Source organism: Aulostomus chinensis, chromosome 3, assembly GCF_037954235.1.
Source record: "Aulostomus chinensis isolate RoL2024-O1b breed Wild chromosome 3, RoL_Achi_v1.0, whole genome shotgun sequence".
NCBI lineage: Eukaryota > Metazoa > Chordata > Actinopteri > Syngnathiformes > Aulostomidae > Aulostomus > Aulostomus chinensis.
The window spans coordinates 18,895,223-19,012,722 of record NC_141322.1 but is presented as its reverse complement, the minus strand read 5'-3'; the positions used below and the strand labels follow the sequence as shown (position 1 = coordinate 19,012,722).

The window sequence follows — 117,500 nt, the reverse complement described above, 5'->3', positions numbered from 1 at the left end:
GATGCTCTGCTGTTACCTAGCAGCCCTGAACCGTCTCTTCAGGAAGTCGGAGGCACACTCTCCTCATCTGTTAATGTTAACAGGTCTGACGTACAGGAGCTGAATGTCTGCAGAAGTCAAACGCTTGAATTACAGGGAGCTTCATGATTTTGACTTTCGTAACTTGTTAAAATCATCGTGGATTCAAATATAGAAAAAATACTCAATCATTGAAGAAGTAGTACTAATATTCAGTCACACAGTACAATACGAAGTATAAACACTGCACAGTATAGATGAAAAGCACTGTAAGAGTGAACCATATGAGCCCCTTAAGTATAAACTAAATAAATTATAATCATTATTATCAATTAAAACTTCCCTCCATAATTACACATTAATGATAATCATTCACATTTATAATCTTCCAAATTCGCTTTAGAAACCAAAAGTGAAATACACATCAGCATCATTCCATAGCTTCACCTCAACAATAGAGGTAAAGCTTCCGTTTGAGCGACTTTTCCTTCTCCGTGAACAGGAATCTTTGTATGCAGTCAAAAGTGACTTTAATGAAGTCAAATTAGGTAAAAACAGCAAATCACTCATTTTCATAACATGGGATTTTATTACCAATTGATTCATGTGATCATAGCATTATTTTAGAAGTAGTCACACAAAAACAGGAAAAATTATTTTACTTCTTTGTCGTCTTGATTTACACTCCCTGATGCTTCATTCTTAATCCTCGCTATTTATATAATTGCCACAGTGTTGCTGAAATGAGGATGAACAGGAATGCCTCTCTGCTTCGAGGACCTTTATGATATGTGATCTTTGGTTGAATTAAAGAGCACAGGGCATCTTCTTCTTCTTCTTCTTCAGTGTAAATAAAAGCAGGATCTCTGTGCAGTTTTCTCCTTAATGATTGATGCCGGCAGCACACAGATGTGCCGCTGGGATGGGCTCATAGAGAAATGTAAATAGAGCACAGGAGATGGGTTTTAATTATTAATCAGGATATTCGGTATAATTGTGACTGTGTGCGCCACTCCCTGCTGCGCCGCTCACCTGGCAACATAAAGCTGCTGTTCAGGAGCACCCATGGGGTGGAGACGTCCCACTGGGATGAATACACCCAGGGGCACTTCATCAGGTATCCGTAGTGACACACTTACACTGCAGTCTGCACCTGTAAATGTGTGTTTTCTCCAGTGAAACCCGTCTGAGTCACTGAGACTGAAGTCCCATCATCCTAACATCAGTGTGTATTACAGCTGGGATGTTTGACCACTGCAGCTGTTTAAAGAAACACTTTCCTGCAGCAAGATGCTGGCTTATTAACAAGCCAGGCAGTAGTGTCACAGTCTGTTTTGTAGGTGGGTGGTTATTGTCACTAGAAAGTACATGACAACGTAGTGTCATGAGCTGCCAGGGTAGAGTGACAAATACACGCCATTGCGCTACTTGTGGAGCACAGAGCTACTGGCAGGAATTGAAACTGATATTTGAATGAGGCACCAAGACCCTTAATTAGGTTGCCGAAGTAGATTTTATGGTGGCCCAAGCCCCCATTTTCCAGCTTAATATTTTCGTTTTTGTGTTGTATTTAACAATATTAGCATGCATTTATGGTAAAAATGATCTAGTTGTCACTTGGCCTGAACTCAGGCTGTTTCCTGCCCCCACCTCCCTTCCAAATAGTTGACACTCTCGTTTTTAACACATCATAACATTTGGATAAGTTATAGATTTAATAATATTAGATAACACATTTCAAGTTTAATCTGTCTGCTGAATGATGTCTCTTTTTCACAGTTGTCTGTAATTACCTGGAAATGAGAAGAATGTTTCGTCTTTCCCAGGACTTGAAAGCATCGTTCAGCATCTTTTGAATTCCCTCAGAGGGGATAGATGTTCCACCTCAGCAGAACCAAAACAAACTTTCAGTGGCCTGTGATTAATAGTGGGAGTAAATAAAAGGGCTGTGTGTCAGTGTGGTTGGATGAAGAAGTGGGCTCTGTGTTAGTGGTACAGTACTGCTGCTCACAGTGGAAGTCTTCAACTTTGACACAAATTCCTGCTCACGCATGGGAGCCTGCAGTCTTGCAGGGGCGAAGCGCTGCAGCCTCCCGTCAGGAGCATCCAGACCAGGGGAACACGTGAGCTGGAGAGTTAAGGAGGATGGAGAGTTTAGGAGGATGGAGGCTCCACAGGGTCAAACCCTCACACCTGTTTCCTGCGCAGTGATCAATGTTTGGTTCTTGGCTGATGTTAGCAGGGGTCCCTCAAAATGAGATCTTTGCTGCAGTCTGGAAGTGAACCCACTTTAGATAAGTTCATGCAGTGTTTTGATTCAATTAAACCTACATTTATGAACTCATCTGTGACTCATTTTATCTTGATTTGATCAAATTTTAACTCATCTGCATTAAAAACACTATATTTCAGATGCAGTTACATACTTTTGGTTGATATTTCTTTTAAAATGTAAGTGGTACACTTGATTTCTCGGAAAGGAAAGGAAAGATATTCTACTCCATAATATTGTCTGTTTAATCCCCCCCCCCCCCCAAAAAAATAGTTAAATGGGTCAATCTGGGGAAGGAAGCTCAATTTTTTGTTCTGCTTCTTAAATCAAATGCATCAAAACAGATTAGGTTTGGATCCTGGTTAACCTGCAGTGTCTTTTGGACGACAGCTTCTCTCACACCCCGCATTTACTCTCTTTAAATAACATGCTGCTATCCAGTTGACTTGAAATGCAAGAAAACCTTAAACACTTTGCTCTACACATGCCCTCATTATCTCATGAAGTTAACAGTAGTTGCTCAGCCACAAGTCTGTTAGAGCTGACTTCTGAGTCAGAATGTAGAAACATTCCAGCTTGCTGCTTTGAGCCATCAAGTTTTCCCACTGTCTCTGTTTCAGGAGAGCGCTGTGAACTCTCGTCCCGCTCCGGCCGCTGTGCTCCTGGGGTTTGCAAGAATGGCGGAGTGTGCGTGAACCTGCTGGTGGGCGGGTTTAAGTGCGAGTGCCCGCTTGGAGGCTACGAGAAGCCCTACTGTGAGATGACCACGCGCAACTTCCCTCCCCACTCTTTCCTGACCTTCAAGGGCCTCCGCCAGCGCTTCCACTTCACCCTTTCCCTCACGTAAGCACCTCCGCCTCTCTGCATCACCTGTCCCACTCCATCACCTGTCAGATATCTGGTTCACAGCTGACTCACCACCCCCAATGCACTTCACCTGCTCTCAACTCACATTTCTACAGTATAACAATAATGATGTTTAATAGCAAAAATGATCGCAGTTAGCAACAGCCATCTTCTGTGGAGCCACTTTGCTGTCAGATTATAGAAGCTGGCCCATAGTTATAGAACCGCTGTTTAAATATCCTGCGCCTGCAGAGGTGTGCACGCTGCTCTTAGGTGTAGGTGTGTCTGTCCTTCCTTACAAGAAGGAAGCCCAGTGTTTCTGGAGAGGAGACTTGTATAACAGCCGAGGGCTTGTCTGGTCATTACTTTCTCTGCTGGTCACTTTCAGCAGTGAGTCAGTGCCCGGTGTGTCTCATCATCACCACAGTTTCCCCCGCCAAGGTCACGACTAAGAGATGCAGGCTTATGGAAAATGCAGAATGAATCTTAGTTTTTAATGTCGCTCATGCTCATTTTTTTCTCCTATAATGTCAGAGACCTTGTTTCCTACATTCTGGTGGCTTTTAAACAATAAAAAAGAGTAGAAAGTTTAAGTGTTGTACGACCTCTTCTCCCTCATGAGTGCTGCTGAGTAATATCGGACCCCGTCCTTCACTGCCCTGATAGTTTCATGGTTGAAGATGAAGGAGGTTTTATTCCCGGCCGCCAGCATAGACTTCTTTGTTGCAGCATGTACAACGGCATCAGGTATTCCTTTGTCTAGCAGCAAGTCACTGATGTGACCCCCTTGCTCAGTGAGACAAAAAAATCTGACCCTGCAGACTGTACAAAAAACATACCCGTCCCTTTACTTCTTGAATCTGCAGGAGTACTTAGATTTCCGTGTCCTCTCCATGGTTTTCTGGCTGGCATTAAACCATTGCATGTAGCTGCGTTACTGTCAGGGTGGAAGCAGTCCCAGAAACCAGTAGGGGTAACAAAAAGGGCAAAAGGCGTCATCATAAATCAGGGGATATATGGGAGAAGTGTGACCGCTGGAAGAAACCTTGAGCTGGACATACAAATCAGGACTCTCCTGGAAAAGTCAGGGGACACTTAGCTGGAGTTTTCCATTCTAATCCTCGTATCGAAAATGCCTCTGATATCTATAAAAGAAGATAATCCCTGAAATAACACCATGCTTGCTTCAGACGCGGTCTTTGGAGAGGAGTTTGAACCAGTAACTCTCTGACAGCCTCCGCACCACCTGAGTCGTGCCGCCTTGGACCACAATAAAGTCCTTCAATGCTGTGGCATATTTTAGAGCCACTCCAGATGGACTAAAAGGACAAACAGACCAATGTCCTCAGTGTTTTGACCCTCACTTCAAATAAGGAACAGGAAACATTTTAAAACAGCAGCACAGACAGCGGGGACTCGGTATATTTTCCTTTTCAATACTTTTCAGGCTGCCAAGGATCCCTAGAGGATAAACTACTGCATCAAACCATCAAAGAGAAAAGAGAGCAACTGCTTGACTTCATGTTACATAAAATGAAGTCTATTCTCTGACAGGATGTTTTCTGAAGAAGTTATAACACAAATTGTGCAAAAAGAAACGCCAGCGCTAATGCTGGCACTTTTCTCTTAGAGCTGGAGGTGATAACTCATACCATCATTAGCATCCCGTAAAAATAACAATTCTTCTCTTTTCTGTGCAGTGCAGAAAAAAAAACAACTGCCTCCATCTCATGTAAATTTCATGACATTAACTTTAAAAGTAGATTATATATTTTTAGTTGAGGTTTTGGTTTTTTTTTTTTAAAGGTTTTTATTCCATTTTAGATATTCACCTCCTAAAATTACTGCTAACAGAAGTTACTGTGGAAGATGCACATGTATTTTTTTGTTGTTTTATCTCTTATGTGTTATATTCTTGAACCCGGTGGTCCATCTTGTCATCTGCGCTGCAGATCGAGAGATCTGGTGGTTGATCTTAGTGGATGTGGGAGGTTCTTCAGTGAGCAGATGAGCTGTGAATACTGAACACATGCAAAAGCGGTGGGACATCCAATCGGCAGGGATGAAATGTAATCAACGATAAAAGCAACCCGTTCTGTTTGATATCTGTCACAACAAGTGACAACACGTATCGCCTCTCGGATGGTATCACTGCAAATGTGTCCTGCCAGTCTCTTATTGTGATAGCTACTCGGCAGGGGTTGGCGCTCACAATAGCTGCAGGTGGAAATAATACACTCTGTTGTGAGCTTCATGGACTCAGACCTCCTTTAAGTAGGTTTCAGATGTCGGTCTTTTTTTGATGGAGAACTGCTCCAACCAGTTTTGAAAGCAGTCTACATTTCACTGGCAGGTCAGAGGAGCAGTGAAGTGGCTGTGGCGTAAAAGGTGCCGATGCCGAGCGCTTGAGGCAGGCGAGGTGAACAAGTAGCTCTGTCACCTGAGCCGACAGCGATCGGGTTTCTCCCAGAAAAGAGCCTCTGTTATGATGTGGATCTGGTTTACGCAGTTTATGTATCATTTGCGTACAACTTTAGATGCAGAGATCAGTAGTGAAGGCTGAGATTTCACTGAAATAGTTAAAGGATCAATGATGGCTGGATTAAAGCAGAAGATGATGATTCTTCTCAAACGGGTTGACTTTCTGTTCGTCACATCTCTAATATTCGTTGCGACTAAACTGATGCAAAGATCGTAGCTCAACCTATACTGCAGCTATAAAGTACATGTCTACAGTTTATATGTTAAACCTGATATTAGTTTTATGTTATGACACTTTTTTTTTTTTTACATTTTACAATCATACGATTAATAGTTTGTCATAAGACAGGAAATAAATCAGCACACATCCATCCATCCATCCATTTTCTACTGTTTATCCTGTTAAGGGTCGCGGGGGGCTGGAGTTTATCACAGCTGACATTGGGCAAGAGGTTGGGTTCACTAGTTGCACAAAATTTAAATGCACAGGAATCAGCAAAATTACGACAATTCCTGTCTTTAGGGAAATGCATCAAGTTAGGAAAAAGTAACTACCAATACCCATAAACTACTAATCCCCTTTTTCAGAAGTTAGTTTAACCTACATCCTCTAACACTGATTCCCACTGCTTCATTACACAATTACAAAATATATAAATAAAAAAATAAAGGCCCTGTTTTTTTTCCTCACCACTGCACACATCTGATGCATTGCAGCATGTTAGCATAGCGTGACACGGTTCCCTACATAAGAGCAGACTGGTTGTTATTTTTACTGATGGGTGCCTAATGTGACACGCAGTGATGCCAGTAAAGTCAGTGTTTAGTTCCAGCTGATTACTCTCATAGTTCAGAGGGCTCAGGGGGGCAACGCCGAGGAGCCTTTTAAATCGATACGTCAAAGACTGGAGGGCTGCTGTCGGGTAATAGACTCTGGATCATGATTCTAGTTGGCGTTGTGTGTTTCTTTTTTTCTCTCCCCCCCCCCCAAATGTATAGAAGCCGCCTGACTGCTCTGTCTGTGCTGTGTCGTTATTATCAGCTGGAGAATCGGCTTCCTCTTTTCTCTGAGGTGGTGATTATCGCTTTTCTCAGGAAACAGGTCAGCGGCGCCGTGCCCTCTGGCTCCTCTCCAGCTCGAGAATACAGCACAAACAGCATCATATACACAGTATATCCTCAGACCCTGAGGACAAGGGGGGGCGGGGGGGGGGGCAGCTGCTCATGTTGTCTGGGAGCATCCATGGAAAAGTTGTGAATGACATCTCTAGAGGAAACTGCTAATGTGAAGGCTGCAGCTGCATTTCAGGCAGAGAGAGAGAGAGGAAAGTGAAGCACCAGAAAGTCCCCAACTTAGTAGCTTTAATTGTTTCAGAGCCAAAGTGACCTTTTGGAAATAATAATTAGTCAAAGCTGCATATTCAGGGAGTAAACAGACAGGAAATACAGATGCATGGTAGCAGACGTGCACAGGGGCCTCATTGTTCGGTCCTCAGTGGGACGGATGATGAATAAATGTGGTAGTTAGCGCTAGATTTTCTCCTCCCATCCCAGAGACCTACTTCTGCAGACCACAGCTGACAGGTAACGTGTGGCATTTCTACACACGTGCTTCATCATGTAGCTCGAGAGCACGAGGAGGCAGCATCATCTGGCTGGTTGAATGAATGTGTGAGCTACCTGTTTTCATATATATTGAAATGAGCATTGATATTCACGGCCTCGGCGGCTCCAGTTGCACCATCAAGTTGCAAAGAGAAATGTGAAACTGAAGTTGTGGTTACAGCTCTGACAGCTATCTGTGTTTTCCTCCAAGAGAAAATAGATTGTGAAGATGATGAACTGTCCTTCCTTCTCCCAGGAATGCACCACCCCCACCCCTCCACCCTGGTGTTTTGACATTGTCCCAGTTTTCTATCTGTGTGTCAGTGTGTCGTATAATGTAGTTGTAGGATTTCTATTCACGGCAGCCAGTTTCTCTATTTCTTCTTGACTGTGTTGTCTACAGACGTGTCTTTTGTGTAAAAATAAGTTTTTTTTTCTCCATCTCAGCTCCTTGTTCATGATTAACCTCATTATCTGTTGATCTTTGTCAAACCTCAGCATTGTTACATGTCGCCGGCATCATCTCAATCATCATCATCATCATCATCATCATCATCATGATTCGCGGTCGTATGTCCCGTGGCACCTCGTATTACTTCGTGTGATTGGAGAGTGCGTTAGAGCAAAGCGGGATGGATACGAGGGTCCATTTGTTCCTGGGTGTCTCTATGTCTCTATGAATATTTTAAATAGGTCAAATCCACTGCCCTCTTTCTGTTCTCTGGTCTTCTCTCTGTTAGTGCAGAAATGGAAAAACTGCATTTATAGCACTCTAGTCACTGTGTCCTATAGTTGCATTATTTTCATCAAATCCCTCGAGAACTTTAAATACAACATAATGTGTCAGCTCGTCTCAAACCCGTTTATTCCTCCTGAAGAATCGCCGATCTGAAAATAACACTCAAACGTGCAGAATGGCACATGTTTAGAAAGCTCTTTCATGTGATGTTAACAGGAATAAATACTGTGTTTTTGTTGAGTGAGGATTTATTGTATATGTGGAATTTGTCCCTGAAGAAATAACAAATCTTTTGTGTGTTGTAATAAGGTGTCTTCCAGTTTAACAGGGAGACTCCTTATTGTGATTTTATTTTTCTATTAGTGGACATCAAAGGTGCTCAACTCTTTATATTCCTGGTAATGGTAAAAAAAAAAAATGACGCAGCTGCACTGTAGAATAAATGACTTTAATTCCCTGTGGCAACAGTGAGGACATTTGTATAGTAAAATGAATAATAATTGAATTGGAAAATGTAAAAATGTATATTTATTTTATTTTATTAATTATTATTTCATTTATCTTACAGATTTGCCACCAAAGAGCCCAACGGTTTGTTACTCTACAACGGTCGCTTCAACGAGAAGCACGACTTCATCGCCATGGAAATCATCAATGAGCAAATCCAGCTCACCTTCTCTGCAGGTGAAAGAGTTCATTTGTTTCTTATCATTAGTAAATAATAAATCATGAATGTCGTTCCTTCCCCTTTACGGCATGCTTGTTCTGAGCGCGGTGCAGCCATTCACCTCTTACCACTGATTCCCAGGTGAGACCAAGACCACCGTTTCACCGTTCGTCCTTGGAGGTGTGAGTGATGGCCAGTGGCACATGGCGGAGGTCCACTACTACAACAAGGTATGATCCAAGGACAAAAAAGTTACTAAAATCACACCTGCTAGGTCATACTGCAGTAATACTACAGTCATAACTGACAGCTCCCATGCTTCTTAATAAAAAAAAAACAAAAAAAAAAACAGGAAAGATCACACCAACACCTACATTCTCAACAGTCTCGCTTGCTAATTTTGGAGCTGCTCATTTGTATTTTGCAGCCATGTTTATTATGGAATATGAATAGAAAAAGAAATCTCAGAAATCAAAATAGTAACTGCAAACAAGCAGCTACCTCGTTGGTGACAATGTTGCGTGTGCGACTCACAATGTTCTAACAGTTCTCCCCCGTAGAACCGAAGCATCATAGTCACCTCTTCATCAACTTCTGTCCCCGGTAACACCCCTCACATTAAAGTCTGCATGTTTCAAATTCTATTCGCCCTGTTGTTGTTTGATCAGTGTTACTGTAGAAACAGTCTGGATTTGGATTTAGGCTTGACCAGGTGTCGTCCCAGCAGTCTGAGCGAGAGGAAGGTTTAACCTTGGATGGTGCGGGTCAGACTGAAGCCTTAAGTTGTGTTTTTTTTCCACTTGCTGAACCCTGCACCAGTTCTAGGCATTTCACATCTGATGCCTTGATGTGTTGGACTTTTGAGCACAAGTTAAGACTGTCTTAGCCTTAGACCAGGCTTAAGTTCTGTTAGTGTCCGGCTGGCGTGGAAATTCAAAGAGGAATAACCGTAGACAGTGTAACGCTGACAGCAGCTGAAGACTCTTGAGCGCTGCTGCCCTGACAGATTAAAGAATCTCTGCTGACATGCTGATGATCTGGAGGAGAGCCAGCTAGACTCAGACAGGGGTGGGGGTCGTGGTGGTGATGGGGGGGGGGGGTTGTCGACAGACACACTCAGATTTGACTAAATATGGTCTAGCTGATACATCTCTCATCACAAGCATCCCAACAACTCAATCAGGGAGGAATGTTTGGAACTGTTGTGTCAATACTTTCCCAGACACACAGGATGTCACATTTTAGTCTATAGAGGAAGTCACTTTGCATCATAAAGATGTCTCCAAGCAACACTCCCACTGTGCACATTTTCTATTCAGTGTCTATGATAACACGGCCCTAACAGATTTTGAGCCAGCAGAAGAGATGAAGGGGGAGAAGGATGTGGACTTTTGGATGAAAACTATTTGGTGCTTCTCCATCGAGACGTTACAGTCTCATTAATCATCTTGGACCACAGGCACTCATTTATTGTTGCTCTGACCGAGCCTGTGTTCTACTGTGCATGTGCAGCAACAACATAATACAGTTTTTGACATCCTCAGAGTGTCCAGCTCTCTATCTGCTGCTCTCTAGCTGAACTAATCCTTCCCGCATCCTGTGAGTTGCTGAGGTAGAACCATGGCTCCGCCCACATGAGGTATCCCACGGTGGCCCTCTCTGACCCGTCCCTGTCCACGGGGGTGGGGCAGCATGAGGTGGGGAGTGAGGGTGGGGGCGCATTTTAGATTGAAATGTGGCTTTCAGGGTAGCGGGGGACTGTGGAGAATGGCAATGACCGCTGCCTTTGTGTTGGGCTCTGCTTCCTTTGGGACCATGGGCAGTGAATGATGCGGCCCCGGGGAAGGTGCCCCTCTGTCTCTGTTCTCCAGCGAGGACAGAAAAGCAGAGCAGGAGAGGAGCTAAAGGAGGGTAAAGAAAAGCAGAGAGAAGAATTGACTCGGGCTTTGAGCGGGGACGCTGCGCTTCAGGGCCAACCTCTCTTGTTGCTATGGTTTATCCAGTCAATCTTAGATCCCATATTTGTGCTGCTCGCTGCCGCGCTCAACTCCTGTCACCCTTTGTGACAGAGAACTCATATTCCCATAATCCCCTGTTGTGGTGGGCGAGAGCAGTGTTTAATGTGGTCTTGAGCAAATATGTGCATTCCAATCAGAGCTGACAGGATGAGGTTTTGTGGGGCAGAAAGATGTCCTGACAGTCGTTCATTATTGGAGAGTCAACAGCCGTGACTGATGACAGCAGAGGTCAACGAAGGGAGCGTCCAATCTGGAGCGCTGCCTGTTCCAGACCTTTCACAGGGAAGGGAAGACCGTGGAAAAGAGCATGTCGGATGATTTCACCTCTGGCGAATTCACATGGCATGTTAGCTTGTTTCATCATCGACAAATTTGTAACAAATTGGCTTTCTAGAAACATCTGCTGAAGAATAAAAGCCTTCCTCCGTGTCCACTTACACCCAGAGATCCACGGAAATATGAGTTTTATTCAGCTAAAATAACCTTTTTCATGATTTCGAACTTAAATTGCAGACTTTTTCTTGAAGAGATTTACACAAACACACACACACACACACACACACACAAATACAGCTTCAACCTCAAGGGTGACACAGCAGCTTTTCAGCGAGTCAGTTAAAAACTTCACGGAAGCTTGAGGTGCAGACCAAGATGTCAGCTGGCAGCGCCAAAATAAACTGAGCAACTTGTTTATTGACTTGCTGTGAAGGAATCGCTCAACATGCGAAGTATTTGCCAGTTGTTTTTTTTTTAGAATTATAACTAAACCAATTCTGTAAATATGAATACCCACCAACCAGCATGGCTAAATCTACTTTAACATCAACACAACATTATTTTTATTCTTCTGTTTTTGAACAAATGAAAGAAATAGGAAATAAACTTTCAATTATTTAGTTTTAGAGGGGCTAATGGGCTGATTTTATCACCAGCCGATAGCGCCAGACTACTTACTTAGTGGCTAACAGCTGCCGGCTGTAGCCTCATGTCTGCTTCTGTTCATCTTTAGTGTCCAAAATCAAACAGAAAAGGTTAGCAATCAATCAATTTGATTCGACAACAAGACTATGGAGATGTGTTCTTTTGTGTGATGAATTCCAAACTTATGAATCTAAATTTCTGGATCAAAAACCCATGCTTGCTGTGGAGCGTTTAGATTCTTGTCAATACATTTTTAATCACAGATTTATTTAATCCCAATAAAACATAATTGTGACTGTGCTGTAGATAATTTTACAAAAACCAAATAATTTTTGACAGCAAGTCTGCTCTGCTTGATTATACTGTAAAGACAAGGAAGGTAACACTTATCGCAGCTTGACTACTTCTTTTTCCCCAAAATGTTGAACCGTTCCTTTAAGTGGACGTTTTGTACTCCTCTTCTTTATTAATGTTTCGGGCGTATGTCAGTGAAGATAAAACCTGCGTTCGGTTATGAAGTAAGTCAGGTGTTGTAAGCGGAGGGTGGGTGACGCTCTCTTGAGCCTCTCGTAACCGTCCCCCTATTAAAGACTCCCAGACAGTTTTTCTAATCTTCCTGTCTAAAGATTGTGTGAGAGAAAATAAATCGTGGCAGCACCTCGGGCTAAAAGGATACGTCTCATTATTGGTAGGCTTGATGAAGCGTTTCATTTGACAAACTGCAGCAGCGAGCGAGTCTCTGACAGCTGAGCAGTCAGGACGGTCTGATCAGGGCTTCGGTGTCGGGGGTCTATTTTGGTTTAACTTCAAAAGACAACTTCATTACCACACAATAAAAACAGGCAGTGTTGCGCTGTCGAGCTGTCCGTGATGAGCCTGTTGCTCTGTATCATCTCCACACATGAGACCAGCTAATTCCTGCTAAATCCTGTCTGACCAGCTGACGGCTCAGCGCCGCGTCCACGCCTGCAGGCAGTCCCGCTCGCTCATGTGTGTGAGGGCGGTCACCCCTATGCTCACCCCTCTCAGGGCCTGCTTGAATCTATACCTTGGGTTAATATAAGCTCTACATGACCCCAGAGAAGCTGCCCTGTTCGAAAAAAGGTTGCGACCTTTAGTGACAGTATCATCATTCTCTCCCCCGCTGACCCCTCCTCCTTTTGTTACCCCCCCCCTTCATTGATTTCTCAGACAATAAGGTAGATCCTTTGTTGACAGGGATGATGTCCTGCAGAGAGGACGCTCTTCTCCTCTGTGTGTGTGCGCGTGTGTGTGTGTGTGTGTACTCACAGACGCTGTCATTGGCTCTAGCTGTTGTGAAATGAATTATTAAAATTCATAACAAATAAGCGAGTTAGAGCAGAAGTGTGTCACCACCAAGGATCGTTTGACTGCAGTTTTCCAGTTTCAAAGCAGCAGCTTTTAATCTGGTTCACAAAGTTCAGGGCTGAATGAGTCGGCCAGAAGTTTCTCAACCGATTTGTGGATTAATTCTTTATTAAATGACCCATTTCTCACTGCTATTTATAAATATTGAATGGCCAAAAATACTTCAGTGTGTTAAAAATAGCCCTAGTTTCTTGATGATCGTTATGCTCACAAAATGGATTGGGAATTGATTAGTGAAACAAATGGACGATTTGTTTGTCTTTTTAAATCAAACTGCATTGAAGAAGATTCATCCTGGTCCTCGTGCATAACAATGAAAATATAACTGTTAAATTACACATTTAATTCTCAAATCTTCAGCTTGATGCAAAGAAATGAGCAGTAAGCAGCCACAAACGTTCAAAAGTCTCTCAAGTGTATAAACAGACTGCAGGATGCTACGGGACATAATGCATTATTAATCATCATCATTTCAACCCAAGCCTCCCAGAAACATAAGGAAGGCGCTTTGTAATTTATCTTGTTATTCATGAGTGTGTGTGTGTGTGTGTGTGTGTGTGTGTGTGTGTGTGTGTGTGTCTCTTTTGCCACACAGCCAATCTTAAATCAGGCTGGTCTACCGCAGGGACCCTCGGAGCAGAAGGTCGTCGTAGTAACGGTGGACAACTGTGACAACTCTGTGGCTCTGAGGTTCGGTCATGTGATTGGAAACTACACCTGCTCTGCTCAGGGAAGCCAATCAGGATCCAAAAAGTAAGAAATGCAAAATGCTTTTATGTGAATAATTCCACATACTGTATATCCTTTACATCTTGCCTCATTACTTCTGTATTGACTTCTGTAATTTACTTGATTACTTTCTTTTCAGGCGGCTCATTAAAAGAAAACTTGTTAGGATTTGAAGTTCCACATCTTCAGGGCTTCTCTTTCTCCTTTATGGCAATGTTTATCCTTTTTCTCTGTTTTCATCTTCAGGGGAGGGAAAGAACACTTCTAAACTATTGCTGTGATGAATTTTATATATAAATATATATTCTTTTTTCCTGCATGAGTGGTGTTATTGTGGTGATGCATAAATGTTCATTTTTTTGTCAGATCGCTGGACCTGACCGGCCCCTTGCTACTCGGAGGAGTCCCCAAGCTCCCAGAGGATTTTCCCGTACGTAACCACCACTTCGTCGGGTGCATGAAGAACCTGCGTATCGACAACCAGCGCGTAGACATGGCGAACTTCATCGCTAACAATGGCACTCTCCCAGGTATTCAGCATCTCTGATTCTTCACTTCAGCTATTTAAAGTGTCAGTGTGTGCCGATAGAGAGAGAGGGCATAACTCTAATGAGCCCAGCAGGGAACTGGGAGTCTGTAGGAAATGATCATTGTACCTGCTCTGAATACTTTATTACCCTCTGACTCTTTACTTTGATGAAGTAATGAGGAAGGATAGATCAACCGGAGAGACAGACCTCCTATTTTCTCGCCCTCCCAGGATGCTCAGCTAAAAGACACTTCTGCAGCAACAACCCGTGTCTGAATGGGGGAACCTGCGTGAACCTGTGGGGGTCCTTCAGCTGCGAGTGCCCACTTGGATTTGGAGGACAAAACTGTGAAAGGGGTGAGTGTGCATAGTTGTCCTGGAGCGCTCACACATGAGAGGAGACCCGAGATAATCAGTGGAAATAGTAACAAAAACTCATTATTTGTGTTTAGAGATAAAGGCACGATCAAAAGTGTAAACAGTGCAGTCATCGGTGCATCAGCTAGGGCCAGAAAAATCTAGAGCCACATCTCTGTGGGTTTCAAACAGGTGAATTCTCAATGGTCACACTAATTGCTCTTTGTGGTTTGAAGACATGTAGCTTATGTTTCTGTTGCCTGTGTTCTCCAGTGTCCGTTTTTGTTCCACCTGATACACTGCAGCTGTTCTCTCTGCTGATTTATGGTTTACAGCAATATGAGAAGAGCCACAGGAAGTGAAAAGAGCCATGTGAGAGAACAAAAACAACACGTTTAGTGTGTCGCTTAGTAGAACAAGTGCAAAGCGGATTTGAGCGAGCGTTGCAGTGTTTTCATGCTGATCCGATATGCAAGGAGGTGTATGAGATGCCGTGAAGTTGAGGTGGATGTTTGAATGAGGAGAGGAACATAATGCAGTGTGATCTTGTGTTATTATGTTTATTGAGCTTTGGTTTTTCTCTCCTGGCATCTCGCTGCCTCCACAGTGACATTCACAGTGCATCAAGTTTATCTTCCATCACTAATCGATTTCAATCTGGACGATTTTCATCACTTTGTACAGAGACAGCTTGATGGGAAGGAAACTGCTGCACATCTGACGAAGTGTCCTTTGGTGTCACGGTTCTTGATGTGTGAAAGGAGCAGAAAGCCACTCTGTTAGAACATGAACAACATTTATGAACAGTGAACATGAGTCATGCTTTAAAAAGCTGCTGTTCAGCGCAGGTGTTGGTGTGAAGCCGGTGATAACAGCTTTTACCTGATTTCCTTTCAGACTGACAAAAAAAGCCTACAATGTGCAGAGGTTTTTTTAAATTTATTTCTGACATCTGCCCCCTTGCGAAGTGAAGGATACAATGAGTTGAGTGATGTGAACTCTCATACCACTGTCTCTCTGTCCTCACCTTTCTCTTCTTCAAACCTGTCCGTATATCAACATCCTTCCATTGCCTCTGCTCTCCTCTCCTGTAGCTATGCCCAACCCGCAGCGTTTCCTGGGTAACAGCCTGTTGCAGTGGAACAACCTGGCAGCGCTGGCGGCTTCCGTCCCCTGGCACGTAGAGCTGATGTTTCGCACACGTCAGGCCAGCGCCACGCTGATGCACATCTCCGCTGGCCTGCAGCACAACCTCACACTGCAGGTGAAATGTTCATTTTCACAAATGACACACACAAAAAAACCACACATCTGCATCAACTTCTGCTTGTAGCCAAGTTGCATCATACATATTTCACTCCACAGGCAGTTTAACTGTCACGAAGATGTTGCAGTAGATGGCAACTTCAATGTATCCTCGAGGATAATAGAATAATGTGACTAACAGGATGCTAATGTAATTGATGGATGTAGAATGAGATTAGCAATAGCAGCGTTAAGGGTGAAAAACATGTGGTGAGTGTGAGGGCCAGTGAGAGCATGCAGGAGTCTCAATCCGGAGCCAAAAAAGACAAAACGTTGAAGGGGCGCGGCTCCACCTGTTGGCCAGCAGAGGTTCAGCACATCATTGAATCTGAAGAGGGAACATTTTCAGCTCCTTTGACTTAAGTGCTTAATATCTGTGTCCATCATCTCACCTAAAAGTGCTGTGATGTTTAGAGTAGAATGTTCCTTTTTGCCTGTTGGTTCAGTGTCCCTCCTGCTGCCTTCTATCTGTGTAGCTGCGAGGGGGGAGTGTGTTGATGGGTCTTCACCGGGGCGAAGACTCAACTCTCTCCCGTGTGGAAGAGGTGCTGGTAAATGACGGAGAGTGGCATCATTTGCAACTAGATATTAGCAGTTTGGGAGGCGCGGCGAGCCACCACAGAGCTGTTTTGTCTTTAGACCACGGCCTCTACCAGGTGAGTCGTCATGTCCTGCCGAGGTTTCGATCCATTGTTTTAGTTGAGCAGTCACTAGTGAACATCTTGTACGTTTTCAGGCCAGTATGGAGGTGGATGGGAAGCTGCAGGACTCCAAGCTGAAGACTGTGAGCATTGGTGGTTTAGCAAGGCCTGATGGGAAAGTTCAACATGGTTTCCGAGGATGCATACAGGTCGGACCCCTCTGTGGATGGGAATTATATCAGCAGCATGATTATGTCTTGAAGCAGAACTTATTTAGCTCTAAAAGTTTGGTTTGCAGTTGTGCAAAAATATCACTTTGGCACAATTAGATCATAAACGTGTGCACTGAGAGACGTTTTGCATTTGCATGTTGAAATATGATGGTGTTCATTCCCCTGCAGGGTTTGAGGGTAGGTGGTGCTCTGAGTCTGTCTCAGGCCCGGAAGGTGAATGTGGAGCCTGGCTGCAGTGTGCCGGACCCCTGCAGCTCCAGCCCGTGTCCGGTGAACAGCTACTGCAGCGATGACTGGGACAGCTTCTCCTGCACCTGCCTCGCCGGTCAGATTCTGATACGTTCAAACACGAGAGACCGCAGCATGTTTCAGGGCTGGTACAGTTACCTAAGAAACTGCACTCGAATGAAGCATCATGCAGCTCAAGAATAGGGTTTTGAATTATTTTGGTTCAACATTCGTTGCAAAAACCTCATTGAAATTATTCATTTTTGTGAAAGCACCCATTTGTGTTGTGCTTTTTTGGATCTTTTTTCAATCAAAACTCTTTCAGCTCTTTCAGCTCATTCTCCTTTGCCTCTCTTGTTGACAGGCTACTACGGCACCAACTGCACGGACGCGTGCACACTCAACCCCTGTGAACATGAGTCCACCTGCACCAGGAAGCCCAGCTCCCCTCGTGGTTACACCTGCGATTGTCCCAACAACTACTTTGGCCGCTACTGCGAGAAAAAGTACAGTTTTTCATATTTACCATCATCAGTGTGGATATGAGAACATTTCATGTGCAGGTAAACTGATCGTGTGTCACCCTACAGGACTGACTTGCCGTGTCCCAGAGGCTGGTGGGGTCACAAGACCTGCGGCCCCTGCAACTGTCAGACAGACAAGGGTTTTGACTCAGACTGCAACAAGACGAGTGGAGAGTGTCGCTGTAAGGTGAGTGTGTAACACCCTGGAACAACCAGAGGAGTGTGCAGGCACACGAGGAGCAGAGGGAGACAGGAAACTGTGTCTCAGTTCCACACAGTATAGGAACTTTATCAATATCTGCACAATATCACAACTGTGTTCTATGAGTGACATCATTATCATTATTCACACAAAACTTCGATATTTATTTTGTTGTACAAAACAGAGAAATTCATTTGAATTTGGAAATTGTGTCTGGTTGTATATAATACTGGCAAAGGGTTCATTTATTTTCAAGTAATGAAAAGGGAAGTATGTGAATCAGTATTTTTTAATTTTTTTCTCTTAACACGTCAAAATACGAGTGCAGTGAGGTCTGTATGGAGACATTCTCAATCTACTGAATAAATGATTTCTTGATTTGAAACAGTTGATTAAAGTGAAAATAGTAACAGTGAGATAAAATTATGCCTCCTTTGTAAACTTAAAAAAAAAATCAATGTGAAGTTTATTAGTAAGCATTTAATTAGCAGCTGAATCTTCTTGGACCATGCAGGCTGATGGAGAGGAGGATCATGGTTCCAGAGAAGAACCCATTAAATTTTGGGGGGGCAGATCCTTTAAACATAAGGGTTTTCACGTTGGCCTTAGCACAGGTTGTTTAGTTATATATGGATTCCTTCTCTCTTCTTAATTTTGATTCTAGTTTTTGTCATATAACCTGCTGCACATCTGGTCCGAAGTATGAGCTCATTCAAAACACAGCGTTTATGCATTCATGAGAATGAAGCAGGATGACCAGGAGATTTCAAATAGCAGCTAATCATCATTTCGTCTCTCCTCCTGCGTTTCCAGGACAACCACTACCGTCCTGAAGGCAGCGACACCTGCCTGCTGTGTGACTGCTACCCGGTCGGCTCTTTCTCCAGGACATGTGACCGAGAGAGCGGCCAGTGTCAGTGTAAACCGGGTGTGATTGGACGCCAGTGTGATCGCTGTGACAACCCCTTCGCTGAGGTTTCCCCTAATGGCTGCGAAGGTCAGAATACATCAGATTGCTGTCAGCTGACATGTAACACATATGTTTCAATACATGTATAAAATCATTTCCAATTTCTCCTTTTTTTCAGTGATCTATGACAGCTGCCCTCAGGCCATCGAGGCTGGGATCTGGTGGCCCCGGACCAAGTTCGGCCTCCCTGCAGCAGTTCATTGCCCAAAGGGAACTCTGGGTATGACAGCTTCTCAGCAGTTTTCAAATTACCATATAATGACAGCAACATGTGAAAGTTGCCTGAAGCACTTTCTGAGCCGCAGTCTATTTCTCACCTCATGTGATAACTCTCTCCCTCTCCCCCTCCCTCTCCCCCTCCCTCTCTCCCTCTCTCTCTCTCCCTCCCTCTCTCTTTCTTCTCAGGCACTGCAATTCGCCACTGTGATGAGCACAAGGGCTGGCTGCCTCCCAACCTCTTCAACTGCACCTCCGTCACCTTCAGCAAGCTGAAAGCTCTGGTGTGTAGCTCCTCTCTCTGTCAGAAATCACATTCTAGAGGTGGAGAATTCACGTTGTTTTTGACTTAGAGCTTCTGCAGAAAAGGTTGCAACTTTTTTATATACAAAATGGGTGTGACATATGCACATATTCAATCGATTTTAAATCAATTTTAGAACCATGTGGAAGAACCATTCGCGTGAGTAAATATGTGAATTTGTTAACGAGGCAAGCAATTAGAGTAATGTTCATGTGAAATTCAATCCCAGATATCTCATAAATAAGCTTCATTTATCATTCTGCACTTTTTTTTGTCCAAACAATATTTTTCATGTGACAGGAAACTTTACTTTTATTCATATTAAGGGTGGAGATCACAAAGCAGCTCACCATACATTCTGTCAAGATACTTATATATCGCAGTTCTTCAAGACAATTCACCTCAAGTAAAGTAAAAAGGTTAAAATTATGTGTTTATTCACTGTATTGTTGTGTCAATTTTACACAATTTTACAACTGAGGTGAAACAATGTACAGCAATATCAACATTTGGTGCCAGTGTAGTGAAGTATCATGGTATACTGCATTATTGATATTATGTCATGTCTTTTTTTCCCTGCAGTCTGATAGGTTTTCCCACAATGCATCGCTCCTAAACTCTGGACACGTCCAGCAGACGGCAGCCATGTTGGCCAACGCAACCTTGCACACGGAGAAATATTACGGCAGCGATGTGAAAGTCGCCTACCGGCTCACTCAGAGTTTACTGCAGCATGAGAGCAACCAGCAGGGCTTCAACCTCACAGCTACACAGGACGTCCACTTCACAGAGGTGAACAAGTCACAGGAACACACACACACACACACACACACACACACACACACACAAAGACCAGCATTCATAACACATGAAACCAACAGTAAATAAAACACAATGTGACCTCGTAGTTTGTCTGCATTGAAGACTTCACACTCATCCTGTCGCTCTGATCTCTCGCTGCTCTGCGGCAGAATTTGGTGCGTGTGGGCAGCGCCATCCTGTCTCCAGACACACGGCCACACTGGGAGCTGATCCAGCACACGGAGGGCGGCACGGCGGTGCTTCTGCGTCACTACGAGGAATATGCAAACACACTGGCACAGAACATGAGGAAGACGTATCTCAGCCCCTTCACCATAGTCACCCCACATATCGGTGAGCAGGACCGGACGTGTTGATATGTCCTGATAGAATAATACTTATTATATACAATGATACAACTGAGGCGTTAGTACAGGCTTTCACATACCAAGTTCTTGAGTTTTCAAAACCTTTTACAGTGAATCATCAACCAGAAACAAATAGATATGTGAAGGATGATTTATTTTAATATTATTATACTTCCTTCATCAAATCAAAAACAAACTTTACTCTTAATTCCCAGCACAAAAAATAAAGTTTTTTTTTCCAGAGGCAGAAATATTTACACAGAATTATGCTATAAAAACCACATATATTGAAATAGAAGGAACAATAACACGGTCATTGGTGAGTTCCTGATGTTAACAGATGTGCGGTGTATCCAAAATTTGTAGTCGTGAGGATCTAAAACGCTCAGGCAAAACTGTTTAAAGTAAGAATGAATGTTTGAGGTCGTAGTGTTTCTAAACCCCTGGCTCCAGCCCTGGTCAGAGGTCATATTGAGCTGTTCTTCAACAACAGTCAACAGCTTTGCCTTCGTCCTCCACAGTTATCTCCATCGATCGCCTCAAGAAGATGAACTTTGCTGGAGCCAAACTGCCCCGGTACCAGTCCCTGAGGGGCCCTCGCCCCAAGGACCTGGAGACGGCCGTCACCTTGCCTGATTCTGTCTTCCAACCACCAGTGGACACTAAGGGTCACAGGCATCTGGATGTCTTCCCAGAATCTTCACTGAGAAACCGTTCAGCTAACAGGAAGAGACGGCATCCTGACGACAGCCAGCAGGACGCCATCGCCAGTGTGATCATCTTCCACAGCCTGGCCTCGCTGTTACCTGAGAGCTACGATCCTGACAAGAGAAGTCTTCGGTGGGAAAGACACACGTTGCCTCCTGATGCTGAAGCTTCACTCTGAGCATAATTACAGCTTAGAGACAGCCAGACACCCTGGGACTTTTTTTTCTAATTGAATCCTGTTTTTACACTGAATTGGCATGTCCTCTTTTTTCTTATCAGGGTTCCGAAGCGTCCGGTCATCAACACGCCAGTGGTGAGCATCACGGTGCACGACAACGACGAGCTTCTGAGACACACACTGGACAAACCCATAACCGTGCAGTTCCGACTTGTTACCACAGAGGAGCGCTCTAAACCCATCTGTGTCTTCTGGAACCACTCTATACTGTGAGCGCGTGCACACACACACACACACACACACACACACACACACACAAAACCAAAATCTTGATGAGGTCATGTTCCCTAATCACTGTGTGATGTCTGTGTTTTCATGTCAGAGCCGGTAACGGTGGCTGGTCAGCGAAGGGCTGTGAGGTGGTTTTTAGAAACAACACACACATCAGCTGTCAGTGTTATCACATGACCAGCTTCGCCGTGCTGATGGACATCTCCAGGCGAGAGGTGAGGGACGTCACGGTTCTCTGCTTTCTCCATTGTCCCCAAACCCTCAGGTTGTGCTGCGGTCAAACTGGGCCATTTTTACTCAAAAATGACCTTATAACTTTATCCCTAAATTCCAGAAAGTATTCTGAATCATATGGCAATGAGTTGGAATCAAGTTCAGTAAAAGGCACAATACTTAATGTAAATAAATAAAATAAACCTTACGCCTTATAAAGTGTCGAAAATACCAGAGTCAAACTAGTGCTGGTTGGACCTCAGCTCCCTCCGTGGGTAAGACCCTGAACCACCTGCTGCTCCTGATGAGCAGGTCCCACCTTGCATGTCCATGAATGAAACACCAGCAGGAAACATTCCATACTTTTCCTTTACAAAGAAATCTGTTGGATACTATTTATTGTTATAAAATAGCCATTGATAATATAATCTATTTGATATTTAGATTGAATATTAAGATGTCACTGAAGATCATTTAAACCCATATTTCTCAGAATGGCGAGATCCTGCCCATCAAGATCCTGACGTGGAGCACAGTGGGAGTGACGTTGGGCTTCCTCCTCCTCACCACCTTCTTCCTCCTCTGTCTGAGAGCCATGCAGTGCAACAAGACCAGCATAATCAACAACGGAGCCACCGCTCTCTTCCTCTCCCAGCTCATCTTCATCCTGGGCATCAACCAGGCTGACAACCCAGTAAACAGCCTCATTCTCTTCCTATTTCATTTGATTTATGAAATTTTGGTTGTTTTTTTTGTTTTTGAATCATTTCTCTATTTTGCTGCAGTTCCTGTGCACAGTCATCGCCATCCTGCTGCACTTCTTCTACCTGTGCACGTTCTCCTGGCTCTTCCTGGAGGGGCTGCATGTCTACCGCATGATCAGCGAAGTACGAGACATCAACTATGGGCCCATGAGGTTCTACTACCTGATTGGCTGGGGAGTGCCCGCCTTCATCACAGGTCCAGACCCTGAAATAATCACATGGAAACACATCAGTGTAAAGACTGAGACCTGGTGACTGATGCTACCATGCCTCTGGGTTTGTCTCCAGGTTTGGCGGTGGGACTGGACCCTGAAGGCTACGGAAACCCCGACTTCTGTTGGCTGTCAATGTACGACACGCTCATCTGGAGCTTTGCTGGACCCATCGCCATGGTAGCGTCGGTGAGTCCCTGCAGGCTGACGTGTTTGACTTGTAAAGATTGTGTTTATATTATGAAACAAATCTCGCAACACTTGACTCTATATAGAGAAAAAGCAACTCAGCACCTCCTGTATTGTCTTGTGCCCCCCCCCAGATGAACGTCTTCCTGTACATCCTGTCGTCCAGAGCTTCCTGCTCACTGAGACATCATAGCATCGAGAAGAAAGAGGCTCGTGTGTGAGTGTCACGACCTTCGCCCAAATATGAAGTCAACCGTGTTAGCACGCCAGCTGCTGTTGAAAGAGAAGTATTCAGAAATATGGCTGCTCCCTATATTATCAGTTTTATCACTTAAGTGTTTTCTAGTAAAGGTTAAAGGTTTCAGCCTGAACTTTCTCATCAAAGACAAAGTGATCTGATGAATTTCTGTCATCGTTTAATATGCATAAAATTTAAAAGCTTCTAAAAATATAATATGATACTCACAATGCTGAAGATTCTTCTGCAAATTCAAACATTTTAGCCTCATCTTCCACTGAGCCAAATCTTAAGGAATTAATGTATCCAGATCTCTTAACACATCCATGGTTACGGCGCGAGCCAGCGTAGCTTCTCCTACTAACTCAGAAAGGGAGAGGAATGATGCAATATGAAATTTCCCCACTAGATGTCAGTAAATCTTCTTCATCTGTAAACATTTGTGTCACTGTTCTCTGAAGAACAGAAATCCCACAAAACAGACAAAAAAGGGGAGGATTTGTAATTCCACAGATACGCGCTCAAGAGTTCTGTATCCTCATTTACACCATCGCTGCTCTTCATGACAATGTGCTTCTGTTTCTCCATCTGATTTTACTGAACTCCTGATGTTGGTTCGCTATTTTAGTGGTTTATCATCAAACTCCATCTTCATTTCTGTTGATGCATAGAAATCAGGGTGACAGCTCTTTGCTAACGTCTCTTTATTTCCTCTCATGTGACACTGCAGCTCTGGCCTGAAGACTGCAGGTGGAGTTCTCTTCCTGGTCTCAGTCACGTGCTTCCTGGCGCTCCTCTCCGTCAACAGCGACATGATCATCTTCCACTACCTGTTCGCTGGCTTCAACTGTGTGCAGGTGTGCCCTCGTACTCCCTGTTTAGCTATTTGACATGTTTATTTTTTTGGTTTTGCCCTGAATGTCTCCTCTGCTTCTTCTGCAACCAAGGGTCCGTTTGTGTTCTTCTTCCGCATCGTCTTCAACAAGGAAGCCAGGAATGCCATGAAGTACTGCTGCAGCCGCAAGCACCCTGATCACATGATCAAAGCCAAAGCCTCTGTGAGTCCCTCGCCAACAAACTCAGAGAAAATACTCACTGAAGCCTCTGGATGAAGAGCTCAACATTGGTCACATGTTTGGAGTCCTAAAAAATTCTTCTCAGTAAAATCATCTGAAATGTTATCACACAACCCCCCCCTCCCCACACACACACACACACACACACACAAACACAAACACATGTTCTCTCTTGAGTTATTTGGTGTGTTTGACTGCAGTTATGTGTATACCTCCACTCATCCATCCTCTTCTTTATTCTGGATTTTCAGGGCTACAAATGCAACATGAACTACATGGACGGCAGGTTGTACCATCTTCCCTTCGGAGACTCCAGCATCTCTCTGAACGGCACCATGCAGAGCGGCAAGAGCCAGCAGAGCTACGTTCCGTTTGTCCTCCGGTGAGGAAACGCCAGGAGAGATTTTTATGCTGCATCACACGACTGTGTCAACTGATTCCTGATGTCTTTGCAGGGATGATGGATTAAACAACAGTCAGGCGCACATCGCTCTGAACGACCACACTTCAATCTTTCACGAGACTAAAGAACGTTTGGATGGTACGTTCCTTGTCGGAATCTCTGACTTCGACCATGTTCACCATTTAGCAGCGTCAACTTTTTCTTTTCTGTTTGTGTTCAGATCATGACAGCGACTCAGACAGCGACCTGTCGCTAGAGGATGACCAGAGCGGCTCCTACGCCTCCACGCACTCCTCCGACAGTGAGGATGAGGAAGGTCCCCTTCCTCCAGAGGAATGCTGGGAAAACCTGGCATCTAATGTGACCAAGAGATCACAACCACATGGTACCGCAATCACTGTGGTGTCGCCTTTCAACGTGTTTGTTCATAGATCTCATAAACCTGAGTTCCATGCTGCTTTCTGTTTCCTAGACAACAGCGTGAGTAAGATGTACTGGCCTGGAGATTGTGCTGCTACGCTCAGTGACAGTGAGCTCACAGACGCAGACAGACTGAAGGTGGAAACTCTGGTGAATTCAGAGTCAGGCTTCGGCCGCGACTCCCAGAGCTTGTCAGACGACCGGAGGCAGGACGCCATGACGGTTCTACTTCCCAGTCTGCCGAACTTCAGCACCCACCCTCACAAAGGTCAAGATCAGCTCTGACGTTACTGACATGTTTAACCGTGGATTTAAATGTGTGTGAAAAAGGTTGTCATAAACCTGCATGTGTGTGTGTGTAACACGCAGGAATCCTAAAGAAGAAGCAGCTCTCTCCCATCGTAGAGAGAAACGGTTTCAACCGAATCCACAATGAACTGTGTGAAAGTGCATCAGGTGCAGCGTCCCCACAGGGATCGGGCTGTAGCGAGAGACGAGCCGGCCCGGCTAAACCCAGCCTGCCAGACCAGTTGAACGGCGTTGCCATGAGCATCAAGGCAGGAACGGTGGATGGAGACTCATCAGGATCCGAGTGAGTATCTGATAGAAAGAAAGAAAACTACGGTAACAGAAACCAGAGTAGCAGAAGCATCCATCAACCAGCTGGTCACTCTAACCGTGTCCAGTGTGACATCACTGTGCGTCGCCGTTGTCACTGTTGAATGTCTCTGTCTGTCTCATTTCCACCTGCTCTTATCTTAAATGTTAATGTTCAACCAAGTGAAGACAGCGATGAACCATCCTCTGATACCTGAGTTTTATGAGCAGCTCGTTTTCTCCACGATCCTGCTGAGAGACAGACAGACAAACTCAGGGAAGCTAACAGAAACAACGCTGTAGCTGCTGTGAATGAGTTTAGAGCAGACATCAGCTCCATGGTACAGGTTGAGACTGAAGATGAAGACTCTTCATAGCTGCCATCATGGCTCCTTATCAGTGAAAGCAATGATAACTACATACATTAAGTGGATAAACTCCTTCTTGACACCGCTTATGCACAATAGCAGTTTTTGGGTTTTGTCTCGACTTGGATTTGTTGCTTCTTGATTCAGGCGCCTGGTTACATGAGTGTGTATTTGACTTTTCTATCCTTTTCTGTCTGAATTATCCTCAAATTGTAGTTTACTAACCAACATTCTCTGCCCCTTCTCTCTTTCCAAAAAAACAAAAATCATAGATTTTTATTCTTTAGTTTTATCCCATGAAGCTCTGATCCTCATTCAAACCAATCAGGATCACTGTCTTCAGATTGGTGCATCATTTCAGCCCCCCCCCCCCCCCCCCCCCCATCAACCACCTCATTATGTGTGTGCATTTCATTGCCTTGTGTTTACTTTTTGTCTCCCTTGGTGCTCTGCATTCATCTCACCCTGCTCTTCCGTTATCATGCACCGCCCTGTTTTTTCCCAGCAGCCACTGCAACACCTCCATGTGACAGCGCTGATGGAGGGGTGTGTCTTTGCAGGTCATAGAGCCTCCTTCCTCAGCACTAACAGGGAACACTGGACTTCCCCTTCAAAACAAAAATGTGGATAAAAGAAGGAATTCCCCTCGTCGCTGTTATGACCCTCTGGAGACGCGCACGCTCGCGTGTGTGTGTGTGTGTGTGTGTGTGTGTGTGTGTGTGTGTGTGTGTGTGTGTGTGTGTGTGTTCACATGTGTGCCAAACCTCAGGAGTCCCTGCACTGGTCCAGGCTCAAGCACACTGACACAACAAGTCTCCCTTTAAAGAAATCATTTTGTTTACATACTTGAAGCAATGCACTTTTTTTTTTTTAAAATTGACGTCCCTGATTTTATTTTATTTTTTTTTTTTTTTTTGGTCGTGTTTCTTCTGCTCCAGGATATATATTTTGTTTTAAAAGACTGTTGAACAGTAACATTTTGAGTGGATCATGTAGTTGTAGGCTTTGCAAACATTCAGGGAAATTTCCTTTTTTCATGCATATTACTGTTCGTCTTGCCTGCTCTCGATGCTGTCAGTGTGTGTGTGTGTGTGTGTGTGCGTGCGTGCGTGCGTGCATGCTTGTGTGTGTGCCAATCTTGAGATTTGCTCAGGATTTGCTTCGCGTACCTAAAGGCGCAAAACGGAGGAGACAGCGGACTGTTTCCACCCTGAACTGCTGCCAGGAGGCTCTCGAGGGACGGAACTGGAACACAGGGAGGAAGGTTATAAGCTACTTCATGAAGGACTCTGCACTGCTCTCATCAACCGGGGGACAAACCTGCACGTGCAGATGGAAAAAAAGGACTTTTGATACTTTTGTAAATGACGGAGGGCACATTTTTTTTAACGGACTTTAAAAAGCGCCCTCATTTTTTCATTGTTTTATCGTGGGGGGGGGGTGTCACTTCAGTTCAAGACTTAACAGCTGTATTTTATAGATTAGCTTTTTGTAAAATAATGAGATCAATGAATATTTGTGCTGCGATCCATTTTTACTGTACAGAGTGGCCTGTAAATGAAACATATCTTTATCATGTAAGTAAATATGTCAGTCAAGCTGATGTGATGGGCGGATGCTATTTTTACCAACATATGAGTTAAATGTATAAATGTATTGCGACGCCATAAGAATCGCCAGCAGCTCAATCATGTTGATATCAATATTTCGTATCAGTGCCAAGACAGATCCCGTCATTTTCTCCTGTGTAAAATGTGTTTGACATTCACACACACACACACACACACACACACACACACACACACACACACACACACACACACACACACACACTTCTTTGCTTGAGGTACTTGTGATTGTGTTTGTTCATCCAAGTGAAATAATCATATATTTGCTGTTTAAAAAAAAAAGGGACCAGGCTACAAACTCTTCATTAAAGAAATGTCAAACAAATGTCAAAGTGTTTTCAGTAAAATGAATCTGTCGTCTCGGCGCTGAAAGGAGGACGAATCTGCGTTATGAAGCTTGAATTCTCAACTTTCAACAAGTCTGGTTTAATCAACGAAGCCGAGGTGTCACACACATCTGTTTGTCTGACCGGGGAAGAACAGGTATCCACCGTCAACAAAGTCAGACTTGATTTAACCTCCCTTCCTGAAACTATTCTCTCCGGAAAATAAACCCGACTTTGCTGCTTAAAGTCCAGGCATGAGTGGACATCCTGCCTCAGATGCTGAAGAACATTCACCATTTTAATCTTCATGCTTTACTGCGACAGCCAACACTTATCGTTGCTCTTGAAACTGTAGTCATCCAGCACTGTTAGAATAATAATAGTAATAGAAATGTTTTAGTCTTGAGGTGCTTCACCAAAGTCCGTTAAAATGGGTAAAATTTGAAAGGGCAGCCGGCAATTAATAAATAAATGAGCTTTAGAAATAGTATGGAGAATAAAAAGATTAGATTTACAGGTGGAGGGACTTTAGTTCTCCGGATGTATTTGCCAATGTTGCATTTCATAAATGTTCGTGAAGATTCAACAATCAGTATGACTGTTGGAAATGTTGCAGCAAAAATAAATGGATTACATCCAAGCTCCTATCGATGTAAACAAAAAGAGGATTTTCATCCTGTTAGAAAGATGAACATCAATTCATTAATGCACGTTTGATATTCAGGAGGTTGTGGTAGAGTTGGCACCAACCAACTCTCCCCAGTTACTGCTTTTATACATCCACATTTGCAGTATTTTTCTCAGCACAAACGACAAGTTTAATTTTTTATGAACAAATATGTACTGCCAGCACCGTTATGAATAAAAAAAAATCAAAATGATCAACCTTTCTGATTTCTGTTCTTTTGGACCTTTCATATAATCCCCTGTAAATGAGAACATCTCCTAAAACAGTCGCAACCTCAAGTGGTTGTAACCGTTACATAACAAACAGGAATTCAATGTGGTTTTATTATAACCACCGTGCTGGACCTAAAATAAGACTTGATTCTTGTAGGAGACTTGAAATGAGCCTCATGACTAAATGGTTAAGTGAATTTCCCAGCTGCACACCAGGAAGAGCTGGTTTAACAAAGACGCAATCATTGCACAATATCAGATTAACTACACATCCTCTTACCATCCATCCTGCCCGAATCCCCTTGATATCCGATTCCTTTTAGTTTCTGATGACATCTTCAATTTGTGAAGTTACAGATCAAAGCCTTTTTTTTTTTAAATTGCATGTCATCTGCAATGAGAAATTTATGACACTTGAATTAAAAGCAGTTTTGAGCATTTTAGACCAGACGTCTAAATTAACGAACTTTTTCCACACAAAAAGAAGAAGAAAAATATGAGTTCTTTATGCCTTTGTGATAGAGCCGTGAACAAACGAGCTGTCTTTGCAGCACCAAAAAAACAAAAAAAACAATTTAAAAAAGACTTCTGAAAAATGTGACCACTGTCAAAAACATGTGCCTTCTCTGCAGGATGAGGCATTAAAACCTCTCACTAGGTGGCGCTGCTGCCGACCTCCGTCTCAGTCGTGACATCAGGGAGCGAAGCCTTTTATAACCCTTGTAACTCCTTTCTCTTGACTTCTATTGTGTACCTCTAATAACAAATCTGGATAGTAATCCCAGAGTTTGCTTCCTGCCTTCAAGATTAAATTGAGGGATTAGAAAAAAAAAATCCTACGGTGTTGTAGACAAATTTATATATATTTGCTTAAACTGTAGTTAAATTTATACATACATTCACTTAAAATAGAATGTAGGACACACAAGGCAGTTGTAATAAAGATGTTTCTGTGGCAGTTCCCAAAGAGGTAGGAAAGGTTCCAACACTGTATTTAGTTCATCAATGTATTTCTTTAGTGTCAGTAGCGGTACCGGGATCTCCTGCTCATGCATCCCAGGCAGAATCGATGACTTAGCTGCAAGTCACCTTATTTGACCTCGTGAACATCTGGAAGTAGTAAAAGGTGTTTTACAGAGGGGTCCTACAAATCTCCAAAGCACCAGGATTAGTTGGTGCCATTGCGACTATAGGAAGGAACTTATAAATACTGGAGACAACACAGATAGACATTCCAAGATATAAGACAACAGAAAGACACTTACTATCAGCAGTGAAGCACAGACCAGACTGTTTAAGAGTGGACAGGTGAAAAGGTCACAACAGGGAATAGCGGGAGTGTAGCTCATGCTAGCATCACTCCCTCAAGCCAATTAAGTCAGAACAGAGTCCACAAGAATTTCTATGGTGGGATGAGGCCGTGAAAGATAAGAGCATGGCCGTAAATCGGAAAGAGGTTTTAATCTTCACAGCTGCAACAACAAGGCCACGATGGACCAGAAGGGACTGGCATGGGGTCAGACAGAAGATCCTGCAACAGACATGAAGATCAAAAATACACACTTGCACGCAGAAGCGATCACATAAGCACCTCCCCTGTAACACATAAAAACTGGAGAAGATAGTTAGATCGTTGGACTTCTTGCCCCAACGCCAGGGACGACGCATCTGCGTATGCTGACTCCAGCATAGGGGAAGACCATCTCCAGAGCTCTGGATTCTTTCCTGTTAATCTGAATAAATTCTTTTAAACCAACCGGAAGGTGTCCTCTCCGGATTTTGAACAGCGCAATACATACACTCTGTGGGTCCTTCTGATTGATTAATGATGACTTGTTGAAAAATTCCTACAGTGTGTATGAACAAATTTATGCGCAGGAACATTTCACGGTTGAGGTGCATTGACTCTTATGGACGTGAATATAAAGCCTACGTTTCTACATCTGCTCCGTTTGTAGTGTCGTGAGATGAGCCGAAACAGTTTCAGCCGCCAATGCTGATGAACCTCTCTTGTGTGATGGAGGAAAAGATGGAAGCATCTGTTTGCTGATGCTCAAATCGCTGCTAGGGCCTCCAAAACAAGCAGTTTCTAATGTCCCTAAACATGTGCTACTAGTTGGCGTTTGTGCAATCTTGTCACCGAGAGCAGTTCATCAGCAGCAGGCTGGGGGGGGGGACCAGATGATTTACTGTGTGGGAAACTAGAAAAACAAACATCTCCACTGCAAAACTGTTTTTTGTTTTTTTTTATTTCTCTCTTGTGAATTATTGGAAATGCCTTCTGCTCTAAACTTGTCCAGACAAGCGTGTACAAACTCTACGGTTAAATCAATCAAAACTAGAGGTGCGTGGTTCTGCTGTAGGGGGTTTGGGAACTGCTGCTATAGAAATAAACATGACAACATATTCACTTGTTGTAACAGATAATTTTATTAAAAAAAAGGTGTGTTTTGTATAGATGCAGACATGTTCAGTTTAAATACAATCTAAAATTTATCTTTTATATTTTTTTTCACAATACTGGTAACTGACTACTTTTAAAACAATTTGCATCTAGTAACATTTCTATGACCAGGTAGCATTAGCACGGTAGCCATGAGACAAGCGTATTGTAGAGTTTGTATACAAATAAACAAAGCACAAACAATAAAACACACATACTTCAGGTCAGCTCCTCATAAATTACGTAAATCCCACATCTGTGAACGACTCGTCGGCCTTCATAAATACAACAATACTTTTCTGATCAGCATCCCTGTGGTGCGTGAGTGTTTTTAGTTTGAGTCCTCCAGGCTGCTGCTTTTCTGTTCTGAGTCGCAGTTACAGAGACGGACCATGATGCTTTGCAGGCTGGGCTCCACAATACCGAGCAGGGGCCTCTGGGAGGGGTCACCATTCCAGCAGGCCTCCATCAGCTGCCAGCATTCCTCATCGAAAGTGGGCAAGCGCTCTGGTCGGGCACCTGGAGGCCACAGGGAATGCGCATAAACCCAAAACAAGTAGCAGAAAGCAGAAGATGAACGTTTCATACTTGCTATTTTAATTTCTATCCGCTATGATTAACTTTGTGCTTTAATGTTGTTGCCTAATGCTCATTTACCTTTTTTAACATTATTCCAGAGCTGGTCCTTGCTGGAGCATTTCTCAAAGGCTTCTGGGAGCTTAACGGAGCCGGTACAGAGATACCAGAAGAGGATCCCGAAGGCGTAGACATCAACTGAGTTATCATACTTGCCTGTCAGGAGAAACAAGGCGGGGCTGAAATGCTACAGATCAATAACTTCATGAAACTCTTCAGTTCAGCTGCTTCACCTACCACCCACTCAGTGACAGACCTGTGAACAGCTCAGGGGCCATGTGGATGGGGGTTCCAACGATGCTGCCAGACATCATGGCCTCAGGTTTACAGAAGCCCAGGTCCGTGATCTTGGCACGATTCTGTTTGTCCAACTACAGAAGGAAGGAAGGAATTACAGCAGCGACACGATAAAAGGGCTCATTTCTGCTTAATCTACCAGAATCAACTGCAGAATAATGTGTGTCTTCAATCTACTGGCTGGTTCCAAGCTTTTCCATCGAAATCCATCGCAGACATTTAATATGGGATTCATTTTTGGGGCAAAAATCTTGGAAGAAATTAAATACAAAACAAATAATCTTTACTTTATTTGATGCTGTAAGACAACAGATGCCGATTCGTGAATTTCAGCTCCAAAAACATTCAACAAAAATAACCCTTGAAAATAATTTACACAAACCTCCGTTATCATTTTATTAAGCTGTTTATTTAAGTGGTTTGATTTGATTTACAGAAATACAGCAACTTTTGGGGAAATACACTTATTTTGTAGCAAAACATTCTTTATAATCAGATTCACAGCCAGAACTACTTTCCTGACTGGGTGTAGTGATTTGGCACATCACCTGTGAAAGCCCCATTATGAATTCAGCCAAAACAATACAACTTTTGTTAATGATTAGAGCAGCGACTGCTACTACCAATCACGGTCGACTTCATCAGCGAGGATGAGGAGACCGGACGAACCAAGATCCTGAACCTGATCTACTTGGACCAGAATACACAGAGGATGAACAACAGTTTTTGGAAACTGAGTGGGCAAGACAGAAGTATGCTACTCTGCCCATTCACTACCATTCATTTTGCTAAGCTAACTAGCAGCCAGCTAGTCTATGAGGGTCTCAGCTTTCTGATGCCCACACAGGGCAGAGAGGGGATCTTATCTTCTTCCGTGGCTCTGGGAAAGATGGAAAATAAATCGATTTCCCAAAATTTGAAGACAAATGGTCAAATAACAAAAGTAAAACTAAACCAATAACAAAGGACACTAACCACTGATATGCAAGAGTGGTTCCACTTACCAGAACGTTCTTGAGCTTTATGTCTCGGTGTAGGAGGCCCTGACTGTGCAGGAAGCGGATTCCCTCCACCACGTCCAGAGCGATCAGAAGTCTCTCCTTCAGCGACAAACCAGCCTGACGACAGACAGATAGAGAAGCTGAGGTCAGTCAAACGAGAGGAGACAGAGAAAGCATCACTACGAGAACGTGTCTGCATCAAGTCACCTTCAAGCCCGTGTAGAGGTCTCTGTGCAACCGCTCCATGATGAGCAGCACAGCGATGTTGGAGCCGCCGCCGTAGGTGTGATCGATGACTGAGCCGTGCAGATCCACCAGCCGCTCATGCTTGGGCAGGGACCTGCAGTAAAACACACACACACACACACACACACACACACACACACACACACACACACACACACACACACACACACACACACACACACAAAGAAATTGAATATTTCAATCACATGACAGGAATAAAAACGTGTCACTTTGTGGTAACGTGAGTCTTGTTGTCCACATTATGGTGGTTGCAGCATTCCATTGATTCATCACAGCTGCAGCAGCTGAGCCTTGCTGGCACTTCCAACAATCCAGCAAAGTGTTCACAGAGCTGCCCCAGGCCTCAACAGTCAACACTAATTCATGTGGACTGGGTGGATTTTTGCATTAGAACAAGACAACAGACCTGTCAGAATCAGAAGATCAGCTGCCCTCAACACCCATCGATGTCCCACGTGTCAGCTTTGATGAGTGTTTAGGTTTTAGACTGACTCGCTAGCTCACCTTGTGTAGTGAAACTCTAAAGCCAGATCGTTCCAGTGTTTGTCATCAGGCGGGACAACAGACTTCAGGGCACATGGGTAGTGTCCTCCCCAGTTGTCGCACAGGTACACAACTCCGTACTGGCCGCGGCCCAACTCTCGCCCCAGCTTGGGCTTACCTGTCAGAAAACAATGAGTACGAGATGTGTAAACACAAGCTGGTGGGTTGAACGTTTGTAGTGGAGATTAATCTGATGAGTTTTGATATGAAATTCATCAGCTTTTCTTTACATGAAGCCAAATTTTATTTTCATAGCATTTTTTTGCAGCAGTGTGAGCTTTCCTGTGTCGGAGATTGTCTGACTTTATTCCTGAAGCCCGATAACCCCCCCCATAGTGTGTGTGTGTGTGTGTGGGGGGGGTCCTGACATGTTCCTGGTGGCCAAATCTCTGTTGGGATGGTAAAAGTTAGGGTGAGGGGCAAGAGATTGCATAAAAGTGAATAAATGTCAAAGGCAGGTACCAACCAAGATCGTAATAGTGTGCGCGTGTGAGTGCATGAGTGGGTGTGTGTTTGGGGGTGGGGGGGGTTTTGGTGGTGACTCACCATGCAAGAGCACATCTCTGAGGGAGCGGCTCTCCAGAGACAGCCGGGCCAGTCGCGGGGCGTGGTCCTTCCTCACACGCAGCCACAGGTCCTCGGTGCGTTCCAGACGCCCAGTGTGTCCCTCCTCCAGCTGTCAGCGCCAACATGTGACGTAACATCTCATGGTTAGCATTAAAAACTCAACAGCGGCTACATAACTGGTCTGGTTAAATGCCTCAGAGCTCTCACTTTGACCTGTAACGTGTCGAAAGGCCTTGTGGTTGTAATGACATTTTTCAATTTTGTCCTTTTTCTAGAGACAAATCTCATTGGAGCATCGTTTTGAGCACCACAGTAACGGTTGTCAAGGACAACCGGTCTCAGTGGACACTGGCGAGGTGCCTTCATCTCTCTGGCAGCCCTGACATTTGTCAGGCTAATTAAGTTGGAGTTCCTGGCCAACACAAAATGAATCCTTGATGTGTTGTTTCTTTTGAATAGAGGAGTGGGGGGGGGTGCATACACTCCCTCGGCACACTTGTGTGTTCTCATCATCACTCTTATTTGGTTCGCCAAAACCTGAAAAAGTCAATGTGGAAACTGGCACACTGCAACATTTCCTCCCAATCAGGACTCTAACCATGTAGAAGAGGGTCGATGCTCCGCTACAACCAGATCAGTTTCTCTCTTTACCTCAATGATGAAGTTTGTTTTTATGACTCGTTGACTCGGTAGTGATAGTAGGCTGGTTCACATCTACAACCGCCGCCCTCGAGAGGACCCTTCACTCTGCGACATCTGACCCTTTTTTTCCCCCCTCTGAGATTTACTGACTTTTTTTTTGCCGTATAACAACATGGCTCCTGATGAATTGACCGCAAGCATCCCAACGTCCACTGCAGGGTTTCAACAACACCATCCTGCCTATTCTCACTTAACTGGGATTTTGGGGCAGATTAGTAGAAGGTGATTTATGATCCCTGATAGTTGCAGCTCTACATTTCACATACAGTAGCAGGCTGACTCACACCACAGATCCGGTCCTCCACTCACTCTCACTAATCGCTTCGAGCTGTAAACTCCTGCCGCCTTTAATACTTGAGCGAGAAAAGTCGGGAGAAGTTTTGATTGGTTGGGTGGTCGTGGGGAAGAATGAATCCAGTGCCAGAGGCGGCGGTCAGTCATGGTCACACCGTATGGGAGCGTGCAGAGCAGAACCGAACGGCGGCACTGATGATTTTCTCATAGCAGAAGCTGCTCTGTGCTGGTCGATTCATGTCCGAGACAGAGAAGCGCTGCTCGGATCTACACAGCAGATTTGACACATGTATTACAGATAGAGTATGAAATTGTGTTCAAATAAAGTTTTTTTTTTTTTTTTTTTTTAAAAAAGGTCCCATGCTCACTCGTAACCCTGATAGCCGCAGTGTCACAAGTCATTAGTAATCTCAGGAGAGCAAGAGGAGCCTGTGTTACCTTGATAATAATCAGCACTCACTTCATTCATTCATTGCAACACCTCCTCTGAGTCGTATCTCAACATACCTCAGACTGAAGATTTCATTGATGTGATTTCTAACATAATAATATTGTTTTGTTACATTGGATGTAGTGCACTCAATCACTCAGAATGAAATTAGGATATTTTTGTCAATCATCAGAAGTCGCCCACATACCAGACATCATTTCCTCCTCTACTCTGCTGCCATCATTAATCAGTCAGCGAACTAAAGAATGAGAGAGCATGATAATCTAAATAGTGCTGCCAAACACACAGTCTGTCATGTGATGACAGTCATCAGGGCAACTTCACCCAAATGGATTTGCCAGAGAACTCAAGGTCGGAGTCTCAGCGATTGGAATATTTGGTGCTTGATAAGGGATTCGAGTGAAGGGAACTGATCAACCATGAGATGTGCTGCTGAAGTTATTTCACAATATGGAGCGCTTCTACTGCCAACGTTCTCTACAGCTATTTAACACAAAACTCAACCACGGCTGATGCTAACTTCCCTGTGCATTGTGCAAAACAACCATCTAATCCTCGGTCACACCAGTTAGTCACCCCACTCACCATTTATTTCACCTTTGCGGTCTTTAACTTGGTGGTGTAGCCCTCTAGCTGTCTGTAGTCTAGTCTAGAATCTGCTGGCACGAAAAAAAGGAAATATTTCTGAAATGGTCAGCATGGCGGCATTTGTCATCAGCGAAGTAAATATAACTGCAACATAAACTGCTCTACTTGCACATGTGAAATACTGTACAACCTTTTAGTTTCAAAAGGAAACAACAGTAATCTCTCTCTCTCACACTCTCACACACACACACACACACACACACACACACCCTCACACACACACCTTGTCATCTCCCCTATCCTTGAGAAGCTGCAGAGAAGAGTACAGGAACCAGCACAAGAGCAGGCATGAATGACAGCATTGACAACCGTGTATATTTATGTGTGTTTTTCATTTCAGCTCAGTGTTCAACCTCATTTGCTGGGGATGTTAAAAGTTCTTAACGCACAAAAAAAACCCCAAGTGAAACTGAGGAACCAAAACCACAAACCAAACCGCAGGCTTGCTAAACCACTGCATCACTAACGTAAGTGCCCTCAATGTACTTAACACTGCCGTGCAACAGTAACAACAAAGCCATAAGCGAGTACTCAACCCCCGGGGCTCTTCCCTCCTCTCATGACTGCAGGAGCACTCATCAACAAAAGTTACACAGGCCTCAAATTTTCCATCATGACACTCGTTCAACTCCTCATAGTATCATGTAGTTACAGCAGCAAACATCTTCAAACTGTGCTAAAAAAGGACCTCTGTTACATCTTTGTGTAGGAGAAATAAATTTAAGTTGTACAAGATCTGAGGCTGTGTTGGAAAAAACTCTAAAAAAAATTAATAAAACAAAAAAAATAAAAACCCCACAGCCACCACACCCTCTCATACAGCGATTGTCAGCTTCAATCTAGTTTTCTGATATCTTGCGAATGAGGGAAGTGTTGTGACACTCTGGGTTTTACCTTCACCAATCTCAGAACCCAGCAGCTATGAATGACCTCAGGGGGGCAGCAGTCAAATGTCAGAGCAGTGCAGCCAGCAGATAAACAGGGCCTGGACTTCCTCTTCTATTTGCTGAGTACAGCTTATGGTCTAATGAGCAAGACTGGAGTCTAGGACCTTATGAATGCAGGTACATTAAAAGGACAAATCAAGTCGGAGGAGGATCATCTTCAGTCTCTGCATGTAGTTTAATACTTGAAGGGAGGTGTGGAAAGAAAGAGAAGAAGAGAGAGAGAAGCTTCACCTGGCGCAGGGATGCTGCAAAGGCCTCATGGGAGCTGTTGAGGCGGGTTCTGAACTGGGAGCAGATGCTTCGGGCCAGTTTGGCAGCACTGAGACTTTCTATGGCATCCTGGGCTACTTTCCGCTTCCACTCTGGAGTGATGGCAGGAGGGTTCACAAAGGTTATCCTGTGGATTATCTGGGAGAGCCAGACAGAGACATACAGTCAGATGGCCAACAACATTCACCGATTGTTATGAAACTTGTGGCTGAATTAGGGAGAACTGTACCTGCTTTATTTGCTCCCAAACAAGGCGTGTGACGGAGGATCCTGAATGAAAGGTGACTTCAACATGATAGGCAGCATTTAATAACTGAAACAGACAAGGAAAGGAAGTAAATACTTAAGAAACCCTAAAAAGGATGTGCTTTTCTTCTCCTTCGCTTGTTCATTTGAGCTTTCATTGATCTTCTGAATCGTCTGAATTTAGTTGAGTCGGCAACAAACGACACAGGCATGATGATGAAACAGAAACAGTGGAGAAGCAGACATCTCATCTACAAACCAGGTTTGAGCTGTGACTTCTTTGTGGTGGAGGTCAAGAGAGCATGAACGGTCAGATGGTGGCGGTGGATACGCCACCTCAGACGCCTGCTTTAATGATGCTTTATTTTGCTGTTGAAGAGCCGGTTAGAACGTTTCTGTTCACCGATATTGTTGCTCTACGCCCATCATGGTATCCGTTCTGCTGTTTATTTCATGTTAATCATTTGTGTTCCATTGACAGAAAAATGCATCTCAAATCTCGTTCTATTGTGCAAGCTGAGAAGTAACGCTCTGGTGGGAGGAAGAATTTCTGCTCACTGGTGACTTGAGGTCTCATATGGCATGCACACAGAGAGAGAAGGTTACAAGTCTCTTAGTAAAGTAGATGGTGTCGAGTTTATGGAGGAAAGGAAATATAAAATTTCAAAAAAACATAATTGTGTCTCCTAACGTGTCTGGAATGGATCTTTATCTTTTGTTTGGTAGTAGGGTTGATTGTGGAAGCCAAGAGAATCAGTTCATGTCACTGAATATTACAGGAAGAAGAGCCATACTCTCATGGTGGTGCAGTGGTCAGCACTGTCGCCTCACAGTAAGAACGTTCCGGATTCAAGTCCCGGCTCGGCTACAGGATCTTTCTGTGTGGAGTCTCCATGTTCTCCCTGTTCCTGTGTGGGTTCTCTCTGGTACTCCAGCTTCCTCCCACAGTCCAAAGACATCCAGAGGGGACGAGGCTGATTGATACTCTAAATTGACTGTAGGTGTGGCTGTGAGTGTGAATGGTTGTCTGTCTCTATGTGTTGGCCCTGTGACGGACTGGTGACCCGTCCAGGCTGAACCCCGCCTCTCGCCTAAAAGCTGTTGGGATAGGCGCCAGCCCCCCACGACCCTTAACAGGATAAATGGAAGAAGATGGATGGATGGAGCCATATTCTTATCTTCTATCTGTTCGATGCAACATTTTGGTCATATTTAAGAATCTTTACAAGTAAAGGTTCATGACATGGAAGCTACATACGACTCCTGACTTGTGCCTACCTGTTTAAGGTGATTGGAGGTGATATTGTGTACGGAAGAATCATTGTGCGACTTCTCCAGACTGCTGAGACATCGCTCCAGAGTTCCAACGAAGCTCTCCCTCAGATAGTCCACCGAGCTGATCAGCTTATTTGCCACGGCTTGATTCAAACGCACCACGATCAGCTCCTGGATCAGGTGGATGCAAGACTTGATCTCCTTCGATGTTACAGGCTCACCATTAGTCGGTACGATGACGTCTGCGGGGGAGGAAGTCAGGCTGTCATGTTAGTATCATGCGTACATAGCGATGGACATAGAAACATCCCTGATGAATCAATGTTGCTGTGTATTAGTAGGATACGGTCACTTCATGTTTAACATGACACATTGAACATGAGGACAAAGGGCCATTTCACATCATGAAATATCATTTACATTCAAGTATATAATGATGATTAATTAAACTAGAACAGAGACTGAGCAATTATGTGTCCATGAAACAAGTCAAAAGGAACTATTGAAACCATCTATAGAACGTGGACCGAATCACATTATCAGAGGCACATGACTCATTAGGGGCGTGTCTAGTTGCTTTTAATCAGTGAAACGCTGCAAAATGAGCATGACGTTACACGCAGGGCTGTTTCAATTAGTCTCCAAATTTATCACAGGTGTGTTTTAGCTGTAAAACGACCTAAACCACGTGTTCCTCCCTTTACAAGCCATTGACATTTAATGGATTCAATGTTGACAGAATAACTTGATTTCCACACTGGGAAAAAGTATTTCAGATGATGAATTCCTTTTCGCCTGCAGTAGTTCCTCTGCCCTTCACACTTGAGGATATTCAATTTAACACCATGACCTTTTTAAGATCTCTTTAGAGAAAATGTCACTCTTTGGAATGCACATTAGGGCTTAACTGTAAGTCTGAAATAAGCTTTACTATAGCAGGGATATTTTAGGTTCTCTCAGGGGACCATTGGAAATCTCAAAGTGGTCAAAAGAATGGCAAATGTGAGGCTACTGGAAATATGTCCAGCTGCGGTGTTAAACATAAATCTCTTGTTAAGAAGCCTTTTAATTTGAAATTCTCTGTTTACTTAAGGACTCTGCAATCCAATCTGTAATGCTGAGTACTTGATAACTAATAAATAACACCTATAGAAGACGTATCACTTTGAAGTAAACAATTAAAGAAACAGCCCAACCGTGCATAATAACTAAATAAGCAGGGAACCTCATCTTGCTTTATGTAATGGAGCTCGGGATGTTTTCAGTTGGGTTTTTTTCTGGTTGTCTGACTGCAGCAAAGTTAAACTGATAAATCATCTTCTCTGGCTCTAAATAACACACAGCACATGAGACGCTACTGATAACATCAAAATATGTCCTGTCAATTAGGGGTGTATCTGTTTACCAAGAGTTATCATCTGTATCTAGAGTGGAAGTGCGATTTGCAACAGTAACTGTACACTACGAGATTAGAACCAGACAAATGTAAACAAGTTAACATTAGATTAAAGAAAGTCATGTTAAATGTTTATCTATAACTATATATTCACAGACCAATACAATTTTTGTGAATCGCAATTCAAATCACAAGTTTGCAATTCATCAGTGACGTCGTAAAGTACAAAGAAAAAGGCCTAGATAGACGTTTGTTTTGTTCTTCACTGCTCTCAATACAGGATTCTCTCAGGCTGTAAAACTGGTTCACATAAGCCACAAAGTTTAACTGGTTTCACTTGAATCTGAAGCGTTAAGTGAAAATACGGCACACCTAAATTACTTGTTTACCACTGACTATTGCTTTGAAAGTGTCCGTCATAACCTTGTGATGATTGTGAAACGAAGTCGGTTATACATGAACCCCACTGCATTTGTCCATGCGTCGACTGTTTCATGTCGTGTCGGTCATCTTGAGTCCCTGCCAGGTGTGCAGCCATGACCTCACCACTCACTAACCTGTAAACTCTAAGTTGGCAGCATCCTCCAGCAACTGCTCCTTCATGCTGCTGAGAGTCTCCACAATCATTTCCTTCATCTCTTCCTGTTTACGGTTAGCGATCGCCATCAGGGAGGTGAACAGTTCGCCCTCCTTTTCGCGGGTGTACTCCAGCCTGCGGGGGGTTATCTGCAGGTCCCTCTGCATGTCAAAGGCCTGCAAGGGGAGTTGACGCAGAGAGCATAAAGGTTCTGTTGGGGATTTTTTTCAAGGGGCGTACAGGGTCGGGACACAGAGCTGTTAATTAAGTTGTGCTAATAGTCTTGTGATTGTGAAGCTATTTTAAAAAAATGGCCGCCAACATACCACCAGAGCTGCGAGGCATCGTTCTCTCACCTGATTGATGAAAAGATCTAGACAGCGACAGTGAAGCCCATTAAGCAGGTTTGCCGCCTCCACCTGTTGGTTTTGGAGAACTTGGCGGGCAAACGGCACCAGCAGCCTATGTAGTCTTTCAAAAGCCTCACCCAGCATGCTTTGGGGTTTGGCACCTGGGGTGGGCATCTGTGTAGGCGCCCCACAGGAGCAGTTTCCTGTCGGGCTAATGAGGAGACCGAGGGAGAGAAGCTGTTTATGGAGGGCACTCTTCTCCCTCTCCTTTTCCTTCTCCACGCGGCGGCAGGGTTCTGGGGAGCCTGTTGCCGTGATGTCAGGGATACGAACATAACAGATGGGAAAGGGGAGCATCTCTTTGACCTTCCAGAGCTCGGCAACCTGCTCTGTGCTTAGGGAGTCCTGGTTGACGGCATAGAGTATGATGGGAATCACATTACGAGTGCAGTCCTCCAGGGCCTCTTTAATGGGCTGGACGCTCAGGCAAGGTGCAACCATGACCTTCGCTTCCTGATGATAGAAGCACAAACAAAACACACACATTTTGTTGTCATTACAAATAAAGTAATCAGGCAATTAAGGGGAAACATGGTGCTGTAAATTGTGTTTAAGGATGATAATTAAGGATCCATTGTGTTCATGAGTCAATAAGCAGTTATAAGGGAGGTAAATGAACTATGTGTAAACAGTTTTCTGGCCTAAGTTAAAGGTGGGTTACATTCGTGGTTCAAATTAAAAGTCCAGTAGATTTCTGACATGTTAACAACCTTTACTTTTCATGTTTTGTTTTCACTTTGGTGTCCAGTGAAAATGTCTAGGGACATGTCTGACTTGATTTAGCTAATCTCTATCCTCTTCTAACCCTGTCTCTCCCCCCCCCCCCCCCCCCTCTATCTTGCACTCATTAACCCCATCCGGTGGAGGTGGATGGACACTCATGTAGAGCCAAGGTCTGCTTGACGTTTTCTCCAGTTAAAAGGCAATATTTGGTTTTGCTCTTGGGGAAATCCCAGGTTTCCTTGAAATACGACTGATTATAAAGTGTCATGAGATACCTTTTGCTGTGGTTTGGTTCTTTACAAATACAACTGACTTTTCTTCATTCACTTCAAGCTAACAACAACGACAGTGCATACATAAGCCATATATTCTGCACAAGTCTCGCAAGTTCAGGCTTTACCAGCTTTACATGGTTTCTAGTTGCTTTTTTTTTTATTTTGCTGCAACTCACTCTACTAAGCCTTCCTGGTCATTTCTCTCCCTCCCCTTTGTCTCTCTGGGAAGCACCGTGGACTACCACACACTTCCTTCATCACATGTAGGAACACCGGCCACGTCTTTTTATCTAGAGGTGAGTAACTTCCCAACCAACCAGAGGATGCGCCTGTGCAGTGACCAGGACACATGCCCTCATCTAACCCTCCACCTGCAGACACAGCCAATATTGTGTGTACGAACACGCAACCAAGTCTGTGACAACACGGAGAACTCAGCCATTAACCATGTTTGTCAGCAACACAGCAGACTCTTGCACTACCTAGACAATCCCTGGCTCTACGACTTTTAAAGGGTGTTTCCCTCTTTGTTTAATTAAATGGCCTCCAACCTCACATTTTGGTTTCATTATGACTGCCCTCGTCAACGATGCTTTCAAAGGCAAACCCAGTATTGACCACCTGCTCCGCAACAAGCAGACCCACGGGCTAAGTTAGCGACTAGCTGGTGAACACAGAGGACAGTTTTAATTAGCTGAAAAACAAGATACTTCCTGCAGGAGTTCAGGCAGATGGCCAGATACAAGACACTCAGTATGAATACAAACATTATGTTTTTCAAATGAAATTGCAAGTTAATAATTTATCACTCGAATTCAAAGGATAAAAAAAATATGTGACGGATCAATTCACAGCCAGTTGCAGCTGACACAGTTTCAGTTACATAACTCACTATAGAAAGATTTCCCATTTTCTACCAAGAGTAAATAAATGGACTTCAAATTCTGATGAACTGACTGGTTGACGTTCTGGCAAAACATCATGTTGTGACACGACTTCACGGTGCCTGCTGTTACATGCAAGTGATGAAATTCATTGGCACAGTTTCACAGGAAGTGGTGCCAGAAGATGTTAAGAGATTTAGAGGCTGTAAAGTGATGAAAAGAAGGGAAAAAAAAAAACATCCACACATCACATGCTCCTTCCATTTCTGAACACTGAACGGTATATCGACATTTACAGCAATCTTGGGAATGTCCGTGATAGGAAAGAAAATATAGAGAAAAAGATTTTGCTTCACTCTGGATAAACAACAACATAATCAAAAATAGACCGGGAGAGGCCTGGAGGGAGACCATGACGGGGGTCGGGGGCAGAAAACAGGCAGAAACGACCCGCAGCTACACAAAGGAGACAGTCAGTCCTGTCTCCAAGAAACAAGGGCCGAGCCCATCTGAGCAGTCCTCTGAACAAAGATAGCTTGCAAACATTTGTTCACAACCAATCAAAACCAATACAACATCTGAATTAGCTTAATTCACTTTTCAGCAACAACGCTTCAAGAGAATATTTGTGGGTGATTTGGGGTTTTGCATGTCTTGAAAAAGGAAAAAGGGTCAGTGATTATTTCAGACTGGCCCGGTGGCTGTCTGACTCAGACCACTACGTAGAAAAACAATCAAGACAAATCACTTTCAAAGAAACAACAATTTCCTTCTCGTCACATTTTTTAAGGGCGACCGCTAAAATCACAGCTGTTTGTTAACATGCAGGACGCCTTGTGTAAATTCATAGAGCAGTGGAAATAAATGTAACAGGATATGCGCTTCCAAAGAATTTTAGGAGCCCGTCGAGAGGATAGCACCCTTTATGCACTTAAGTCGAGGTGGGCAAACATGGGGACGAAGAGAGGGCTCATTAGCAAGTCGATTTTCATCTGCTGGCCTCTGAAACACGGTGCTGCGACTATAGCAGGAGTGTGTGAATACCACAGTGAGCGGAGAGATTCTGTACCTTCAATAGTCTCACCTAGACCTTTTAATCTCCTATTCATTCAAACCTCAAACCTAAAGCAGAGTGTTTCACATGCCTTTGTTTGTTTTTAACCTTCATGGATGATGAAATCAAAACTAATCAAAGATCTAAATATGATTTAATAAATTTCATCAAGTACAAGTTGAAGAAATCAAGCAACAGCCATCTGCAAATATATGACACAAAAGTCCCAGATAAAACTGGGTTTCAATTCTCTAAAAAACATAGAATTATTTCTATGGAGAACTCGCACAGTTAGACTTCTACTTCACTCTCAGTTGTGAAGTTTTGACCCATATATGAGACTGCAAATCCCACCACGTCTCTCAGTTACACACGTGATCGCATGGATTTATCTTAGAGGGGCAGCGAGGAAAGTTTTCAATTGCAATATTCATAAAGTATATACTATGATGTAAGAAACAGAATGACAGACAACGGGAGCATATTGTGCCACGGATGTTAGCAGACAAAGTTTAGAGCCGCCCACAAATCAAACAGCGCAACAGTTAGTGTGACATATGAACTTGAATTCCAACATTCAGTTGTTCCACAAAAAAACAAATACTTCAAAGATGCAATCAACGTTTGTGTATTTTAGAGCTGCAGGATATTTGCTTTTCGTGATATCTACCATCTTCTTGTCTTGGTCTTGAGATAATTTGCCTGAATGTACCGTTCTTGCCATCTCAACCATTATCTTTTATATGCTATACAATGGTTTCCTATACAATAAAATTCCATCAGTTTTCATTCCTTGAGGAGCGACTAACTCATGATAACAGTGATAATTTTGTTATGCTACATACCTTGATACAGAGATATCTTCTGACACAAATATAGCATGACAATCTCATACCATCGCAAACCTTGTGTGTGTGTGTGTGTGTGTGTGTGTGTGTGTGTGTGTAATGGTGAGTAGTGAATGGGTCTTTTCTGTTTGTGCAGATTTATGAAACTTTTTTTTTTTTTTTAAACAAGATCAATCAGTGTGGAGGATTCCATTGTAACCATGGCAACTTCATCACAGTAAAGCGTTTGGGTTTTTTTTCTTTTTTTTTTTTTTTTAAACACAGCCTAGTCATGTGAATCGCACCAGACTAGTGGCATTACGTAAGGGGGCTGGGAGGGTGGGCTGCCCTGAGGCAAAGCCAGGCCTAGTTTCTGAGACTGTGATGCTCGCTGAGGCACCTTAGGCTACAGGATTAGACTAATTTCTACATGTCGCACATGAAAAGGAATGACTACAATCCTTCAACCACCCTAAATCATTGCACTCAAACAGGATAATTTTATTTTCAGGTCTTTCTGATCCATTGCAGCATGTTTAAATAACTGTGAGCAATAACTCTACAAACTTTTCCCCCACTTAACTTCAAAAGCAAGTCTGCTTCTAAGAAATCCTCAAAATCTTAGGAGGAGAAAAAGAACGCATTCCTGAATAGTATCATAAAGCAGTTAAAGCAGTAAAATATTGAAGGAAATAATCAGCTCTGCTCAGTAATCTGTTCGGGGTCTAAGCCATGAATGAATGCAAACAAGGTTCAAAGCAAGGGAACGGTGAAAAAAAATGCTGCTTTCCTTTCTTTCTGGTCAATGTGAGGAAAAAACGACACTCATTAAAATCAACGCAAACACAAGGCCATTCCACCGAAATGAAACCGTTTAAGGGATTCAAACTGTAATTCATCACAACATGGCTGACGCAGGCGAAAAAAAAGAAAAGCATTGTTATTCACATAAAACAACAATAGCTGGAAATAAAATGTACCTTGTTCCATCAGCTGAGGGGCTGCCATGCGATAATGCTGCATATTTATCATAAATGACACACATCGTCATATTATCACAAGATAATTGCCCAATAACTTATGACGACAACAATATCAATTAACCTTTTTCAATATTTTTTACAGTTTAAATCACTGCACCAGCTTCAGTTTCGCCTGAGGTTCCCTATCAAAATGTACAAAATTCCAAACATTCCCCAAACGCAGCATATTTGAATAGGGACATTCTCTGCACGGCAGCGATACCTGGAGAGTCTGATGCATTTGCAAAGACCTAAGAAGTATTTTATGACACAGACAATAAAAAGAAATTCTTCACTTGAAACAGTAAAGCAGAAAGTGATGCCTGTGAACCCGTTGTAGAGCAGCAGATGAGGTGGAACGCCACTTACATCGACTCTCTATAAACTCATTTCACGCACGTTGGTTTCGCGATGACTTTAAAAGGCGCTGTATCCTAAAAACCAGAAAACATGGAACCCCATGTGACCTGGGATTTTAAGGGCCTGATGATTATTCAGGGACCTTTGATCCATGTCATGCCTCAGCTTTTTCTCCCCTCGTTTCATATTAGTTCCCTGCTGTCAAATCCATTAAAAGACACAATGTTGTTAAATGACCCCCCAAAAATCACACATTTTCACCTGTCCTTCTGTCACACCCTGGTCCCCCTGCGCATAAACCAGCTAAAAAGCCAATAAATCCCACTCCAACTAGACAAGTTGCCTCTGTGTTTTTTTGTCCCGATGTGTCACGTCTCAACCGCAGTCCCCAAACCAGAAAACAGGGTAAACCCACACTTAAATGAAAACATACACAGACAACAAGTATAACCACCAGAGTTTAATCTATTAGGCTTCTATAATCCTTAGTGGAGAGCAGCAGGAAGGGCAGTGACAATGTTTCAGTGGTTACTCTTTTATAGCCTTTGCTCCAGTTTGTTTTTCAAAGTGAATGCAGACTGAAGGCTACTATGAGAGCTGCTTGAATTCAAAAAGGATAAAGAGTTGCAGAAGTTACCAGCAGAGGCGACAGGCCCTGGGTGGGCAGTGACAAATAACAGTGTTCTCCCAAACTTGGTCTTTACGTCAGTGGCAATGCTGGAGAGGATAAATACTCGTGCGCTGCGGGATCATTTAACCCATTCCCAGTGCAGACATAAAACTGATGTTAGCAGGTTTTCTTGGCCTGTTGGAGCAAGGTTCAATCGGCCCAAATATCCGTTTTACAAAGACCCCTACCTGGAGCAGTGGATGATGTAGTGTGATCTCAAGCTCAGCTAGCCGGTGTGCCGGGTCCTCGCATTTGTCATGGATTTCCAGGTCTTCCCGAGGCACCGTATCCCAGCGGCCACAGTTTGCCACCAACTGGTGCACCAACTCATATTGGCCAGGTAGCGCCAAACTGAGCCGAGTCTGTCTCCCGTGGTTGAAGCACAACTTTCGCCTCTTGCAGATGGTGCCCTGGACTCCAACACAAGCCTCTCCGGCCTCGGGACCCACTGGCAGCAGTCTCTCCCCCAGTAGGCAGTTGAGCAGCTGGTAGCGGGCAGCACAGTCCTGGCCCAGCACCAGGATGTACGGGGCAGCGCCCACTGTGTTACGTAGGAACTCTTCCTCGTGGGTTGGGAATGAGATGCAGCTAAATTGGCCTGAGAAGAGAGACCAAGGAAAAGGAGGAATGTGATGTTGCAAGGTAGAGTGGAAACTGAATTAGACACACCCCCCCCAGCAACCATGCTCATTCCTGGAACCAGACTACAGCATTTTAGGGAACCCCTGGCCAGGGTGCTCAATGGCACATTATCTTAAGACAATAAAATTCCTCAGAGTTGCATGATAGCAAAGGAAGAGAGACATTAAGACCTTAGACAGCTGATCTTTCCTTGGGCTGTTATTTCTTGATCTAACCCCAAGATGTGATGCAGACGAAAAAATTCACCTCAGAGCGTAATCCTCAGGGAAGCTGAGTCACAGACTAAATCAGTTATATAACTTAAGAAAGAGAGAGTAGTCTTGGCCTACTTTATTTCCACACAGCAGAGCCTTCCTTACTTACACGCATGTGGTTGGACTGTTACACTAACCTGCCATTCCTCACCGGGATTCGACACTTAACCCAACATGACACATTTATAGCTCATTGCCTCAGCCTGACCTGTGCCGGGTCGACCGCGCGACCTATTAAGCAGATAAAAAAAAAAAAACCCTGCCTGTCAGTGCGGACCGACACATAACCTCAACTTGAGTTACAGACAAATTAAAAATACAAACCTTCTACATCGTTTGACACACGTTTACTTTTCAAATAAATAAGTATAACCAATGTAACTGCAATCAATGTAGCAGGTGAGGACACGCCATGGGCCACAGCCGCGAAAAGGAGCTTAATACTACTTTTGTTGTTGATGGCGTTTCAACTGCTTAATATCGCTCATTCAACTCCGCAGAGAAAGATTTTGATTTTGCTGAGCACAGGACACCAGGTCAGCTCCTCCTGCAGATGTGAGGAACACCAGAGCATCACGACTGAGAAGAGCTGGGCGATACACGGGTGCAGCATTGATAGTGCCACTAGATTAGCTTTAGGCTAAGATTTTGGACATTGTCATATCGTGATAAAGCATCTGCTGACTTTTCTGGTTTTAAAGGATGTATAACAGTAACATAATTACTCATCAAGACTGTTGTAGAGTCCGCTACACCCATTATATCCACTGTGGATGCACAATAATATTGGTATGTCATTGATATTGTTATTGGTTTTTCTATATTATAGACAAAATATCAACGGTCACTACTTATATCAGCCCAGTTTTGCTCAACTTTTTTTTCTTTTCAAAAAAAGTTTCTGAAAAAGAAACAAGGAAGTTGACACAGAATGTATTTCCCAAATATTTTGGGATTCGAAATTCAAAATGTTTACATGTGTTCAGTATGTATTTATAGCCCAGCCCCACTCCGAAGGTTTAATCATCTTCATACTTCAGGTTAGTAACTGACTCCGGGGTCAAAATCCCTCAATATTTCTGGAATGTTTGGACACATTGAGCTGTTAAAAAGGAAAAAAAGGACTTTATATTACAATGAATTAACAAAGACACTTCACCTCAAAATCTAAATATAGAGAACATGGCCATAATAAATGTATGAAATCAGCATTATTATTACGCAATCTACTCTCTAACAAGGCTTCTGAAGCTCAGCCAAACCTAACCTTCGGCAAACCCAGCCAAGCACTGACACACACACAATGCGCGATTCATAACGAGGCGAAGAATGAGTGTCTGATCGTCACTGTTTCTCTCTCTCAGCCAGCTAGTGAGTGCAGAAATCTCAGCTTATTTGGTGCACTAATGCTTTTAAAGGGGGGGGGGGGTAATCTCTTTAGTTTCCCCTCACCCTCATTAATGCGTTTTTCCCCAGTGTTGATGGAGAAATCACCTGGCAGTCAGGAAGCGTCACAAACTCTGGCTGCACGGATGTTGGAGGGATAAACACCTACCTGCCTCCAGGGAGGCGGAATCCGAGCTCATGGCTGACGCACAGGCATTGCTGTAATTTTGCCGTATTTCCCGGAAGAATAGATTAGTCTCCTTCAGGTTCTTCTTCAGCTGTATGGAGTGTTTGTTGTAGCTGCTGAATATTCGCGTCAGTTCCCGTGCTAACTGAGTCGTTTTCTGCTGTACGTTTCCCTCCATGGTCAACAAGTCGCACGACTCCCTTGCTGTTGGCTCGAGGCTGCGAGGTTTGAGGAGTTAGCTAGCAACCTATCCCTGCATCCTCAATTGTCAGCTCTTGCTAATAGTTAACACCGACCGGCTGACTGAAACAAATAAAGCGTAAGCGACAAACTTCGAAGACAAGAAATGTGTTGACTATTCTGCGTTTAGAGACCAAACTCCGGTCCGGATAGCGTTCGCGGCGACGTTAGCCGGTTGGCATCTCTTGTCCGGGCTCGTCTTGGCCTGGCACAAAGGTTCAAGCCTTCAGAATAACTGCACCGCCATTCAGCTCGGTGGAAGTGAAGATGGGGCCCGACTCTGACAGATAAATCCCGACAACAGCAGCCTGTCCAACACAACAATGTTGGTGTTTTCCTGTTGACGCTCCGAGGGAAAGATCTTCCTAAACTGGCTCCGGCAGGGGCAAGCCAGTGGACATCTTCCACCCCGAAGGGAAACGAAAACACAACGGTACTAAGACGTTTGTTTTCTCCCCGGTGATGACGAAACCGAAGAGGATAGTCCGCGTTGGTGCAGGGCGAGGTGTGTCCGGACCACAGCGAGTGGCTAAACCTAAGCCATCAAATCACTGCAAAAGGGAAAGTCCATCAGACTCATATCAGGGAGCGAAAGGGGCGGGGTTTGGATGCGCGCTGCACTCTGGGAAACGTAGGACCACGGCTTTGGCGAGCAGGTCCTGGAGCAAAAATCGAGGTCCATTGCAGACTGTATTCCAATGGTTCCATGCATTGTGACATAATATAGTTTTAGATTAATATTTATTTGACTTGTAAAATGACGTTTTGCATTTTTAATAATAATAATAATAATAATTACAATAATAATGAAAATTATTAGTGGTAGTAGAAGTTACAGCTGAAAATTGGCCTTGTAGACTAAAGCTTCACCATTTACTGTTACAGTTAACTGGGATTGTCCGCTAGTAAACTACAGTAAACACAGACCAGCTAAGGCTTTAAAGGCACAGACAGGTTTTGTATTGAGTATAATGCAGCAACCTTTCACTGAGACTTTATTATGAGTGAACAACGTCTCAGTTAATTCATTCAGTGTCATTTAAAAGTTCCTGCTCCCTATTAGCACCTGAAACTCACACAAGCTGTACACAGGTAGCCGTATATGGGATTTTTTTTTTTTTTTAGGTTAATAAAAACATAATAATCCTCAAAAAGGGAGTTTTATTGGAGGGCTGTTGTATCATAAAATTTGATTTTATTATTAAAATTAAACCATCCAGTTGTTATAATGCTTTTGCTAAATTGTTGTATAGGATTAAAAAAAAATCACACCAAAGATGTTAGATGCCCAGCTTATACATCAAATACAGTTACAGGTTTTTAGGTTCAACAAACTAACAGTGTCCTGGTGTCACCCACTGATTAGCTCCCTCAAGTGGCAGACATATGAAACAACATGTTCAATGAGTTATGAGCGCCCTACCTTCCACTACTAAAACATAGATACTTTTAACTTCGTAAATGTCAAATATTTGACATGTAGAAGCACTGCTTTTATCAGTGGTCATTCATTATAATAGATGTTGTGTTCTGTCATAACTGCAAGCTTTTCTCCTCTTCTTAATTTGAGCTCTTGCTTTGTTTGTCTGACGCAGCATCCGTCACCAGCGTGTCTGTTTGTCAGCTATGCTGCTACCCCGTTACTCCACCACAGCAGCGACTGATTCCTGAATTAGGAGGTGAGAAGGAATGTTTGTGATTTGCTTTGTGTCTTAAATGTAAATGTTCCTGTAATAAAGAACGTAAGCTCATCCTGCTATCTCCGATTTATATTTTAATAAGAATATATATATATATATATATATATATATATATATATATATATAAAATATTAATATTTAGGATTACATGTAAATTGCTTTCAGTAAAAACGAGGAGGTCGCACTTGAGGGTCCCACTCTACATTGACCAAAAATAGTGACTGCATGCTGACCTCTAGTGGGAAGTCATTACAACGACACTACTAAAATTCTATTTTCTTGTTAGTCTAACTTCACAATTTAGGTCACGTGGGCTGAATGGTATTTAAAATCAGTGCACAGTGGAGAGCTATTAAATACATTTCAATTCAGCAGTTTTGTGACTAATTTGTTGTTATTAAATTGTTTTTTATTTATTTTTATTTTAGTTTACCACTCAAAATTACAAACTTTGTTTATCTGCGTGTCTAAGTCAGCATTAGAAAACCTTCATCAATTGTTTGTTCTCCATGAAGTCAACTCGGATATTGTAGGTATAATGTTCCATTTATGTGATGGAAGTTCATATTTAAATATTTAATCTTTTCAGTTTTCTAACTATTTTGTTACTTTCTTTCTTTTTCAGTCAATGTAAAAGTGTACATCTTACAGGACTTCATTCTGGTGTTTAGCCCCCTCTAGTGGCAGACGTATGTCAACATGTTCGAATGAGTTTTCAATTTCCTGCTTTCCCCTACTAAATTTCATATTTTGACTTCATTAATGTAAAACACAAGACATGAAGTGCTGCTTTATTTCAATGGTGATAATTATGCTTAAGACCTATTTGAAAAAAAAACAAACACATTCAATATTACAAGACACTTGTAGGATCTGGTGCGCTCGATTTAAATCTCTGAGCACACCGACGGTGCCAAGAGACACTCAATTAACGATCTACAACTGAAGTTTAGTTGTCATGTTGGACAATTGTTTCCTGTTTCTCCTTCCGAGTGAAATTAAAGCGACTGTACTTTAATGACAACTACACTGTGAACGTTTTTATACAACCTTTTCTTTTTCATTTTCTGTAACTTTATATTACATTGAAACTGCTTGAAAAGAGTAGCTACAATGACAGACTAGATCGCAATGATAATGATAAGAAAAACAAATAATACAAACAGGTGGATAACTCAAATGATACTGAGGTGTACGTTAAAGCTAATTAAGGGCGTGGCCTCTTTGAGTGGCAGGTGTGTGTGTGTGTGTGTGTGGGGGGGGGGGGGCTGTCACAGTTGTCTGTACCATCTAGGATCCATCAGATCCAGCCGCCGCTCCACTATCTAGTCCAGTAATGATGTCTCTGAATATAAAAAAACCCAATGTCAAACTCAAGCAGAGCTGCACACCTGCCTAGTGTGACGTGGTTCCTTTTTTCTGGATTATGTCGGGTGTTATTGTTGGCGTTATGTTTAAGTTTAGATCAGGAGGCTACAGCCAACAACACAGCGCTTCTGCTCGAAAGAGCTATCTCTCTTATTTTTAGATCTGTAAATCACATCATTATCAATATCCGATTCCGATATCCCCGATCCGATGTCTCATCTCTGAGCACAAAACTTCAGAACAGATCCGCAAACGTAAAAAAGGTACCACTGTAGCTCCGCCCACTTCATATAATTCACGAGAAAAGCGGCCACGGCACAAAGTACTATCCCTTTTGGGTATTATATATTATATTTTACCTGATTATGATGTTTAAAAAATAATAAAAGACACTGAGATAATATAGAATAAAACAAACACAGAGAAAACCAAACATTAGTAACAAACCAACTGATAACTTCATCATAACGGCACCGCCCGGCTGAGTTATCAGGCGCTCCTCTGAGCACCTGAACCGCCCCTCGGTTGTCTGACGTGTGTCTGCCGACCTCCGAGCCTCCCCAGGCTGCTGTGTACCTGCTGTTGTCAGTAGGTATCAGGACAACGCGGAAAAGACACCCCGTCGGTGTTTTCGGTTTCTGTTCTCAACGGTGCAGCTCGCGTTCACCCGAGTAACTTGACGGCAGGTTGCGGTCAGCGAGGGATGAACACCGGACCACCTGCCCTCACGTCAGAGTAGAGAAGTCACACTTTTACCAGCATGGATGACTCCGGCGATGCCCGACTCTCGTCTAACTGCCCCTCCGCGGCTAAAGCTCCTGCTCAGGTGAAGAAACAAGCAGTGAAGCGTCACCACCATAAACACAACCTGAAGCACAGGTACGAGTTCCTGGAGACCCTGGGCAAAGGAACGTACGGCAAAGTGAAGAAAGCCAAGGAGCGATCCGGTAGACTGGTGAGATTTATGCATCTTCCTTTCATTATTCCACACAGGATTACCGGTGGCCCTTTATTGTGTTAAGTCAGAGACAGTATTTGTACAAGTGACGCGTAATATTGTTTTTCTAAAGTATGAAACTTGTAAGTAGTAGGCACAAGTGTATAATAGTCATGAGACTGAAGTCTGTTTGCCGCTCCAGCGTTTGCCTTCTAACCCAGTGGGTTTGTTTTGGGTGATTTTGGTGGAGGGGTGCTCTCATTTTCTCTAAACAGAATTTGTGTATTTTAAAATCTCTGAGTAAGCAGTTTTTAAAAATCTCCCAAATTCCTGGTCATGATCGCAGTATGGCTGTGTGTAATCTCGAGCCCAAGCAGGGTTTCCACTACATGATTGAATGAATCTCGCGAAAGCGCCACTGCACAGGAACGGGTTTTTACACCTAAACCTCCAGAGGGGCATGAAACCATGGAGGAAAGGCGTTTCTTTAGAAATTCAGAGGGAATTTGGCCCACGAGAGGGAAGTTAGGTACGTTTCTTTGAGTTCCTGGTGAAGAGCGAGAGAGGAAACTGCTGTTGGCCTTTCAGGTGAATTCCACATCCCAGATGACCTAAGAGGGAAATGAGCGGTGTTACAATAATAGACTGGAGAGAGAGAGAGAGGTCTGACTCGTTCTCTTATTCTATCAAATATTCTATGTGTACATGGACCTGCTTTAATATTTCACTATCAGGCAAAATATTAGCTACATTCCTTCCAGAGCAAAAATTCAACCCCCCCCCCCCATGTGTTTGATACTTTTGTCTGTAATAAAAGTATTTTGAGGAGCCTTTTCATTCAATATCAAATTTCTAGATCTCAGGACCAAATCACTAAATTGGGACTTTATGGGTTTTTGTTTTCACGTTGCTGCTCTTCTGTCATTAGGAAGAAAAAAAAACGAACCTGCTGAAAACTTAAAACTGTGGAGAGGACAAGTTGATTTTTCATGTTATTAGACCGTTTTGAATGTGTGATGCTGCCAAGGAGGTTAAAACTTGTAATGATATTATGATTTTAAATAAAAGTATTGTTCAGCAGGGCTCACATCAGAACATTTCCAGGCCTGGAATTTTTTTTTTTTTAAAGTAAAGCCAGAAAGTTTTTGGAAATCCTGAAAAAATTGGCTTCATAAACACCTGAATACGAGCGTGTAGGTGATTCAGTCAAATATACGCTGGTAATTGTAGAATTCATATGTAAACAGACGCGTCGGAGGATGTACGACTATGAAAATTTTCCTCAAATTGCAAAAGTCCCAGAAAAGTGTGAGTGAAGAATGAGTATGAACCCTTGTTCAGGAGCCGGTGTTGACTGAGGTTTTAATGATACACAGACCCTAGTTAGACTTCATGAAACTGAGTTTATGTTCGCGTGCATATTACTAAGTTGATCATTAGTATTTTTAGCTGAGTTATCTGATCAGGAAACAGTTCTTATTTTTTCCACGTGAGTTTCGGTACAGTCACAACTTACAAAAAACAAACAAACAAAAAAAACAACAGGCAAAAATTGATCGACTCAGTAGACGTGTTTATCAGTCGTGACCGAGTTTGTTGTGAGTGAGAGTGCTTCGGAATGAAGGAAGCGCCGCACGAGAGCTCCCCTCCCCTCCCTGCAGCACCTGCTGCAGCAAACAGGTAGAGACACATGTCCGGCCTTGTCCACGCACCCAACGCTGCGTGCGAACACTGTCTGACACAACATGCCACTTCTGCATGCTTCTGTTAGAGGAAGTGAGCTGGCGTCTGAGATTCACCCCTGCAGGCATCTTCCTGATCTGCAGATTCAGCTGTCATCCCACTGACTCGCTCAGATATGGCTGAAATGGCACAGGCCAGACACTCATCGGCTTATTTTTTATTTTCCTACATTTAGTAATGGCTGCACAATGATGGACAAAGACGTGTAATTTGACCCAGGGAGTGACAGCTTGGCTTCAATGGCTTCAGTTTTTGCGTGCGTTGCAGCTGCTGTTGTCTTTGTCTAAGCTCAGTTTGATAGCATAACTCATTCAGGTTGGGGGTTCCGGCATGGATGCAGCGACGGGCCCTTGTCAGTGTAGTCATTCTGATAACATTTTGCAGGGTAAATGCAGGTGGAGGTAATAAAGTAATTACAGTCCAGTTCTACTTAGTGTGTCTATAGACTCCCCGTCAGCCAGCTGCATAACACCAGCACCTCAGCCCAGCTCAAAGGAAATAATCTGCTTAAATACACCTGTGTTTACCCCCTTGTCCAAATGGCTGCCGTGAAGAGTGACTGTCGGGCTTCCGTTGAGCAAAATTATTATTTGAGTGTGCTTGTGCAAGAATTCAGACCCTCGATGCCGATTGCGTAGAACACACTGAAGGCAACAAAGGCCTCACACACACAGATAACCTCACTGGGGTGTGAACTCATCATGAGTGTGAGTTCAGCAGCCTGTCTGAAAGCTATGCAAACAAACGGAGGAAAACCCAAGTTCCCAGAAATCTGGAAAAAGGACTGCGTGTGACGCGAGTGCCGCGCTGACCTGGAAGCCTCCAGATCAGACAGTGATTCATAACAGGAGATGTTTGTGTGTTGAAAGTTGATATGACAAGTCGCTGTTTCACTCGTGTCTGTGTCTGGAGCCTCGGAGGTTAAAAGGTGAGAAGCATCGAGGACACCCCGTCGCCATCTGGTGCCTCGTGACGCTCCTCAACCTTGGGGTAAATGGATGACACGCAGAGGAATCCCAAGCATCTGAGCTTCAAATAAACGCATATTTCGACATGTATGCTGGCTGGGCTAAAGCCTTTAATGAATACATCTGTGAATACAGATTCTCAGACATGCCAGCAGCTCATTCTTTGTCTTTGCAGCAGACAATCCTTGAACCTCCACTCCTTCATCTTTGTTGGAAACATCGCTGAAAATCTGCCTCACTGTCCATTGATCTCTTTATTTGGATGATGTTTCTAATCACACAAAACCCTAAATAATCTACTTAGCATTGTTTTTATTTTTGTCTTTTTCTGTTACACATCAAGCTAATATGCCTGACTGATCTATTACTTACTATTTTAGAGGATATGCTTATTTTTACATAACTAATTTTCATTGAAAAAATGCATTACAATAATTATGGCGCGTTTTAATTATATTTTTATGTATTTGTATCAAACAAAGCGCCACAATCTTAGTTCAATGTGGTGCTGACTCACAATAATCCATTAACAAAACTTGCATCTTCCTTACAATTTGAAAATTGAAATAGGCCGTAATGCGATTCTGAGTTACTAAAGCGCAAATTGTCCTGCTTCCATTCAGAACTTTGTCATGTATTTTTTGAAAACCACTGCAGAAAAAAAGTCAAATCGGATATCATTTCATACGCTGCAATACCGGCAACAGCCACCACGCAGTGTTCATCTGTTAATAACATGTCTGAGTCACTGGTTGAGCTGTTGTCTTGTTGATGATTCACTGGAAATATGTTTTCCTTTCCAAATAATAACAATAATATTTCAAACACTCTTTTTCACCAAATCAAATCTTTTTTTTCTTTTCTTTGTCTTTTTAAAGGTCGCCATAAAGTCCATCAGAAAAGAGAAGATCAAGGATGAGCAAGACCTGGTTCACATTCGCAGGGAGATTGAGATCATGTCCTCGCTCTGTCACCCTCACATCATCACCATATATGAAGGTAATGGAATGATCCATACCTTTGTTTGGTTGTCTGGTGACAGTATAGTTGGACGGTGACTCGCACGCGGAGTGACACGTGGTACCTGGAAACTCGCATCTTTCCATCCATCTCTGTTTGAACTGTTGGGTCACGCAAGTCTTTGTGCTGAAGAAGGCTGATGCAGGGTTACATAAGCTGCTGCCATGCAGTACCCCATCAGCATTGTGGGATAATGTGCAGGGGCTTCCGGCGTCCCTCACGACACGAGGTGTCATCACTCTGCATTCTTCTTCTCTGATTGTCAGCAGCCTAATCAGGAAGAATCGCCTTTAACCTCTGACACTCCCTGAATCCAAACATGTCACCGTAGAGATGCTCTTTAAAATTCTCAACACACATCCTGTTGAAATGTCAGATAATCTTTAGAATTTGGATTTAAAATCTTGACTAAATCTATTCATTTGACGTTTCAGTGTTTGAAAACAAGGACAAGATTGTGATAGTGATGGAGTACGCCAGCCGGGGGGACCTGTATGACTACATCTGTGACAGGAGGAGCATCTCTGAGCGCGAGTCAAGACACTTCTTCAGACAGATCGTATCAGCTGTGCACTATTGCCATCAGGTGAGGCTCGCTGTTTCACACTCGCCCTTTTCTTACCGAACCTACGAGTAAAGAAAGTAAGTGAAATATCGAGGGAATTCTTGGTGAAAATAAAGTCGTGGCTAGTAGATTAGCCCTGTCACATCCTCACCCGTGGCTGCTACGTCAAAACTAATGACGCCGTTCGGACCAGTTGCTCAGTTTTTTCCACTGGCACCCCCACAGTTACATAATGGGTGTTATTCACTGGCAGCCTGCTGATTTGAACAGGGATGCTGTGAGAACAATGCAGAGGGGAACGAACATTTAGTCTGTAGAGAGCCGGCGTCAGGGCTGAAGGCCAGCCGTCCCATCACTCACGGATGATCTCACACTCTAATGAGGGTGTGATGGAACAGAAGGGCTCCGCAAACACACACACACCAGTTGCTCCTGTTATTCAGAGTTGTGTAATTGTAGCTGATTTAAATGGGTGAACTGTCATATTTAGTGTCATTTTGATTGCAGTTGCCTCCATCCAGTCCTGATTCTGAATTAAGATATCTCAAACAAGCAAGAAAAGTCACTTTAGACTTTGATTGCAGCGGGGAGGAATTCTTAAATATTGCAGTTTCTACAGGACACGCTCTTAAAACAAATCAGATGCACACATCACCACAAGGAATGTGTGTTGCTCCAACAAGTGCCCATACCTTAAGAAGCAGCTGACCTGCATTTTTGAAGGCGACCCAAACTGTGGTCAAAGGCATGCCCCCCTGCAGAGCTGAGGACAATGAAGCATAGCTGACGCACCAGAAAAAAATCTTCCCCTAGAACAGAATGTGTCCTGACCCAGTAAAAACTAATCCTTTATATAATAAAGACAACTTCCTGTAAAATAATGTTTGATGGCCTGTGTAGAATCTGTAGAAAAAGTAACTGATGTGTCTTTTGTTTTTTTTTTCCCCTCTAAGAATGGAATCGTGCACCGGGACCTGAAACTGGAGAATATTTTACTAGATGGAAATGGCAATGTGAAGGTACGCATAATAGTGTGCCCCCCCTGCAGTTTTTGTGGCATTCTTATTCCCATACATGCTCAGAAATCCACGTGGCAGACACTAATAAGTTCTTGATGCTAAAATGTATACAATACTGTATTTTTGCGGTGACAAATCTTTGAGAGAATATTGTTCAAAAGAGGACTCTTAAGTGCAGAATTGTCTGTCTGGTGAGTGTGTACTCATAGTGGAAGAGCCTCGGGTATGAGTACATCATTTATTTTCTCTTAAAAGGGACCAAGCTACTCTTCTGTTAGCTCTGAATATTACAGTAGTTCCGTTGCGGTAATGATTTTTTTGCTGAAACAGTCCCCTACACAGGGAGTTGTGCTTCCATTAGCAACTTCCAAATTGTGACATGAAGCAGATGGAGCCAGCAATTAGTTTTCATGGTAAAACAACACCAATAAAACGTGGATTCGTATCAAGTTGTCAAAGTAGATGAGTTTTATGGCTTAGTTGTGTGTATGTAATAGTTAATGTTTCACAACCTATGTGAGGTTATAAATGATGACATCACATCCATACAGGCTTAATAGTGTAAACAGTTGTAATATACAGTTGTGTATATGTGTGTGTGTGTGTGTGTGTGTGTGTGTGTGTGTGTGTGTGTGTGTATATATATATGTATATATGTGTGTGTGTGTGTGTGTATATATATATACATATACATGTCTATGTATATATACACATACACACACATATATATATATACATGTATATGTATATATACACGTATATATATATGTGTGTGTATAAATACGTATATATATATGTGTGTGTATATATATATGTATATGTGTGTATATATATATGTATATGTGTGTATATATGTGTGTGTGTGTGTGTGTGTGTGTGTGTGTGTGTGTGTGTGTGTGATCTTATCTAGAAAACAGTGATTGCCTGTAAAATCTGAAATCTCCAGAGTAGAGGACTAGTAAGTAATCTGACACGGTTCTGCTTGACGTCCTGCTCTTGCAGATTGCAGACTTCGGCCTGTCCAACCTCTACCACGGTGATGAGTACCTTCAGACGTTCTGCGGCAGCCCCCTTTATGCTTCCCCTGAGATTGTAAATGGCCGGCCATACCATGGGCCAGAGGTGGACACTTGGTCCCTCGGGGTGCTGCTCTACACGATGGTTCATGGGACCATGCCCTTTGATGGGCACAACCACAAAGCTCTGGTCCAACAGATCAGCACCGGAAATTACCGGAAACCAAACAACCCTTCAGGTGAGTGTTTCTGCGATTTATGTTCTGTAAATGTTATTTTTCAAGCTGAATTCAAATGTTGATTTTTCCGTGTGCGTGTTCTGTCAGACGCATGCGGGCTCATTCGTTGGATGCTGATGGTGAATCCTGAGCGCAGAGCTACAATAGAGGAGATTGCAGGACACTGGTGGCTTAACTGGGGCTACCAGCAGTCATTGCTGGTTGAGACCAAGACCAGTCAGGCAGAGCAAACCTCTTCATCGGCCTCGCCATCAACACAGCCCCCAGCAGGGCTGGCCAGCGTTGCAAGCTGGCTTCGGCGTACATCGAGGCCTTTACTGGAGAATGGCTCCAAGATGCGTTGCCTGCTGCGTTCACAGGGTGGTGGAGCAGACGTAGTGCGCCAGCGGTCTCTGCGCAGGTCACGAAAAGAGAACAATTTCTCCCAGACCACTCATGAAGGAAGCACAGACACTCGGCCCTCCAAAGGTATTCTGAAGAGACGGAATAGTGTGAAACAGAAAGTAACGAATGAGGCCTCTGCTGTCAGTTCAGTGGAACCTCAGAACATTTTGACCAGTGCCCCTTCAGCTGCAGTACAGCCTCGCAAAGGTATCCTAAAGAAGCCCACGGAACAAGAGTCAGGGTACTACTCCTCCTCCCCTGAGAACAGTGACTCTGGCTGGGTACCGCAAACTAAAGAGTGCCCCTCTGCACCAACCCACAGGAAAGGCATCCTGAAACGCAATGGGAAGTTCTCCTCAGGTGGGCTGCAGGAGTTTGGCTCCCTGGACCAGCTGGCTGTTTCTTTACCCCGCGGGGGCACTAGATTGAGACCAAGTGGCGCCATCAGTGAGGACAGCATTCTGTCTTCAGAGTCCTTTGACCAGCTGGACCTTCCAGACCGTGCTGGACCTCCAGCTCAAATGGATAAACCAGTCAAGGCTACTATGAGAGGATGCGTGTCTGCTGACAACTTGCTGGACATCCAAGAAGACGGGTTTCTTGGGGATGGACTGCAGAGACCCTGGAACTGCTACAAGTCTGGAGTTGCTGACAGTTCCTTCTCAATTACAGACTGTGATAATGTAACTGAGGCATACAAGCAGGCCATGATTCTACGAGGCTCAGCTGCCAGCTGAAGACCTGCGATCCGTTCAGGGCAAACAAGTGTGGACAGCCAAAGTTCATTGTGACTACCAGCCCAATGTGGTGATAACAGGAATTTCACAGTACCAAAAAGGGAAGAGATTGAAAAAACATAACTTCAGTTAGTGAATGAAATCATGGGATGACTTGGTATTAACAAAAATTATTATTAAAAGTGCATTTCAAAGATTCTCAGGAGCTCTAGTTTTCAACATCAGAGCTCCCTATCGAAAGAAACCAAAGCACTGCTCTACAAAGGTCTAAATGAACTCTTTGTAGAACACACTGCTTCAGTAACGGTAAATTAACTGCAATGTGCTTTGTAATACTGCATCATTTCTCTCCAACAGGATGCTTTGGGTAGTTTTTAGGATTTAACAGCACTTTGGGATTCTAGCTAGAGCAACAAGAGGATCATACAGCTTCAGTTTTAGACTACTTTCTCTCTTTTCTATTTCATTTTATAATGTGGAGGAAATTATTTTTCATGTGATACCAAAGTGAATTTTCCTGTTATTTGAATTTTATATGTGACATGAGTATAATTGTTTGTGATCGGGACTTCTGCTGCAATCTCTGTTTTTCCATTGAACTTTCTTGCTCTCAGTTTGGATAATGACTTGAATAATAACACGACACACAAGAGTAACTTGTTGAACTTGCTTTTGCGCTTGAGTCAACACAGGGAAGAGTTCACATGTGGCTGCCGGCTCTATCGACTGGTGGCAGTTTCACTCGAAAGGTTGGGCGCATTATGTCGCTTGAGATGTTTTTGAAGGACGCATTCGGAAAAATAGTGACGCACGCTTGAGGCTAAGCTTCAGCTGACTATTCTGCAAATGTCGCATACTGTTATTAAATCATGAAATATGGAGGTCATAGAGCTCAGGTGTTTTATTTTTCTCAACTCTTGACATTTTGGCTACTTATTTTCGTTACATTTGGATCAGAAAGTTAGCCAGGCAAGAAAATAAAGTAAAAATATAAATCCTGAATACTCAAAACTGGAAAATAACCAAATGTGCATGTTTTGTTTACGAATAAATACTACAAATGAAAAGTATTCACTGAATTTGGTCACATAACCATGAAGACTGCTCAGCATTGTTATCCAGGACATCTGACAAGATATTTAAACTCTTGTTTTATTAGTTGGCTAATCTTTCTTGTTGAAATCCAAGAAAGGCATGCTGTTTGTTGTTAGTGTGTCTGTATGAGACATCACGCTACATGCGGGAATTACTTCATTGGATTAACATGCCAACAGTAATTTATCGAAACCTGCGAACTGATAAACGTTATCGTTTTATAATGGCATGAAACCAAGTTCAGGGCAGCAGAGAAGTAACTACAGAAATCCTTATGTTGTGCAGAAACTGGATTTTTTTTTTTGTGTCACTTTTGGGCTTATCAGCAATGTAAAGCCAGTGGATGTGTGTAAAAACTGGAATCTAAGGGATTTTGTTAAGCAGATGGTATTTTTAAAGATCTTTTAAAGTTCATTTTGGCATTTCAACACAGTTTGTTTTCTCCCAGATGTTGCAGCTATACAGGCTCGTGTAATATTTTTGTTCTCTGAATGCAGCTTAAACCATGTGTGCCAAAGTTACTGGCTTACCGATTATATGACTGTGTGATCTGCCACACTGCAGTGGCTCGGGATGAGGAAATCAATAAAAATGAAATAAAGTACGTAGGCGCTGGCTTGTGTTGTTATTGACCTCCATACAAATCCTTTAGGTCATTTTAACAGCGTAACGGTGAAAATCTATGTTGAAACAGTATAAAAGCCATTTAAAATACATGCAGAACATACTGGAAACACGGAGGTACTACGTTTAAGTATAAGGATTAAGTGCAGTTCAACAACTCAGTACAACAAAACAGGTTCAGCGTAGAATAGCAGTACACAGAAGCAACGGTTGGAATCATCTTTCAATGCTGCTTTAGCGACTTCAAATTGAAGTAAATCACTTCCAAACATCTGCCAAGGCAATATGACTTCATTTAATCTGGATTCCAAAAATGAATGAAATGTTCCAGAAGTTATATTCTATCATCCTACAAAGTTTCATCAGAATTCCTCTACTGGTTTTTGAGTTAATCTGAGATAAACAGAGGTAAGTTGAATTTGATTTAACTTCAATATCATTTTCCACACCTTTGATTGCACTGACCAACATTAAGCGTCATCATTAAGGCCAGCTTGTGATATTTTATATGTGATAACCGTCAATAACACGTCATGAGCAATTCAGTTTTATCTTGCTGACAGACAGGTGCATGGACACTAAAGACCTCGGCCAAAGCCCGTGTTATACTACATCCCGCCACCAAATCTGGTGAAAATCGTTCTCATAGTTTTTGTGTAATCCTGCTGACAGTCGAACACATTACACCGGTCATATAACTTCCTTGGCGGTGGTAACGATCACATTTTTCCAAGCTGCATCATATCGGCCCTCATGGTTCATCGTAGCCTTTCATGGGAGGGTGGAGTTTTCCAGCTTGATTTCCTGAGGTTTCACCGGTGTCAGTAAAACATCCTGGATGTCAGCGGGGGTGTCGCCGACCTCTGTGCTGTAGCCTCCAGATCTGCAAACACTGGCTTGGAAACAAGTGGGCAGGCTGAGCTCCAACTCCCTCTGTAGCTGCTCATAGCAGAGGAGGACGGCGTTCTGGTCGGGTTTGCATAAAGAGAAAGAAACACAAGTTCAGTAGCAGTTCGTGGACACAGTCAACTGTGGATTTTGCTCAGTATTACATGTGCATGGTTGCTCAATTTGTACTTTTTCCTCAGTCTGTTTGAGCAGGGTGCTCGCTAAAATGATAACAAGCTGACAAGCCGTGTCTGGAAATGGCAGTTAAACATAACACCTACCAGATCAATGACCAGAAGGTTAGCCAGAAACTTCACGACTGAATCCCAGGAGTCAGCAGTGTCCGCTAACTTCAGCTGCTGCGTGGCGATGCTCACACAGGCGCAAGCAAGAGTGGAGGGCAAGAACACCGAAAACTTGAAGTCTAAGAAGAAATGATAGACTACTCAACGTAGAAAGGTCGTGTGACCTTTTTCTATTCAGATTACGCAGCCCTGAGTAAAAGTTGGTAGTTATTAGACTGTGGTCACACCTAGCCTGCTTCAAAGCAGTCTTTTCAACATAAAAATCTGATACTTTATCCTAATTGCTTCAGGCAGGAGAGCAAAGGAGACAAAAAAAGTCAGCTATTCAATTCTTCCACCGACACCTTTTTTTTTTGAATGGGTCACAATTTCAGGAGGCAGGAATGAGCCTAATATTATGGGTTCCAATTGCATAGTCTTTCTAAAAAGGGCCTGACTGTATCCCTGTGTCCTGTCGCCCGGGGCAACATCACAGAGATTCGTGAGAACAGCCAGCTGAATAGAGGGACAACAGGTCTTTCACAGCAGACAATACAGGATTACACAAACTCAGCTCTCTGTCTCCAAAATGAACTGCTGACACATTGTAATCAAAGTTATAGCTGCTTTGTACCCATTGTCCACCATATTAAAAGTCACTTTTATCCAACCAGTTGTATGTAACGCTCACTATATGTCTCACCACATAAGAATGCGTGCCCTATTTAGAGTAAAACAGATAAAACGGCCTTATAACTGACCACAGTAATAGATACCCTTATATTTCTTCAACTCCACGTCATTTGCTGGATGTAACTTACCTATAGCCGCCAGTGCAATGTAAGAGTGAACATGCCGGCGTAGGTTTTGAAGGTGGTGAGGCAGAACAAAGGGGAGAGCGTGAAACATTGGCTCCAGGAAGTCAGAGGGCACCACAGAGGCCAGACACCAGTCCAACCTAGAGACCACCACCACCTCCCACTGCTGCAACACACACACACACACACACACACACACACACACACACACACACACGCGCACAACACACACGCACATTCCTCTAGAACTGTCAGCATCCTCCCAACAGGGCAACATTTCATGGACACTGTTTCTAAGAATGTTCATTTATTCATCTATTTATACTTTTAATAACCCTTAAAATAAAGCCATGACCACTTAGGAATAATCATGACGTGTGATGGAGGGGGGTCAGGTCCTGGAGAGAGGTGAGCCTGACTGAAGTCACATGGTGTTAAATAAGTTTCCTGATGTTTAAATATAAAGTTTATGAGTTGATATAGCACTGGGACATTATTTCTGCAAGGTTATTTGACCTTTTAAGAAGAGAAATCATTGTGACGGCACTGGCTCACACAAACACAATATATGGACCAGGTAGACCACACACTTACCTGAGTAGGTTCCTAAAAGGGTAAATTATACTTGGATTATTTATGTGTGACACTGTACCAGACTTTGAGCACACACCCATCACTAGATTATGTAAGACACTCTTGAACACACTTTTTTTTGAATATATACAGTGAGTTTATTTACCAGGATGTCTGCCAGTGAAACGGAGTTGTTGGTGTAGATGCGCAGCTTGCTAGCAGTCAGGGGGACAGTTTCTCTCATCTTGGAAGCTAAAAACATGGAAACAGCGCCTAGAAGCTGCAGGTTGGATTTAGCAACGGGGTAACGGCTCAGGTAGCAGTCCAAGTAATGCACCGCCAGAGGGAAGACCTCCTCCTCACATTTCTGCTCCTCGCACACCTATTGGACAGCGTCCAAGTGATGTTATTAACCTCAATACTTCCCTAAAAATGTCACTTTTGAGCATCCTGAGGTATTTATTTCTATACCTGAAACATCCAGACCGCCAGTACGTTCCTCATGTAGGGCTGGAGGTCTGTCTGGATCCGACTAAAGTTGGTCGACAAGTTGCTGGTGTTTTCCAGGGCCGTCAGGTTGTGTAGTGCTCGCTGGTCTCCGATGAGAGCGGGGTCGCGGCCCGCCCGTGGGACCACGTCACTCCCGGTTTCACCGTCATTTCTGTCGCTGACTGAACCAAAACCCTCATTAAGATCCATGCGGCTCGTTAGCTAAGCGTCGGCACGTCATTGATAGCTTTAGCAAGCCACCGGTAGCTGTTTAGCCACAATTAGCAAAGTATCCCCAACTTTGCTAGCCTGTTTTAGAGCGTCTTCTTCCCATACAGTGGGTCAGAACACACCGTACAATAGTACAAATGGCTACAAATACTTATTAAAACACGAGTTCTCGTGATATATAGCTAATAACGAATTGGGTCACAATGGTGTTCTCTAATTTTAGATAACCCCCTCCCCACTGAAAAAAGTTTGGGAAATACCATCTCGGAGCATTCCATCAAATTGATGAGATTCTAAAGGTCACCAGAAATACACTTTCTTGGCAAACTTTTCAGGGCCAGACAAGCAACTCCTCTCTCCTCTGCCAGCATCAGGAGGAGGCTTGCCTTCCTATTAGTTTAGCACAATGAATGAAAGTGGTGGAGAGTTGGCATGCATCATAAAAAATAAGTAATCAAATAGTTCCAAGTCTTGTTTTTTTTTTATATCTGAGAAATCACCTCCATGCTCTCTCTAAAAGTTTGCCTTTATTAGAAGCAAGCACTCTTCTAGACATCAGTTTTAAAGTGCAATGTAGAATCTCGATGCCCTGCCAAGATAGTTCAGACTGCCTGATCCGAAAAGTATAGTGTAACATAATTACACAGTATTAATTCATAATGAAAGTTTTACAAAAGTAGTTATATTCATGCAGGCAAAGAGGAGTGTATTTGGAGACTTTTGACAGAGGTATACTAACCTGCCCATCCACTACCATTCTTTGTGCTAAGCTAACTAGCGAAAAACCAAGCAATGCCTAACCAGCTTTAAGGACTCAGGTTGTTTTTAATCAAAGTTGTTGCTTCCAAATGTGCTCATGATCAAATACAAACAAGAGTTTGACTTTGTATTTCCAAGCAATTGCCGCCTTGAAATTGCAGGGGAAAAGCTCAGAGGTCCAAAACATCACATAACCAACTACTTGTGAATTTTCAAACTGCAAACCAGTCCAAGCAGGAAACAAGAAGTTTGCTGAGACACAACTGAGACAGCTTCCAGAGACGCAGGGTGACCTGCCTGACCTCAATGAATTCAGTCCATTTCAACAGTAGCAGGGAGCCCAACTTCAGCATCCCGTGACTCAGAATTTTGCAGTTCTCTCCGAATCTCTGCTGAGATCTGTGGGTGCGTCTGTATCTTGAGCAGCTCCAGCAGGGCGGCTTTCTGTTCAGAGGCCAGGTCCGCCTTATAGCGCTGAGCCAGGGTGAGTAAACTCTGATGCCACAGCACAGGAAGCACACGTTTTTCATTGCGGAAAGACAGGAAGTGGGCCACCAAGGCATCTAGGACACGGAAAGGCAGGGCGTATTTCTTGTCAAGCAAGAGACGCAGGAAGATGCTGTTGGCGCCGCTGTACTCCATCTCTGCCAACTTAAGCATTGCAGCACTGAGAGAGAAAAAAGAAAGTGCATGCACATTATGCAACTGTGAAAGCCTACCTCACCTTGCCTGAACCACATAACACATTCTAGGGACAACTGGCTGAACTACTGGTACATGTTCATTGTGACCTGGTGCATCTCCGTAAAACAAAGCCTCACCTGGAGTGGAGCACTGGGATCGAGCACTTGGTTAGAATACTTCCAATGATGATGGCCTCTCTGAGAGTGCAGGTACCAGATTCACACAGGGGGATCAGTATACCTGCACGGCAGAGAAACGAACACTATTACTATAGGGGACTTGATATCAGCCATGCAGACACCATGGATCACTCTGACAGATTTTGGTTCATGAGAGAATGAGAGATCCACGTTTGTCTGCTTTTGGCACTTTTGTTTTAATTTAAAAGCACCCATTTACATGAAAATTATAACTTTTTTCCCAGCCATAAACACTCTGTCGCGCCCCATCTGTTCAGAGATAATAGTTGTCAAGGCAAAACAAACAAGTTATGTTGTCTGAGTGACACTTCGATTTTATAGCCTGGCATTTATGTAACTTATATTGTTATTTTGTGTGACAAAGTTCCTCCTGAGCAACAGAGCACACTGGTTCTCACGAATGGGCCTTTAACCCAATTGTGTTAGTAGAGAAAGAGGTACTACTTATGGTAATTACGGTACAAGTCAAGTATACGTTTACTGATATTCAACAATAAATGTGTCAACAGTTCTAATTATTGCATTAACCAGGATATATTTCAACTTTCGGCACTAAATTACACGCTATGGTTGGCCAAAATAAATATTGCAGAACAAACAGAGTTACAGGGGGAGGCGCTCCGAGGTATAATTTCGTTACTTGTTATGGTTATTTATATTTGGTGAAAACATTTTATTATAACTTTCTTTTCTTATGATTACATAAGCAGAACGGTTCTTGCTTGTAGCTGTTCTTACGTAGGGATCACATTTGTTCAGTTCCCATCTAATACTCACTTACTAATACTGATTCCAAAACCAGAGCCTATTTTCTTTAATAATATCATTATAGTCGGCTTTACGTTCAAGGTGCGTCGTGAGGCTGTGGCAAACTGCAAAGCGCTCGTTATTAAACAGGGCAAAAACACGTACAAAAGCATTGAAATTCAAATGTATCCCAAAGACTTTAATCTGTCCTGCACATGCGGATTGGCGACGTGTCTCGTGTTTCGTTACGGCGGGTTCGTGTTGCAGTGCGAGCTATGGGACGGAATATGGATCAGAACGTGCACCGCCACATCACCAACTCATAACCCATTTCTAAATTATAACCGATGAAGGGAGGACAAGAGAGCGGGTCTAGTGTTTAATAGTCCAGAAAAAAAAAAAAAATTAAAAAGAAAAATAATAATGTAAAAATTCAAATGAATTAATGAGAAAACTGTCACAGTTACATTTCAATCTCTTGTGATGCGACTACTTATATAAGTGTGTCAACACTTCAGGGTGTGTGCGCTTCCTCTTCATGAGTACAGATCCTGCTATTACATCACCCTGTACTTCCTATTTCAGACCTGTAATTGGAATAAATTATGCAGAGTTTGGTTCTGTTTTTGATTTTTTTGTTGCTGCTGTTTTTCTTCCCCTATTGGTTTTATCTGTATTTCTGTCCCCATTTTCTGTATGCTGAGGCTACTTGTTTCTGTCAACTGTTCACTTGCACACAAACAGTAAATGCAATGAGATAATATATTTCTCTTCAGGGGGTTTATTATGTGATCCATCATATCAACAATAACCATCAGTTTCATTCTCATTTTTTTTATTTTTTTTTATTACAGTTAATAGAATTAACACCGTTATTTGAGGATGAACAGCAGTACATAGCAAACTGTTTCGGTGAGCAACACTGCCATCTAGTGGTGGTGGTCCCACACTGGTGGTTTCCACTAATGTGGGTCATGGAGTGTTTTGGGCAAAGCAACCAGGATGACGGGATTACAAGGAAAACATTTCCTCATTAATTACTGGCGACAACAAAATCTGCAGCTATGAAAGCTGACTACAGGCCTGATTAAACTGCAGGGCAATCACTGCGTTTCCAGAATTTAAAGATTTACTTACTTAAAGTAGCATTTTTAAGTTTATAACTCCCCCGAGAAACATAAGGCGCCCCAGAATGCTTTGTTACTGGGCTAAATAAATCCTCTGTTTCAGTCCAATTGGAAAACTTTCTTCTTGCTGCTGACAAAGTCGTCTGTTTCCTCGCTCGGAACTAAAGAGCAAGTACTGAAATATAAACACGTGAAGTAGTGTTCAACAAGCGATCACGTGACACCCAGCTATGTGAAAGAGTTGCTAATACACCAAAAAAGAGCCTCTAACAAATATCTAACAAGAACCAGAGGCTGACACTGACACTGGGGACAGAGCAGGACCGTTCCTCCCTAAAACCAAGCTAGGCTAAACTGTCGTGGACACGTGGACATGAGAACTAGCAGAGAACTCTACTCATCTTACCTTTGAACCAGGCACCTGGTTTGAACAAGGCTTTTTTCAGAGCACTGTAGAGATGAAAGTTGAGTCTCTTGTACTCTGTGATATCATCTCGTACCCTGGGCAGCAGCACCAAGTTGTAAAATCGCTGGGCCATACGCTCCTTCAGATTAGATGAGAAGATTCTAAAACAAAAAGCGTGATTAAATATGTATTTATACAATAAAAATACCCACAGTATCTTTGTCACAATCACAACAAATCCACCAAGGGGCTCACCTTGTTGCTTGGTACATGGCGGCAGCCGTCCAGGTCTCAGGCTCCGTCAGGTAGAGAACCTGCTCCCAGTTTGAAAGTGCCGGTATGATTTTGAAAGCCTTTGGCAATTTACCACTGCGATATTTTGACAGAACCTACAAGCAAAAAGATGAAGAAAAGACAGACAATTTGACCTGAACACATCAGTTTAGGTTCATGTCAGTCTTCTGGTCTAACTTACAGGACCAGTTGTGTTCTAGATTGTAGACTCTGAGGACTTTGTGTGTCCTCTCGGAACCTCTATTAAGTTCAACATCATCGTACACTTCTGTGTACTTCAGAGGGTTTCCTCCTCCTCATAATGGCCTGCTCCTCATTTCCTTCAAACCATACTGAAGTGACCCTCAACTTGTACATGCAGGAGCTTGACCTCAGTGACCTCACGTTTCTTCTTTAACAAATCAACGCTATCATGAGAAAGGATTGCGGTTTGCTGCCAAACTTCACTGATAGGAAAATATGCTGTACTGTAGCTTTAAGACCTAACATTTATTCGCTAAAAACAAAGATGCACAACAGATTTAACATTCATTCATTTTTCATTTTATTAAGGATCCAGTACACATTGTGAGAAGTGCTATAATTAAAAATAGATTTTCAACAGACAATTTTACAGCTTTAAGCTGAGGAAATTCTTCAGTCTGTTGTGCAAGTGTGTGTGAGTTCCAGTCTTTTAAGGAAACTCACCTTATTGACTCCTCTGTAGACTTCTGTTACCCTCGGGTCCAGTTGTGCCATTGGAAGCCCGGACACCTCAGACATCACTGTTCCCACCTCAGTCTGCTTCTCCGTTATCTTCTCCATGATGATGTCAGCTAAAGTTCGTCTACAACAACCGCAAAGAGGAAAAACAGTCATTAAAATTTAAAACTTCTGTGTGCCGAAAGAGGATAAAATCAGGATGGTGCTGTTTCTTGCCTCACTGGAGGATTCTTGTTCATGAACATCTCAATGGCCTTCTCGTCGTCGGGGTCGATGGCGACTTCGGCGTCACATTCAATATCTCCAGCTCCAGCTTCTCCCAGCGCGGGCCACTCCTCGTCAGAATCTGCATCCTCAGCAGCAGCTCCTGAAAAAACATTTAGAGACCAAGAGAGTCACACTATACTCTACTTTATTGTCAGAAAACCGAATTTCCTTCACCGGTACCATGTGAGCACTGGACGGGTTTGTTTTCCTGGCTGGTCATGAGGCTGAGATCCATCTGATGTGTCACAATGAGAATTTGAATACATTTGCGCTATCAAAATTATGGCACAGCCTGGAAGTGTTTGACGTTCCAGGTGCCATAAATAATGAGAAGCTTGTCAAGTTGTTTGTGCTAAATAAATCACTCAGAAATGCAGTACTAAAACGCAAGAGCCAGGGCCCGTACATGCCTCCTGCTGTTCACACGCCTTCATTACGTCAGTGACACGCTTGTTTTCTGCACATCCCTGAAATTCTAAGAGAAGAAAAGTAAACCTGGTTAAAAAAAAAAATCTGGAATGGCTGTGGAATGAGGCTTTAGTGGAGTACAACTATTAGAAACATATACTAAAACTGACTTTATAAAGAAAGTATGACATGTTGACATCTGGATTTTTGGCTGGGGATATGTGTGCTCCAGGACGAGCACTGAAACCCCTGAACTAGCCATGTAACACCAGACTCCGTTCACAATCCTCTCATTTTAACGTCTTTACTGTAAACTACAACGAAAGGTTTTCATTTTCTGGTCTTACCGAGAACAGTGACCGGTGTTTTCTTCTTCTCCGGTGCCAGGCCATACTCTGTCTGGAGCTCCTCTTGTTGGATCCGGGCCTGTTGTAAGATCTTCCGTGACAAACGTTCGTCTACGTATTTATCTTCGTTTTCTACCCGGGTGTCTCTGCTCTTCACTCGGCCTCGGGCTCGGACTGTGTCCCCCTCCAAGATCTGGTCGACCAGCGTCCCCGTTCCCCCGCTCCTCTCTCCTCCTCCTTTGGATTTTCTCACTTTAGGCATCGCTGCGGTTCGGTGAAACTATGAGTGAAACTTTTAAATATTTGCTGTCATGTGTAAGCCGAGGTCTAGTTTGTCAAAACACAAACACCCATTTACTCGACACGTGCGGTGTTCCAGTCCACGGAAGTGACGTCACACTCCTCGTCCAAATTCAATTTAACAAGAACAATCTTTTCTTAAAGCGACTGCGTTGACGTTGAAATGCTAATGTCGACGATATATCAATAATTACCCTTATTATTTACCAAGGTCTCTAATTCTGTGATACTGTATTAATTAACACGTATTCTAACATTACCGGAAAATGAATTGTTGACCCGGAAGTATTCATCGAGCACCAAGACAGCAACCGGAGGAAAATATCAATGGGAGTTACTTGGTGAGATTATTAATTTTTGGCTTCAGCTATAATTTCAGATGATTCAAAGGAAAATATAACATAATGCTGTTTCTGTGTCGAGACGTTCTCAGCTGCCGTGATGTGTTTTCTTTGTTAACTGGTATCGACTCGCTGCATTTACACGAAGCTGGAATAAGCGTATTGTTATTTTGCGGTTACATCTTCCTGACGTTTTAATATTATTACTTTATTTTATTTATTAGGGCGCCCTATTATGTTTGCTCGGCAGAGCAACACATTAGCAGCACTAATTAATTTCTTTATTTGGTTAACATGACCTGTCCGGTAGTGTGTGCCAGGTGCCCGTGGCGGAGGGGAAGAGCGTCCAGCAGACAGTTGACATCCTGCACAAGAAGCTGGAGCAGCTGGGGGCTGTGAAGCAGGGCAGCTTCTGCGTTGACTGCGAGACCTACCATGCCACCGGAAACGTCAGCGGTAACAGTGACTTCTGCACTTTTTACTTGTTTGTTTGTTGTTGTTTTTTTTTGTTCATGTTGTTTTTATTGCCATTTGTTCCTCCTTTTATCGGGGAAACAGAAAAATAAATCTTGATTGAAAATACATCTACTATTTTAAAGTATTTAAACCCTTTATTACACCATCTTTAATAAGGAAAAATGAACTCATCTTAACACATTTATGAAACAAACGCTAATTTAACCTTTCACATCAACAGGTAAACACTTCACTATCTGTGAATGAGTCTTATTTGCCGCTATGCTTGCAGTTAGTCATCAAGGCCGATATATCTGTACATCCTCCATGATACAACTCCTTGCAACAAGTAAATCTTTACTCAAGTCACTCTCAATTCTATGGGAAACAACTCTGAGTGAATATTGGCTAACAACATACCTTTCATATTTGTTACAAAACCAAGAGATGCAAAATACCATCGGATTTTCATTTTTGAAACAACTAAAAACATGGGCTTGAGTTAACGAATGCAGCTTTATGAATATGAACTTCACTATTTTGACCGTCTCTGCCGCACACCAATAATAGCTGAGTTCGTTTTGAAAAACGTCCGCTCTTATCTGTTGCAACGTCTATTTTTCATTGTAAATTCAAAATTTTTGAGTAAATTTGACAACAAAACAAGCAAATGTATGTTTTCTAAATGTATGTGAGATCGTACTAGGCGTATTTTGAGTCTATCCGAGATCATTTTTTGATAATTAGAAGAAAACAAAATCAACTGATTAATATATGGAATTGTTTTAGCAACAGTACTTTTGTTGATTTTGGAATAACCCATTTGCACATGTAAATAGTATTAAAAATGATGAAGTGCAAACAAGTCTGAAGGAGTCTAAAAACCCTCCAAACACAAACACACACGACAGCACTCACTCCTAACACCTGCAGGTATGAAGGCGATCATGAACAGAACCAGTAACAGAGTTGTCACGAGAACCAGCAGGATTGACCAGCCGTACTGTGAGGATCAGAGCCATATGACTAGTGACACATTGACTGACAGTCTCACCTGTCCGTCACAGGTCAGCCCTCCAAGCTCTTGTACGTGATGCACAACTCTGAGACTCCTCTGAGCTGCCTGGCTCTGTTCGAGGGCGGACCTTGCCTCGTCGCTGATGCGAACTTCGATGTCCTCATGGTGAAGCTAAAAAGCCACTTCCAGAATGCAAAGGGGCACAAAGTGGAGTGCCGTGGTTCAAGATACCGCTACTGTGACTTCTTGATAAAAGTTGGCACTGTGACAATGAACTCCAGTGCAAGAGGGATATCTGTAGAGGTACGTACACGTAGCTAGACCCCACTAGTGACAAGGGAGACGTCTAACCACTTAGCCACCATGTTGGTGTTTTCCTCAGGTGGAGTACTGTCCCTGTGTGGTTCCAGGCGACTGCTGGAATCTCATGAAGGAGTTCCTGCAATCGTTTCTCGGCCCCAGTGTCCCGGAACTGCCATCTGTGTTTGCCGCCAAGCCTGAAGGGCTTTTTGCTCCAGCAGACTGTGTTGACACCATGACTCAGTATCTGGAGTTGTTCAACAAACTTCGGAAACTGCAAATCCCTGGAAGTACTGTTCGTTGAGCCGTCAGGGGGAACAGATAGATCCATATTTTTTTATGTCTGCACCATTGTTGCTTTCATTGTGGTCCTATGGATCAGCAAGGCCTTTTTGAAAGCTTGGGGCCTTTTACTTTTTCTCCGGAGCTTTGACCTTACATGAAACCCTGCAATTTAATGACATATCATTTTGGATTAAAGTGTCCAAGTGGAGAAGAGAGGACAGAATCTTTGTGGTGCTCACATTTTTTGATGTGATCTTTTTTTATAAGAACTCTCCCCCTTCAGATGTCCTTTTTGTGTCACTGTTATCTTTGGTCAAGGATGTAAACCTGGCGCACATTAAGCTGAATGTTGGTTACAGTTATTACTTCTTTTTACAGTTAGACTTCAGTGTTAATATCTTCAAGAAAACTCTGCAGAAAAGGAATTCCCAGGTCTAGATTAAAAAAAATTGGACGTCTTTGAAATTTGCTTCATTGTGCTTATTTACTTTAACACATCTTTATTTTTCGTGTCCACAAACCTTTTCATTAATTTTAGATGCATTTGGTAGCATTATATGCTAGTAAAGTTTGACATCTGTCTATTTTTATGCGTTCACAGATGTTTCTGTGGTTTAGAAAATATTCCTGATTGGTTTGGAAAATGGAAACCCCATTTTTCCATGAGATCTCTTGTGAATTAGCGAGTTTGTGTGTATTTAGTTTATAAATAAATAACCCAAGCCACTTCATGCTTGCATCCATTACTGCTAGAATTTGGCTCATAAAGTGAGACTTTCTGACTGTTATTGTTACTTTTCAACTAAAAAAATCCCAGAAATGGAAAATAATTGTTTTCAGGCCTGGAATAATTTTTGTGAAATATGAAATGAAGCCAGGAAATTTTGGAAAAGGTTAGGATATTTGTCCTACAAATCCCTGCACATTCTGATGTGTTCCAGTTTAGGAAAAACCTCTTTTGCTTCACTCTGATTTAGGTTGTAAATACACAATTATCACATAATGATGAGTCTATTATAGTTAAATGCATGCAGGTTATTTTTTTAATCACATTTCATTTTTATTTTAAAATGTATGGCTTATTTTTCAACTGTATACAGACATTTTAAAGAATGCAATTTCATTATTTTTTTCCAAAAAGGTGAGGAAGGGTGATGATAAAGTTAATGATTTTTTTTTTAATCTTAGTTTATAAGGAGGTCTGATCAGCTAAAATATTTGAAAACACAGGTCCACTTTATGAATGTAGAAATATGACGGATGAAATACAGAAATGTTTTATTTGGATAACACTCTTAGACTGACACTGCAAGTTTATTTTGCTGATAGTAATTAAAGTGGCACTTCTGTTTTTTCTACTTGTCATTGATGTTTTCCATGTCAAATTATCAACGTTTACACATTTGACTGAGCCTGAGAGGATCTACAGAGGTCAAAGCTGGCAAATCACTAAATATTCCGTTTTTTATTTTATGTTTTCTAGTCTCTAGTGCCAGTGTGGAAGATTACAATGGCTCATTTAATCATCTTAAAATGTTACACATTAAGTGAAGGCAAGGCGACAGTGAAAACTTACCAGACACACTTTATAAGCTTCCAACCAGCTGGATTAATACTTGGCACTAGTTCTCCCAATGTTCTACTTGAATAACAATCCTTTTACACAAGGCTTTTCCACATGACAGAGCCTCGAGATTAGAATTAGGCTAGTCGCGCGCTAAATGGTGCACATCCTCAAAAGCATTTTATCAGATTAAACCGGCTGACACATGGTGAACATGGGGCTGCGGGGACATTGAGGTCAGGGGCGGTTGTCCTCTTTGCCCCGGTTCTCAGTCAAGCTTCGGTTATTGTTCCATGTGGCCTCGGTGGGTGGACAGACGGACGGTCCATCCTGCTGCCTGTTGTTCCGTCTTTCCACCAATGAGAGGCCGGCTGCCGCTCAGCCTCGGTCCAATGAGAGCAGCAGGGTCTGGGCTCGCATCGAGAGTTGGGTTGTTCAATCTGAGTGAGGACAACAAGCAGCCTTTAGTGTACCGGATGGATGGATTCTGGCAATGGTAACGTTACCCAGCTTTATCAGATGTTACAAATGTAGTAACGAACCAAAATAAGGCCCGGCGTTTACGTACCCTCCATTAACCGGCTCTCACTGATGAATGTCACCGTGGAGTTTTTAAACGCTTTACGGCGCAATTCGTTAGCGCGCTAAGCGGTAGTTGATGTTGGCCACCAACAACAACCGTTAGGTTAACTTCGATTGTCCTCAGCAAACGCGTTAGCCGTGTAGCTAACACTGACCACTGTTGCCTGCTAATAACACATCTGACATGTGTGATTAACAAAGTACCTTTTTCGGTGCAAAGGACAAGGCATTGCTAGCCCCGTGTAGAGCCGCTGTAGCTAGCGGTTAGCGGCGTTAGCTAACTTATTGCTCGCTGGGCTGCCTCGGAGCAACAAAGTTGCTGGATGTTCCTGGAGAGTGGCTCTCTGACTGTTCTTTGTTCTGACTGAACATGGTGATGGTGAGGTAGCTTAGCATGGCGTTAAGAGCCAGACAGCATGAGCGCGACAACAAGCTTTAAAAACCCGGACAGAAACAGTCGGGGATTATTAAATAAGGTTGGCGAATATCGGCTTCAAGATGCGTGGCGGTAGTTAAATACACCGTTAACACGCACCAGCGATAGCACAACATAGCACGGTTCGAGTCTGCAGCAGTAAACCAGTTGGAAAGTTGTTGTTGTTTTTAAAGTAGGGGGCATTGATGTGATCAGAGATTAAAGGCATAAATGCCTTTGTTGAAGGTAGACAATTACATGAAATCACTCCAACCGCATCGTTTAAATGGACGTTCTCCTTCATGCCAGCATCACTGCTTTTAATTTTGACGAAAGTCTTCCAATATTGTCTTCATGGAAATGATCAGAAGGAGTGTTTCCGTAGCACATGCCTGTTAACACTCATTATTACACTGTAATATAGCTCGAAATGATACTTGTTTTCCAGTGCAACGTAACACCTTCATTGTATTTCAGTGGATTTGTAATCAGTGCATGAATCAATACCAAGTAGTTATTTGTTCCAGCATCTATAGAACCACACTACATGTCTAATCACATAGCTCATTATGACATTAAAGACATCCCACTGAGCTGCAGGGGTCCATAGTGTCAGACATGAAACCTAGAGAGCAAAACGTCAGGAGGTGAATAAGTTCACCGTTTGATTTGCTTCAAGTGGTTTTCCACACTGTTATTACAGCTGTGTGCTGCTGTGCTCAATGTGTATGTTAAGTCAGACACAGTACCTCAGCAGATATTTTGGTTTTCTTTTGTAATTTGTAGTTTTCCAGTATTTTCTCTGATTTCGTCTGTAGTTTCATTCAGTTATTTTGTGTTGTAAATCGAATGGCTCGTTAAATCTAGAGCCATGGTACACACTTAAATCCCGACTGAGTTTTTAGTTTATTTCGTTATATTCTGGCTCAGTTTGTATTATTTTTTCCTGTTAATGTAATCATGGACAAATATGGAATTTGAACAAAGCCTGGAAAAACAACAAATACCACATATACTGTTTGTCCTGGTAGTTAAAAGCGTACTTTTGCATACTCTCACAATGTCTTTTTTTTTTTACATTTTAAACACTGTTTGTTTGTTTGTTTTTACAGTTAATCATGTCAAAAATCCCATCTAGCTGTTTTCAAAGCTTATAGAATTATTCAGCTTTTTGGGTCTGATTTAGTTTTTCTCTTTACGGTGGTCAATCACCTTGTGTTTTACATTACATCTGTTCCCTCTCCCTCATCAGAATATCCATAATCTATATTCAATTAAATTTATTTTCAAAAGTGAAACCACCGAGCACACACCTCACACTTGTTATTGTCGTCAGTGAGAATGCTGACGCTACCTCTCTAAGCACTGTAACATCAGCACAACAGTGAGTTACTGATGTCCGACTGCTCTGCTCTGGTATGAGCCGTCCACCACCGACCTCCTTGCTGCTGCCTTGTCTGTGTTTCTGTAGCAGTTGCGTGTTTTTTACCGGGAAGGGTGCTAACCTCACACCCAACCCTCCTCCTCACTCATCCAGCATTTGGACCAGCCATGGTGGTGTTGTACATAAAAGTAAAGTGAATATTTATCATGTTTCAATGTATATATTTTACAATTATTAAAGAGACATGTCTTTACATTTCTTTTCAAAAGTAATGTGTGTCAGTGGTTGACACAGAAAATAAATTGCAGCATCTTCTTTCTTTTAACAGTGTCATAATCCAAATCAGGTCCAAAATGTTAAGTAGAAAAAAAAAATTGGTGAGTGGTCACATGGAGGATGGAGATGGAGGGTTCAAGTCCATGAAAAAGAAACCATGAACTGTTTTGTAATGAAGTCACTGATGTTGATTAACAGGCTCAGAGGGTGTTCACTACAAACCTCTCCAATCAAAGCCAAGTATAGGCATTTATATTACTTAGATCTGTAAGTTAGAACGATATGTTCAGCTGACGAATGAAACCGCTCGCTCTGTTTCTGTGATAGCTTCAGCTTGGATAAAACAATGACATCCAACCAATCCTCCCCACTAACAGTCTGACTGTGAATGGGCACAAGCTAAGCACACGTCTGAAACTCTGTGAAACTCATTCTGCACGACGAAGCTCAAGCGTTCAAGTGAAGTGCAGTTAACAATGGTATCATATTTTTGAGAGCAAGCTCTGGTTGGAAATCTGCAGAGCTCTGTGGGAGCACTATGAACTCAACCTGGCTTCTGTTTGCTAGACCGTTGCTGTGAGTGCTGCTGGTGACCGTGGACATGGAAGATCCAGTTGAACATTGCTCTTGAGTTCTCTGAGAACTTAGAAATGTATCGCCTGAAACCTGATCAAGACAACTCCTGTTACAGTAAGCAAAGCTTTCGATATTCCACTACCTTCTGCTCAGGACAACATATGTATGAATTTGAATAGTCAAGACAAACAGAATCGCATTTTCCAAATGTTTTGTGTTTTCACTTCGTTGGAATCTATGGTTGTATTTTCATCTAATTGAGTTTTCCCTGTGATTCTAATCTCCAGAATGAGTCGCTGCTTGGTTACAGGACGTGTGTCCTATCACTGAGGCCACATGTGTATCTGGAGAGATGGATCGCTGTAAACACGTGGGACGCCTTCGTCTGGGCCAGGACCATTCCATCCTCAATCCACAAAAATGGCACTGTGTGGACTGCAGCACCACAGATTCAGTGTGGGCCTGCCTCAAGTGCTCCCATGTGGCGTGTGGACGTTTCATGGAGGAGCACTCGCTCAAACACTTCAAGGAGTCGCAGCACCCCCTGGCCATGGAGGTGCGTGAGCTAGATGTCTTCTGCTTTGCCTGTGGAGACTATGTACTCAATGATAACGCAGAAGGAGACCTTAAACTCCTCAGAGGGGCGCTCTCTACTGTTCGCAGCCCAGGCAGACGCTCACTACGCTCCTCCACGTGGGTTGGCGAGGGGGTGCCACAGCCTGCCATGCAGGTGGCCCTGCGTCACAGAAGGAAAGCTCTCCTCGGGAAGATGCTCCAGAGGTGGATGAGCAGACATCAGGAGCTGCAGAATCAGCGCAAAGAGAAACTTGAGGAAGCTAGAAGACAAAAGAAAGAGGTAAAAAGGAGACTCATGGAAGAGCTTGGCAACGTTCCTCCCAGAAAGAGCGCTAGGCTTCTTACTCAGGCGCCACGTTCAACCATCACACTCATTCCTCGCAAATTTCGCGACCCTCCAGAACGCCTACCTCCTCCTTCAAAGAAGCCTTCCCTTCTACCCCTGTCCCGAAGACCCCCTCAGAATGGCAGAGCTGCCAAACTGAGGCGATACTACTCAACTCATGCGGTAACTCGCCAGAGACTCGCTCCAGGTGTCACTGGTCTGCGCAACTTGGGGAACACATGCTACATGAACTCAATATTGCAAGTGCTGAGCCACCTGCAGAAATTCAGGGAGTGTTTTCTCACTTTGGACCTGTGTGAGACTGAGGAGCTGCTGGCCAAGACCAATCACTCCCAAGGAGTGAAGGGGGTAGCTGGAGGTTTGGTCAACAGTGGTAACACAGCACTGTCAGGATGCCCTCTTGGACGCATGGGGAAGTCGGGTAGTTGGAATTTGCCGATGGGCAAAAAAGAAGGTGCCCCGCCTCCCCTGCAGGCTGCTGAGTTGGTCCAGCCCAAGGAGCCTCGCTGCTCCGCCCGCCAGCAGATGTCTCTGTGCCATGAATTGCATACACTTTTCAGGGTCATGTGGTCAGGCCGGTGGTCACTGGTATCTCCGTTCGCCATGCTGCACTCCGTGTGGAACCTCATCCCAGCTTTCCGTGGATATGACCAGCAGGACGCCCAGGAGTTCCTCTGTGAGCTGCTGGACAAGGTTCAGCAAGAGCTGGACACGGAAGGATCCAAACGCAGGATAGTTATCCCCATCACAAAGAGGAAACTCTCCAAGCAAGTGCTAAAGGTTCTCAACACCATCTTTCATGGGCAGCTACTCAGCCAGGTGAGCTTGTCAACATGTCCAGGCGTTTACTGGGCTACATAGGAAGCATTCACTTATACCCTTTTCACACTGAAACATGCGTCAAAGTGGGTTTTTGCACCCGTGGTTGCTTGGAATTAAGGCGCATTCAAGCTTCCGGCAGACGCGGGTCTGAGCTCCCGCTGTGAGGGCTTCGTGCCTGTGTTTTTCTCTCTGGTACATCATCGCGCTGACAACGTCATCATTACACATAAAACAGCGTCAGGACACTGAGAGGTAAACAAACAACTGCATGGACGTCGTCAAGTCGAACGTTGGCGTTGTTGTTGCGTGCATTGCAATTTTGTCTCTTTAGCAAAGCATACAAACTTGGCGCAGATTGGAAAATGTCAGATCGCCGGATCTCCTCTTCACCGCAGATGATGAGCAGCTCGCAGACTTCATGATCTTGCCAGTGCGCTGCCATGATCGCTAAAAAGATGTGCAAGATCGCGATACAAGTTGTTTACAAACACAGTCGTGCTTGCGCAGTGCACGTTAGGGTTCCCCGGTTGGTGGGAGTTCCCAAGCATGATGTAGATTAATTCACGTAAGATCATACACATGCAAATTTTTTGGAAAAAAAAGGAGTGAAATAGAGTACGGGGACATCAACAGGAAGACTGATCTTATGGCAGAGGCCAAAACTTGATTGAGAAATGAGTGAGCAGCTCTCGCAGCCCAGCCCAGCCCAATTTTATTTATTTTTTTTTCTGGAGCTTCCACAATGACCGCCTGACAGGCAGCACAGTGACAAAATCAGAATGAGACAGGAACCTGAGACAAGGCAGGGTGCCTTTTTCACACTGCAGGTGAGCCGCTAAACACCCGGGTCGCTTGGAGAGTCGGTGGACGTGGGTCAAAATGCCGAGGCAACCCTTTCAGAGTGCCCAAACACCCGTGTTCACCTGCGTTTTTGGTGCAGTGTGAAAGGGGCTATCGTGGGAAGTCATCAACAAGTGTTAAAAGTTTTAGGTTTACAAAGGTTCTTTTCTTTTTTTGTGAGGGTGTGTATAGCACAGACATCCCTGCTTTTATTATTAAATAGTTCGTATAAGAAAGCCAGGCAGTAGTTGTGTGGAATAATTGATAACATTGAGGTCACATCACGAGAAAGTAATTGTTTTATTCCACTTTTTCAGTTAGATATGATAGACTGAATAAGATTGTGTGACCGCTGATAAAACCTGACCACAACAACATTAATCAGCTTCCTTTTGGAGAGGGCTCTCCACCCCTGCCCTGTTTAGTCCTCTTGCACTGAAATCTGATACGCGCTTTCCTCCTTGGTGTACTGTAATGTTAAAACTAGTACTTGTTCGCGTGGCCTAAATTAGCAGGACTTAAACCTTGTTGAAGGGGTGGTCTTGATCTGGTCTCACATGAAGTCTGGTGCAGTTCGTTTGTGCTGGTCTGAACTGGATCCAACTCAACAACCTGGTTAAATTAGCTAATTTGGAGCCAAACTCCCCCGCCACCACTAACCAGGGGCGTGAGAACGGTAGCAGCGCGCGCGGTGGTAGAAAACATTGCAGATATATGCACTAGTCCAGATTAAAAATGAAGTGAATGTGGTCACTCAGATAATCCTGCTTGATGTGCCTAATGTCAATGTCAATGTCAATGTTCTCTCATTTTTTCCCGCGACTACATGACATCATTGAGAATGACTGTCCAAATACTGTGAGTGTTGAATTATTAAAAACAGTTCACTAAACCGAGCTGTGGATTTCGTGATTCCTTCCGCTCGACTTCTGTTGTTCAAGAATGTTCTCCGCATGAAAGCAAAGTGAAGCAGTTGTGAAAAATGTGTAGAAGGCTCTTGAAAAATGACATGATTAACAAGAAATGTATTGACTGTAGAGATCTATCAGTTCCAAAATGCAATACTTGGTTCTATGTTTCCTGACCACCTCAAATCGGTCAATATCTCAGCTGTTTGATTGTTGAAAAGTGAATATTTGTGTGTGTGTGTGTGTGTGTGTGTGTGTGTGTGTGTTGTGCCAGGTGACGTGTCTGTCCTGTAAGCACAAGTCCAACACAGTGGAGCCTTTCTGGGATTTGTCTTTGGAGTTTCCTGAGAGATACCACAGCATAGACAAAGGCTCCGGTTCTACAGCTTACCAGCGCAGCTGCACCCTCACTGAGATGCTGTCCAAGTTTACGGAGATGGAGGCTCTTGAAGGCAGCATCTATGCCTGCAACCACTGCAACAGTAAGAAAATCAACACCACACCACCGCCGCTGTTGAAAAACACATCTTGACTTTATTTGTTGTCCGTTTCACATTTGTCTTGTGCTGTTGGGATTGAATATTTGGGAGGGATTTATAGACGGATGTCTTAATTCCAGTGTTCTTAGAATTGCTGTTGAAATCATCGTGATTTAAGTCATAAAAGTTGCTTGTGTCAGAACACACCTTGTGTGAGCATTGATTCTTTAAATTCATTTGCAGTTTTTAAGAAGTCTGCCAACATGTGACAAAATGACTTGTTGTGAAGTGAGGAGCCTTAACCTCCTACCTAACTCAGACACCAACATGGAAAGTTGACCGGCAGCTTTTTACAAACGAAAAAAAGAATGTTTTTGTTTGCAAAACCAGATATGTGGAGAGAAAATGTAGATTCTGTGGCTCAGCAATATTCTTTTTAATGAGTGCGATAAATATTTCTGCATTTAAATGTTTTGTTGTTTGCCAGAGAGAAGACGGAAAACATCCCACAAGCCTTTAGTTCTTTCAGAGGCGTGTAAGCAGCTTCTGATTTACCGTTTACCTCAGGTTCTACGGCTGCACCTCAAACGCTTCAGGCAAGCCGCTCTAGTTTTCTGATGTATTGAAGTACCAATTAAATACAATTAGAGCCATCCAGCATTGTTGAACCACAGCATTGTTTGTTCTTCCGTTGATGAACTAGGTGGTCGGGGAGGAACCATAGGGAGAAAATTGGCGTCCATGTGGCCTTTGACCAGGTTCTGAACATCAAACCATACTGCTGCACAGGCTCAGGTCACTCTGTCCACAGAGGAGGCTACACCTACGATCTGTCCGCTGTCGTGATGCATCATGGGAAAGGCTTCGGCTCAGGGCACTACACCGCATACTGCTACAATACAGAAGGAGGTGAGGAAGTCGCCGCGCTCTCAGATCAGCCTGGTTCAGTCGGCGCACTCTTCTTTAACATGGATTTGTCTCTCTCCTCTCCCTCAGGTTTCTGGGTTCACTGTAATGACTCTGAGATGAAGGTTTGCAGTGTGGAGGAAGTGTGCAACACTCAGGCCTATATTCTCTTCTATACCCAGAGGTCTGCCTAGGTACCTCTCGCTGTGATGTCGACCTGTACTCGGCAACTTAGGGCTGCATTTATGAAAACGTTGTCCTCAGATGTCATTATTCAACCGCTTGAAAATGTTTGACTAAATAAGACAAAACCAAGATATAATAATGACGATACGAAAATGGTGAAAGAATCCAGGATGAATTTGAAAAAACATTTTAAATTTGGGTTTAAAAAAATGAATAATTTCAAACCTTTTCATAAATGAAGCTGCAGGTTTTCCACCCTGCAGGACCATAGTATTGGTTTTACGGCCTAAAGACTGTGGGAGCAGGTCCGACTCTGTCCTGCTGAACACCAAGTTGTGTGTCCATGTTTTTAAAAGCATCAGGCTCATTTGTGTTGAGTCTGGAATCAGCCAGGCGCACTGTCCCGAGACAGCATTTTACATGGAAGGCAACATGGACTCTGGAGGTTTGAGACGATCACAGTGTTGTCACGCATGTGTTCGTTTGATGGTATACTGCACTAAACATTACCAGGTCCATCTCTCAGTATCTGGAAGCGGATACTCGTCCAGACTCTGTGTTGCCTCCTGCTCAGCTTTTTCTCATTCTTGTGAAATGTCAGTTATGGAAAACTTTTTAAAACTCATCCCTGTGTCATTTGTACTTCATCATGTCCTCTCCTCAACTGTACTGCTGTGACTGGATACTGTGCTGTAGGCTGGAGGCCCGGCTTTGCCCTCAGTTAACAAGAATAGGTTTTTTTATCAGTTTTGATTTAGCTTGTTTTCTAGTGTGTGTGTGTATGTGTGTGCGCGCGCGTGTGTGTGTGCGCGCGCGTGTGTGCGTCCGTGTGTGCATGTCACTTCCATGAAAAAAACAAAAGAAGAAGAAGCAAAGGTTTCAGATACTTGACCGATGGCGAGCGATGGAAGCTGCACTTTTGAGGAGGGGCTAATGTCCTGTTGGTCCTACCATTGTGATTGTTCATCTTTTAGCTCCTGTAATGTCTTTAAACGGCAGCTCCCCCTGTGGTGGAACGGTTGGACTAGTCTGACCCCGGGTCGGAGACACTGCACCTGAGATCAAAACCAGTCAAGGGGCAGACTGCAAAACTGACGAATGTGTTTTTGGGAGTCGTGGGGTTACCTATCTTGAGTTTAGCACCTGAAAGCAATATATTGTACATTTTGCATCTTGACAGGAAATTGAGATAAAATCAGGAATTATTCTGCTTGTTATACAATGTTTTTTTTCTACTCTGCTGTTTCTATCAAGGTCTCTAGAATTTGTTAGTCAATCAAGAAACAAAAACAGTTTTGTTTGATACAAGTCAAATGCAAAATATGTTTGTGAACTCTATGTAAAAGTTGGAACAATCTAATGACGATGAATGTCTTACTTTTTAGAGGCGGGCTGTGGCCATGCCACTGGCTCAGATCCCCTTGAGTTCTGTCTTGTACTGTAAGAATACCTGTCATAAATGTATTGGTCATATGGGTTTGCCTGACAGTAATTATTAAAAACACAAAACAAATCTGAAATGTTTTCAGGCTTCATATTCATTTTAAACTAGAGGGTCATTATTATTCTGAGCACGTTGAGACATGTTTTAATCCTAAATGACGTTCTGGCTCCGTCACAGATGGAGGACGTCTCAAGACTGTGACGTTCCTCCTCAGTCTACCTAACATTTATGTAAAAAAGATGTATCCTCAATTTCAAAAACGTGGCTTCACGACTGAGGCCGACAACGTAAAGTAGAAGTGATAATCCACGGGATTAGCGACTGGATATGCATCTGATCTGAAGCCTCCTGATAATTCTGCTTCTCTAATGCTGTCTTAAAGATTTGAAACCTTGAATCAGTGTAATCTGGACCAGACAAAGATTCTGCTGATGAGAGGGCATTAAATGAAAATAATCTCTGTACTGCAGAGGACTGGTGCTCAGCCTCTCTTTTTTTCATTAATGTGAGTTGTTTTTTGTTTTTTTTAACCAATATGATTTAACAGTCAACTCCTGAATGCATCTGGAAAGTGTTTTATTAACCGCTAAATAATTCTTTCAAGGTTTTTTTTTTTTGTTTTTTTTAAATCCCCAGTGTTGCTGAATTATGGGCCCACTTAATACACTCTGTAACTTTTGGGGAAATGAATTATTTCTCCTTTTAACAATTATAATTCATAAGCCATGAAACCTTTGTTGGTTTCAAAAGTTTAGTATTAATTCTACCAGAAAAGAATTTATTGGTCCACTTTGAATGAGAACATTTATACAGTAAGAAAAAAAAAAAAAAGCAGGCAGGCCCTCAGTCAAACATTCGGTTGAGGCTAAAACTAATTTACTAAAATGAACTCTAAGAACGTCAGCTTTAAAAGTATTATTTCTTCCAATACTTCTCTCTAGTTTGTAATTGCGTGGTCAAAAAAAAAAACCATTTATGACGGTGAGAAGTGAATCAGCTGAGATGCTTTTAAGTTATTTGAAAGGCCTCACATACAGACAAAAAATGTGTTTTTCTTTTCATTATTCGAGGCTGCTTTCTGCTGCCACTCAAATAAAATTCATACCTAGATATCATGTTATTACCTTGTGATATTTATCCTTTGGTTAAAAAATAGTTTTATGCCCTGAAATAAGCATTTATTTTCTCCTGCTCTATGATATAACGATATATATTTCAATTTATTATATCAAAATGAGAAATTCTCCTGTTGTGACTACACCAGTTGAACCAGTTTGATTATTTAAATGCTTTATTAATGGTTTATACTTCATCTATGGAATAACTAATTTCAAAAATCACTCTGGTTTTGTTTCTCCCCTCCAGTTGATTTTTAAATCTACTATTAATTATCTAATAATTCATTCACAAGAACAAATCCTTGCAGGCTTTTTAGGCTCAGTAGCCACACAGCTCACTCTGTCTGCTGCGATTCAAATGTTTCAATTATCGTTGCCTTGCAAGTCACCTGTTTAGAGCCAGTTAACAATTAATAGAGTACGAAGAGAGCAGCAGAGTCAGTTATTTCTTTCGAAGTTAGAAAGGAATCAGAAAATCAGTCTCATTCAAAGAGGATAGTGATATATCCAAAATTAATCTCATATAAGAAATAATTTATTTCTTACATTGTTTCATAAAACAGCAATAATTTTTTTTTTTTTTTTTTTTTGCAAACTGGATATAAATGTTGAAACAATTTTGACATGCCAGTTAGTTTGACACCGTGGGTAACAGCAGTTCTACAATAGTGGAACAGATTTCACATTGAATCAATATGATGAATTTTAGCAGATAATCAACCTCTGGAAATGATTCATTCCACTTATATAAAGGAAAAAAACTACAGAAAGAAGTGTGTCTAAAAAGCATCATTCGAACAAAGGAACGGGTTGCCACACAAACCAGGAGTGACACTGATTTGAGATACAACTAACACTGTATTTCTGACAACAAAATGGCAGTTATAGAAGATTCCATGTTAACTCATGCCGGCTAGATGCATCTCAGTGCACATAAGAGGACATGCATGAGCACATTAACAATCATGAGAAAAACTTTTCCCTCACAAATAAACCATGGCTTCAACATGAAGGTTGCAGCGAACATGATCAGCAGTAGAAGTTGCTCTTGTCCTAGTAATTTATGTATCATAAATATTTAGTAAAAAGACAATTCAAATATTTCTTGCAAGAAAGTTTTTGGTGACAGCAATGCAATCAATGATTTGTCATCGGCCCCCAGTGGTTTGGGTGAGATGAGATGTCATTTGTGGCTTTGCAAGCAGGTTCTTTCGGTTCTTCGTCAGTGTAAACGCCTCTAAAGACTCGTCCACTCCTCAGCCAAAGGTTTAGTCCCAGGCAGCCTCAAATACTCCACCTTAAAGGGAACAAGTACAGCAGCTCTCATTCTATTTCAGTCTCTAAATCCTTGGTGGTTGAAACTGCTCTGGTTCCTCTGAGTTCCTCTCTAAGGGAGCTCAGCTGGGAAGCAGCCAGAGCTCCACAAAGTCCCACTGCTTCCACAGAACGACCAGCAGCAGAGTCAGCAGGACGGTGGCAGCTACCCGGGCTCGGGTCTTCATCAGCGGGGTGATAAAGTTAGCCAGGGTGGAAACGAAGACCAGCAGCACAGCCATGAGCGCCAGGATGACGTTGATGAGTTTGCCCAGCAAAGCGCGAGCGTTGGCGTTCTCCACTCCCTCCAGCTGGACCACCTGCTGCTGCTGCTGCTGCAGCTCCAGCTTCGTGATGCGGGTCAGGCACGACTCCACGGCCTCCTGTGTGCAGAAACCCAAAGACCCGGACCAAAAAGGCTCATTTATTCCCTCAATAACTTCAATTACACACAATAAAAACCTGCATCCTCAATCAGTTTCTTCCTGTGATCACGGGGTCCCACTTTAGGATCAGTTCTCTACCAAAGGTAGCCAACTGAGTGACCTACGCAGACCTGATGGCTCAGGTACGCTATGATACCTTCACTTTGCTATTTTCTTATTGGTCTAAATTCTAAATGTTTGGCTGATTTGTCCTCGATCACAAGTTATAGCTTGTGGCACAAATTAATCAAAGCATTAAAAAAAAAAAACGTATGGCCCCACTGTTGCTCCCCATGAAGCACTTTTTTTCCTCTTTTTTTTTGGTACCTGAATGTCTCTCGCTCTTTCATAAGATTGATAAGCCACTTTTTCCTCCATGCTGGCAAGTTCCTGTTTCAGGTTGGTCATCTCATTCTGATGCAGCTCTGTTAAATCACTCAGCTGCTCTTCAAGTCGTTCATATCTGAATGTACAGAAGAGATAACACACATACACACACACACACACACACACACACACACACACACACACACACACACACACACACACACTCCTCAGAATCTTCATAAACTCATCCTCAAGGACAAATGAAAGCTGTCCAAAAGTATATTTTTGTATTTTAGAACTCTTCTCTAAAGAAACAAGGTCACTAAAAGCCATGAGGTCACATATGCATAAAGTGAGACAGACAACAGGACTGTGGAATTCACATTCAGTGTGTTGACAGTAAAAACAAAAAAACAAAAAAAAAAACCTACTACATGAGGAGAGAACTCTCTGGGCTGCAGGTGACATGTTGTTACCTGTATCTTTCCTCTTGCAGGCACTGGGTCATGTAGGAGTAGTCGCTGTGCAGCTGGCCCTTCATGTCCTCGATAGCATCCTCCATGTGCGCCTGGCTGGCTTTGATCTCCTGCAAGCCCTCCAGTAGAGAGTCCCACGAGCTGTGCACATGATGGTGGTGGTGGTGGTGCCCATCCAACCTGGGACTCCCCATCGTTGGCCCTAACACTCCCCCTCCTCCGCCGGCTCCACCAGAGTTACTACCTGCTCCTGACCCAGACGTGGCGCTGGAGCACTCGTCGTCACTGCCGTACTTTGGGCTGGAGACAAGAGTGGCACTTCCACTCAGGGCACGAGGTGTGGGGGTGTCGTCTGAGTGTCCCCCGACTCCGTCCTCAAGTGTGTCCTTTAGATGAGCAATATTATCTGCGCTGCCAAACTTGTTCCTGATAAGACTGGCAAACTCTCTGGGCTTGGATACCACAGCAGTGTGAGTGAGGGCAGATACTCCACCTTTGACCCCTTCAACTACTCCACCTCCAAAACCACTTATCCCAGCACGAACGTTGGCCCCCACGTCTTTTAGTCCTTGCTGCATGTCCCGCAGGACATCCTTTGGCTGGCGGGCAGGTCCATTCTGTAGAGAGGGAAGAGAAATGAGGAAGCAGAGAAGTGGAGGATCTCAGAGGAAGGAAAGAGGTGATTCGGTTTAAGGGAGAGAACTTTAGGGAGATAGAGGAGGAAAGCTGTTGAGAATTAGGTGAGACACAGGATGATGCATTGGTTTAAATAGCTGTCAGGAGATGTGAATCATCAGTCTATATTAGGAAACAACTGTCCTCACAAAGGTAGAACACTTGTTTGAGTATGAGATCACTATGTGTATATACCCTAACCTTTAGCACCTGACCCACATCAACCAACTAGGGACCTGGTTTTTGTTGTACATGATGTCCCCAATGAACTGGTCTCAACACACTTACCTGTTCTATCTCCTTTAGCTTCTTGTGATAGTGTTCCAATTTTTTGTGCAAGTGTGCAATGGTCTGCGCAGACTTCTGGTTCTTCTTCTCGAACACCTGCTTGATCCTGGAGGCTTGCTGTTTGTCTGCGTTGTGGGCCAACTTCAAATACTCAGCAACGTTATCGTCCCGGGCCTCTTGTTCGACGCGAATCTGCTCAGTGACTTTTAGGATCTTTTGCTGCAGGTGCTCCAGAGCAACACGGGTCCGCTGTGGTTCGCCAGCACTGGAACCCTCAGCAGCTCCTGCCATGACCCCAGATACCACTGCTGCTGATGCTGCCGCTGCTCCATCTGCACTGATGTTACTGTCAGAACCTCCATGGCTGGTGGTGGAGGGTAAGCCTAGAGTTGCCACCTCGCTCTTGTCCAGCTGAGAGGACAAGGGGGGGGGGGGTGTCAGTCATTTGCAGCTACACCAGATGACAACATTATTTTACTCAAGTTAAAAACTTGAAGGAATCTCAAAAATTGTTATGGTTCAGTGAAAGGGCCATTTTAGACTTAAACTTAGATGGAAAAACATTTCCCAGAAAGCAAACTGGAACTAATCACAGGGGAATGCTGTTGTGAAAGAGCTCATTTTACACAGAAGTTTAATCAAATAAGCCAATGTTTTGAGTTGCAGATGGTCTGTTGAACTCTCGGTTTTAAACACATCTTGGGCGACAGGATCACAAATGGACAACGCAAAATAAAAGAGCAAATGACCACCATGAGGCAACATGATCCTGTCCTACAAATCACTTACTGTGGTGGTGTGGGTGAAGGCCGATGTGTCCTAAAATGTCCACCAGCAAGGATGTAACAGGAAAATATGTCATCAATTCAGGATGTGGTGGTTGTTTTGGTGTCAGTGCAAATACGAGCAGTCAACAGCAACGCGTTCACTTGTCATCCCAATGCCCGAGACACATTTTAAAACCTACAGTGAACCGGGTCAATGTAAATTGATGGACAAATCACATAAACCCTCTGAAATTATAGTCTAAGAACTTATTTCTGGAATACATTTCTTGGAAGTAATTCAAATAAAATACTGGCAACATGCCCTGTCATGCAAAGGCACGGATCACTACGTAAAATGGAGCAAAAATGTTAGCGAAATGTTGATAACCTGCTTAGTTACTTTCCATCCCTGGTGATTGTGCCTATAATTGATTTGTTAGAAGAGTCAGCATACACAGAAAGGCCATCATGCATTAATTAGATGATACATAATTACATCCTGCCCAGCAGAAGCTCTGCTTCACTACAGTCACAAGCCATGAAAACACTCTTCTTTGGAAAATGCATTAGCAATTAAAAAAGCACACTCACAATGCTGCTGCTGAAATGTTCATAATAAACAATATCTGATGTAACTGTACATTATGTACAGCTTGAAGTCAGCGTGTGATCATTCTATCTGGCATCAACTGAAATGTCTTCAGCCCAAACCAGCAGGTTGTAATTCCTTTAAATGGCTGTTGACAAGTTATTGATCCAGAGAGGAATTCCCCGGTCAGTATCGTATTTAAATGTGTAGCTTAGCAGATGGTGGGATTGTTAATGACCCCCCTACATGACGTCAAAACACTGTAATCAGAGCTGCAAACGCGAGCTCAAGCAGACACATGACACCGAACATCTCATAGCGCTGCTTTGATTTCTATGGATTTAATTTTTTGTGTTTGTTGTTGTTTGTTTGTTTGTTTGTTTGCATGGCCGTGTGATCTAAGTCCAAGCTTAAAGTACAAATCAGCCAAAGCAGGCAAGGTACGTTTCTAACAAAGTAGGTTACAATAACATAGTAATAGAGAGGAGGGATGGAGGGAGGGACGGAGGGGGAAAAAAACAGATGACTGCGATCCTCCGGCGGTTAATCATTCCCTGATCTGGCCAGAGAAAGTGAGATGGAGAAGCGAAGCAATGGTTCATAGGAGAGAGGGGATGCGGCGTCCGACGTAGAATAGCCCACGGCTGAAAAAAACAGAGCGCAAAAACCATCAGCGGCAGCAGGCAGCGACGGCTGATGCTCGGATCTAACGGCGTCTTAAAAAAAGAAGAAAAAAAAGGAAAAGGAAAGCACGCGTCCCGTTATGAATGAGGAGAAGCGGGGCTTTGATGAGGATGGGGATGACATATATATATATATATATATATATATATATATATATATATATATATATATATATATATATATATATATATATATATATATATATATGGCAGAGAAACGAGAGGATGCCTGCACCTTTGCTCAGCAGGAGCCACACTGGGACATGAGAGACAGCCGATGGATGTCAACAAGCGTGGATGCAGAGACACACGAGGATGAGTCACAAGCAGCACAGCGATAAATTAAATGAGAAACGTTACCATACTGCTTTAATCCAATTTTTGCAGTGCCATTGCAAGTCTGCGTTCGAGGCCCATTGTCCTCCTCCCTCCTCCTACTCCCCTCCTCCTACTCCCTCCTGCTCCCCCAGTGCTCAGTCCAAGGAGGAGCCCCCCTCCCCCCCTCCCCCTCAAATATCTGTACCCTCAGCCGTTGTCTGGCTGTCTATCACCTCACCGGATCCTAATGCTCCATTGTTAATGCCATCAATATCTGCAGCCTTCCAACTCTTCTCTCTCTCTCTCTCTCTCTCTCTCTCTCTCTCTCTCTCTCTCTCTCTGGTGTTGTGATCTATTTCCCTCTCTCTCCTCTGCTCCCCCCCGCCTCCCTCTCTTCCACTCTCCTGCTTCCTCTCTCCCCTGCTCGCTCTTTCATTCTAAATGCAAATGCTAGCTGTCCTGCCCTATAATGGATGTGAGAGCAAAGGGACAGATGATGGAGAGAGGGAGGCGGACGGGGGAGGGGGAGGGGGGATGGGAGAGTTTAGCGCAGGCGTGCCAGCGCCTCTTTGCTGCTGGGGCTACGAGAGAGGTGGGAGAGGCTGAGGGAGGGACAGAAGACAGAGGGGCCTGTGGCGGGTCCTGCTATGGGCCCTTTATCCCCTAAACCCTCAATCCAAACACAGATACCTAGTGTGCGCTGGTGTGCGGCTGCCGTGATGTGCTGCCAAAGCACACAGCGTCTTTCTGAACAGCCCCTAACTCTCTTGGTTTGCCTTTGCTGCTCCTCACAAAGCAAGGAGTGTGATGTCTGAACTACAGAAGCTCGGCTGAGCAAATCATGGTTATTTGAAGCTGTGATCGCTCACTTTTCAATTTCTCTTTGTGTATGGGGCTGTGTGTGTGGAGGGAAGCCCAGGAAACAGACATGAAAGCCAGACGTGGAGAAATAATGAAAGAAGTACTCACTTTTACACAAGAAGAGAAATCACATAGTGGAGTAAGGAACACATTGACTTTTTAAGAAATACACAATAAGAAAATCTCCCCAGAGCCAGACAAGATGAATACCCACATAGACTGGCTGACTGCTAGCTAGCTTAGCATAATGAATAGTAGTGGATGGGAAGTGTTAGCAAATGGTGAAATTGACCCACAGTCATGTACAAATGACTGATGCCATCTAGTGGCAGAAGTAAATATGACCACAAGACTATAAGGCAAACCAGGAAGAAGTGGACAGACTGTAAGCCTGCTGGATGACCCGCCCATGACCCTCCTCTTCCTCTGATTGGCCGGGACATGAGGACTGAGATGCATCAAGGTGGGGGCCAGTCCTCACAGAATGTGAGACGGAAAAAATATGACAGACCGATTTATTTATAATGGAGGAATTTGAGAGGATAACACAATTTTCATGGTGTCCCTCTGTTCGTGCACCTGCGTTAACCCCAGGTACCATGGACATGTGGTTTTGGACAATAAGGTCCGTGTTTTCTTTTCTGTACCTCAGGAAGTGCTCATCTTTTTCTTTTTCTTTTTTTAAAGCATTGCAAAGATTGCTCTTGGGTATTCCTTTTCATATTTGTTCAGCACTTATGATCAGCTGATCACCACAAAAAATACACACACAAACAAACCACAGATCACGCAAAAAAACAAAATTTGGACATTTTATTGGAATTTGTACTTCTCAAAATTATTAAACAAATCCTAAATTAACACAAGGAATGATACACACAATAAATAAGGATAGATTTTTCATTTTGCAGCTTTCAACATAACAGTATGTAGGACCTGTGCACAAGCGTCTATGAACAGAAGTGCATTCAACATTTGGGGTAATGCTGTCGCATATTGGTGAACATTTCTAAGCTGTCAGTTGGAAAGGATTAGAGTTACAGTGACCTTGTTTGACACCGATTCAGATTACCCATAGCAGCAGGATTGCCAACATAGACACATACACAAGTGTCATGGAGAGACATACGATTTGTTTTGAGGCAGATAATAGTAAAAATAATAATATTACATTAATTGCACTGATAGAAAAGAATAAAGCCCTTGGCTCTAGCTTAGCACATTTACTTTGACAACACTGTCTTCTGATTGTCTTAAAAAATAATAATATAAAATAAAAGCCGTAAAGACACTTAATACTGGGTGGTGCTCTGCCACCTGTGAGTGCAATACCGCAATTGTTTCATGATTATGCTACGTAATAACAGTGCTGTAGTAAATTCTCTATATAAATCTCTGATATATATATCCAAATAAATGTAAATATAATTGTTTTAATGTTCCACACCTACAATATCGGGTGCGGCACACAGGTTGGCGGGCACTTGCAGGGATCTGCTTTGTAAATTGGTCTAAACGCAGTAGTTTGAGGGGACATGATGGCACTTCTGTCATTGATCATCTAAGCAAAGCAACCGCATGTACAGGAAGGTATCAGAAATATTCAAGCTTACTTCCTGCGAGTACATGCTGGTCATGTGTTATACAGTTTAGACAGGAAGAGTTGGTAAAAAAGAAAACAAACACAAAGCAAGACATTAAGATGACTCATTGCTCTCATGAAGACTAAAGTATAAAAAAGTAGTGGATGTTTACACAAAGGAGCCAAAAGACTTCATCTATCCGTCACAGACATTCCTGGATTTCCACGATTTTTAAACCACGCTGTTTCAAGTGTATGCAGTTATAAGTTCATTTCATGAGTTTTCAGCACTACTGGATGAACAGAAGGAAATGTCAGTAGACACTTCGGCATGCTCTTGATCTAAATGAGTATAAATCCACGATTTGAGAGCTTACTGTTAATCTTCTCAGCTCAAATGTCCCCGTCTTACCGCTGGGAAAAACACCAACCCCCCCCCCCCCCCGAGTGAATACAGTACCCTAATCAACTGTTAAGTAATGATGTGAATGATGAGGTCCCTTCTGGTTTCAGATTTCCTGGTGAGAGTCTGTGCAGAACATTCCTGAGTGGCGAGTCCAGTTTTTGTGTTTGGAATATTGGCACTTTTTCCACTAAAACTGCACAGAAAAATCACTCGCCGGACTTGCGCGGCATCCCAACAACTCTTCTTTTAGCCTGATAGAAATCTGTTGAGGGGAAAAGAGAAGGAAACTTAGCGGGAACTTTTACATGAAATCACACCTCCTTCCCTTTATATATCTCTATATTTACCAGTAATGTTTGTCTGTTTCCTCTTGATCCCTGTGTTCTCTCTTTTCACCAGTGTTTTCTCCAGGTTTTCCACCTTAAGAGCACATCCCTCTTCAGGGATGTTTTCCTTATCATTCAGCGATAGCCCCACCCTTCCTCCCTTAGAGTCCCTGGGTTTAACCTCTGCCACCCTCGGCGCTTCTGCAGGTCTGAGGCCAAGCATGCAGGATCGGTAGAGCAGTGGGACGTTGGTACCCGGGACTCTCTCCCACTGGAAGTCGCTGCTCTCCAGAGGTTTGTCCAAGGTAAAGTCAAAGCCCCAGCGCTGGGAGGCCTCCTCCAGGTCTTTACGCAGGGCAGCGTGGTACTCCACCTGCAGCTGCTCTCGGTCAACTGGGCCAAACAGGTTTCGTCGTGTTGGGCCATTCCCCAAAGAGTTCAGGATCCGCTTGTGTGATGCCATGATTCTACACTGCAGGAGACAAACCAGAACAACGGCTTAGTCTAAGAATTCATCACAATATTCCATCTTAAATTGAAATCCTGTGAAAAAAACATCCATTCAAATAAATACAAAAAAAATTCCTCCTTTAAAAAAAAATCTACTACTCAATTTTTCAGTCAAAATTGATCTTACCATGGTGATAACCAGCTCTGGAGTCCTCAGTGAGTGTTAAAACAGCATCTAAATTCTGCTGTTGCTGCTGCAGCTATTTAAGAAGCAGACAGGAGTGACTCATGAGCCCTCCTTTGTGCGCTGCTCTGGTACATGCCTGGACACAGTCTCAGGCAGACATGTGAGGACTAGTCTACAGTGATAGCTAGGTGCGGGGACTGCAAGTAGACACATCCACCACTAGGTGGCCTCGGTAAACAACTTCAAAAGGCAGCCAGCTCACATGAGCAGAGCAGTTGAGGTCATGGGAGTCATGGTTGATCAAAACAGGATGGTGTCAAGAGTTGTAATTCTGGTTATCACATTTTTCAAGAAATAAACCATCGATGCAAGATGTTAGTTTCGATAGAAAGCAACAAGAAGGAACTGGCTGTGTCCCTGGAGGATAATAAGTTATTATAGTCCTCCAGGAAAGGGCTGGGCACCATTCCCATTTCAGGGAACAATTAAGAGAAACTGTCCTGGCCCAGTCTCATTATCCAGCTGAGCTGCTGGAACAGACCCCGGGGTATTATAATTAGACTCGTAATTGTATGGGAGAAACTAATAAAGTTGGCCGTTGCTTCTAAAAAAGCTTCCTTTTTTATGTAATTAGTGAAATTCCTCTGGTTTCATGTGAACGCAGGTTGATAAAAACAAAAGTACAGGAAACAACTCAAATGAGTATAAAACTTAGTACATTCACATTTCGGCACAATCTACTCGGTGTTTTTGTAATTAGGTTTATATTAATGACAATGTGTTTATTAGCATCAGTCAAGCCCACAGACTTGGCAGCAGGACCGAGTTGAGCAGACTTCTGAGCTCATGTAAGGAGGCGTTTTTCCAGGAACTGCTCATCTCTGCCTGGGGAACACAATACTACAAACTAGCAACTCCTTTCACTGTTTCAACTCTGTTGGGTTTTCTCTCTCTCTCTCTCTCTCTTACTAAAGCACAAGACTATCAGTCAGACAGAAGTTGAATCTCAGCTTTAGGAATGTAAGCACTTGGGAGATATCAGTCTCTTATCTGTACCACTACTGGGATTCAGCCGCTGTCTGTCATTCTAGAGCCGCGTGTGAGAGTACAGTTCTGAAGCTGGGAGGATGTGACGTCAGGCGTGTGGGCGGGGCGGGGTGGAGAGATTCAAGGCTGTGGCGGGAGAGCGCCCGCACAGAGACCCTGCCCAGTTTACTACACTCCTCCACGTGAGTTTGGAGCTCGTGTCGGCCGGTAAAGTAAAGTTCTTACATGGCTGTCACCGAACCTCCCTCAATGATCACACACACGCCCGCGCGCTCGCGCGCACGCAAACACACACACACACACACACACACACAAGCCGATGAATGAGACATAGCGTGAGGGTTGAGGTCATGTCATAAACTGATGAGGTAGGATGTCAGGTCATACAGACTGTAAAAGATAATAGTGACTGAAGTAATCAGACAACAGCAAAAACAAACAAACAAACAAACAAACATCAAACAAAACAAAGAAAAAGCAGCCTGAAGGCAGCAGACCAACCATCTGAAGTGTCTGTGACAGACTAAATGGCTTATTAGCTACATTTGATGGTGAGCTTTTAGTCAAAACGCCCCATACACACCAACGCGGTTTACAATATGTTCTAAACGACGTATAGGCAGAATATAAAGGTGTTTTACTTACAATGTGAGTCACTCCACTTGAGTTCGAGTGAGAACCCTTACGATGAGAACAGCGTCCACCCCCTAACAAACGTCCCGGACAGCTGAACGTACCGGGTTGCTGCTACTGCTGCTAGCTGGCGTCTTCGAGAATTCTCACCAGCTCCGGCTTTATCAACCTCGGTGGGCGGGGCGCCTCCTCTCTCTCGTGTAGGGGCGGAGCCACTACGCTCAAGCACGTGGATTTAACTCGGTAAACACACGAGCAAACGTGACAATTGGCTCGGGAGTTGGAGGAAATTCCAACACTGGGTAGCCCTGTCTAGCACCGCACTCCACCGCCTCCCAGTGCAGCTGGAGCCTATCCCAGCTGCCTCCAGGCCAGAGGCGACAGGTCGCCTGTCCATCGCAGGGCCAACACAGAGAGACGAACAGCCATTCACACTTTAGAACTTTACAATTTAGAGTATCAATCAGCCTAGTCCCCAAATTACATGTCTTTGGACTGTGGGAGGAAGCTGGAGTACCAGAGAGAACCCACACAGGAAGATCCCGTGCTGGAGCCGGGGCTCGAGCCTGGAACCTTCCTGCTGTGAGGCGACAGTGCTGCACCAACCACTGCACCACCGTGCGGCCAATAAACCAAGTTAACCATTTATTTCGTGTCACAGGGTCATCAAGTGAGTCTGCGACATTATTGCTTGCTTACAGACATGCAACGTACAGTCTGCTGTCAGGTTGCCGCATACATTTGTGAAAAAAAAAAGTTTCAGATGTGTTTATCTGTGTTAATGAGAAATTTATGACAGTATCAGTTTAACTTTTATGACCCCAGGAGCTGAACCTCATCAGCTTGAGTCACTTATAATTGATTGTAGGCTTTATAATCAAACAGTAGTTTTGGATATTCCTTCCCACAACTGCAGCCATCAGACTTATGACTTTATGTCATTGCGCCAAAACCCACATGAACAGAATGAATAAAATCTCTGGTGCTTTTGTTGTTTTCTTGACAACAGCTCAGATGCAGTTTTAGACAGAATATATCAACAGAAGTGGCACAGAAGAACACCTACAGAGCCGCAGACAAGCTGACCACGAAGACAGTATGGAGTCAAAAGTGGCCTCTTTAAATTCCTTGATAAGTTACTGCATACTCTCACATATTTGTAAGTTAATACTCAGTGTAAAATGGCAGAGAGACGGCCAGATGTTGTGAGTGTAAGATCTCGGACATGCATGATTCTAGTATATAGTAGCGGTACGACGAGGCTCTTGGGCTGCAACATAATTTAATTCAATGATAATTAGCATTTTATGCTCCTACAAGAGCCTGGTCAGTGACTTCTGTAAGACTCTGCAGGTTCGCGTTTGAGCCACATCCTGAAGAGTTTGTTCATGGAAATGTGTGCTTCTAGATCTACTCTATTTGTAAAGGGCCATAAGACAACTTTAGCTCTGATCTGGCGCCGTACAAATGACATGAATCTGTCTTGACTCCTCTGGTGTGCACAAGCACTTTCCATCCACTGGCTCTTGCAGTCTGAGGCTGAGCGGTAGTATAGCAGTGTAGTACTACGATGAATACTGCTGAGGGTTGTAGACTAGTTGGGACACATTGTGCAGTTGCCATGTGACATGTGGAGTGTGTTGTGCCAAACCACAATGAACAACACTGGTAATTAGTGATGATATCAGCAATCGCTAACAAATGTTGCGACCAGTATGACAAACCACATTGGTTTCAACCTCCAAAGATGGATTTGGTTACAATTAAACATGAATCAATCTGATCAAATGACACTCGGAGTGACAGGAGGTTGTACTGAACTGACACTACCAGCACTGGAAGTTTGATCTGCTTCAGCATGATTAGCTCCAAGTTACATTTTAAACTTTCATGTGACTGCTTCCTAGAGGCGCTGCATGTGAGGCAAGCTAGTTGCCAGGCTCTGAAGAAGACCCTCAGGAGAGGCTTTAAAAATACTTCCTTCCTCTTTGCCACAGTTCTGGGGTGCCTGATCTCATTCTCCATGTTCAAATTGTTTCAAAGTTCTGCATAGAAATACACGGGCGGGCAGCATAGGGGCTCTGATGGTGTTAGCACAAGAACAGCTGCCAGATCCATAGAGGCGGTGGGTCTACCACAGCAGACAGGACCTGACGTGCAGGCTGATGACTGTGGACTCGCTGCGCCACTGAGGAGCATGTGATGACTGAACAAGCAGGCAGAACGGTGGTCGACAAGGAGCAGAACCACCAGAAGAACATCAAGAAGAAGAACAAGAAGTATCAAGAACAGACATGGAAGCAGGAACAGCTAGGATGCTGCACAGGAACCCCCACCCCCCAAGACTGATGAAGACCCACATACCAAACATACCAGGAATAAAAAAGGAAGTGAGTTTTATTCATGAAAGTTCTCACTCATTTGTGCTATAAGATCATATCCCAGTGTTCCCTTGGACGTGTAGGACATGATAAATACTAAATACTAGATACTGATATTAACAACAATCTGGAGCAGTAGCAGTGACTGAGTCTTTCAGCCCTGGCTCTTCTTTGCCAGCCAGGTTCGATGACAGATTGAAGGCTCTAAGTGACATGAGCGTGGGTGGAAATTCCACAACTTTCGTGGATTCTCGAGTTCAAGTTCCTTGAGCGTGAGAGGCGTCACCGTGGATACCGATGAGTAATCGCCTCTATGATGTCACGCGGATTTGAATAACTCGCCGAAAAGCGCGCGCAGATTTGAGAGGCTGGCAGAATTTTGCCGGCAGTTTCACGTGGACTGTGTGCGTGAACATTCAGTCGTGGGGTTGTCGGAGGGGCGGGACCGAGAAAACGCAATTGGACAGTGAGAGTCTCTGACCGCGCGCGTGTGTTTGTATGTGAGCGAACAGCAGAGATAAAAGATGACCAAACCCAATTAAATGCTTAATTAATTAAGTCCAACATTATTTGTTACAAGGTCACATCTCAGTAGAAGTGAATAGCATTTAGTTCTACACTTAAAATGAAAAAAAAAAAAACACCTCTCAAAACGAAAAAACCCTGATAGTAAACTTAATGAATGGAAGATTTACTATAAACTACTACTTTGTGTGTCACTAATACTGAGACCGTCTTGTAAAACTCCCAAAGTGGTCTGGGTTTATCCACAGACAAAGATACACAGGCTCTTTATCAGTGGCACAAAGACACTATTATTTGGCTCTTATCGCTTATCTTTCCTGGGGAAAGGGTTAAACTCGCACCCAACCGGTGTACACAACAGCTCCATTCCGGACACCAAGGAGGGAAATGACCCGGGACACGGCGTTTCTGAATACACCTGCCTCAGTCAGAGGCGTCAAACCGCTCCTCCGTAAAGCGAGTGTGAATCCTATTTTGACGAAGTTTTAACACCGAGAACAAAATTTTAATCTCAGTCTGCCAAATTGCAAATTTTAAATAGAATTAGAAATCCAAGTTAAGTCAAGAGGTAAAAAAAAATCCTCCACTGAGCGCATTCCTCATTACACGACAGATTTACGGTCGTTTCTATCCAATTATTCTATTTAATTCGGGAGTCAATTGTAAATCTACATTTATTAAAGAAGAAAATTTAGAAATAAGTATCTTCTAAAACTTACTGCCAGTCATTGTTTTTTTTTTTGCCTAAATCAATTCATGTTGTCTCGTTTTTTTCTGAAACTTGAAAAATAACTTGGGCGAATAGTTTAAGGCGACGGTATCTTTCTCTGACTGAACCTACAGCCGTTGTTTCATCGCTGACCGTCCCATTCAAGGCTCGACAGCACCCCCAGGAGGCGTGGATCAGTTGCGCTACACTGCTCACACTAGACGGAGTTGACTTTCGTATTTCACAGCAAATTTTGTATTTTACTAATCCGGCCATTTGTATGAGTGGCAAAGAACAACATTAATCCTAACCTGATTGTAAAGCCACTTTGCAGTAATAAGAGATGTGACAGGACCTCAGCAGGGTCAGGTTGATGCTGCAGCAGCGCCCTCCCGCGGCTTAGTGCATCTTTGCATGATTGGTTCAGATTTACTTTAATCATTCCCGGAGTGAAATAAACAGTAAATACATGCAACGCATTTTTAAACAACAATAATGTTTAATTGAAAGACAGTTTTACATAGTATCAAAGAAAAAGAAAAATAGTCAAAAAAATTGACTGGTGTTACACTTTTTTTTCAGTGATGCCAGCGGTTTCCATGTTGAGTCACTAGGCCTTTGTTTGAGCCAGCTGTTCACAGATGGAAACCTTCAGTATGAAGAAAAGCTGCATGTTGAATATCAGTTGGCTCAACAGACAGACAATTAAAAGGAGGAAGCTCCTTTCATGTCACAATCTTTCCTTCTTTAAAAAAAAAATTGGTGTTTACACATTTAAAATGAAGAGGTGTCACTATGGGTCAAACTACACGGAACATTCATGAACAAAAAGAAGCTCTTGAAGGGATCACTGGTGGACTGGAATGCTGGGTGGCACGACCTTTTCAGGAGCAACATGACGGACGTGGCTTATGTGAGGCATCATGGCTGTACACACCCACTCAATGTCTTTGAAATTTTCTTAAGAGAAGGGGGGACTAAAATGTTTGAATGATAAAAAAAAAAACAAACCCAGACAACGCCAAAAAAAAAAGACCATACGGCCAAGATGATGTCCATCATATGAAACGGAACAACCGTTTTCTTCAACTCCCTTTACACCTGACAGATGCCCTTCTATTTTCTGTCATTGGATCTGGAGCGACTGTGGAGGGAAACAAGACAATCACTTCATCAGTAATTCATCCAAACAATGTTGCAGCAACATCTGCAGTTACCTCCACCTGTTAGCTGTTGTAATTTTGTTCAGGAGCAGCGAGTTACTGCAACCAGGCCTCTGGCGCAGCTGGACCAGCGAATCAAATGCTAACTTGTAGGCTACCAGATTGCTTCATATTTGCATGGCTTCTTTATATTCAGGCCTGAGTGATCACGACATTCAACACCTGCAATTGAATCGCTGCACTTCACAATTAATGGGAGTTTTTATTTGCTGTGACATTTCCCTCACATTCATCTGGATGGGGCCTAAAAGCAGCGCAATGTTCCATCAATGTTCTCCGCTGCGGATTCGTCAATTAAAGTGATTAAATGCTCGTTTAGATGTCCGTACCTCCTTGATCGAGAGAAGGACCTCGAAGGTTTGTGGTTCCTGTCCCGAGAGAGGGACCTCTCCCTCCTCCTGTCTCTTGAGAAAGACCTGCAGAAACAACACCAGCCCATTAAACGCAGACACTCACTACATAGCATGCTGGATTTATCAATCACTTGATTAGACCACCTGAGAATATAATCAGTAACGTCTTTGTTATTGTGACCGTTTGACCATATCCAACCTGAAAACAAACGAGTCCCACACATTCAAGTTATTGAACGACGTACCTGCTGCGACTGCGGCTGAAACTCCTCCTGCGTGGGGATCTGCGCAGGGAGAACAGGAAGATGTTAAGAGCCTGGACTGACACATCAGCCACCCGTAGACCTTCTCCCTAATCCTTTTTGTATTAGGGGCCCCTTCAACAAAGTCCTTCCTCTATCTCAGAAACAGATGTTGTTCTTTTCCCCTCAAGAAAATTTATGTTGTGAGCAATGGACCTTGTACATAAAGATGGAAGGTGTTTAGGAATGACCTAGGGCACTCTACAAACATGTGCTTCATGTCTTTCCGTTGCATCAGCTAGCCAATTGTGTTATTACAAAGAATATATTGTTACAGCACATTAACCAGTGGAGTTTAACTAGAATTCAAATTGTAGAGTAAGATGTTTATGTGAATGAACTAGTGCTTTGTCACTGGCCTAGCTTTAAAGACTTTTTACAATATCAAGATACAATAACTGCACAACACCCAAAGGTAATCTGTATCAATCTGGTCCACTGCATTGTCAATGGAGAGATGGTAAGAAAATCAATTTACTGGGGGTAAATCTGGAGATGTATCCAGGCTATAATCTGTTAAAAGCCATCCAAACAGCAAAAACATTTTTATATTTTCAGAGGGGAGGGGCATTTGATTCATGACAGTTCAGAATTGTGGTCAGAGCCCGGGATTTATCAGATGATTATCAAGAACTGAAACCTCTTGACATGTCAAGTGCCAGACATTTGATGGTGGACCATTCCCCCTTTTGGACCCAGGAATTACAGTAATGGGTGAGGACAAAATGACACACTTATTTATGAGTAAATTATAATAATAATAAAAAAAACTCTGTAAAGCAGCTGTCTCTTCAATTTCAAAACTTAATCAGCAGAGTACTGAATGAAGCAGGAAAACTTACTAGTATTTTTGGTTTTCAACAAGCTAGATATGACGAAAAGGAGGCAGACTGTCGGCTGGGTAGGTAGAATTGGCTGAATAGGACTGGCCAGATGCTGCAAGGTGATAAGGTGGCAGGCAGATGGGGGCTGGCTGTGGCTTTTTTCCTGCTTTAATTGGTTAGCCGAAGGCTGCTGTTGGTAGGTTGTAGACATTTGAGAACGTAATACGCTGATTGGTCGGGAATGTGAGGTGGGCCGCTGCCGTTTGGGTTAAGGTTGAAGGAGGAGGAGGAGGAGGTTGAGAACGGCATGATGAGGAACCAATGGGCTGGTGCAACCTGACGACTGGCCATGCCTGGGTCATGTGACAGCACCAGCCAAGCTGATTGGTGGGGCACGATGGTCAGCAGTCACATGATGCTGAAAGAGGACTAGTTGATTGACTCAGAGGGTGGTGAGAAGAGGCATGGTGGTGGCTCTGCAACGGGTTTCATTCTTATTAATATAGATGAAAAATAAAAAGCATCCTCAAACAAAAGGAAAAATGCATCACATTTGGCACTTTCATCCCCCAAAATTCTTATACAAATTACATTTTTGACACAGGAATTACTCAACCCTACTTCCCTTTTCTAAGTTTGCCAATTTTAAAGCATATTACTATTTTGAAAGTGAACAACAGAGTACACTTCAAGAGAAGAATTACACCCTGAAGCATAAGTCAAGTCTTGCAGGCCAGATTAAAAATTACTTTTGCAATAGAGAAGTTTCCCTATCCCTATTCCCTATCATATTCCCAGGTCACGATTCATTTTTGGATTCTGAATACTTATCTGTTTGGCTCCCTACATACAATGACAAATAATGTCAATGAAGATGATACTGCAAGCTTTACATAGAGCAACAATCACAAATGCATTCTCGGCACAAAAGATAACAAGCATTAGCTCTAATTTAGAAATATACTGTGGATAAGAGAATGAAAATAGTAAGTTACAGAACAGGATTTATCATCAAAATAAATCAAATGTTGGTCTCAACTGGACACTAAAAAAAACATTCATTTGAGTCACCTGCGCCTAGGTGGGGGGCTTCGGCGCCTGTAATCATCTCTGTCTCGAGGTCGCCTGCTCCATGAAGGGGGGGCACCGCGGGTGCGGCTGCGCTTCTCACCATTGGACAGCTCTACTCGCACCCGACAACCACACAATGTCCTAGAAACAAAAGCAGTCGTTATTAATTGTTAAAATTGACCACTTTGCTCTACATCCTCTTCATATTGTTGTGATTGCTTCCTACCTTCCATCAAGCTCCCGAACAGCATCAGTTGCATCTCTGGGATCTTCAAATTCTACAAAGGCAAAGCCTGGGGGGTTCCTTGCAACCCAAACACTACGAAGAGGGCCATAGTAACCAAATGACCTTTCCAGCTCAGTCTTGTTTCCATTGTTGCCCAAATTCCCAACATAGACCTTACAGTCAAGAGGACAGTCACGGTGCATGTCTGGATCTGAAAAAGAGAACAATTGGAAATGGTCGTGAAAATTCCCTGAAATCACACAGCAGAAGCGGTATAACGCATCAGCAGCAGCACTACTTCAATTTTACAATGCATTTACATGGACCCTAGCGGCTTCAGGGCTCCTCCTAAACGATACGTGAAAGGAACCAGAGCCTAAAGCTTCTGAGGCACGTGCAAAATTTCTCTCAAGATTTTAGTTAAAAACCTTAAAATAACAATCCAAATAACTGGGGGTGTGAAAATGAGCTTAAATTTCCGTCAAGTCCCGCTGATTCCTGTTCAAAAGGCACCGGTTTTATCTCTAGCTTACCCCACCACTTCCACCTTAATTTCCTACTACTTCACGCGACATCTAAAACACACATAGAAATACATCTTATAAGTGCACATTCGACATAAACGCAAAAGCACCATATACCAATTTCGAAGACTATTATTAAACGTATTTTACGTTAACCTGAGCAGACCTTTCTTTGAGATTCGCGGTTCATGGTAACATTAGCTCATCACAACGGTAGGCTAATGCTAACCCAAAAACATTATTTACTAAAACATTTTGAACCCCAACTACTGTCGCTTATCTATCGTGTATCATTTACGCTATATTATCATTTCAAGTCTTTGTATCGACGATTTGAAGCTAAAGCAAGCTAATGGCTAACGACAGATCAACGGCAGATAAAATGGCTGACTCGTTTTCGGGGCCTTGTGTTAGGCTGCAGCTACTGCAACGATCTGAAAAAACCCAACAATAAATGACACGCGAGTTATGTTCTAATTACTGAGCTAACCGGCACATACATGTTAAGTTCAAATACGATTTCACATAAAAGCATTTAGTTCCACTCTCACCGTTTTTGTTTAATCCTAAACTTCTTTAATACGCCTTTCTCCGACTGACTCTCCTCTTCGACGTCGATGGAAAATGGCGAGGCGGAAGACCCGTTTGGCCAAAGTAAACGAGTGGTCCCGGGAGGGCGGGGTCAATGTTGGTTTCTCGGTCTCGTTTTCCAACAAAACTCTCATAGCTCACGACTGAGGTCCCGGATGTTGCTAAGACCTACTTGATTCAAGTTTGTTTGACTTTTTTTATTTTTTAAATTGTACTTTTATCTACATTGTTTTTGATATGACGTTCCCTTTTACAATGACGACCTGGACCAGAAAGGGGGGTGCGCAAGACAATGAACTCTAAGGTCACACTGTGTGCTTGATAATAGAAATGTTGACATTGCTGTCACAAAAAAAGAGAGCATGCTAAATTAAATAGGATTTTTAGGCATCGCAATAAAAAAAAAACTGAACTGCTTGCTGTCTGTTGCTATTTCTAAATCGAGTCTGACGAAGAGAAAAAAACCCCGAAATTATATTCCAAAGTGTGAATGTGAACAATACACGTTATATCTCTCAAATGCAATGCATAAACCAGATGAATTTTCTGCAGTGCGTCTGAAGTGTGTCATGAAAAATAACGACATAAAGATTATCCGGCTATCAAAATCTATGCATAAATAGCATCAAGAAGATGTAGAAGAAACTCATTATTCATTTTATGTCGGATTTCAGGCAACCTGAAAAAGGTAAGCCAATTGTTCAGCCATCTGTTAGGTTGGGTTTTGTCGCCATCAACTTTATATTAACAGTAAATAAAACATTTGACCTTGTTTATGTCACAAGAAATTGGGGACCTGCAGATTTAAATAAGGAATTAAAACTATTTAGAATACAAGTAGGTGACAGAAAACATGTTTTTTTAATTAATCAAAATGGAAAATATGAATTTTATTCTTAAATTGGGATTGCTTTCTGGAATCACGGTTTGATCGGTTGAAAATCACCTTACATAATTCCTTTTTAGTGAATACTCAACTGTCAAAAGTGTACACTTCATAATACTTCCTTGGGTTTGGAATCGGGATTTTTTCCCGTTTACATTTGGTCGAGTGAGAACTAAATGAACAATAATCATAACGATTATAAGAATAATTAACCATTATAGAAAAGCGCCGATCACATCACATTGAATTTGAGTACTATGCTAGTATTTTGAAGGATAAATAAATACAAACACTATCAAACACGCAGTTACTCATCGTTATCTTGTTTGTTCCCGATGGGTGTTTCATAGTATCCCACTTTCATTGAATGCATCGTAAAAAAACAACGCCCCCTCAGCCTGTAGTCACCACCCACAAACTAACTCAGCCAGGTGACAGCTGGGCAACAACACGGCTGCGCTCTAGAGAATACAACACCATATATCAAAATATATTTATATATTTACCGCCAATTCAAATCGTATGTATATAACGAGTTACTCAATTATTTATTTTCAAATTTTCACATATTCCTAAACAGAAAAGCTCGCCACCGCTCGCTGTTGAAGAGTAGCCAGCTAGCAGCGCGAGGACATCGTTGACGTTCGCCTCCTCTAGCGTGACAAGTCGAGAGAGGACTTGTGTCCCCGCTGCTGTCCAGGTAACGACTGACAACCGCCGTCAACATGTCCGAGGCGGCCGGGGAGGCGAAGTTAGAACTGAAACAGGCAAGCAAAGAGGTAAAAGAGAGTGAAAACGTGGCGGAAAAATACTCAGCTATGACCGTAAGCAAGAACACTGAGATGAACATGGGAGAGCTGTCGCCCGTCTTCAGCGCCGTGCCCACACACAAGCCAGTGAAAAAGGTAAGACTGGACCTTAGCCTTTAAAAAAAAAAAAAATCCTAAATATAAAAAGTCACGTCGCACAGCATATTGGTTAATATTTTAGCTAAATGAATAACTTTATTTGTGATTTCACTTTGTGTAATCCGCGGGGCTTCTACGGGTGGGAAATCCATGTTAACCTCATCAAATATACCATTGTTCATAAGAAGACACAAAGCAACCCTATTACTTCATATCAACAGTTAATAAAAGCTTTGACTTTGTTTATGTTGCAAGAAACTAGTGAATGAAGCAAATGTAGAGACAGGCAAATTGAAATTATATTAAGATTGTGTGAAATTTGCGTATGTAACAAGACACTCAAGGGTTTAAAAAAACTACTAGACAAGCTAGATCTTTAAGTAGAAAGGAGAGCATTGTGCACAAAATTAAATGTCTCATCTTAAGGACATGTGACTAGTTATAGTTCCATTGCTCTTTTTTAGATTTGACAATTTCTGTCACCTAATTTCCCAAATTAAGGAAACTGCAAAATGACTTGGTTCCACGTAATGCTTATTAAGTGTGTCAAGGAACAAGGAAGAGTTGGTCTGTGAAATCATGGGGCTTTACAAGTTTTTGCACACTTGACTGCAGTTGGAGCGGACAAATCAATGAGGTATTGTCTCTTTCCAAGAAGCAAACATAAAGCTGCATGCTGAAGTGTGACCAGGAGTCTTTGTCAAACACAAAGTCTGCTAACTGCCCAAACTTCACTATTGTCAACCTGCCAGCCTGGTTTCACATCCTCATTCTTTTTTTGGTTGGAGAATATCGCAGCCACTTGAAGGTTATGAATCTTATATAGAACAGTATTCAGTTTTCTTTATTTGGCAAGGGAGCATGGAGTTGCGCTGTTGGAATGAAGTCAGTCATACTCACTGGGTAGAAAGTGTGTTGTTGTTTTTTTGGGAAAGATATAAATATCTTCCAGTTGGGACATACTGCAGTAGTGTTACTGATTGTGACTGAGGCATGACATGTATTTCTTTACACAAGACTGCTTTGCTCTTGTCTAAGTGTGACATGACAGACTAGTTAGGAGTTTATATCCCAGAGTTAATTATTACGAGTGCATGGCTATGTTTGAACACAAGCTTACAAATGATTATACATGAGAATTAGCCAATGATGTTGCTTTCACTAGTTTGTCTCTTTGATAGGTATTTGAAACAAACCAAAAAAGTGGTTAGTAAACTGTATGAAAGGAAAGATCCAGTAAATTATTTATAAAAAAAAAAAACAGGTAAAAAGGTTTCATTTGAGTGGCAAAATCTCAAATATGCGAACAGATTCTAAACTAAATGTGATATTATCAAGGCTTCCAGGCTGTAGTTAATTATTTCCAAAATGAGTACTGCCACGAGTGCTGAGTGGTTATTATTAGAGCCTGCCTGAAATATTGGCCTGGCTGATAGTATTGGCTCATATCGGCCAACCATAGGTGTATCAGTCCCAGTGTATGTGTTGTTTGATGTGTGTCAAGAGAAAACCCTTTTTTTTTTTTTTTTTACAGGATGTAAAAAGCTGATGAAAGACGCTTGGGGTCATTTAGTGTTGTTTGCAATAATGAAATTTTGGATGATAATGTTTATTTTAAGCACTCTGTAATTACAGGGTTTAACTGTTAAGAGCTCTCTTCGGATTAAAACCCCATTATCAGTGAGGCTGTGGGACCCTGGAAACCCTGTCATCCTCTCCAGGCTAAAATATGTGATGTCTTGTCACCTAAATCTCTCGAAAACAGCCTCACTGTGTTCTTTGTTGCTATGTTACTTTCACTGGTATGTGGAAGGTTTCAGTATCAGGGTTACACCTTGAAACCAGAGATGGATTGGATCAGACTTAAGATCCCGACTCTCATTGGATGATGAAGTGTATGAGGCTCAGGAATGGAATCTCACTCAATTTCCTCGAGATGTTTCTTTTAATCTTGGCACACACACACACACACACACACACACACACACACACACACACACACACACACACACACACACACACACAAAACACTGTGTAAAATCTTACCAGGCAAAATGAAACATTCCAGTCTTTTGAGGTGTTGAGGTGTAGAGATCTGCTGCATCCCCTGGTACTGTCAATACACCCCACATGCAAGTGTAATGCTCAACATCTTAGAGTTGAGAATGTCAGATGTTAAAGAAATCAATCAGATAAGATGTGCTGCAGGTCAGTCAGTGGTTCTCTAGCAATGATTACGTCTAACAGTGCATTTGTAAGACTGTATGCCTCCTATGGAAGAACTCAACTTACAACTTTTAACGTGACCTTTTTTTTTATCAGCAAATCCAGTTTGTGGAGGACAAGCAGGAGTTCAGCAGGTTCCCTACCAAGGCAGGCCGTCGCTCCCTGTCCCGCTCCATCTCTCAGTCCTCTACAGACAGCTACAGCTCTGGTAAGATGGTGTACACATCAGTGTTTTACTGGTCTGTAGACCATTCTTTTTGTCTGTAAATTTTGTGTTTACCAATGTGTGATCCAATCTTGATTCCAACTCAAATCATTTTAGTTCCCTAAAATGTTACTTCACCCCTTTATTTACTTATTAATGCCTGGAAATCCTGGTTTTCCTCTCCAGCTGCTTCCTATACGGACAGCTCTGATGATGAGACCTCACCACGGGACAAAACGCAGGTCAACTCCAAGGGCAGCAGCGACTTCTGTGTCAAGAGCATTAAACAAGCTGAGTTTGGTAGACGTGAGATCGAGATTGCAGAGCAAGGTGAGACCCTCGCCATCTGATCAGTTCCACAGTGATTACCAGACTTCCTCTCATCTGAACCAAACATGTTTTCCTTGACATTTGGTGCAGCAACTTGTTTAGTCAGCCATAGCAAACACAGTGTTTCTAAATGACGAACAGGAAATGTGAGGTTGGAGGAAATGAAGGAGGGAAATGACTCGTGAAATGTAACCCAGAATACTACATAGATTTTGTCGTAACTTTTTGCAATGAAATAGCCACGGATGGATCTTACTATGTAAAAAAACTTTAGAATGTTAATGAAAAGTGGTTTGGAGTCTGTATGCATAGAATTTTTCTTTTTTACATCCCTTATATCTGTCCTTCCCACTCATTCCTTCATATCTGTTTGTTCTCAGATATGTCCGCGCTGATCTCACTCAGGAAGAGAGCGCAGAGTGAGAAACCATTGGCAGGTGCCAAAATTGTGGGCTGCACTCACATCACAGCCCAGACTGCTGTAAGACACTTCTCTGATAAGCTTTAATACCCAAGAAAATGTTGCAGAGAGATAGTGCCTCTTCATCACACTGGGGTTTTAGGTCAAGTAGTTTTATTACATGTAAAACAACTGATATCATTAGAGTCTGAAATAGTGTCTGGAGTTGTCTGTTATGACAACAACTCACATTTGGTTGTGTAAGGAAGAATTTTCCACCCTGATGGTTCTTTTCTTTATCTGTTGACACGAGTAGATAAACATCTTTTTGAGCTCTTCCTTGTTTAACTCTGGTTTTAGGTGCTGATTGAGACTCTGGTGGCTCTCGGAGCTCAGTGCCGCTGGACTGCATGTAACATTTACTCCACACAGAATGAAGTGGCTGCTGCCCTTTCAGAGACAGGTAAGCAGCAGCAGCGATGAAAAATATTTGTGTCCAATCTTTTCGCGGTATCTTCAGTTATTTCCAGTGAGGGGCAAGGGTTTTCTGAATGTGCCAAAAATTCTTATTGAATAAAGTAAATGTGTGTATTGTTAGCCTGGCAGCCCCAAGTTGACTCCGCACAGCACCTCAGCACAAGATTTTATTAAAAATGCATTTTTAAAAATATGTCATGCATGTGGAAAACTCCCTAAATTATAAGTGAGAATAGCTGCACGGTTGTGTGAGCAACTGGAACGTGATTGTATGTGATGGGGGGCTAGCTGTGAATGTAGCAGTGCAGTGTGTGCACAGTTGTGGCATCTTACCAATGAGGAATTGTTCCCATTCCTTAAGCCACCTGCGGATTAAAGTTGTTTGGCCCTGAAGTGACATCTTTGGCCTCTGTGGTTGGACTGACCTTTAAACCGGACCATTTATCCCATTTTGGTGACAGGCTGCTGGGTGTTTTCTGGCAGAATACCTGTACATGATTATAAATGTGTTATCGTATGAGAACAAGTGTGCTTTTTCATGTGAACGTTTATTGGGGATAATTTAGGGAAATGCTGAATTAACATTTAAAAAAGAAGGGAAAAAAATCATCTTGCAGCGTTAATGGGAACATTGAAGATTTGACATTTAGAGGAGGAACAGGCTTTAAGCGGCTATCTGTGGTTGCTATGTGACCGTGTAAGTATGTCCTTTATTTCCATCGGACAGCAGGTCTTCATGATGAGACAGGCTGCTGCTGACTGATGAGAACACATTTTTCGGGGGTGTATGGGGGAGGGTAGATCTGCCGTTGTGTGGTAAAATATGTGTTGTATTTCAGGTGTGCCTGTGTTTGCCTGGAAGGGGGAGTCTGAGGATGACTTCTGGTGGTGTATTGATCGCTGTGTCAACACTGAGGGTTGGCAGCCCAACATGGTGTGTTATCAGATTTATTTAGACCATTAAGTTAAGGATAATCAGCTCTTAAGAATGTAAATGCATGTATAAATAAAGGCCGAAAGCTCTCCTCAACACACCTGTCTCCTCAATAAATATTCTCATGAATTTTAATCTCATAATATATTTCTTTTGGTTGTGTGCCAAGATGAATATTAGCCACACAAAATCAGTCTGAAATCTGTATGTACTAACACTCACTGCATGTTAATGAAAGAGTTTTTACTCTTCTCTGTTAGATCCTTGACGATGGAGGGGACTTGACACACTGGATGTACAAGAAATACCCAAATGTCTTCAAAAAGATCAGGGGCATCGTAGAAGAGAGTGTGACTGGTGTTCATAGGTAAGATTCTGTTACATGGATATCTTACACCACAACACGATACCCTCACATGAAGTAAAAACCTTCTCTGTCTAGATTGTATCAGCTGTCCAAAGCTGGGAAACTATGTGTGCCAGCTATGAATGTTAACGATTCCGTAACAAAGCAGAAGTTTGACAACCTGTACTGCTGCAGAGAGTCCATCTTGGACGGGTGAGTGAGTCTGGCTATCAACTATTTGATAAGTTGGAGGCGGAGCATTTAAGTTACGGTAAAACATTTGTACATATTGTTTATTTGATATTATTATTATCTGAAGAATTACTCTACACTTGCCAGTTTTACATTAAGATCTGTAGTTTCAACGAAACCATCCCAAACTGTCAAGACTAGAGTAAAAATCAAAGGCCGGTCCACTCTCTAACTGGAAAACCTTGGCTCAGCTGTTGCTGTGGGAGGGCTGAGAGTCTGGAATGAGCTCAAAGTGCGCTCACTTATTCTGATAATTTGACAGCAGAGTCATTCCAGCAATGTTAGGGATTATAAGATGTTATGTGCTTTAGTCACAGTACTTTCCCTGCACACCTGAGTGGGTCATCAGCTGACAAACCGCAGCTCATATGTGAGTGGGGGAAGGAACTAAAACTACATATATTAAAGGCTTTTATATAGACTCATCCTGAGACACGCTGAGAAAAAGAGAGCTTTTAAATGTTATCCTTCTATTCATTTTCCCAGTAGCAACACTGTCTTGGGTCAGTGCCCTATGCCCTCTCTTTTATTGCCAATTTATTGCTGTTCCCTGCGATTAATGATCTCCTCGGAACAAAGCTGTCTAGCAGGTGTCCCATCATTAATTATGACCCTGGAAGTATTGCACGGGGAACTAAAGGAAACAAATGATCTGTTGACTGCTGTCACTGTAAAAAGAACACCTTTTCTCGACATTAAAAAGTTTTGTTTCCACGAACACATCATCTCACACGTGATGAACTGACAATGTTTTCACTTCCACCAAATGTGCTAATTTTATGTGTCAACCCTCTTTAGCTTGAAGAGAACCACAGATGTCATGTTCGGAGGCAAACAGGTGGTTGTGTGTGGGTACGGTGAGGTGAGATATCTTCTGTGACACCAACGTGACACATTTAATCATTATATAGCTGTTAAAATATTCAGGATTCATTCCAGTGCTAAAAAACACAAGTCACAGACTGATGTTGAGCATTCTGATTAATAGGTTTGTTTTTTTCAGTAAAGAGAACTGTCATGTTTTTTTTGGGGGGGGGGGGGTAAAGACTGTTTTATTATATCATCATCATGGAGTGTAGCAGGGATGATGTATTTTGTAGGTCAACCTCCAATTAGCATAGCGAGCAAACAAAAGTGAATGAGACTACTTGAATGTTATGTTTGGCTTTTATTATATATTTTATTTTTGAAGAGTAAATGTAATCTTTACAAGACACAAACACTTTTAAATTTACAAGTACAATAGTTATTGACCAGACAATGTAAAAGATAATGCTAGAATGTAACCACTGAGCTTATTTCAGGTATTCAATCCAAAACCAAGTCAAAAATTCTACTCATGGGGCACCCTGGTGGCGCATCAGTTACTGTAAGTGCATACCACATTGGCCAAGGCCACGCAGAGAACCAGAGATTGATTCTGGCCCAGGGTCCTATTCTGCATGTTATCCCTCCTCTCCCTCTCCTTTTACTGTCATTTCTTCACTTTAGCTATCAAATAAAATAACCCCCCAAAAAATCTTTACAAAAAAAAATTCCACTGACTTAGTGACAAGGAAACTGGATGTTCAAAAATAAAATGTATTCCTGGGTTGAACTCCGTTTTGATTATTCACCATTATTATTACTATTATTATTGTTATTATTATTATTATTATTATTGCAAAAATATATGTCTGTTTTATTACATTTTATGGTTTCATGGTACATCATCGTGTCTTTATAGGTTGGAAAAGGCTGCTGTGCTGCCCTGAAAGCTCTGGGAGCCATCGTCTATGTCACTGAGATTGATCCCATTTGTGCCCTGCAGGCCTGGTGAGGAAACTAGAACCGAGCTAATTTCCATGATGAATTCTGCAGAAGACAAATCTATATGAACTGGAAAACCAGCATCATGGATAGCTAATTGTTTCCCTTCCCATGCAAGCTGGAAAACAGGTTTGCTGTTTATTGACTCAGTGAGTGACAGATGTCCTGAATGAGGCTTCGTTCTCTTGTGTGTGAAACAGCATGGATGGATTCAGAGTGGTCAAGCTGAATGAGGTCATTCGCCAGGTTGATGTCATCATTACATGCACCGGTAACTTAAACCAATCTACACCTATGTGGCATAATAAATACCCCTCGACCCCCCGCCTGTCACTCAGGGGTGGCCTTCTCCTGTCTGATGGTGGATGATTATGTCCTCTTGTAGGGAACAAGAACGTGGTGACCAGAGACCAGCTGGACCGAATGAAAAATGGCTCGATTGTCTGCAACATGGGCCACTCCAACACTGAGATCGATGTGGTAAACTAGTGATTATGATTTCAAAGTTAATGTGC

General features: G+C 42.9%; 11 protein-coding genes across 18 annotated transcripts in view; 5 read left to right on the top strand and 6 right to left on the bottom strand.

The window, feature by feature from the left end:
* celsr2 (cadherin, EGF LAG seven-pass G-type receptor 2) overlaps window positions 1-27,934 on the top strand; it is a 55,819-nt gene extending 27,885 nt beyond the window's left edge. Inside the window, exons 3-34 of one of the 5 annotated variants that reach the window (XM_086199311.1) lie at window positions 2,911-3,133; window positions 8,530-8,645; window positions 8,770-8,858; window positions 13,552-13,709; window positions 14,052-14,215; window positions 14,446-14,571; window positions 15,666-15,835; window positions 16,353-16,532; window positions 16,613-16,726; window positions 16,919-17,075; window positions 17,343-17,484; window positions 17,569-17,689; window positions 18,518-18,701; window positions 18,793-18,894; window positions 19,080-19,174; window positions 19,777-19,986; window positions 20,166-20,349; window positions 20,885-21,203; window positions 21,351-21,518; window positions 21,632-21,755; window positions 22,247-22,447; window positions 22,539-22,713; window positions 22,806-22,918; window positions 23,053-23,135; window positions 23,887-24,013; window positions 24,104-24,214; window positions 24,484-24,614; window positions 24,688-24,773; window positions 24,856-25,020; window positions 25,108-25,323; window positions 25,425-25,647; window positions 26,581-27,934. In XM_086199311.1, the coding sequence (XP_086055437.1) occupies window positions 2,911-3,133; window positions 8,530-8,645; window positions 8,770-8,858; window positions 13,552-13,709; window positions 14,052-14,215; window positions 14,446-14,571; window positions 15,666-15,835; window positions 16,353-16,532; window positions 16,613-16,726; window positions 16,919-17,075; window positions 17,343-17,484; window positions 17,569-17,689; window positions 18,518-18,701; window positions 18,793-18,894; window positions 19,080-19,174; window positions 19,777-19,986; window positions 20,166-20,349; window positions 20,885-21,203; window positions 21,351-21,518; window positions 21,632-21,755; window positions 22,247-22,447; window positions 22,539-22,713; window positions 22,806-22,918; window positions 23,053-23,135; window positions 23,887-24,013; window positions 24,104-24,214; window positions 24,484-24,614; window positions 24,688-24,773; window positions 24,856-25,020; window positions 25,108-25,323; window positions 25,425-25,647; window positions 26,581-26,587 (4,784 nt within the window). In that variant the 3' untranslated portion in view covers window positions 26,588-27,934. Of the gene's footprint in view, window positions 1-2,910; window positions 3,134-8,529; window positions 8,646-8,769; window positions 8,859-13,551; window positions 13,710-14,051; window positions 14,216-14,445; window positions 14,572-15,665; window positions 15,836-16,352; window positions 16,533-16,612; window positions 16,727-16,918; window positions 17,076-17,342; window positions 17,485-17,568; window positions 17,690-18,517; window positions 18,702-18,792; window positions 18,895-19,079; window positions 19,175-19,776; window positions 19,987-20,165; window positions 20,350-20,884; window positions 21,204-21,350; window positions 21,519-21,631; window positions 21,756-22,246; window positions 22,448-22,538; window positions 22,714-22,805; window positions 22,919-23,052; window positions 23,136-23,886; window positions 24,014-24,103; window positions 24,215-24,483; window positions 24,615-24,687; window positions 24,774-24,855; window positions 25,021-25,107; window positions 25,324-25,424; window positions 25,648-26,292; window positions 26,382-26,525 lie in introns of those variants that run through there. The other 4 variants (XM_086199310.1, XM_086199309.1, XM_086199312.1 and 1 more) reach the window with 4 other exon arrangements.
* Window positions 27,935-31,285: 3,351 nt separating this feature from the next.
* Window positions 31,286-50,936, bottom strand: dstyk (dual serine/threonine and tyrosine protein kinase). Its single transcript, XM_086199313.1, has 14 exons — window positions 50,111-50,936; window positions 47,848-48,257; window positions 41,791-42,297; window positions 41,415-41,610; window positions 39,465-39,703; window positions 38,170-38,253; window positions 37,902-38,078; window positions 34,608-34,737; window positions 34,023-34,179; window positions 33,459-33,591; window positions 33,255-33,368; window positions 32,210-32,324; window positions 31,975-32,109; window positions 31,286-31,836 (listed from the first exon to the last, which is right to left on the bottom strand). Exons 1-14 carry the CDS (start codon window positions 50,304-50,306, stop codon window positions 31,649-31,651), a joined length of 2,781 nt encoding a protein of 926 aa, XP_086055439.1. The 5' UTR covers window positions 50,307-50,936; the 3' UTR covers window positions 31,286-31,648.
* Window positions 50,937-53,975: 3,039 nt separating this feature from the next.
* nuak2 (NUAK family, SNF1-like kinase, 2) lies at window positions 53,976-63,774 on the top strand. Its single transcript, XM_086199302.1, has 6 exons — window positions 53,976-54,391; window positions 57,963-58,083; window positions 58,539-58,690; window positions 59,623-59,688; window positions 60,691-60,943; window positions 61,031-63,774. Exons 1-6 carry the CDS (start codon window positions 54,197-54,199, stop codon window positions 62,062-62,064), a joined length of 1,821 nt encoding a protein of 606 aa, XP_086055428.1. The 5' UTR covers window positions 53,976-54,196; the 3' UTR covers window positions 62,065-63,774.
* ccnd3 (cyclin D3) lies at window positions 62,976-67,464 on the bottom strand. Of its 2 annotated transcripts, XM_086199305.1 has the most exons (6): window positions 67,327-67,464; window positions 66,818-67,017; window positions 66,513-66,728; window positions 65,777-65,939; window positions 64,953-65,095; window positions 62,976-64,749 (listed from the first exon to the last, which is right to left on the bottom strand). In XM_086199305.1, the coding sequence occupies exons 1-6, from the start codon at window positions 67,337-67,339 to the stop codon at window positions 64,555-64,557; spliced, it is 930 nt and encodes a 309-aa protein (XP_086055431.1). In that variant the 5' UTR covers window positions 67,340-67,464; the 3' UTR covers window positions 62,976-64,554. The 2 variants fall into 2 exon arrangements, with proteins under 2 accessions (XP_086055431.1, XP_086055430.1); XM_086199304.1 differs by lacking the exon at window positions 67,327-67,464 and having other exon boundaries at window positions 66,818-67,308.
* Window positions 67,465-67,894: 430 nt separating this feature from the next.
* Window positions 67,895-73,558, bottom strand: bysl (bystin-like). Its single transcript, XM_086199303.1, has 7 exons — window positions 73,008-73,558; window positions 72,202-72,352; window positions 71,971-72,109; window positions 71,245-71,378; window positions 70,990-71,150; window positions 68,647-68,749; window positions 67,895-68,492 (listed from the first exon to the last, which is right to left on the bottom strand). The coding sequence occupies exons 1-7, from the start codon at window positions 73,267-73,269 to the stop codon at window positions 68,138-68,140; spliced, it is 1,305 nt and encodes a 434-aa protein (XP_086055429.1). The 5' UTR covers window positions 73,270-73,558; the 3' UTR covers window positions 67,895-68,137.
* Window positions 73,454-76,434, top strand: med20 (mediator complex subunit 20). The gene is made up of 4 exons (XM_086199306.1): window positions 73,454-73,648; window positions 73,959-74,104; window positions 75,172-75,425; window positions 75,505-76,434. Exons 1-4 carry the CDS (start codon window positions 73,635-73,637, stop codon window positions 75,724-75,726), a joined length of 636 nt encoding a protein of 211 aa, XP_086055432.1. The 5' UTR covers window positions 73,454-73,634; the 3' UTR covers window positions 75,727-76,434.
* Window positions 76,435-77,468: 1,034 nt separating this feature from the next.
* On the top strand, window positions 77,469-87,069 carry usp49 (ubiquitin specific peptidase 49). Its single transcript, XM_086199301.1, has 7 exons — window positions 77,469-77,767; window positions 80,496-80,618; window positions 80,792-82,245; window positions 84,271-84,478; window positions 84,963-85,071; window positions 85,179-85,384; window positions 85,472-87,069. Exons 3-7 carry the CDS (start codon window positions 80,857-80,859, stop codon window positions 85,573-85,575), a joined length of 2,016 nt encoding a protein of 671 aa, XP_086055427.1. The 5' UTR covers window positions 77,469-77,767; window positions 80,496-80,618; window positions 80,792-80,856; the 3' UTR covers window positions 85,576-87,069.
* Window positions 87,070-87,578: 509 nt separating this feature from the next.
* On the bottom strand, window positions 87,579-94,139 carry tmcc2 (transmembrane and coiled-coil domain family 2). Of its 2 annotated transcripts, XM_086200759.1 has the most exons (6): window positions 94,034-94,139; window positions 92,424-92,453; window positions 91,635-92,045; window positions 90,672-91,288; window positions 90,196-90,331; window positions 87,579-89,826 (listed from the first exon to the last, which is right to left on the bottom strand). In XM_086200759.1, exons 1-6 carry the CDS (start codon window positions 94,034-94,036, stop codon window positions 89,527-89,529), a joined length of 1,497 nt encoding a protein of 498 aa, XP_086056885.1. In that variant the 5' UTR covers window positions 94,037-94,139; the 3' UTR covers window positions 87,579-89,526. The 2 variants fall into 2 exon arrangements, with proteins under 2 accessions (XP_086056885.1, XP_086056886.1); XM_086200760.1 differs by lacking the exon at window positions 92,424-92,453 and having other exon boundaries at window positions 87,580-89,826; window positions 94,034-94,126.
* A 1,442-nt stretch (window positions 94,140-95,581) lies between these two features.
* Window positions 95,582-99,642, bottom strand: cdkn1a (cyclin dependent kinase inhibitor 1A). Of its 2 annotated transcripts, none has more exons than XM_086200758.1 (3): window positions 99,496-99,642; window positions 97,188-97,638; window positions 95,582-97,102 (listed from the first exon to the last, which is right to left on the bottom strand). In XM_086200758.1, exons 2-3 carry the CDS (start codon window positions 97,627-97,629, stop codon window positions 97,047-97,049), a joined length of 498 nt encoding a protein of 165 aa, XP_086056884.1. In that variant the 5' UTR covers window positions 97,630-97,638; window positions 99,496-99,642; the 3' UTR covers window positions 95,582-97,046. The 2 variants fall into 2 exon arrangements, with proteins under 2 accessions (XP_086056884.1, XP_086056882.1); XM_086200756.1 differs by lacking the exon at window positions 99,496-99,642 and adding an exon at window positions 97,804-98,021.
* A 3,935-nt stretch (window positions 99,643-103,577) lies between these two features.
* srsf3b (serine and arginine rich splicing factor 3b) lies at window positions 103,578-108,321 on the bottom strand. The gene is made up of 6 exons (XM_086199300.1): window positions 108,173-108,321; window positions 107,098-107,308; window positions 106,872-107,012; window positions 104,920-104,958; window positions 104,651-104,737; window positions 103,578-104,242 (listed from the first exon to the last, which is right to left on the bottom strand). Exons 2-6 carry the CDS (start codon window positions 107,298-107,300, stop codon window positions 104,215-104,217), a joined length of 498 nt encoding a protein of 165 aa, XP_086055426.1. The 5' UTR covers window positions 107,301-107,308; window positions 108,173-108,321; the 3' UTR covers window positions 103,578-104,214.
* A 1,181-nt stretch (window positions 108,322-109,502) lies between these two features.
* The window catches only part of LOC147268054 (S-adenosylhomocysteine hydrolase-like protein 1), a 10,510-nt gene continuing 2,512 nt past the window's right edge, over window positions 109,503-117,500 (top strand). The window contains exons 1-12 of the mRNA XM_086199299.1: window positions 109,503-110,003; window positions 112,329-112,440; window positions 112,624-112,767; window positions 113,148-113,248; window positions 113,528-113,630; window positions 114,484-114,578; window positions 114,839-114,945; window positions 115,021-115,137; window positions 115,975-116,038; window positions 116,903-116,991; window positions 117,186-117,256; window positions 117,371-117,465. Of these exons, the coding sequence (XP_086055425.1) occupies window positions 109,824-110,003; window positions 112,329-112,440; window positions 112,624-112,767; window positions 113,148-113,248; window positions 113,528-113,630; window positions 114,484-114,578; window positions 114,839-114,945; window positions 115,021-115,137; window positions 115,975-116,038; window positions 116,903-116,991; window positions 117,186-117,256; window positions 117,371-117,465 (1,278 nt within the window). The 5' untranslated portion in view covers window positions 109,503-109,823. The remainder of the gene's footprint in view (window positions 110,004-112,328; window positions 112,441-112,623; window positions 112,768-113,147; window positions 113,249-113,527; window positions 113,631-114,483; window positions 114,579-114,838; window positions 114,946-115,020; window positions 115,138-115,974; window positions 116,039-116,902; window positions 116,992-117,185; window positions 117,257-117,370; window positions 117,466-117,500) is intronic.

Bases quoted from the DNA above. Each gene is read 5' to 3' on its own strand.
- dstyk (XM_086199313.1), bottom strand. From the start codon at position 50,306: ATGGAGGGAAACGTACAGCAGAAAACGACTCAGTTAGCACGGGAACTG. The intron at 42,298-47,847 runs GTAGGGGTCTTT...TTCTATCATCAG, and splicing joins TACATCATCCACTGCTCCAG to GAAGCGAAGGTCATGGTTGC. The intron at 38,254-39,464 runs GTAGGCACAAGT...TGTCTGTTTCAG, and splicing joins CCTCCAATCACCTTAAACAG to TTATTAAATGCTGCCTATCA.
- nuak2 (XM_086199302.1), top strand. From the start codon at position 54,197: ATGGATGACTCCGGCGATGCCCGACTCTCGTCTAACTGCCCCTCCGCG. The intron at 54,392-57,962 runs GTGAGATTTATG...GTCTTTTTAAAG, and splicing joins AGGAGCGATCCGGTAGACTG to GTCGCCATAAAGTCCATCAG. The intron at 59,689-60,690 runs GTACGCATAATA...CTGCTCTTGCAG, and splicing joins ATGGAAATGGCAATGTGAAG to ATTGCAGACTTCGGCCTGTC.
- ccnd3 (XM_086199304.1), bottom strand. From the start codon at position 67,045: ATGGATCTTAATGAGGGTTTTGGTTCAGTCAGCGACAGAAATGACGGT. The intron at 66,729-66,817 runs GTATAGAAATAA...GCTGTCCAATAG, and splicing joins TGGCGGTCTGGATGTTTCAG to GTGTGCGAGGAGCAGAAATG. The intron at 65,096-65,776 runs GTAAGTTACATC...ATTTCTTCTTAG, and splicing joins CATTGCACTGGCGGCTATAG to ACTTCAAGTTTTCGGTGTTC.
- bysl (XM_086199303.1), bottom strand. From the start codon at position 73,269: ATGCCTAAAGTGAGAAAATCCAAAGGAGGAGGAGAGAGGAGCGGGGGA. The intron at 72,353-73,007 runs GTAAGACCAGAA...ATGTTTTTTCAG, and splicing joins AACACCGGTCACTGTTCTCG to GAGCTGCTGCTGAGGATGCA. The intron at 68,750-70,989 runs GTAAGATGAGTA...TCTGCCGTGCAG, and splicing joins ACCAGGTGCCTGGTTCAAAG to GTATACTGATCCCCCTGTGT.
- med20 (XM_086199306.1), top strand. The intron at 74,105-75,171 runs GTAACAGTGACT...TGTCCGTCACAG, and splicing joins TGCCACCGGAAACGTCAGCG to GTCAGCCCTCCAAGCTCTTG. The intron at 75,426-75,504 runs GTACGTACACGT...TGTTTTCCTCAG, and splicing joins CAAGAGGGATATCTGTAGAG to GTGGAGTACTGTCCCTGTGT.
- usp49 (XM_086199301.1), top strand. From the start codon at position 80,857: ATGGATCGCTGTAAACACGTGGGACGCCTTCGTCTGGGCCAGGACCAT. The intron at 82,246-84,270 runs GTGAGCTTGTCA...GTGTTGTGCCAG, and splicing joins ATGGGCAGCTACTCAGCCAG to GTGACGTGTCTGTCCTGTAA. The intron at 84,479-84,962 runs GTAAGAAAATCA...GTTGTTTGCCAG, and splicing joins TGCCTGCAACCACTGCAACA to AGAGAAGACGGAAAACATCC.
- tmcc2 (XM_086200759.1), bottom strand. The intron at 92,046-92,423 runs GTAAGTGATTTG...TTGTCCTCTCAG, and splicing joins CCTTCACCCACACCACCACA to CTGGACAAGAGCGAGGTGGC. The intron at 90,332-90,671 runs GTAACAACATGT...CTGTACATTCAG, and splicing joins CTGCAAGAGGAAAGATACAG to ATATGAACGACTTGAAGAGC.
- cdkn1a (XM_086200756.1), bottom strand. The intron at 97,103-97,187 runs GTAAATATAGAG...TCCCCTCAACAG, and splicing joins GAAACAGACAAACATTACTG to ATTTCTATCAGGCTAAAAGA.
- srsf3b (XM_086199300.1), bottom strand. From the start codon at position 107,300: ATGCACCGTGACTGTCCTCTTGACTGTAAGGTCTATGTTGGGAATTTG. The intron at 104,959-106,871 runs GTGACTCAAATG...CTCCCTGCGCAG, and splicing joins AGCCCCCCACCTAGGCGCAG to ATCCCCACGCAGGAGGAGTT. The intron at 104,738-104,919 runs GTACGTCGTTCA...TTGTTTCTGCAG, and splicing joins TTCAGCCGCAGTCGCAGCAG to GTCTTTCTCAAGAGACAGGA.